At 34.1% G+C, this 141,601-nt stretch overlaps 16 protein-coding genes across 44 annotated transcripts; 10 read left to right on the top strand and 6 right to left on the bottom strand.

The window, feature by feature from the left end:
• The first annotated feature begins 11,736 nt into the window (after positions 1–11,736).
• LOC112711955 (putative UDP-glucose glucosyltransferase) lies at positions 11,737–13,962 on the top strand. The gene has a single exon (XM_025764713.3). The coding sequence runs from the start codon at positions 12,329–12,331 to the stop codon at positions 13,805–13,807; it is 1,479 nt and encodes a 492-aa protein (XP_025620498.1). The 5' UTR covers positions 11,737–12,328; the 3' UTR covers positions 13,808–13,962.
• A 1,583-nt stretch (positions 13,963–15,545) lies between these two features.
• On the bottom strand, positions 15,546–20,492 carry LOC112711953 (triacylglycerol lipase 1). The gene is made up of 9 exons (XM_025764712.3): positions 20,092–20,492; positions 19,697–19,819; positions 19,145–19,285; positions 18,463–18,573; positions 18,233–18,376; positions 18,111–18,151; positions 17,933–18,009; positions 16,682–16,777; positions 15,546–16,062 (listed from the first exon to the last, which is right to left on the bottom strand). Exons 1-9 carry the CDS (start codon positions 20,254–20,256, stop codon positions 15,740–15,742), a joined length of 1,221 nt encoding a protein of 406 aa, XP_025620497.1. The 5' UTR covers positions 20,257–20,492; the 3' UTR covers positions 15,546–15,739.
• Positions 20,485–25,339, top strand: LOC112711952 (methylthioribose kinase). 3 transcript variants are annotated; one of them, XM_072203514.1, is made up of 8 exons: positions 20,485–20,851; positions 21,726–21,795; positions 21,940–22,244; positions 22,363–22,672; positions 23,117–23,291; positions 23,384–23,585; positions 24,225–24,439; positions 24,916–25,339. In XM_072203514.1, exons 3-8 carry the CDS (start codon positions 22,059–22,061, stop codon positions 25,085–25,087), a joined length of 1,260 nt encoding a protein of 419 aa, XP_072059615.1. In that variant the 5' UTR covers positions 20,485–20,851; positions 21,726–21,795; positions 21,940–22,058; the 3' UTR covers positions 25,088–25,339. The 3 variants fall into 3 exon arrangements, with proteins under 3 accessions (XP_072059615.1, XP_025620496.1, XP_025620495.1); XM_025764711.3 differs by lacking the exon at positions 20,485–20,851 and having other exon boundaries at positions 21,489–21,795; XM_025764710.3 differs by lacking the exons at positions 20,485–20,851; positions 21,726–21,795 and having other exon boundaries at positions 21,827–22,244.
• Positions 25,340–27,147: 1,808 nt separating this feature from the next.
• LOC112711951 (uncharacterized) lies at positions 27,148–28,116 on the bottom strand. The gene has a single exon (XM_025764709.2). The coding sequence runs from the start codon at positions 27,931–27,933 to the stop codon at positions 27,295–27,297; it is 639 nt and encodes a 212-aa protein (XP_025620494.1). The 5' UTR covers positions 27,934–28,116; the 3' UTR covers positions 27,148–27,294.
• Positions 28,117–39,621: 11,505 nt separating this feature from the next.
• On the top strand, positions 39,622–42,599 carry LOC112711950 (methylthioribose kinase). Its single transcript, XM_025764707.3, has 6 exons — positions 39,622–40,091; positions 40,205–40,514; positions 40,898–41,072; positions 41,169–41,370; positions 41,989–42,203; positions 42,306–42,599. The coding sequence occupies exons 1-6, from the start codon at positions 39,906–39,908 to the stop codon at positions 42,475–42,477; spliced, it is 1,260 nt and encodes a 419-aa protein (XP_025620492.1). The 5' UTR covers positions 39,622–39,905; the 3' UTR covers positions 42,478–42,599.
• Positions 42,600–52,216: 9,617 nt separating this feature from the next.
• On the bottom strand, positions 52,217–54,054 carry LOC112711948 (transcription factor bHLH113). Of its 4 annotated transcripts, none has more exons than XM_025764703.3 (5): positions 53,527–54,054; positions 53,325–53,444; positions 53,041–53,106; positions 52,821–52,958; positions 52,217–52,520 (listed from the first exon to the last, which is right to left on the bottom strand). In XM_025764703.3, exons 1-5 carry the CDS (start codon positions 53,881–53,883, stop codon positions 52,356–52,358), a joined length of 846 nt encoding a protein of 281 aa, XP_025620488.1. In that variant the 5' UTR covers positions 53,884–54,054; the 3' UTR covers positions 52,217–52,355. The 4 variants fall into 4 exon arrangements, with proteins under 4 accessions (XP_025620488.1, XP_025620489.1, XP_025620490.1 ...); XM_025764704.3 differs by having other exon boundaries at positions 53,041–53,103; positions 53,527–54,024; XM_025764705.3 differs by having other exon boundaries at positions 53,325–53,435; positions 53,527–54,024.
• A 22,435-nt stretch (positions 54,055–76,489) lies between these two features.
• Positions 76,490–78,827, top strand: LOC112711947 (uncharacterized). Its single transcript, XM_025764702.2, has one exon. The coding sequence runs from the start codon at positions 77,041–77,043 to the stop codon at positions 78,640–78,642; it is 1,602 nt and encodes a 533-aa protein (XP_025620487.1). The 5' UTR covers positions 76,490–77,040; the 3' UTR covers positions 78,643–78,827.
• Positions 78,828–80,804: 1,977 nt separating this feature from the next.
• LOC112711944 (alpha-L-fucosidase 2) lies at positions 80,805–86,367 on the top strand. 7 transcript variants are annotated; one of them, XM_025764691.3, is made up of 11 exons: positions 80,805–81,382; positions 81,473–81,626; positions 82,071–82,216; positions 82,548–83,371; positions 83,570–83,702; positions 83,861–84,019; positions 84,257–84,481; positions 84,564–84,665; positions 85,009–85,144; positions 85,449–85,644; positions 85,736–86,367. In XM_025764691.3, exons 1-11 carry the CDS (start codon positions 81,284–81,286, stop codon positions 86,046–86,048), a joined length of 2,487 nt encoding a protein of 828 aa, XP_025620476.1. In that variant the 5' UTR covers positions 80,805–81,283; the 3' UTR covers positions 86,049–86,367. The 7 variants fall into 7 exon arrangements, with proteins under 7 accessions (XP_025620476.1, XP_025620478.1, XP_025620475.1 ...); XM_025764693.3 differs by having other exon boundaries at positions 81,149–81,382; positions 82,071–82,205; XM_025764690.3 differs by having other exon boundaries at positions 81,169–81,382; positions 81,452–81,626.
• Positions 86,368–89,709: 3,342 nt separating this feature from the next.
• Positions 89,710–94,747, top strand: LOC112711943 (alpha-L-fucosidase 2). Of its 2 annotated transcripts, none has more exons than XM_025764688.3 (12): positions 89,710–89,894; positions 90,015–90,144; positions 90,225–90,423; positions 91,138–91,283; positions 91,484–92,379; positions 92,478–92,610; positions 92,758–92,916; positions 93,007–93,231; positions 93,314–93,415; positions 93,550–93,685; positions 93,838–94,033; positions 94,202–94,747. In XM_025764688.3, the coding sequence occupies exons 2-12, from the start codon at positions 90,058–90,060 to the stop codon at positions 94,503–94,505; spliced, it is 2,583 nt and encodes an 860-aa protein (XP_025620473.1). In that variant the 5' UTR covers positions 89,710–89,894; positions 90,015–90,057; the 3' UTR covers positions 94,506–94,747. The 2 variants fall into 2 exon arrangements, with proteins under 2 accessions (XP_025620473.1, XP_025620474.1); XM_025764689.3 differs by having other exon boundaries at positions 89,734–89,894; positions 90,228–90,423.
• A 522-nt stretch (positions 94,748–95,269) lies between these two features.
• Positions 95,270–97,442, top strand: LOC112711945 (uncharacterized). Of its 10 annotated transcripts, none has more exons than XR_003157637.3 (5): positions 95,270–95,625; positions 95,751–95,869; positions 96,187–96,257; positions 96,656–96,678; positions 97,181–97,442. XR_003157637.3 is itself a non-coding variant. In XM_025764699.3 (4 exons), the coding sequence occupies exons 1-3, from the start codon at positions 95,285–95,287 to the stop codon at positions 96,670–96,672; spliced, it is 477 nt and encodes a 158-aa protein (XP_025620484.1). In that variant the 5' UTR covers positions 95,270–95,284; the 3' UTR covers positions 96,673–96,678; positions 97,181–97,442. The 10 variants fall into 10 exon arrangements, 5 of the variants coding, with proteins under 5 accessions (XP_025620484.1, XP_025620483.1, XP_025620481.1 ...); XR_003157635.3 differs by having other exon boundaries at positions 95,751–95,913; XR_011866094.1 differs by lacking the exon at positions 96,187–96,257 and having other exon boundaries at positions 96,656–96,854.
• A 2,432-nt stretch (positions 97,443–99,874) lies between these two features.
• Positions 99,875–101,423, top strand: LOC112711941 (zinc finger protein 7). Of its 2 annotated transcripts, none has more exons than XM_072203894.1 (2): positions 99,875–101,021; positions 101,280–101,423. In XM_072203894.1, exon 1 carries the CDS (start codon positions 100,308–100,310, stop codon positions 100,920–100,922), a length of 615 nt encoding a protein of 204 aa, XP_072059995.1. In that variant the 5' UTR covers positions 99,875–100,307; the 3' UTR covers positions 100,923–101,021; positions 101,280–101,423. The 2 variants fall into 2 exon arrangements, with proteins under 2 accessions (XP_072059995.1, XP_072059994.1); XM_072203893.1 differs by having other exon boundaries at positions 101,189–101,423.
• Positions 101,424–102,255: 832 nt separating this feature from the next.
• LOC112711940 (TIP41-like protein) lies at positions 102,256–105,722 on the bottom strand. Of its 2 annotated transcripts, none has more exons than XM_025764686.3 (8): positions 105,377–105,722; positions 105,010–105,195; positions 104,690–104,780; positions 104,395–104,505; positions 103,971–104,030; positions 103,829–103,870; positions 103,516–103,644; positions 102,256–102,500 (listed from the first exon to the last, which is right to left on the bottom strand). In XM_025764686.3, exons 1-8 carry the CDS (start codon positions 105,517–105,519, stop codon positions 102,396–102,398), a joined length of 867 nt encoding a protein of 288 aa, XP_025620471.1. In that variant the 5' UTR covers positions 105,520–105,722; the 3' UTR covers positions 102,256–102,395. The 2 variants fall into 2 exon arrangements, with proteins under 2 accessions (XP_025620471.1, XP_025620470.1); XM_025764685.3 differs by having other exon boundaries at positions 104,395–104,544; positions 105,377–105,589.
• A 3,184-nt stretch (positions 105,723–108,906) lies between these two features.
• Positions 108,907–115,611, bottom strand: LOC112711939 (uncharacterized). 4 transcript variants are annotated; one of them, XM_025764684.3, is made up of 9 exons: positions 115,139–115,611; positions 112,739–114,522; positions 111,681–111,846; positions 111,469–111,592; positions 111,275–111,387; positions 110,612–111,169; positions 110,024–110,296; positions 109,801–109,890; positions 108,907–109,711 (listed from the first exon to the last, which is right to left on the bottom strand). In XM_025764684.3, the coding sequence occupies exons 2-9, from the start codon at positions 114,472–114,474 to the stop codon at positions 109,418–109,420; spliced, it is 3,354 nt and encodes a 1,117-aa protein (XP_025620469.1). In that variant the 5' UTR covers positions 114,475–114,522; positions 115,139–115,611; the 3' UTR covers positions 108,907–109,417. The 4 variants fall into 4 exon arrangements, with proteins under 4 accessions (XP_025620469.1, XP_025620467.1, XP_072059992.1 ...); XM_025764682.3 differs by having other exon boundaries at positions 112,739–114,588; positions 115,139–115,599; XM_072203891.1 differs by having other exon boundaries at positions 112,739–114,678; positions 115,139–115,554.
• A 1,681-nt stretch (positions 115,612–117,292) lies between these two features.
• Positions 117,293–120,665, top strand: LOC112711936 (uncharacterized). Its single transcript, XM_025764680.2, has 6 exons — positions 117,293–117,802; positions 118,227–118,432; positions 118,795–119,074; positions 119,205–119,312; positions 119,770–120,014; positions 120,232–120,665. Exons 1-6 carry the CDS (start codon positions 117,599–117,601, stop codon positions 120,347–120,349), a joined length of 1,161 nt encoding a protein of 386 aa, XP_025620465.1. The 5' UTR covers positions 117,293–117,598; the 3' UTR covers positions 120,350–120,665.
• A 905-nt stretch (positions 120,666–121,570) lies between these two features.
• LOC112711935 (pumilio homolog 12) lies at positions 121,571–127,191 on the top strand. Of its 3 annotated transcripts, none has more exons than XM_072203890.1 (8): positions 121,571–122,066; positions 122,160–122,266; positions 122,377–122,864; positions 123,970–124,581; positions 124,727–124,889; positions 126,248–126,339; positions 126,454–126,718; positions 126,874–127,191. In XM_072203890.1, the coding sequence occupies exons 4-8, from the start codon at positions 124,043–124,045 to the stop codon at positions 127,003–127,005; spliced, it is 1,191 nt and encodes a 396-aa protein (XP_072059991.1). In that variant the 5' UTR covers positions 121,571–122,066; positions 122,160–122,266; positions 122,377–122,864; positions 123,970–124,042; the 3' UTR covers positions 127,006–127,191. The 3 variants fall into 3 exon arrangements, with proteins under 3 accessions (XP_072059991.1, XP_025620462.1, XP_025620461.1); XM_025764677.3 differs by having other exon boundaries at positions 121,727–122,066; positions 122,153–122,266; positions 126,176–126,339; XM_025764676.3 differs by having other exon boundaries at positions 121,749–122,066; positions 126,176–126,339.
• Positions 127,136–129,165, bottom strand: LOC112711938 (thioredoxin domain-containing protein 9 homolog). Its single transcript, XM_025764681.2, has 3 exons — positions 128,424–129,165; positions 127,789–127,947; positions 127,136–127,645 (listed from the first exon to the last, which is right to left on the bottom strand). The coding sequence occupies exons 1-3, from the start codon at positions 128,721–128,723 to the stop codon at positions 127,472–127,474; spliced, it is 633 nt and encodes a 210-aa protein (XP_025620466.1). The 5' UTR covers positions 128,724–129,165; the 3' UTR covers positions 127,136–127,471.
• Positions 129,166–141,601: the final 12,436 nt, after the last annotated feature.

The following is a 141,601-nucleotide window of genomic DNA, read 5'->3' as shown; positions in this document are numbered from 1 at the left end:
TAAAAAAACAAGTGGTAATTATTCTTAGTATTCTATTTACATAAAACACAAATATTATCATTTTAATCAATAGCACTAAATCTACTTAATCTCTCTTTGGTATTGATCCTACCCATTAATACAAACCGGATGAATAACTCAACTTGTGGTGGTACTAAGTCAAACTATAACTTATAATATTTTCTGGTATTATTTCAGCTTGTAAAATCTACGCAAAAGAGTTAGTAGAATAAACGTCTTATTTATTAAATTTCAACACTAGTCGGTCCTCTCTCTTATTTGTTAATTTGATTGACTGAATATAGAGTTAGTTAACTAATTCTAACTCCCATTGAAATAGTTGTCTTCTCCATTAAAAATTTCATATCTACTATAGTCCATCCCACAACTTATAATCCCTTATTACAGATCCACTTTGGTTTGAGACCGAAAAAACCTTGGAAAAACGACCTTTAACATACCACATGGTAGCCAATTATCCTTTTAGAATCAAATTCTTCTACCATCTGTACCTCCAAAGACATTCTTCTGATCATATTATCTCTCACATGTTGCTTCTTTATCTATAACTAGCATATATCCTTTCATGGACCTCTTTTTTTAGTCGTGACAAGAGAGTACTATGTTTAGATTCAAATCATTATATGAGCACATAATTTTCTGTCATAATGAACAATTTTTTCTCGAAAATCGCCACCACCACTTGAACAACAGAACTGTATTCTAAATAATTGTATCACTCACACCCAAACCTCCTAATCTTTTTAGAATTTGTACAATTTTTTACCTCACCAAAGATATTCTATGCTTGCCACCTTCCTTACTCCACAGAAATTTTCTCTGCAAAGAAATCAACTTCTTTGTCATTGTTTTGGACATCTTATATAAACTGAGATAGTAAACTGGCAGACTATTAAACACAAATTTGATGAGGATCAACATACCAGTTTTATTAAGTGTTTTTGCTTTCCACAAGTTGAGTTTCCTTTCTATTTTATCTATTATCTATTTTCATGTCTTGACTAATTTCGGGTTTGCTACCAAAAAAATACTAAGATATTTAACTAGCAACAAAACTTCTTTATACCCTAATAATTTACACATCCTTTGTGACCACTTCTGCTCGCAATTAACCAAAATCAAATTAGAGTTATCGAAATTAATGTCCAGGCCAGACATCATCTCAAAAAATCACAGTAGTCATTTGTAGTTTCTAATAGACTCCTCTTCCTGAGGACAAAAAAATATGGTATCGTTCGCGAATTGCAAGTGAGACAACTTAATATTGTCGTCCTTCCCGACTAACAGAGGAGTAATCCTTCCATGTCTTGCTGCCTCTCCTACCATTCTATGGAGGACATCAACAATAAGAATAAATAGGAATGGAGAAACAGGATCTCTTTGTCTTAAGTCTCGTTCCATCTTAAAAGATCTAGATAACGAGTCATTTATCATAATTGACATAAATGCGGTGCATATACATTCCTTTGTCCATCCTATCCGTTTTTGTCCAAAATTTATCTTTTGAGATATAATATCCACAAAACTTCACTTTAATCTATCATAGATTTTTTTAGAAGTCCAACTTAATTATTGCCGAGCTCTTCTTTTTCATTTTCAGTCACTACACAGTTTCACATGCAATTAGAACTCTATTATGTATCTTCCTTCTCTTCACAAAAGTACTTTGAGTCTCCCCAACTAATCCTACCATTACCCTCCTCATTCTCTGAACTACCATCTTTAATATGACCTTATACATACATTCTACCATGCTAATCGGTCGAAAATCCTTAATCTCCTTAACTCCAACAAATTTTGCAATTAGAGCCACCTATGTAACATTAAAATTTCTTGGCAGCTTAGCTGGTTAAAAGAAATCCATGATAGCTTTAATGAATTCTGACCAATATTTTTCCATTACTTATTAATGAAGTTCATATTTGTACCTATCATAACCAGGAGTCTTAGACGACTCACAATCCCATATTACATCCTTTATTTTCTTAATCAATAGTATCCTCTCCAATTCCACAAACGACTCCTCTTCTTGTATCTGATTAATGAGTCCATCACGAAAACTTATCAAAGGCAACGCTTCCTGATAATACAAGTTCTTATAATAATTTTTTTATATCAATCTTGATCCTAACTTGATTTTTCACTAGTCTTTCATTTATCACTAAGGCATCAATTCGATTATTCATTCTTTTTGCTGAAATTAAATTATAAAAATATCTAATATTCTTATCCATATTCTTAGCATGCCGAGATCTTGACAACTATTTTTAATGTAGTTATTTTCTAATATACTATTTCTCACAAAAGCTAACAAAAATCCTTCTTCTTACCTCAAATATTCCCTTAAATTAAACTCTATCGCTAACTATATTATCTACCTTTGAGTTTATCTTTCAGTTTTTTTATTCTCTGCTTAATATCACTAAAATTCTCTTTATGCCATTTACTTAAAACTACCGTTAAAATTTTTAACTTTTAATAAATTAAATCCCTCCTAAACTCCTTCAATCCTTTTTTTACCATTCTAAAAAATTCCTAAATAACGTATAGAGTAAAGGACATTTTCGTCTTTGACCTTTTTTTTCGCGGACATTTTTGTCCTCAAGAAATAAAAAATACATTCAAGCCCCTGACCCCTGAAAAATGTGGACATTTATGTCCTTCCGTTGAATTCAGCCGTTTGCACTGGACGGAAAAAGGATGAGCTGGCAGAGGTGGTGCTGAGGTGGCTGTAACGGAGGTCAGATGACATGGAGCATTTCGTAACAGGACATATAAGTTCCTAAAGACAAAAACGACGCCGTTTTTGTAATCTCCCCCATTCCTGTTTTGAATTTCTCTGCCTTTTCTTCTTTTTTCGTCTTTTTTTCCTTCCATTCTTCTTTCTTGGCCCCTGCCTCCATCACCGCCGCACAACGGCGCCTCCGTCAGCCACCATCAACGTCGGCGATCTCCTCCTTCCTCTCTTTTCGCGTCTTCTTCCCTTTCTCACTCCCTTACTCCCATTAGTCTCTCTCTCTTCTCACCCTCCTTCCACCCACCGTTCGTCTGCGACAACCTTCTCGGCGACCCACTGCCGCCGCACCGCCGCCTCTCTACTGGCACACCACTGTCGCTACTAGGGCCCAACCATCATTTCCTCTCTCTCTCATTACCACTCATGTGCTTCCCAGGTCTTCTTTCTCTCTGTTTAATTCACTTTGTTATTGCAATTAGTTAATTAATATTGTTTAGTTAGTTTTGTTTAGCTAATTTCAATTTGGTTAGATTAGTTAGTTACATTAGGTTGTTAGAGAATCTGGCATGGATAGTGGATTAGGTCTTGCTTGCTTAATGCTGCTGTCTGTGCAATCACTGTTTGTAGTTCATTATATTTAGTTTGTTCAATTGTTCTTGAGTTGTTAGGATTAGGGTTGGTTAATGAAAATTGCTGAGACTGATGTTTTACACTGCTGCTGTGTAAATTCTCATTGCCTGTTTTGGTTAACAATGAATTCTTATGTGCTCATTTTACTATCTGATGCCACATCTCTATTTTAAAATGAGCTAATTCCTTTGATTCAATGATGCACTTTTGTTAGGTTTCATGTAGCTTACTTTTGATATAATTGTTGAACTTGATGAGAATTGCGGCTTGAATCTGGTGCTTTTGTTCTCTGTGTTGTATTTCAAGCCATTGTGTTGTATTTATGTTGATTGTGCTACTTGGTTTTCACTATGCTTGATTATGGTTCATATTACTTGTTTTTGTTCTTGCTTAGTGATGCTGAGTTCTTAATGCATATTGAACTTCAATTTTGATTCAGTGAGACTTGATTATTTGATCTACACTCTCTACCTATAATTGACTGTTGAATTCATTGTTTGTTTGACTTTGGAAAATGTACTATGTACTACTGAGATGCTGCCGAATTTCAGAAAAGTTTTGTTTGCTGCATTGGGAAGGGGATGTTGTGATGTTGCTAACTGTCATACTAAATATTTCAACTACACATATGACCCTTACAGCTTGACTTGGTCCACTCCCTTCATCTGTTGCAATTTTTTTATAATTTGAGAAATCTTTTGTAGGTTATATTTACACAATTTGAGTAGATTAGGGTTTAATTGAACACAGTTAACAAAAATAATTAAGCCTTATTCCAGTGGATTAGGCAATGCTATAGCATTCTATTAAAATAGAACATAGTTGAATGGCACAAAAATTTGTGCTGGACGTTTTGTCCTTTGGTCAACATAGTTGAATGCAATTTTTAAAGAGAAAGATTTTAAACAGGTCCTTTCCTTCAAGAATAAAATAGTTTCATCTACTTTTAAATCCCTCCTTATACAATGCTTCTCTATTGAAAGAACCCTTCAACCTTTTCATGACAACCACTAAATTTATAGACAAGTATCATTGTATTTTCATGCAATTTCAACCAGATTGTGGCTTTCCTCCACATGTTAATCTCACACCTCATACTTTATGCCTACACAAAAAAATAGATATCCACAAATGTCTCGTTAACCGTGTAGACATTGTTCATAGGATTTCAAGGCTTCTGATACTTGCTGGCATGAAAAAATTGCCACTTTATGTAATTGAGAAGCTAAAATGAGATCTGGGTCTTTCTCATGATTATGTGAAGACTCTTTTGGCCAATTACCCTGATTATTTTGATGTTTGTAACATTGAAGATCCATTATCCGAAAAAGTTGTCCTGATTAGGAAGCATCCATTAATGGGTATGAGATTGAGGATCGCTCAAAAGAGAGGAAGGAGGAGGTCGCCGGCGTTGATGGTGGCTGACGGAGGTGCGGCTGTGCGGCGGTGATGGAGGCAGGGGCCGAGAAAGAAGAATGGAAGGAAAAAAGGACGAAGGAAAAAGAAAAGGGCAGAGAAATTTGAAAGATTGGGGGAGGTTACAAAAACGGCGTCGTTTTTGTCTCTAGGGACTTATATGTCCTGTTACGAAATGCTCCATGTCACCTGACCTCCGTTACGGTCACCTCAGCACCACCTCTGCTAGCTCATCCTTTTCCGTTCAGTGCAAACGGCTGAATTCAACGGAAGGACATAAATGTCCACATTTTTCAGAAATCAAGGACTTGAATGTATTTTCCATTCTTTGAGAACAAAAATATCCGCGAAAAAAAAGTCGAAAACAAAAATATCCTTTATTCTCACGTTAATATTTCTTTTTCTGATTTGGGTGCTTTTTTACAAGTGTTTTGGCTTATGAATTACCATTTTTTAGTTTTCGACTTGTAATTAAATAATCTTAAAGAACAAAATAATTTGTTTGCCAAATTTCAATGTGTATAATATAAAGAAAATACTAATCTTATCGAGTTATGCGTTAAAATTAGCCTAAATATAATGATTGAATCACTATTCATGATTAAATTTAATATCAATATTTGATAGTGCTTAATTGTCAGTTAAAAATGATTTAATTAAGTTAATTTAACTAAGTTAACTAAGTTAAGTATGTATGTAGTAATTTATTAAATAATAATAAATTTTTAAATAAAATTTTAATTAATAATAAATTAATCATGAATCCGAATACCATACAATATATATATATATATTTGATTAAGCTAATAATAAACGCCCATACATCATTATTAGGGGTGTTTTGGTACGGTTTAAATTGGTTTTGAGTCAAAAATTCATCCGATTCGAACAATAATTTTACTTGCGGTATGGTTTGAATTTGATGCTTTTAAAAAAAATATTCGATCCGATCCGATCCAATTTCAAGCAGTTTGGATTAGATTAGATTTGCGGTTTATAAATTAAAAAAATTAAATACATATAACAAGTCTCAACATCAAATTTTAAATAATCAACAATAACATAACGATAGAAATAAAATTATAGGTTAGTTAAAATAAATAAATAAATAACATTTTGAACATAAAATATTTATTAAATAATAATAATACATGAATAATATAAAAATCTATAAAAGTTTGAAGACGTTATAAGTATAATTGTAAATATAATAATAAAATAATAATATTATAGTACATTGTGCGGTTTAGATTGGATTGAATCGATTATTAAAAATAGATTCGAAATCCGATCCGATCCGACTGTTTGTAAAAGATAGAATCCAATTAAATTCAAATTAGTACGATTTTAATCGATCTTCAGTTTAAATTGAATTAGATTAACGATTTAATTTAAATCGGTTTAAATTTAAACACCCCTAATTATTATTATACATACGCAACAGCTTTTCTGGATGGAGAGATGAAAATATTAACGACCATATATCTAAACACAACTACTTTTACATTAATTAATTAATTAGCAAGTCCTCCACCATGTACGTGTATCTATTTTGTTTTAATATATGTTGTTTTACATTCCGATGTCGAATTTAAAATTTAAGATATAGATGTACATGACAGCAATTAGGTATTAACTTATTCACTCTACCTACCTCACTTTAACCACTTGATGAACAATTTTTTTTATTTTTTTTTTCTCTTAATTTATTTTGTTTAATGCAACTGTGGCCATTTGCACATGTCCCACTGCTGGATATGAATAAAACAAAACACTTCATCCCGTTGCCTTCACCTGCTCATATATTATAGGAAGTTAGGAACCACAAACAGTCGTAATAAACTATTTAGAATTCCTCAAATATACTTATATTTTATTACTAACTAATATGCAAAGCAGCAAGTAATAATTCTCCCGAATCCTCACCAACAAATTAAAAAAGGATACCTACTTTTAATAATAATGCTTCTAGAATTTTTTCAGTCACGTGGTAAAGCTAAATACCTTTTCTATTTTAGTGGGCGGCTCAGATCTCAATTCTCGTAACATTTTTTAAGTTTGTAAATATTAAATAAATCACGTGAGTGAGAAACTATATTTAACAAAATGTAGTATGTAGTAGCATGGCTTTGAGTAAGAAGCAACTTGCTAATTGACTATTTTGATGCACTACCCATGTTACTTTATATTTTCTCTTGCCACTTAATTATTAGAAATAAAAAATAAAAAATATATGTAACAAGTAATTAACCGATAAACTTAGCAGTCAATTTTTTTAAAATTATTTTAAAATTTTAAAAAATTAAGTTTACGCTAAAAAAATACGTGTTATTTCATTTTAATTTATCGCATTGCGATCTTTTCTTTCAAATTCTTATACTGCGCTCTCTTTCTCTAACTCGTCTCGCTACGTCGTCGTGTTCTTTGCGTCGAACTCCTCTCGCTGCAAAACCGTGTCATCTCCCTCTAACTCCCCTTGTTGCGCTGCCACTTCTTCCATTCTTTTTTTTTTATGTTTTGAATGTTTCTTTTTTTAAGTTTTGAATTATTTTTTTAATGGTTTTAGATGTTTCTTTTTTTTAGTTTTTGAATGTGTTTTTCTCTTATATTTTGAATATTTCTTTTTATTATTCAATATCCCTTAAATTTAAACATCCAAAATTTGGATGTGAGAAACATTCAAAATGATTTCTTTTTTAATAATGTTCTTTTATTTATTTTTTATTGTACATTCGCAGGAACAAAAAAATCTATTGGCAGTGAACGACGGCTGAGCGACGGACAGTAATAGACAGCACGACATAGTGGTACAGTGATAGTATGACACAGTGACGGAAACCATTGGAAGTGATACTAAACAGCACCACTAAATGAGATTAATTAGGATTACTCTTGATTTAGAGTTATAATTTTTTTATTAGATTTTTTTTACAGTTCATCTATTAATTAACTATAGTTGGCTGGTATCTTAGTTAATTATCTAATAAAGTTGTTTTATCAAGATCAATACGGTAGTATTTGGTGAAAAAATAGAGACGAAAAAATTGATATTGAAAGACAGAGACTTAGATATAAAAATTGAAATAAATCTCAGTATTCTGTTTGGTGCAAAGTGAGAGATAGAAATTGAAATAAGAATAATGAAACTCTAATTTAATTTGCACAAAAAATAAAATTAGAATTAATTAATTGAAATGAGGATATTTTAGGTATAAAATGTTATTAAAGTTTCAATTTCCATCTCTAAAAATTTTAATTTCCTGTATCCCTACTTTTTAGAGGTACTGAAATATTGAATTTTTGAAAATAAAGACAAATTTTAATACCAATCTCTAAATTAACAAATATAATACTAAATCTCAACTTTTCAGTTTCTATCTCATAATTTCTGTTTCAGTACCTCAAAATAAATGCTATCTAATAGCTCATCTGATACCATTTTTTCCACAATAATAATAGTAATTGATACTAGACTTATATTCTAGAAACTAATTAAATTTGCAGTTTATTATTGAGTTAATAAGTATGAACTATGAAGCATGATTGTATGAAGCTATAAGAAAGTAACATGAAGAAAGTCAACAAACAAAGCGTCCTTGACTACTATTTATGGATTGGAGGCTAATAATTCACGTTATTTGTGATCATCATAACTTGTAGTGGCCACTATTAGAGAAACACGTTATTTTGAACTGAACCACGCAAGTCAACTACCACAACTTTTTATTATTCTCCAGGAAATTTTTAAATTTATAATTTAAAATAAAAAATAATGATTTTAAAAAAGTAATTAATATTGATTGAAAAATAATTAGTCTAGTTGAATTCTTGTTATATACGTATATACGCTGTAATATTTTCTGTATATGGGCACGCAAGGCCTCATAATTTTATACGGGCACGGATTTTTCGTTAGTAGAAAAGTGAGATAAAGTATAACAAAATGTACAAAAAGCAAAAAGAATTAAAAGAGGTCAACTAATAATAGAATGATGAGAAATTTTAGTTGTTCTTTGATTTTTTGTCTTTAGTCGATTTTTTTAAGAATTTATTATTATTCAATAAAAAATGTTAATTGTCTTTTAATTTTCAGTATTTATTTAACTTTTTTAAAAATTTATTATTATTTAATTAATTTAAATATCTATTTTTATGTATTAATTATTTAAAAATTTAAGAGAATTATTTGTTTTTTATTCTCTTTTTTTTAATGGTTGAATAAAAGATAATATTTAAAAACTATTTAGTTGTACTGTTTAATTTATTTAAAGACCTAATTTTACGCATTAATTGGTCAAAAAATATTTTTACGTATTAATTGATCAAAAATTAAAAATTATTTACTTTTTATTTTCTCTTTTTTAAAAATTAAATAAAAAATCATATTTAAAAGATAGTTAATTCCACTGTAAAATTATACACTGCTCCGTATGTTACATGAAAGTTCGATACTGTCGGGGATATTCAAATTACGTATTTTATGCGTCAATGTTTGATACGAAGGGATATCCATTCCTATGACGTAATCAATTATGTAATATTGAATCGAATGTCTTTGATATAAACAATGTTGAATCTAATGCATACATTGGTGAATAATATCTCATCATCATGCTGAGGATCAATGAATTTGTTTTTATTTAGTGTTTGTATATATTTCGTGTAATAATAGTTATACACAACTAAATGACTAATACAAGGTCCAATTGTAAACTGTGGGACATAATTTAATAAGAAATAAAATCTATAAATGGAAACAGACAAGACATAGTCCCTAGTGGCCCTAGTCATTTAATTTAAAATCTTTTTATTTATAGAAATTGTTCCAGACTAAGAAAAGATGTCGTTAAAATAGAGAAATTTACGCACCCACCAGGCTGCCACTTATTTTATTTATCCCTTTTTCTTTTTACAAATAATCTCGGATAAAAAAGATTTTTTTTTAAGGTGAATTTTGTGCTAAAATTGCTAATATGCCTCAAACAATTCAAACAAAATAGTCAAATACCGATTGAATATTCTAGTAATTATCTAAGTAATTGTTTGAGTTGAGTTTGTGAAGCATGCTTATATTTACGTGAAAACTCAACTGCAGTCAACTTTATGTAAAATTGATAATTAAAAATTATTTGATAAAAATTTAGTATCAAATTATTAATAATTATTAATTATCAACTTTATATAAAATCAACTGAATATCTACGTTTATCCTTGATTTCCGTCCATAAATGTTTTAAATAGCATTTTCTGTTTATAATACTTAGCAATTCCTTTCATTATCGTATTAATGATGCTCATTTAATTCCCTTCTCTATCCATGGCAAGTTACACTGTGTGCTGATGAGGATGAAAACCTGATAAATATGAAATTATTTTGCTTGTTTTAAAATAAATCTTTTATTTTAAAATTAATTATTAAAATTTAAATTATAAAAATAACATCTTAATTCTTAAACCTAACCTCGTTTTTGTCCGCCCGATGATTTGATTAGAAATGACATTAAAATATTAAATCTGAATTCACATATATCTATAGTTATACATATATATAAACTATGATGACATGTCCATATTAAAAATCATTATCAAATTAATTATCGATTTAAAATATGTTAAAATATTAAATATATTAAAAATAAATTAAATATTTATATGCAAATATACAGTAAATATATAATAATTGATTTAATAATTTGAAATAACGTCAGGAGTTAGGGGCGTATTAGCAGGGGGTAGCAGCTGCCCATGATTTTCACATTTCTCATGAAAAAAATTAAAGAAACACTTGAGTTCTTAATATATTAATATTTGAAAAATTTTTTATTTCACATTATAATCCCTAAGAGGTTCTTATTAATTATCTTATTTTGTCTATTAAGTTATTTTATGAAAAATAAAATTTTCATTAATTCTTTTTTCTCATTTCATGAAGTTAGAAGGATTCCCCTCCTCCCCCCTCCCTCTTTTTCTTGTGAAATAAAAAAAAAAATTCTCTTTCAAATAGTTAAAAGAGCAAATAATCTATTTCGTACATATTACGTGTATATGTAACACTTAATGCGAACCTAAAAGCTGCTTTCATCACCTAATTAAATTTGTCGTTCTCACATTACAGCTAAGCACGCATGCATAGCATTGGTTAAACTTTGTTTTGGTCAAATCACTTTGGTAAATATTAGTTAAATCTATATTTTAGTTAGATTTATTATTTTTATTTAGATAAATAAATTTTTAAAAATATGACGAAAGAAGATTTATATGGTTTATTTTTGTAAAGTCCAAAATTTTTAACGTAATAATTTTTTTTTTGAAAAAAATATTCGATTTCAAAAGATGTATTTAGATATATACTAAAAAAATAAAATAGAAAACATATTCATGCTCATTAAAATATTTATTTTAATTATATACTCTTGTTGTCTATATTTATACAAAGTCCTCCGCGCATGCAGCAGTTGTATATATGCATTATTTTTTTTTCAGCTCAAATAAAAAAGTTTCTTATTGTTATTTTTGTTAAACGTTCTTAGAGTTGTGAATATAAAAAATATTTACTATATTAATTATGTTAGGAATTATTTTTCATCTTTGACAAAAAAAAAAGAAAAAGAAGGAAATTCATTAAAAGGACTCGTGTCGCATAGTTAAAACTATATAAAGAGAAAACAATAAGTTATGACGATGACGATGAAACACATATATTATAATATTATAGTGTGTCCTCATCATCACTTGCGTGAGGAATTTTGAATATGCAAATAACTACCGTAGCTCACTTTGATTTTACATGTTTTTTTTAAGTTTTTTCTTTTCAATTTATTTTATCGGAAAATAACATTTTTGGCTAACATATAATTAGAAAAAGATGAGTCATTAGATAAAATCTCACACTAATCTTACACCATCAAATCATTATTAATAATTAATTGATAATTAACAATCACAAAAATTAATGCCCCTAATATTACTCAACAAAATAAATGGAAGTATACATTCATATCTTCTCAGAGTTGGACATTTTATAGAGTACAACTGTACAAGAGCATTGCTCTAGAAGTAATAAATTAATTTATAATATAATTTATCATGACGATAGACTCTACTATAAGGGAGTATATGTTCAACACCGATAATTAAAAAGTGTGTATCCTCTTCGGTTAAAAAAAAATAAATATTATCAATTATGATTTTTTTATTTTTTATTATTTTTTTTATATTTAATTTTGATCTTATTTATAAAATTAATAATAAAAAATCATATTATATTTTTTTAAATATTAAAAAAATTAAAGAGGATCATTCTTTTACTATAGCGTGGCCCCGATTATTATTTTTATAATATATTTTATTTTATATTTTAAATATTAATAATTAATTAAAGACATAAAAATTTAGCATTCCCCTCTTTTTAATTGCATCTTGATGTGAAGATATATGGTGAGAGTGTTCCTGTATATTTAACGTAGTGGAAGAAAACATAAGAGAGTGTTATTTGCGAGAAAGAAAGAAAAGAGAAGCACAAAAATGGGGTCTGAAGCTGCCATACACGTCTTGCTGATTTCGTTTCCAGCACAGGGACACATAAACCCTCTCCTGAGGCTAGGAAAGTGCCTCGCCGCCAGGGGCTTATTCGTCACTTTCTCCACCACCGAGGACGCCGGCAGGGACATCAGAAACGCCAACAACATCGCCGAGAAGTTCGTTGCTCCGGTCGGCGATGGTTTCCTCAAATTCGAGTTCTTCGACGATCGCTTACAGGACGACGATCCCATCAGGAAGAATCTGGGGGATCACACGAAGCATCTGGAAGTTGTCGGAAAGAGATTCGTTTCTCAAATGATCAAGAAGCACGCAGAGTCAAACCAACCAATCTCTTGCATCATAAACAACCCTTTCTTCCCGTGGGTTTGCGACGTTGCTGAAGAACACGGTGTTCCTTCTGCTCTCTTATGGATTCAGTCAACGGCAGTCTTCACCGCTTACTATCACTACCACCACAAACTGGTTAGCTTCCCTTCACACGATCAACCTTACATCGATGTTAATTTACCTTCCGTTACTCTCAAACACAACGAGATCCCAGATTTCTTGCACCCTTTCAGTCCCTTCCCGATTCTGGGAACAGTCATATTAGAACAGTTCAAGAACTTGTCCAAACCCTTCTGCATCTTGGTGGACACATACGAGGAGTTAGAGAAGGATTTCATCAGCTTCTTCTCGAAATCAATGAGCATAAGGCCCGTGGGCCCGTTGTTCAAGAACCCGAAAGCAAGAATGGGAGGAAGTAACATTCGTGGAGACATGATAACAAAGTCAGAGAACTGCGTTGAATGGCTGAACTCGAGAGAACCGCGTTCGGTGGTTTACATAAGCTTCGGGAGCTTGGTGTACCACCCGCAGGAGCAAATAGACGAAATTGCCCATGGGCTTTTGGAGTCTGAGGTGTCGTTTTTGTGGGTTTTGAAGCTGCCACCTAAGGACTGGAACGTGAAGCCACATGTTCTTCCAGAAGGGTTCGTTGAGAAAACTGCTGAAAGGGGAAAAGTGGTTCAATGGAGTCCACAAGAGGAGGTTCTGTCTCATCCTTCTGTGGCGTGTTTTGTCACTCACTGTGGTTGGAACTCTACAATGGAATCACTGGCTTCTGGTGTTCCAATGTTGACTTTTCCTGCCTGGGGTGACCAGAACACCAATGCCAAGTTCATCGTCGATGTTTTTGGCGCTGGGATCAGGTTGGGTTATAGCCAAGCAGAGAATAAGATCGTTAACAGATATGAGGTTAAGAAGTGTTTGTTAGAAGCCATGGTTGGGGAAAAAGCAGAGCAGTTGAAGCAGAACGCGTTGAAGTGGAAGAAGGCGGCTGACGATGCTATCTCTGACGGTGGTTCTTCTGATCGGAATCTTGATGCCTTTGTTGAAGATATCAAGAACCGTGGTGCTGCTGCTCTTAATGTCATTAGCAGCATCAACAATAATAATAATAATAATAAGATTCCATATTAAGGGAATCATGACTAATGTTGTTCCTTTTTTAAAAAGATTTATTTGTATTTGTAACATTTTGTTCTCATCACCAGATTGTTATTAAGTGTTTCTAATGCATTATTATTGTTGGAATTAACGTATTCAAGATTAATTATGAAGATTTATTTTCTCCATTTCTAAAGCCTCCAAAAAGAACTGTTCCTACTAGTTCTCCCACTTCCAAAAATTGTTTCCTTTTTGGGTATTTGAATTATTGTTGTACGTGTTCATTTGTTTTATCGTCTGGTACATAAATTGAAATTCTAGTTGGCGTGTGATACATTATTAATGAATCCACATGCAAGAAAAGAAGAAAGTAGGGGAAGACTTTGGTAAGAATATTAGTCTTCTAACCAGAAGAATTTACTTTATTTTTGTTACAAGAGCAGAGTTAGGTGAGGTAAACAAAGAAATCAAAGAAGAAAAGAGTTAGGTGAGTGAGTGAATGAGTGATCCCGTTTAATATCAGTTTATCACCGAAATATATAATCATTTATAAGGTTAGCACTTAATTAGCACCATCGTACAATGCACATGGGAGGGGCTCAGATCACGTGCGTTTTTTTTTATGCCTAGGCTTACTCAATACCTTTATAGGAGACAACCATGGCCGTAGTATAGGGTAAGTAAAGAGAGAGAATGTTAACGTTTGTTCATGAGAAAATTTTGGGAGTTGTAAGTTTTTAAGATTTAGTAGGTATAAATATTAAATTATTTTTAATAGATCTTATATATATAACTTTTAATAAATGAGTATAAATTTATTAATTTATGTATACTAACTTTAATAAATATAAATATAAATATAAATATAAATTATATGAATAAATTGTTATAAGTGTGAATGTAAATTATTATTAATTAAATATTGGCTCAAAATGTTAATAATCATTGGAAATATAGGATTGTTGTTTATTTATATATAATGGTGTATTATTTATTATTGGTGAGGCACTTACTGAGGCACTGGTGAAACGGTCCTAGAGACGGAAATGAGAAACACATTGATTCAATTTCAAATGAGAAACGAGAAATCAGAAATGAGAATCGGATACTGGCCAAAAATCAATGTTTTGTCGCCCAGTGTCTTAAGAAATCATGACTAAACACTAACGAGTACACAATACTACACAGCTTTTGAGGTTACAGAAATAAAAGTATTTTTAGTTTGTCTTTTTTTTTTTGTATTTATCTAAGGTGAAAACTTAGGTGCAGTCTATTTCACGTAAAATTGATACTTGAGAGTCGTTAGATGATTTGACTAATTTGATTAAATTTTTATCTAATGACTTTTAGATATCAACTTTACGTGAAGTCGATCTCACCTGAGTTTCCACCTTTATTTAATATTATTATTGCATATGCTTCTACCATTTTTCTAATACAATAGTAAGGAATATTCGAACACATATCTATCAAATCTTTATTGAATGTGCCATTGGATCCAGAATGATATTTTTTTAACACAAAAAGTTTAAAATTCTTTTTTTATAATAAATAAATCCCGTATTTAGACACATGACGAATCAATAATTTACCACAATTTTGATACCAAGAGATAGAATAAGGGTACAAAAGATACTTTGCTTGCTTATATTTTTGCAAGCAATGGTTAGACGGAGGATAAGGAGAGAGCAACACCATAATGATTAATGAAGGAATAAATAACCTCGTCATAATAATAATAACAATAATCATATAAAAGATGCTTTAGAGATTACAGAAGGTATGTGCTTGCATTGCCATTGAATCTTTTCCTCTATGGTTCATAATTTTTACAGGAAGGAGATCAAGAGATAGGCTCCACAGAATATTAACTTTAGGGAGAAAGTGGAGGGATTCACGGATCAATAAACCGTTACTATATTACATGGTGCAAGTAATAACGGCAAATATTATAATATTGTATTCTTAAATGCTACTATATTTGCCCGATGACTTGAAAAAATTAATCATAGGATCATATAGATCTTGTCTTGCTTGCAAGCTTAAAATAAAGTCAACATGGCCATAGTTTTCAAGATAAACCAGCTCCGGTGTGGATGGCAATTCCTGGAGAGTGTGCTTGACATCCGTTACATCTGCTAAAGCATCATTTCCACCATAAGCCATCCACAAAGGCAATGATTTTGGTATGCGGCTAAGATCGAACTTTGGTGGTTTGAACTTTCCATACACTTTCACATTTTTTAACTTTCCATAATCATACTTGGAGAAAGTACCTTCGCGGATCACTGTAGACACATGCATTATTAGAGAGACCGTAAAAGTATTTAATTCAAACCATTACATCAAAAGTGAAACCAACATTATAAGATGCACATGCCAACTAGCTAGAAATTCATTATTTTATGGATGTGGCTTTTCAGCTTTTGGCAAGACAAAACATATCATACCCAACATAAACATTTATCCCGTGCCAATAATGCTAGGTACACATAATTGAACACAAGATACGTAATAGAATTTGCTTCACTAATTCATTAGTCCAGTAATTCTCCTTACTCTCACTAACATGCATTTTTCCAACACATTAAGAGATGAACAATGCTGTAAACCATAAAAATAATGATAATAATATAACAAAAGGCCACAAGCTAAAATTGATTGAGAGTTCATACCTGTTTTACAATATATATTTATCTAGGAGACTACTTTAGCTACTTTATATCATGCAAATGCCATGGTCATAATTAGTCATGATTATTGCAAATAAAAGAGAAAGAAAGAAAAAAGAACAGAGGTATCAGATATGATGAAAACCTATGACGGAAATAACAAGTAGTAATGTTCATAAGCTATGCGTGCTATCTTTAAAGCTACAGTCTACTGAATAAGGATATTGGAGCATACTCTGGAAAAGGTGGTTCAAGTTCTTGGCAGATGATGGGTGAGGTTCTTGATCGAGATAATAGGCCACACGTGAATCATTGAAGCAACAGTTCTTCCCTGCAATTTCATTGAAGTGGCTTGAGCAAAAAAAAAAAAAAAAAAAACATTTAACAAACCCCCACGCTCCCAGGTGGTGAACAAAAAACGAAACAAAAAATCAACAAAGCATGTGGAATAAGCCAAATGGAAACTTCCCAATTATTTGATCCAAATGAGTTACTGAACTAGTTAATCAGTTCGCAGATTACATCTACTAGCTCTTAAAGGCAGAGAGAGGATATCCTTTGGATTTTCTCAATGCATTATGTCATTGCCTTCACTATAACTAGAGCGAAACAGATTTCACTGTTTCAGGTCAAGGAAGTAACTAACTTCAATGGAAGTCCAGGAAAACTATTTTTGAGGGAAGCACACATCAACGTGGTCCACACCATAAATTCCACTTCTTTAACCTTTAAAGTATTTTATAATTCTGTTCAAGGCATACCTTTATTTCCATTCCACCATATACCCAGCTGCAAGTCCAGGAAATGGAAAAGCAGCAAGAGAATTAAGAGGCTCATGAGGAGGATTTTTATTTTATTTTAGAACATACTACCTTATCGCTGACCACTATTCCTACCTAGTAAACATGATATCTCAATAAGACAGGCAATGCACATAAGGATTCCTACACAAAATTGAAATGCAACTCCAAATTGAATTTAGTGAAAGAAAAAAGTGCAAGGTGGTGATTCATTGATATCAATATTTGATATGCAAGGTGCAAGCTGAAAATTTAGTGAGTGAAAAAAATCAGATAGGGTTGTAAGTTTGCAAACTCCGCCTTATCAGCAGAACACTTAGCTAACAGCTAAATCAGACTAGGGTTCACCTCCACTCAAGTAGATACAGACTTCACAATTCACATACTGGAAAAGAGAACAAGCTTACATCAGTGGATCTAAACAAGAAGAAAAAGATAGTCCACTGACCATCACCCCATGAAGATTGACCATAGAAAACTCTCATCCGGAGAAAATTATTTGGATTGGATAGTTAATCACTTTCATCAGTACCACGAACACCACATATTTGAGTTCCGGAAATTGGAGAATATAATAACACCATGAACAAACACATAAACCAATAATAACATTCATAGCCTAGCATCTGAAATAAAGTCAAACCCTTCTAAGCATAGAGGACAGAGATAGTGTTGGGCACATGAACCTGTTATGGATGAAAGCATGTCACCGCAGCTTAGACGCGTATCACACAAGGAAACCAAGAGATTGGTTCCCCACTCACTGAAAATGAGTATGGAAAATAGAAAAGTTAAACATTTACTGAACTAGAAATACACTCAAGAAATGTAGGCAAAAGGAAAAGAGAGTGACGGGAGGATCACCTTTTGAAGTTCAGTTGATGAATACCCATGGTAAGAACCATCTGAATAAAAACCAGTCATTACTAATCTCAAAGGCCCGCTTTCAGACTGAAACTTGTAGTCATAGAGTAAATAAGAAATACCTGATCGATGTGCATGCTAACCATTCTAAGCACAAGAGGTGCAGTGGCATGATCTAAATATGATATTGGAGAAAGAAGGGCTGCAGCTTCAACTTTTTCTACTATATCTGGTTGAGTGAAGGCAGCAAAAGATATAATTGTTCCCTGGAAATAAGAGAAATTAATAAAATGCATACTACAACAACCACCAAATAGCAACTGAAAAGGATGATGTCCAGAATCATAACTACCTGTGAATGCCCAACTATGAATAGCTTTGAATTTGTTACTGAATATATGTAATTGATCATTTCTGCCATATCATACAGGGCTAATTCCTGCCAGCTCCAATCCCAGAATTTCTATAAAGGGACCAAAGTTGAATCAATCACATGATGCATTGTACAAACTCTGGCTCTAATGATTCCAATAAAAATAATATACACTGAAAATGACAGTGAAATGAAAATATAAGTATCATGACAATTTAGAATATTTTCTCAAGATCAGTGGTTATCAACAATCTTATGGATGTTGCAATTCTTCTCCTCCATGCTTTCTTCCCTTCTTGTGATTAGTGATCATCAACAGTGCTTTGGAACTCAATTTGGTGCTGAATATAAGTAGCTTCAGCACTGAGAATAATTTAATGATTCTTATTTCAAACATATCAAAGTAAATAGAAAAGGCTTGATAACATTCAGCACCAACCCTTTTACTATTAAATAATCGAATGATAAAACCTACTAAAGTGTGACCTCATTCATATCAATTGCAAATGTTTTCCCCCAATTCAAATTCAGAATAAATGAACATCTGGATCTTGGTTTTGACTCATAATTATTTTAGCACTGAACTTTATGCACTGATATTATTTTCAGTTTAATCACACACCCCCTCAGCATCTCTATAGGCCAAAGAAGAGCCACACACCTTATTCTTCACTGAATAAGACCTATGGCCATGGCTCCAGCGTGTTCCCCGTACATTTCCTACCCATACATCAAAACCTTGATCTGCAAGGATGAAGCCCAATGATTGTTCAGGAGTATTTAGAAACCATGCATCACCTGCCTAATCAAGTCAAATAACATCAACATATCAAAATGGAGATTCAATCAGATTGTTTAAAACTTCAAAAGGGAGCTTCACTAAAGCCTGAACAAGTAAACTTGTAACATTAATCCAATTACCCAAAGGAAAAGTCTAGGGGGCTAGCAACTTTATTAAATTCTGGCCAGCATGTAACCAGCGAAAGAAAAGTGAGTAATCCCACACCATTGGATGAAATCTCACACCATTAAAAACATCATTGATGGCTACTTGATGGCTACAAATTATAAAAGTTGCTGGCCCCTAGCCCTCCTCTTATCCAAATATAGCCCTATGATAAAGTGGAGTGAGTTGAAACACACTGTAACTTGCTATAAGAAGATATATCTATTACAAAGAGTAAAGTGATGAAATGAAGGAGAGGGCACCAACCATGAATAGGCCATGCAGAAGCAGAACCGGAGGGCCTCGCTCTCCTGCATGCCCGAAACGAAGAGAAGACGAAGAAGAAGACACACGCTGAAGACCTAACAAGAAACCATCCTTCGTTTGAATCTGAAAATCAACACAGAAAACAGGACAAATTAAAACAACAACCCTCCAACACTTGACTATTAGCTGACACCAAAAGACACTATCAGTATTAGCAGACGAATAATGACAATAATAACAACAAATGAATAATAATCTGAATGATCCAATTTTAGCATTAAAGGTTGAATTTCTGCAACTGCAAATAATATCAAATATTCGATGTTTAAGAGAGAAGGAAAAAAGAGGTTGAGTGAATTGGTTGTTGAAGAAAGGTATAGAGAGTGAGGGGTTACCATGTATTCGGAGCAGGGGTAACCGGCGGGGAGAATGAGCTCGTCGCAGAGAGTGGGCTGTGGTTCGGATTTGCCGCCACCGTCGAAGCAGTCAACGGAATCTCCGAAAAGTACAGAGACGGTTATGGAAATGGCTGCCAGTGCCGCCAACAACCTCCGCGCCATGACGAAAGATTGAATGCACCTCGCTCCCTCCCAATCGCAGGGGAAGGATGAGTCTACGATCTTCTGAGTGTAAGCCTCAGAGAAACACTATTATAATAGCAGCGGGATTGGACACTACCACGCGCTCCTAACGGCGCGTGATGCAAATACTACCAAATATTCATACTCTCAACAGTACAGTACTAGTAGTTAGTTATTTATTTGCAACTGCTTATCTGCTTACCGTTAAAAATACTCCAATTTATTCATTTGCGTTTCTTTCTTCACACTATTATTCTCATTTCATATCGGTGGTTATAAACTTATAATAACTTCCGTTAACGTATGTTAATGTTAATAGAGGGTAGAGTATGAATGACGCTTAGGGGAACGGCGCAATAAGTAGCTTGGTTTTACGGAGGGGGGTGTTTACGTTGCATTTACTTTTGTATTGCAAATTTTCGAAGTAGCTTGGTTAAGGGAAGTTTCATGGACATGGAAGTGTACCGTAGAGGTGGTTGTTGATGGCCAACCGCAACCACCGCTCTTTGGCGGGGATGAAACATGGCGCGCTCTGGTTGGAGTGAAAATCCACGCGCAATTTCTTAGCGAGTAGGTACGTCATCCCCTAATCAAAACTCTTAATTATTGTGTTTCTTTTAAACAAGTTATCCACTTCCATCACAATTTTATTATTTTTATATTTTTTATTATCTATCAATAATTCAGGACGCCAGATGTTTTTTTCTCTTTTTGGGTACTCGTTCTAGTTTGCCTTTTTACGTTTTTGTTTTTGAACTGATAACCATGAATTTCATCAAATTAGGCCCATCCAGGAAATAACTTCTGGGCTTAGTGTTTCGTATTTTGTTGGCCCAAAAGAGATATCACCCTGTCGAACAAAAAGTAGAATCACTTTTGGGCTTACTCGTTTTAGTAGCTTTTATCGAATAGGGTCCCATCCTGACCCAAATAGAGGAGGTAAATTTCAGTGAGTATCCTAAAATTAATTAATAAAAGATTAGAAAATAAAGTCTCAAATAATTTAAAAGAATCCTCCATGTGGTAACTTAAGATGGGTTTGGTTATAAAAATAGGATAAAATAGAACATTAAAAATAAGACATAAATAATAAAATATAAAAATTAATATTCTTATAATTTGTTTGATAATAAACTAAAATAAATTATAAAATTTATATCTTATTTATCAAATAAAATTTTATATTTTTATCTCAATATCACGTGGTTATGAATAAACGCATCCTTGACAGATAAGAGTTTAGAGTTGACCGAATAGATTCGGAAAGCTAGAATGAAGCATGCTTCAGCATGTTTAATATATTGCTATTAAAGTTAATTTAATTTGATGACGTGAAATAATCAAATGAGTGGGAAACCCAGTGAGACTCAATTGCTCTACAAGCCCCTTTCATAATTTCCTTTGGGTGGTAATTACTAATAATTAGATTCCATCATTTTATTCCACAGAAGCAAAGCTGATTAATCCAAATTGTGACCAGATTCAATGCACTAGCATCATTTCTTTTTGCTACTCGAGGTATTTAGACTATCTCCGATCCCAATCCAACGAGTTAATAACTAGTATATCATAGTATTGAATTTCATTTAAAAAATTTTGGTTAATGATTACTGAAAATAAAATTTTATCTCTCACTCACATCATTGACATTTCAATTTTAAGTCCAACCTTTCTAGCTTAGCTATTAGCGTCCCTCCTCCGAAAGCAAAACAAAACAAGATTCCCATTTTTGGGGGGATCATTGCTCCGTCTCCCCCCGCCTCAGTACTCCGCCGCATCCAATGGCCTTCTCAGAGTTTCGACCACTTGACGACAATTCCCTCATCGAATACATAAAATCAGTACCGGCCCTCTCCTCTAAGATCGGCAACGACTTCGACACCTTGTCCGTCAAAGAAGTTGGAGATGGCAACCTTAACTTCGTCTTCATCGTTCTCAATTCCACAGGTTCTTTTGTCATCAAGCAGGTAACGTTTTTTTTATATATTTTACTTCTCCCCACTGATCCAAAAATCGTGGGCACTCGCAAATTTAGTTTATTTGGTAGCTTTCGATTCAAAGTTCGATTTTTTTTTTTTTTTTAAGGCTTTGCCTTATATTCGCTGCATTGGGGAGTCATGGCCGATGACGAAGGAGAGAGCATATTTTGAATACCTGGGGCTGAAAGAAGAGGGTCGCTTGAGCCCTGAGCATGTTCCTGAAGTGTACCACTTTGACCGTACAATGTCATTGATCGGCATGCGTTACTTGGAACCACCACATATAATATTAAGAAAAGGGTTGATAGCTGGAATTGAGTACCCTTTGCTTGCAGAGCACATGGCTGATTTCATGGCCAAGACACTCTTTTTCACCTCTCTCCTTTTCCGTACAACTTCCGAGCACAAAAGGGACGGTATGTGTGAGCTTTCCCATTGTTACTATTTTCTTTAGCAATTGTTGTTGATTGATTCACACTCCTCAACTCATTTTTTGGACAATTCGATATATTTGTTACTCGGAGAACTAAGAAGATTGTTTATGTCTTCTTCATTAATTGATAGTATCACCTTTATCAATCTATTACTCTGCTTCAAAGTTGATTGAGCTGAAACTGGTTATTTTAGTTTAAGTTTTGCATTAGAAAAAATGTTTCCCTTCCCTCGTTTGGTTGCTTGTGCTTTGCTTATTCAGTTATTTGTGCTTGTGGAAGTTTACCTCTGTAGTTTATTCTCCATTTGAAAATGAGTGATAAGTGATAAACTGATATTCTACTTGTGAGTATGAGGAACGTTGTTGCATATTGATGTTGCCTTAAGACATGTTGGTGCTAAGCTGAATTCATGCTGGCTCCATGCAGTTGCCGAATATTGTGGTAATGTGGAGTTATGCAGACTCACCGAGCAGGTCGTGTTCTCTGACCCTTATAAAGTTTCTCAATATAATCGTTGGACTTCTCCTTATCTTGATCGTGATGCTGAGGCTGTTCGGGAAGACAATCTGCTGAAGCTTGAAGTTGCTGAGCTGAAATCCAAGTATTATGACCAGCACACTTCTATTACTGCATTATGTGTAGCAATTGTGGTGTTAGGGTTTTTATACTTTATAAGAATGTACATTTTTGTAGGTTCTGTGAGAGGGCCCAGGCTCTAATACATGGCGATCTGCACACTGGTTCTGTTATGGTTACTCGTGAATCAACACAAGTTATTGATCCAGAATTTGCATTTTATGGACCAATGGGTTTTGATATTGGAGCATTCCTGGGAAATTTGATTCTGGCTTACTTTTCTCAAGATGGACATGCAGATCAAGCAAATGATCGAAAAGTAGGTTTCCTTCTTTATGTATATTGGTTGTGTACTCTTGTGGCTCTTTGCAGCTTCTGCTCTTAGCATAGTCCAAAGTTTTTTATCGGAAAAAAAAAAAAGAGGAATGAAACAGAGAAACACCCCCCCCCCCATTCTGCATAATCTGATTTAAACACTTTGATTCTCTTTGGTTCTTTTCAGAGGCCAAATCTGTGCATTTTTACAGTTTTGAAATACCTTGGACTGCTCTGTTGTTTTGTCCTGTCTTGTCTTGTTTGTGTAGTGCTAGTGACTTTGCCTTATTATACTAATGAAGAGAAGAATTTCCTGGTGTGCACGTGCACATTGGTGAGCTATCAGATTTAAATCATGTGAAATCCAAGAAGTCATAGAGATAGTTTACAGAAATATGAGCTGTAGTTATAAAACAAGACTTGGTAGGATGCCAATTATAACTACCATTTTCTTTTGCTGTATTTTCTCTTCATTTTGCTGGACTTGTGGCTCTGGTAATGTCATTGCTTAGAACTGCAGCATCAGTGACAAGCTGGGATTTGTTATAGTTGTGCATTTAGTAATAATTGTGAAGACCGTTGATCGCTGGGGCAAAAGTGTGTTGTTCGTTGTCTGATATATACTGATATTTACATTATGCAGACGTACAAGGAGTGGATTCTTAAGACAATTGAAGATACCTGGAATCTTTTCCATCACAAATTCACTGCTCTTTGGGATGAGCACAGAAATGGTGCGGGTGAGGCATATCTTCCAGCTATCTATAACAATCCTGAGGTTCAGCTGCTTGTACAGAAGAAATACATGACAGATTTGTTTCATGATAGTCTTGGGTTTGGTGCTGCCAAAATGATAAGGTGAAATTGCTGATCATCATATTTAACCAGAATGCTATATGTTTAATGGGACTTATTTTGTTAGTTAGATATAAAACTATTAAAATGGCGACAATTTTGATTGTAGTTTGCATTCTTCCTATAAAAAATATGGAATGGTAATATTAGAATGTGTCTTTTGCATGACTCTAGTCTAAAGTGCTCGTGTGAGGAAACATATTAGGTATAAAATTCAGTGACAATGTTGGAATTGCTCTCTACTTTCTAATGCGTATATAATCATTTACACTGATGTTTAGTTGAGGTCATCCCGGCCCTAGAACTATCTCCATTGTGCATGCCATGTTCTGATTTTATATTCAGTAAGATATATATTTGTTGAACTTGAACAGTATGGTTCTGAAGCAATGGCTTGTATTTATGATTTGAGCAACATGAAAATTCTTAGGAGGCATGGCTAACACTTCCATTATGATCAATTGATCATTAATACACAGGAGAATAGTTGGTGTAGCTCATGTTGAGGATTTTGAATCCATTGCCGATGCTGCTAAACGTGCAACATGTGAAAAGCGAGCACTTGATTTAGCTAAGACGATTCTCAAAGAAAGGAGAAAATTTGAAGGCATTGCTGAAATTGTATCAGCAATTCGGCAATATGAATCCTGATTCATGGTTTTCCGTATCGATACCTCATCATGTATCACGTTTTCCTCCTATACACTACTCGAGATTTTGGTGTTTTGCTACATTTAACACTTTCACTGTCAACATTATGTATCAAAAATATAAATTTTCTGCTTGAGTGTACTAATTACAGTTTTTTGTTACATCTTACTTGCAGCAAGGACGTTTTGTTAACACAACTTTGTTCAGCTCAGTTGTTACTTATTATATTGTAGATATATTATTATGTGCAAACTACTTTTTACATGGACACACATTTAATGTATCACATTTAGACACACTTACAACTAACTTTATTTATTATATTCTTGCTTTTCTTTTTATAACTTGTACATACCTTTTTGTGAGTGAGGCTAGAAAAACACTTTAAACTATTCTTATGTCGTAATTCTTACAAAGCTACAAACTAAGGATTGATCAGTTGTTGAGATCATATAAGGCCTTGTATTCAATCCAAAGTTGAGAAACTGGCTTCCCTAGAAGCAGAACCAAGTAGCTCTTACTGTATCCATTTTGCATCATCAACTTGTTCAAATCCGCAACAAACCCAGCTCAGATATTTTCAGAGTAGTCTAGAAAAAGTATGCAGTGACTTGTTATCCTTGGTCCCAATTAGAGTCTTCACCTACATCATCCCAGCTATCTGCAGCATAGTCAGCCCTCAACCTCACAAAATCCGCCATGCCTTCAACAAGTCCAGAAGGCAGCCGGGCCCTGTCACTCCCATCGGATAGCAATATATGCGCCATTTTGTGACAGATGACCACGGTTATTTCCCTTTTGATATACCTACCACCAGCAGGGTACCTTTTCAATGTACCCTGCACTCACATGAATGTTGTTGTCGCTGGTAGTGAATGCGACTCCATCGATGTTCTCAACTGTGATGGAGACTTTGTTGACTGCTGCAAGATTGCTGTTTAGGCCAAATAATCTGTCTATGAAGTTGGTGGCAGCAATGAGCGTTTGCTGGGCATATTCAGCACCAATTTCCTGATCAAAGGTAGCAGCTGTTAGAGTTAGTGCAAGACACAGGATCGTGTGATTGAGGTTTACAGCCATTGTTGTTTGTATTGGGAATACTATGAGATCATCTGAGTTGCTGTTTGGCTTTAATAGAAGGAACAAGAGCATGACATGAGTGTGATAAAGTGGAAATTACTTGTGAAACAAGGTTTTGTTGGCACAAAGATTGTCCAACAGGCAGTATCCATATTGCAAGTCCAAATAGATCTTTAGAGTATGCATATGCAGAAATTTTCAATTTCTCAATTGTTGGAAACCGGCCCTACGAATAGATCGATGTTACATTAGTCAAAGGTTGATCATCAACGCTAAAATCTCCTTTGATAGTAATCATGCTTGGTACGACTTCAAAACAAAATGTTCGGTTCCAAACAACAATCGGTACACTAGTTGTTGCTACTTAATTTCTTTATCAAAAATACTATCCAACCATGAAACAGAAGTGCTTTATAGAGTTTACTTTAATGAGACATGATTATGGCAGATAGAGTGCAGGTTCCCCAATCCCCACTTGGAATAATGGGTAAGTGGCACTTAATTAATCCACTAGCTGAAAAAATGCATCAATAACTTAATAAGCCTGTCTTGTCATTATTTCACCACAAACCCATTCCCAGACTGTAAAACTTCACAAGATAATACTACAATCTGCTTTAGCATTAGAATGCTTAATTAGGTGCATGCATGTTTGAGTAATAATAGTTATAAAGCTTTAGCTTTTGCATAATTACTTTTCGTCGAAGCCTATTGTCACCTTAACTTTGGTGCATTAGTTTATTTTTACCTTTAGTTAAATAAATATTAACTCTTTTACGTAATATATTTTATGGCAATAATTCAAGTTTAAAAGAATAACCTGCTAATCAAATTAACCCTAAAATTTACTAATTTTTTTCTTACCTTTAATAGTATGTCATTTTCTAAAGAAAGTTAGATTATTTATTACTTTCTTCAAATCTCATTAGTATTCATGGTGATATGCTAAGTTAGTCTCAGAGAAATAACTAAACACAAGATGAATCAAACAAGCTATAAGTAAACCATTATAATATAATTGGTAGAACATACAACACTTATTGATGATTATAAATTACGGTATAACGTATAGCGTATACATATGCAGTATGATTTGATCTTATTGTTTTGTTAGATATTGAAAATGATTATGATATGTTGCCATACTTGGCCTTATAATCCTTCCACAACTGATCAACAGTCTTGCCAAGCAACTGAACAAAGAACTGGTCACTATAACCATTCTTAAGCAACTTGTTCAAATCAGCAACAAAGCCATTCTTGAGGCCATTACAATAATCCAAAAAGCGAGCCGTGACGTCATAACCCTGGTCCCACTTATTCCCTTGGCCAGGCTTGACCCAATGGCTAGGACCCAGGTTAGCCTTGAGCCTGACAAAATCCGCAATCCCTTCAATCAAGCCACCAGGGGCTTGGCCATTCCCGTTCCACTGCCACACGTGAGTCATCTCATGGTACAACACGCCACTCACTTCTGTCTTCACGTCACCTGAGTAGCTTCCAACGTATCTTGCACTAAGGTGGATCTCGTTGTTGCTGGTGTACGCAACACCGTCCATGTCATCAACGAACAAGCTCACTTTTTGGACGGTTTTTCTCTCAGAGGGGTTATTGTTTTGTTGGAACACTGACCATATGAATTGTGTGGCTTTGTTAAGGGTTTGTCTTGCGTACTCTGCACCAATTTGGTCACGGAATCGGACACCCCCTGAAGTTGAGAGGGCCCTGTTCGTTACAGTGTAGTCCACTGCACTTGATCCTTGCATTCTTCCCGCTGCAAGGATTACTAGGAACAAACACAGCGTGGTTTCTTGAGTATATGCTTCATCATGCTTTTCTTTGCTTCTTCAGGTTATATTGCTTATTGTTTTGTGACACATTTATGTAGCATTATAGGGTGCTTTATATAGAGAGAAAAACAAGCGGTCAATTATTACATTTACTAATTCAACTTATGCTGATGTTGGTGGAAACCAGGTATAATTGAGGGTGGAAACTCAGGTGCAGTTAACTTCACATAAAGTTGATAGTTGAGAGTTGTTAAATGAAAATTTAGTTAAATTAGTCAAATTATCTAATAATTCTCAGCTATCTATTTCAGGTGAATTCAACTGCATCTAAATTTTCACTATAATTGAGATGATAATTTAATTAAATTTATTAAATTATTTAATTATTTTCAACTATTAACTCTACATACTGAGTATTCATTATATTCCGTCCCATTTGTTATTATTATTAAGTGGAAGTATAGAAAATTAATGAAGTATCTTTATAATATGTACAATGGGATTTAAGGATATTCGATTCAGTAGGATATCAGATGTTTATTATTTTTGGTACCTGGATGGTTATTCTAAATAGTATGAATGTATTGTGTTTGAAAAATTAGTAGTATTTTATCTTAGATGTTTATTTTTTAACTCATATTGAGCCAAATAAATAGTTAATTATACACATTATACAAATACTTTATCGACTCCGTAGCGAGACTCCATTATTAAATTATTATATGACCTGGTCAAGTCTTCTAGGTTGCTAACGTGATGAGGAAAGACATATGTTCTTATATCTTAGTGGATAAGAAAGAAAAATATGTTGCATTTCATTTTGCTAGCGCAATTAATGAGACGCAACCAACGCTAAATTATTAAACTTTTATTAGTTGAACTGTCTATTAAACATAACAACTCTGTTAGCATATACTATATGTATATACACATAACTGCTTACAAGAAGTTCTCCAAGGAAATTAAATAAATGCTTTCAAGGTTAATTATGATTGAAACAAAAATTAAAAAATGATAAACCGGCCTCTTAATATATCCCCCTTGTAGAATCGATTGTAGATACCACAAACTCATAAGACCGTCATTACTCACTAGGTCGTTTGGGTTGACTGACTTGTTCAAAATAAATATGAGGCGCGCACCCTTAATTTACGGACATATGTCAATTTCTCTTGGTTAATTATCTGGCCGCCGCATTATATTATAGTCAATATTGAATATTGAGAGTCCTTAACACTAATATTTAAAACCGGCACGACAAGTTTATTATCTATCCTCCTGTGGCTACCCTACTATTTTTTCTTGCTAGTTCCTCATCTCATCTCATGTCCGTGTTTGCTTCCTTTTATCGTGTCTCAATATCAATCTTTGATTATTTTGAATGTATTTAAAAAATAGAAAAGTATAGATAACAACAATATTTTTAAACAATGTATGAATAATGTGAATTAATAGGGTTAAAAGAATAAATTTAAATTAGTAGCATTAAATTAGGATGTAGTGTATCTTTATTTGATTGGTAGTTGTTCAAGTTATTTAAAATAGTCATTATTTACCTAACATTTCCCCTAAAAAATTCATTTGTTTTTTCTTGTCTTTTCTCTCTTCAAAATAAATAAAATAATTTACTACTAAATCTAAATCTAAATCTAATCGTACCAAAATGTTTGATTGCTTTACTTGACTCGCAAAATTAAGCTTAAATAATGAAACAAAAACAAAACTAGCTTGTACCTAGAAGGAAACCTTAAAAGTCTCTATGGAAATATTTTTTTTAGAATATTCTTGGAAAGTAATTCTTTCATGTTGAGGTTTGTTAGTAGTCATCTTTAATTAACTTGGTTCAATACAAGGTTATATTATGATTTTGGCTCAATAAACCTAGTAATTAGTGGTACAAGTTTAGTTGAAACGTGAGAAAGTTATCAAGAGTGTGTGTGAATTGTTCAAAAAAAATAGAAAAGAAGAAAAAGAAAAAAGAAAAATATAGGTGATATAACCAGTTGTATATCGGTTACGAGTTATAGTTCGGCAGTAACCGATGTATTAATTCAGCCGACTTTATGGCAATAAACAACATATGATCGGTTACATTAGAAATAATCAATTCAGCGGAAAACGGTTATTACTCTCTCCTAGCTATATAAGGAAGCAGTCAGAGTTGAAGAAGGTAGATTATCTTTTCAAAAAACTCCCCTCTGATAATAATTGTTAACTGACTTGAGTGTCGGAGTACTTTTTGTAGGTGCTTCCCCCATTATTCTTCCGACTGACCAAGATACGTCATCATTCAGCAAGAAGGTCGGCTGAGCCAATAAGGGAAGACGAGCTACATAAGTTCGGCCATAACTAGGCAAGAACATTTGGCGTCCACTGTGGGTACCGAAAAATTGAAAAGGCCCCAATGGCTGATGTACCTCCTCCCACTCCATCCGAGCTCCTCCGAATGGTAACCGAGCTTCAACAAGCAAACCAACGGATGGCTAAGGCAAATCAGCATATGGTGGAGGAAAACCAGAGGATACAACAACAAATTGAACAGCTAGTCAACGCCCGCATTGAGAATAATGACACTCATCAAGACAATGATGAGCGTCGATCCGGGCCGACCCATGTTTCCGAAACACCTCAGGACGATGAAGGTGGTGGCCCTCGGAATGATGGAGCTTCCCCCGATGACGAGGATAACGAGCCTGACAATTCGGCAGGACCATTCACAGCCGACATTATGAATTTTCAGCTTCATCGACAATTTACTTTGCCTACGTCACTAACACCTTATGATGGTTTAGGGGATCCAAAGCAACATGTCAAGAAATTTCGATCTATTATGATCGTTAACGGTGCATCTGATCCTATTTTATGCCGTTGTTTTCCGTCCTTTCTTGATGGTCCTGCACTTGACTGGTTTTGCTCTTTGCCTGCAGATTCTATATCACGATTCCAAGAGTTGTCAAAGCAATTTGAAGACCATTTTGTAGCATCGGCAATATATTTGCATGATTCTGACTATTTAACCACCGTCAAACAATGTCCTCAAGAAAGCTTGAAAGATTACATCACCCGCTTCACGAAGATAGCTATGAAAATCCCCGACCTCCATCCCGAGGTCCACTTGCACGCCATCAAAAGCGGCCTGCATCCGGGAAAATTCAAGGAGACCATTGCCGTAGCCAAGCCGAAGACGTTAGCCGAGTTTCGCGAAAAGGCCAAAGGGCAAATAGACATTGAAGAGCTTCGTCAAGCTCGGAAGGCAAAAAGGTCGGCAAATACCAAGGACGATGACAAACCGCGCGATAACAAGAAGGGTTTCAAGCCCACACCCAGATATGAGTCATATACACAGTTCAACACGAATAGAGACGACATTATTAAGGAGATACTGAATTCCAAGCTGATCAAGCCTCCTCGTAAGGCCGGCAGCTATCCCGAGCCTAAGAACGCTGACAAGTCCAAGTACTGCACATTTCATCAGAAGTATGGCCATACAACCGATGAATGCGTGATCGCAAAAAGATCTTCTTGAATGCCTAGCCCGACTGGGACATCTTGATGAAGATATCACAGGGCATATGCAGAAGAGAAACGCTACTAGTACAAATCCGTCCCTTGTGGGATCATCATCTAGGGACAAAGAAAAAGCCCCTGCTCAGCCCAAAGGCATAATCAACTGCATCTCTGGAGGCTATGCTGGGGCTGGACAAACAAGCTCGGCTAGGAAACATACGTACAGGGCTATGTTGGCCCTTGGAGATACTACCAATAATCCTCAGCCCGAACATGAGATGCTTGAAATGACTTTCCGCCCTAACGATTTTAGCTGCACTGACAGAAACTTGGATGACCCTGTTGTCATCTCAATACAATTGGGAGACTTAATAGTTCGGAAAGTACTGCTGGACCCAGGCAGCAGTGCTGATGTGTTATTTTTTGCAACATTTGAAAAGATGAAATTAAGTGCTAACATTTTGCAACCATCTGCAGGAGACTTGGTCGGATTTTCAGGAGAACGAGTGCCAGTCATGGGTTCAGTGTGGTTACAAACCACACTTGGTGAGCAACCACTATCTAGAACTCACGATATTCAATATCTTGTGGTAGACTGTTTCAGTCCTTATAATCTTATTCTAGGAAGACCTTTTTTAAATAAATTTGCTGCAATTGTTTCCACAGTCCACCTTTGTGTAAAGTTTTTTGTGCAGGATAATGTTGTGGCCACAATTCATGGCGACTTACAGGAAGCTCGGTATTGTTACAATACGAGTCTCAAGCCTATCAAACAAAGCAGTGAGCAGCGAGTAAACTCCATAGGTGTCAAACAATCAAAACTAGCCGAGCTAGACCACAGATCCGATTTTCAAGATCGTCCTACACCAAATGAAGAGCTAACGAAACTTCCATTGACTGATGACCCTACGAAGTTTACCTTTGTGGGAACCTCCCTCATAGGTGATGAAAAGGATAAGCTCGTCTGCTTTCTACGACAGAATGCCGATCTATTCGCTTGGACATCAGGAGATATGCCAGGCATAGACCCATCTGTTATCACTCATAAACTGGCCATAAGTCCGGCGGCCCGAGCAGTGTCTCAGAAAAAACAGACTCGCGGAACCGAGAAAAGGCTGGCATCCATGACCGAAGCCAAGAAGCTCATTGATGCGAACTTTATCCGAGAAATCAGGTTCACGACTTGGTTAGCCAACGTCATCGTGGTAAAGAAAAACAATGGTAAATGGAGGATGTGCGTTGACTTTACTGATCTAAATAAAGCTTGTCCAAAAGACGCATATCCTCTCCCTTCTATTGATACTTTAGTAGATAACTCTTGTGGTTATGGTACCTTGAGTTTCATGGACGCATATTCTGGCTATAACCAGATTTTTATGCATCCATCAGACCAAGAAAAAACGGCTTTTATCACTGAATATGACAACTATTGCTATAATGCCATGTCCTTTGGCTTAAAGAATGCAGGTGCAACTTACCAGAGGCTGATGAACAAAATTTTTGACCGGCAAATAGGGCAGAACATTGAAGTATACGTCGACGATATGGTCGCTAAGACTAAGGTCGGCCATTCACATGTTGACGATCTCGCCGAGATATTTAGTCAAATCCGAGCTTACAATATGAGGCTTAACCCAGAGAAGTGTGCCTTCGGTGTTCGAGGAGGAAAATTCCTCGGCTTCATCCTTACCAGCCGAGGAATTGAGGAAAATCCTGAAAAATGTCAAGCAATTCTTGATATGAGCAGTCCCACAAATATCAAAGAAGTCCAACGATTAATAGGGCGTTTGGCAGCATTATCCAGATTCCTGCCGTGTTTAGCATCCAAATCCTTAACCTTTTTTCAATATTTACGAAAAAATACAATTTTTCAATGGGATGAAAATTGTGAAGCCGCCTTTAAAAGTCTAAAGCAAATTCTTTCTGAACCCCCTATTTTACAAAAACCTAAGGTCGGTGAACCATTATACTTGTATTTATCGATTACTGACATGGAAATCAGTTCCGTCCTTGTCGCAGAAAATGAAAAAGCACAACAACCGGTTTATTTCGTGAGCAAGTCACTGCAGAATGCCGAGCTTCACTATCCGAGATTAGAAAAGCTCGCCTATGCGCTAGTTTTCTCGGCAAGGCGTTTACGTCCTTATTTTCAAAGCCACACGATCAATGTTAGAACTTCTCAACCGCTGCAGCAAATACTTGCCAAGCCAGAGCTGGCAGGTAGGTTGATTAAATGGTCCAGTGAACTCTCAGAGTTTGACATTCACTATCAACCGAGAGGATCTGTCAAGTCACAATACCTAGCCGATTTCGTTGCCGAATTCACCGGACCAAGCTCGAATGCAGCAGCCGCAAGCTAGAAACTATTTATGGATGGAGCCTCAAACCCCCTGGGGTCTGGAGCAGGAATACTGCTGGAAAATCCTGAAGGAGTTGTTGTTGAGCATTCTCTTCGATTTTCTTTCAAAGCCAGCAATAATCAAGCCGAATATGAAGCCCTAATAGCAGGGCTCAGGTTAGCCATCGAATTACAAGTTCTTAATTTACAAGTTTATTGTGATTCCTTGTTAGTTGTTCAACAGGTAAATCAGTGCTTCCAAACTAAAGACCCTATCCTGTTAAAATACCTAGACATGGTAAAAAACCTCATGAACATTTTTCCAAAAATTGAAATTACTCACATACCTAGGGATCAAAATCATAGGGCAGATATACTGTCTAAGTTAGCCACTACTCAGTCACAAACTGCATCACTTTTGCAATCAACCCTTCATGAGCCGAGCATAAACATCATCGGCGCCTTTCATATAGATAATAAGGATAGCTGGCAACACCCATATATACGATACCTAAAGAATGGAGAGTTTCCATTAGATGTCCAGGACCTGAAAAAGTTTAAACGACAAGCCTCTTTCTTTACGTTGCTAAATGATAAATTATATCGGCGAGGTTATTCTCGACCACTGTTGAAATGTTTGGACAGGTCAGAAGCAGACTTAGCCCTAGCCGAAGCTCATGAGGGCATCTGTGGGACACACTCAGGGGCAAGAAGCCTGGCACAGAAAATTCTCCGTGCTAGATTCTATTAGCCGACAATATGGGACGACAGTAAGAAAAAGGTCAGGACTTGCGACCACTGTCAAAAACATGCTCCGATTATTCACATCCCAGCCGAGGATCTGCACCAGTCAGTGGTAAGCTGGCCATTTAATCATTGGGGAATTGATATTCTCGGACCATTCCCTACAGCTTTAAGACATGTAAAATACTTAGTAGTGGCAATCGATTATTTCTCTAAGTGGATTGAGGCTCAACCACTAGCTAGAATCACATTGGCACAGATGATATCCTTTGTTTGGCAAAATATAATCTGCAGACTCGGTATACCCCGTCATATTATAACTGACAATGGTCGCCAGTTTACTGACCATACTTTCAAGATTTTTTTGTAGAACTTGAAAATTAAACAGCACTTCTCCTCAGTAGAGCATCCTAAATCCAATGGTTTAGCAGAAGCTGCGAATAAGGTCCTTCTTCAAGCTCTAAAGAAGAAGCTCGACGATTCCAAAGGTCTATGGGCCGAGCTTATTCCAGAAATTTTATGGGGTTACAACACTTCAGAACACTCATCAACAAAAGAAACACCATTCCGTTTGGTGTATGGATCAGAGGCAATGATTCTAATTGAAATATCACAAGGCTCTTTAAGAACACAGGTAGAAGACCATGATGATGCTCGGAGAACCGAGCTAGATCTAATTGAAGAGGTACGCAGCACAGCGGCGATTCGTCAGAAGGCATTGCAGCAACGAATTAGTCGGCGCCACAATAAAAACGTGAGGCCGAGACTCTTTCAGACCGGCGACCTGGTATTAAGAAGAATTGAAGAAGCACGGAGATCACCTTCACATGGCAAACTTGCCGCGACATGGGAAGGGCCATACAGAATCCACCAAGTACTCAGTAGAGGAGCATACATTTTGGAGCAATTAGACGGAACAAAGCTACCTAGCACTTGGAATGTTGATTCCTTAAAACAATACTATAGTTAACTGCAGAAGGCTAGTACTCTTTTTCCTACCTCGAGATTTTTCCCAAATTAGGGTTTTTCTCAAGGAGGTTTTAACGAGGCTAGCTTACTTAATTCAAGTTGTAAAGGTACTGAATCAAAACAATATTTATTTTTACTATGGTTTCTTTTGTTTCCATTACATGCTTTTGTTAAACAACTAACAAAGACAATTAATCAAAAGTCGCACTAGTATCGCGTGTGCATATTCAAAAGCTGGTAACTTTTTCAGCACATTCCAATCACCGGACCCTAAATGGGGATATATGCCAAATATTTTTGGAGCAAATACATACAAATATATTGCCATTAACCAAAACAACAGTCATAAAAGGGATTATACATCCCATACTCAAAACAAACAGTTTAAATGAGAGCATTTATACCTCTCAACTATCATAAGGTTGCAAAAGTGATAATACCCTAAAACCAAACAGTAATCACCACAGTTCAAAAGGGGATCCCATACACCCCATTCAACACAAACAGTTTCTATCTAAATTTTTATCAGCTTTACAAAGTTAAACGTTCTTCAAATCGCCTAGGTTATCACCCCCCTCCTCTGGAACCTCCTCGTCATCAACTAAATTGCCATCTTGAACTATTTTACTCGGATCCATAGCAGAAAAGTCACCCTCAGGACAAATGAATTTTGCCTGGATGATAGCACGTTCAAAGCTTTCAGCAAAGGCATCAAGGATCTCAGTCTCACGACTAGTTTCCATTTGTTTAAGTTTTGAGGTAACCTCAATAATTTGACCACTCATACTGGCAAGCTCATTTTCCCTTTTCTCCAGTAATTCTGTAGCTCTACCACATTTTTCCTTTTCCATCTTTAATTCTTCTTTCACAGTAGAAACCTCCTTCCTTAACTTAACTAGGGCAGCCTCTTTTGATTCCAGCTGCCCCTTAAGGTCAGCACTTTTAACAGAACTTTGCAGCATTTTTCTATGTCTCTTCTCTTGGCTTCGGCCTATGCTAGCCAACCGAAAGCCAAGAACCTGCCGCACAAACAAGAATAAAACTTATTTTAGTACTAATCTTAGCTATAGTGTTAAAAATAATAATAAAAACCGACCTGCATGAATTGATCTATGCCAAGATCCCCGACCTCTTCCACACGAGACATATCCGAAGCAGACTGAATAACTTCATCGGCTACGACGTTAAAAGGAAATTTCTTATCCCAAACCAATGACCCATCACCTTCCTCTTCAAAAGAGTGCAGCTTCTCTTGTTTCACAGTAAAACTCGACAGCTCAGTAAGATGAATAACATCTTCTCCCTCGTTCAGGTTAACTAAGTCAGATTTCCTCTTCTTAAATACAATCCCCTTTTTTTTCGGTGGAGGTTGATTAACTTCGGCTTCCCCTTCCATTTTTTCCTGATTTGACGAAGATCCTTCAAAATTTTTCATCTTAAATTGAGCCCTTAGGCTTGATGCTGAAACTCCAGGATATTTGCCAGCTAAAAAAAATTTTTTTTTAGATGACTATCAATATAAAGTCCAAATAAAAAAAAAAACATTAACACCTCACCAAAATACTTTAAAACAGACGATCTATCTTCCTCCCATGGAAGCAAATCTGATACGGATAACAAGCCTTCAGTATTAACCATTTCCATCAGAAAACTTATTATACATTCGTTCCGAGGTGTTATGAGCTCGGGACCCAGTATATGATTCGGCTGACAGCACCAGTAAAGGGGGAATTTTTCCCCGAGATGTTCATCTAAATAAAAAAGAAAATCCTCTTCTACAGATTTTACCTTAAGGAACATTTCTTTGAAATATTTGAAAGAAGATTTGTAAAGCTTAAAAACAGCAAATCCAGGAGTACTATTCAAGTTAATCCAAAGCCCTTTTCAAACACCCTTGGCTTGAAAAAGAGAAAAAAAACAGTTCCAAATTAGAAACCATACACAGAAAATCCATCAGTATTTGAAAATATTTAATAAAAGCCCACCCATTAGATGAACCTGCGACGGTGCACAGTTCATCTGTTTCAAAATATTACACTCAAAAGTAGTAAAGGAAAGTTTGACAGACAATTCTTCAAGCACACAGCTATACATAAAAAATTTTTCAAAATCTTTAGTTCTGTGAAAAATGCGATCCATGCGGTTGCATGGCATCAGTTCAACACGAAAACTAGGTCTGACTACCCTTGTTAGGTTCACCCCATGAACACTCGCTTTATCAATAAAGAGAGAGGCTCTTATTTTCGCATCAGCGTCGACCCATTCATAGGACCCGTCATCTTCTACCTTTGGAACAACCCTCACCTTCTTATCTCCCATTACTTCCCCTCATAAACCACAAATTAAAAACAGAAAGGAATAAAAGAAATGTTGTTACTAACCTCTCTTACTCATACTTTAAAATAAAAACTCTTCAAAGACCAACGCCATTCAGAGCAGCAACTCTTCCCTTTATGAAAATGTGACTTCAAAGTAAATATTGATTGTTAATGAAACCCTTTCAGTTCCAACTTAAAATCAGAACCCTTCATTAATAACCCACTCCCAACGGTTCCAAACCCACTTAGGAACTTGCACCCAGCATTGAAAACCCTCTAGTCTCATTAATACATGTCATCATACCTTTTCCCATTCCAAATATATAAAAATTTATATTTATATATCCATTACGTTGAGTCAAGTTGAACTGGGGGCTCATCCTGCCGATCTATAACTCGGGTAAATAAATTCAAAAGCTCAACCTGCCTCACTCAAATTCAGGCCGCGCTTGGGAGCTGTGATATAACCGTTGTATATCGGTTACGAGTTATAGCTTGGCAGTAACCGATGTATTAATTTAGCCGACTTTATGGCAATAAACAACATATGATCAGTTACGTTAGAAATAATCAATTCAGCGGAAAACGGTTATTAGTCTCTCCTAGTTATATAAGGAAGTAGTCAGAGTTGAAGAAGGTAGATTATCTTTCCAAAAAACTCCCCTCTGATAATAATCGTTAATTGACTTGAGCGTCGGAGTGCTTTTTGCAGGTGCTCCCTCCATTATTCCTCCGACTGACCAAGATACGTCATCATTCGGCAAGAAGGTCGGCTGAGCCAATAAGGGAAGACGAGCTACATAAGTTCGGCCATAACCAGGCAAGAACAATAGGTAAATAATGAAAATACTAAATAATGTGGACAATGAATTTATCGGATGTTTAATTTACTGAGTATGTGGATGGACCTAATATTAAGATTTAGGTGGATAATTTAAGAGTGTAGTGTGTTTTTATTTTATTAGGTCAATTTTAAAATTTATTATTTATATTATTTACAAAAGTCATTATCTACTTAAAAAAACAAAAAAAAATCTCTTAAGTTTTATAATATACTCTCTCGTTTCTTTTTTTCATGGGGATAATATTCTCTTTTCTTTCGTTTTTTTTTTCTTTTTGGTCATGGGGATATTCTCTTTACAAAATAGTACTGCAAGTAGTTTTCCTGAATTTGGGTTTGGTGTTTGGGGCATTGACATTGATTTTGGGTTGAAAACTGACAAACTGGATGGTAGTAAGTATTTATTTTTGTTCGTGGCTAATTTTTAGGATTTTTTGTCGGAGGCAACATAACTGGATAACTAGACGCCCACCAGAATCTTTTTATGATTATAATCCATAGTTATGTCTGATAATGGGTCTAGCTTAATATTATATAATAAAAATTTATATTTAATAATATTACTCGTCCGCTTAATCAAGTATCCAATATTCGAATTTTGCCTTATGCATGCAGCAATCTATTAACTAGCGGTAGACCCTTAAATGAAATTTAGATCTGCGACAAATTAATCTTTAACCTGTCGAGTTAGGAAATACCGTGAATAAAAAAAATATTACTAAAAGAAACGAAGAAAATCTATTTAAACGAATATCTTTAAATTTTTAAATTAGGCATACAAATTTTGATCACTCTGCCAAGTGCAGAAACTGGATTAGCTCCTCTTATAATAGATGGAGACTTAACTTTATCTAAAATTGATAATTAAAAACGGTTACATAAAAATTGAGTCAAATTATTTAAATTATTTAATAATTCTAAATTATAAACTTTAAAAACAATTGACTGTGCTGAATTTTAGCTTTCATAGACCCGAATGAGGCATTGAAATTTCCACAGAATCGAAGCTGATTAATCTAAATTGTGACCAGATTCAATGCACTCGAATCATTGACGCTCCAAGTTTCAGTCTTTCAGTCCACCCATTCTACCTTTAGCTAATGGCGTTCCTCCTCCGAAAGCAAAACGCACCAAATCCACAAAACAAGTTTGAAGATTCCCACCTTTGGGGATCATTGCTCTCTCTCCACCCGCTTAGTACCCTACTACCACCACTATTCCGCCGCTTCCAATGGCCTTCTCAGAGTTCCGACCACTCCACGACAACTCCCTCATCGACTACGTAAAATCAGTGCCTGCCCTCTCTTCTAAGATCGCCAACGACTTCGACAACTTGTTCGTCAAAGAAGTTGGAGATGGCAACCTTAACTTCGTCTTCATTGTTCTCAACTCCGCAGGTTCTTTTGTCATCAAGCAGGTAATTTTTAAAAAAAAAAAAACTACTACCCCACTTATCCAAAAACTCGTGGGCACTCGCAAATTTCGTTTTTTTTTTTAGCTTTCTGATTCAAAGTTCGTGTTTTTTTTTAGGCTTTGCCGTATGTTCGTTCCATTGGAGAGTCATGGGCAATGACGAAGGAGAGATCATATTTTGAATGGTTGGCGCTGAAAGAAAAGGGTCGCTTGTGCCCTGAGCATGTTCCTGAAGTCTACCACTTTGACCGCACAATGTCATTGATCGGCATGCGTTACTTGGAACCACCGCACATAATACTAAGAAAAGGGTTGGTGGCTGGGATTGAGTACCCTTTGCTTGCAGAGCACATGGCTGATTTCATGGCGAAGACACTCTTTTTCACTTCTCTCCTTTTCCGTACAACTTCTGAGCACAAAAGGGACGGTATGTGTGAGCCATTGTTATTGATTGATTCACACTCAATTCATTTGTTGTACAATTCAGTACATTTGTTTATCTAAGAACTAAGAAGTTCACTGATTCATAGTGTCGCCTTCGTTAATCTATTACTCTGCTTCAAAGTTGATTGAGCTGAAACGTTTATTTCAGTTTGAGTTTTGCGTTAGAAAAAATGGTTCCCTTCCCTTGTTTGGCTGCTTGTACTTTGCATATTTGTATTTGTGATGCCTCTGTAGTATGTTCTCTCTTTGAAAATGGATGTAATAGATAAACTGATATTTTGCTTCTGTGAGTATGAGGAACATTGCTTATTGATGTTGCCTTAAGACATGTTTGTGTTAAGCTGAATTCATGCTGGCTTCATGCAGTTGCCGAATATTGTGGTAATGTGGAGATGTGCAGACTCACTGAGCAGGTCGTGTTCTCTGACCCTTATAAAGTTTCTGAATATAATCGTTGGACTTCCCCTTATCTTGATCATGATGCTGAGGCTTTACGGGAAGACAATCTGCTGAAGCTTGAAGTTGCTGAGCTGAAATCCAAGTATTATGACCAACACTCTTCTTTTACTGCAGTATGTGCAGCAGCAATTGTGGTGTTAGGATTTTTTTTACTTTATAAGAATATACATTTTTGTAGGTTCTGTGAGAGGGCCCAGGCTCTAATACATGGAGATCTGCACACTAGTTCTATGATGGTTACTCATGAATCAACACAAGTTATTGATCCTGAATTTGCATTTTATGGACCAATGGGTTATGATATTGGAGCATTCCTAGGAAATTTGATTTTGGCTTACTGTTCTCAAGATGGACATGCTTATCAAGCAAATGATCGAAAAGTAGGTTTCCTTCTTTAGCTATATTGATTGTGCGCTGCTGTGGCTCTGTGTGCCTTCTGATCTTAATATAGTCCAAAATTTTTTACTGTAAAAGAAAAAGGAAGGAAACAGAAAAACTTGCACACCTCCTACTTTACACGTAATCTGACTTAAACACTTTGATTCTCTTTGGTTCATTTCAGATCCAAATTTGTGCATTTTTATAGGTTTGAAGGAATGTTCTGTTTTCTCGTCATGTTTGTGTAGTGCTAGTGACTTTGCTTTGTTATCCTAAGAAGGATTTCTTTGTGCACATTGGTGAGCAATCAGAGTTATATCATTTGATATCTAAGAAGTTGTAGGGATAGTTTCACAGAAATATGAGCTCTCCCTTAGTTATAAAACCAGACTCTGGCAGGAATGTCAGTTATAACTGCCATTATCTTTTGCTGCATTTCCTCTTCATTTTGCTGGACTTGTGGCTCTGGTAATTCTATTGCTTAGCTTTGCTGCAACAATGACATGATGGGATTTTTTATAGTTTCATTTGATGATAATGGCGAAGACCAATGATTACTGCGGCAAAAGTGTGTTATTCCTTGTCTGAATTCTGATATATACTGATGTTACGTTATGCAGGCGTACAAGGAGTGGATTCTTAAGACAATTGAAGATACCTGGAATCTTTTCCAGCACAAATTCACTGCTCTTTGGGATGAGCATAGAAATGGTGCTGGTGAGGCATATCTTCCAGCTATCTATAACAATCCTGAGGTTCAGCTGCTTGTACAGAAGAAATACATGACGGATTTGTTTCATGATAGTCTTGGGTTTGGTGCTGCCAAAATGATAAGGTGAGATTACTTATCAATTATCATCATTTTTCACCAGAATGTTATACTTATTTTGTTTATATTAGCTTACACTTATCACTTTGATTATTATCTAATACATAGGAGAATAGTTGGTGTGGCACATGTTGAAGATTTTGAATCCATTGCTGATGCTGCTAAACGTGCAACATGTGAAAAGCGGGCACTTGATTTAGCTAAGACGATTCTCAAAGAAAGGAGAAAATTTGAAGGCATTGCTGAAATTGTATCAGCAATTCGGAAACATGAATCATGAGTTATGGTTTTCGATATAGCTACCCCATCATGTATCATGTTTTATATCTTATGTAAATACCATATTTATATCGCATCATCTGAGTAAAAGTAAATAAATCAACCAGAGTTGAGGATGCCTAACTTCTATTAATCTTATGCATATTTTTGTTCAGTTTGAAATTCTATGTTGAATATGATTTTCATTTCTCTGCACAAGATAAAACAAAATCATATTGCAAATAAAGCATATAAAATTCGACTATGTTAAGTGAATACCAAAATCAACCACTAAAGTCAGTCACAAGTATAAAATACATGTTAAAATACAAATACATATTGAAAATAAATTAAACCATACATATATTTATACACAAATATATTTATAACTGATTTGGGTGTATAAAGAGTATTTTTTTTATAAAATTTTGTTGACTGTTGACACTTTATGTTGCTTGTAATCATACATTTATACATGGTCGGGAACAATTCAAACCGAGATAAAAAAAAATATGTTACTGGTTGTGGCCGGCATTATAGGCTTTGAATTGGTTTTGTTGTTATACACAATAATTATATATATATATATTGGTTTTGTTATATACAATGGATTGCTGTGAGATTTAAATCACTGACATTTGCTTAAAGTCTTAAACTGAATAGTGAACTAACCACTAGACCAACCCAACTTACTTAATCATGTATGGATAGATTAGCAAAATGTATCAGTTAGTTCTAACAACAGAAAATTGATCTGCCACGCTGATATATGTATATATATTATGTGAATATATGTTATTTAACCTGCGTTAAATTTTCATATATGCAAGTGTATTTGCTGGTAATCCCTTTTAATCTGATGAAACCTTTAAATATATTTTCCAATTTTGCGTTTCATTAAAGCCACATTTGTTTACATCAAATAGGGTTCAATTGTCTCATTGCTCATTGTATGCACGTAACATGTGAACGCATGGATGAATGTAATACAAAAAAGGAACGAATTACTCATTACTCTTGAAAAAATGTTTCAACCAACCACCCTCTTGTATGTCTCTTCATTTTTATTTGTTTTAATTTAACATAATAGAGTCGTGTATGTATGTTGAAAGTGTGTCTTTTCACACTTAATTACCAGCTTTCTAACAACTAATTAAGAGAAAAAGTTTATTAATATTCATATATATAATATATTTATATTACTGTTTCATTAAGCTGACAGATGCAATAATTATACTAGAACTAGCACTAGCAATAATATAAATACATTTTACAATATAATACAATACAATCGTTTATATTATAAAATTTGTATAAATTTAAAAAAAAAATAAGAACAAACTGCTTTATGCTACACTAAAAATAAGAGCAAATTGTCACGTGAAATTGTCACGTGCATGTTCATCCTACTCATTATAAGCTACAACTATTATATCATTGTTTTGTCTACATGAAGAAAATCCAATTTTCCTAAGCATTAATTAAACACATACAGTTGCCATACCTAGTGTATAGTAATACATATAATTGTAAAGAAAATGAAAAAATGAAGTTTAATTTGTTGGTGATCAATGACCAATACCTCTGTGGCTTGGCCCAGAATAAGCCCGGTTGATTATGGATGTTATGAAGGAAGATGCAGAGGAAGATTGATGATCTTTGAGGAGTGGTCTGGCCTCAACAGTATTCATAGAATATGAGAGGAACAAGAGGAACAAGACCATGACCACTGAAAGAGAGTAGTAACCTTTCATTTCTTTTTTTTTTTCTTTAATAAGGACTTTACTTGAGTGAAGCAATATATATTGGAATTGGAATGGGTTGGTGTGAAGCATGATGAGAGTGAAACAAGTTCTCTATATATAGCTACTAGCTAGCGTGGGAATTGCTTATTCATTTCTTTGAATTGAAGTTTGACAAGGCACCATTTGTTCTTTGACTTTAACCCTTTGGCCCGAGTTAGGTAGCGGCCTTTGAAGGTTATTATTTTCTCATCACCTTTCATTTCAATTTCTACTTTGAACTTTGAATAAATAAATATTATATAGGATCATTAAAATGTATTATTTTTAATTAGTCATTAATTAATCATAAATATTTAAAAATATAGAATAAATCATGTATTGGATTACTAGACTAAATGAATTAAACTAAAAAAATTTAGTTAATAATTAAGTAATGGTAAAAAATAATAAATTTTGATAGTTTTCTATTGTTTTTCTATTATTATATAATGAGTATTTTAAGAGTGTTCATTAATTTTTAACTATTTAACATACCTTTTTATAATTGTTTTTAAACCTTAACAAATATTATTGTTAGCGCTTATTAAAAAAAAATCTTACTATAATTAGCCTTTTGTTTCTTGTGTTTGTTGTGGGGCATGTTAGGAATAAGTCAGCTACCTAGTTGGAATATCACTAATACAAATAATACAAGTATATTGTATATATAACTAGGTGGGTGTTATTTAATTTTACAAAGAAACCAATCAAACTATATACAAAATTCTTTCTTTCACATCCATCAAACTATATCAAGCTACCAAATTCTTCCTTTTAACCTTATCTCGGTCATTTTTAATCATTTTTTTAACATATCACAATATGCCTCTGATCTGATCTCTTCCATCTTCTTCTTGTTGTTGTTATTATTATTATTATTATTATTATTATTATTATTATTATTATTTATCTAGCTTGTTAGTTTTACTTTTGGACCAATGTCTCAATTTCAAAGGTTTCCTTTCACACATATGCAATGGAAGTTATTATATTATGAGTAGAGAAGAAATTTGCCTAACTGGAAATTAAACCTGTAAAGCTTGGCAACAATATCAAAACATTATTCAAAGCATTACTAATTAGCTAAGGCAGGCAGGTAGCCTGCACGTGATGTAATAGAGAAAATTGGAAATGGAGTTTGAATTGGTCTGTCTCTCTTAGAAATTTTTTTTTTTTGTTAAACTAAAAATAATAATACGTAGTTAGCAAATAAACAAATTAAATTGTCTCATTGGATGTCTCTATATTAATACATGTTTAAGGTAGTTCACTCTTGATCTGTATTACGAAGTCAACTGACTGAGGGAAACTGCTGTTTAAGCTAGTTCACTCTTTTTGAATTTTTTGGTTCTGTTAACGAGTCAACTTTTATAAAGACTTTTGACATTATTATAATTATTTAAAGCATAAAGCTCTAAACCCTGTTCATAGTTGTGTATATTAACTACCTATGAAAAAATGCTTTGGTGTGAAAATAATAACGAAAAAAATATTATGGGTTATTAATATTTATTATTTTTAATTATCAGTTAGTTATTAATATATTTTAAAGAGTGTGATAAAATATGTTGTTAGATTATTAAATTAAAAGAATTAAATTAATGATTAAATGATAACTAAAAATAATCATTTATCAAATATATTAATTATTTAATAATTTCTAATTATTCTTATATAAAGATATGTTTATGCAGTGGCGACGCTATCCTGAATGTACAAGCATGTTGAATTAAGTAGCTACTTCATTATGACTACTTTGTTTGGGTCAAGTCAAACTATTGTTCGTATAACTGGCTACTACAATAAACGTTAGCAAGAGACTTATTAATTGATTAGACTTATATTAATTAATAACCTCACATTTGAATGTCTAGAAATTAAAATCCATGGTACCGGGGATGACTTCCTATTACAAAATTTGTTAAGTAATCTTCTGCCATTTGAATGACTTCATATTGCTTGCAGTCAATACAAGCCATTACGTGGAAATTCATGGGCATCCTATTTGAAGTTGAAGGTTATCATTTACCAATAGTCCAATGCACAAGGTTGAAAGAGGTTTTTTCACAAGTGTTAAGGGTAAAAAAGGGACAAATATTCGCCAATGCTTTCAAAGGGTTTATTAGAGTCTGTGCCCTGTTTCTTATCTTTTGCATTGCCAAAAAGAAGTTTCCTTGCCTGAAATTTGGACTACTGGCCCATATACAATTGTTTGTTGGGTCTCATGCTGTAGTTATTATGCATATTGGATAGCATCTGGTAACTGGATTACGGGATTTTTTATTTAAATAAAAATATTCTATATTTTAATACCAAAAAAAATTTTCTATATTTAATTATTTATCAATTGAAATGACAGAAAAAAATTATAGGCTAAAATATATTTTTTATCTTAAAATTTGTAAAAAAATTTAAAATACTCTAATTTCAAATTTATTTTAGGTCCTACAAGAATATTTGTGGATCATATATTATAAATAGTGGTTTAAAATTTAAAGTGAAATTTACTCTTTCAAGTCTTAGTCTTAGTTTGTTAAAATTTTATATTAGTTTTAATTATTTTATCAATATAATTATACAAATGGCAAAATTTTATTCATTCTCCATCAAACTGCTATCATATCTCTAATAAGAGAATATCAATTTTATTTTATATATCAACTCCAATGCAGATTTCAATTCTAAATTAATTTACTTTTTGAAATTATTGAAAGTGATACTCTAAAAACACTTCATCGGAGATGCTCTTAAATTTTATTTTGTTTAAATTTTGTCCCAAAAATCTTTCAATTTACATTAAATATATCTTTGACAACTAAATTTAAACAAAATTAGGACTAATTTATAAATAATGATTGACAATTAAGAGCTAATTTCTTATGTTAAAGGTTGTCTATGAAAAATTTTTCTTAAATTGGTTTTAATTTTTTTAAAAAGTTAGTCTTTAGGAATATATTTGATTCAAATAAAAAAAATTTGTACAAAATAAAAATAAAATAAAATTTAGAGATACTTTTAAAATTTTTTTATAAACTTCAAAGACAAAATCTATACTTTATCCATTTTCAGCTAATGCTAAAAAAAAAAGATTATATCACAATTTCGCATACATTGCTAGTAAAATTAAGAAAGTGAACATAACATAAACATATAAGTTACACTGCACAATTTTTATTATTTTCAATAACTTATTTATATTTATATTCATTTTTAAAATATAAATATCAATAAAAAATATCTTAATTTAAAATAAAAGATATAAAAATTAAATTTTAAAAATTTATATTTTTATAAACTTATGTATTTAAAGTAAAACGACTAATAGTTTTTAAAATTCACTAAATTTTATCGTTTAATTTGTTAGCATTTAAAAAAGATGAATGCTAGAATATTAATAATAATAAATTTTGATAGTCTCTAATATTTTTCTTTAAAAAATTATTGCCAAAACTTTTGATATTGAAAAAGTTAACATAAAATATAATCTTTGAAATAATGAGCTAAAATATTGATTTTTTTATATACACAAATCTTAACCATATTTAACTTACACTAAAATCAGTTATAAAAAATAATTATTAGTGTAGAATATATATTAAAATATAATATATATATTAAAAATAAATTAACTTTACTTATATTTATACACAAATATATAATAAATAATTTTTTGTGTGACTATATGATGATTAATTTGATGGTGTATGTAAATTCTGAATAATTAGTAAATAATTAACTAATAAATTAATTATTAATTAAAAAATTTATAAAATTAAATTTTATAGTTTTATGAAATAGAAATAATTAAAATATAAATTTTAATATTAATTTTAAAAATTTTGGTTTAAAATTAAATCAAATAGACCAAACAGAACGAATCGGTCCAAACCGAACCCAAGGCCCATATATATAAGTAACACATCAGCCCTCCTCCCTCAAAATCATAAGGGAATTCACACTGAGAATGAAGAAGGGAGATTGAAGAACGTAAAGGAACCCTAACCTTGTTCCGAAAATTCAATCCTCCATAACTTTCACTCTGGAGTTTTGATTGGCGAGCCGTCAACGGCCACGCGTTTGTCTCAAAATTCTCTAAAAATTCACATATCAATTTGGCAAGTAAATCACATTTTTTTACCCAAATCTTTTCTTTTCAGTTTGTGATTTTCGGTTTAGTAATTGAGAGATTTTGTGATTTTGATGATTAAGAGGTACTCTATCGGTGGATAATCACCAGATTTTGTCCATTTGACTTGTGAGTAACGGTAAATAACCCTTGTGGATAGGTGATTTAGTGAGCTCAGTGTTGATTATTGTGATATTGTATGAATTAGATCGTGTATCTTGTTGAATTTGAGTTAAATTGGTGGATATTGGAAGCTTGGAATTGAATCCTGAAAGCTGAAAATTCAATTGGTGAGGAGTTGGAGTTTTGGAACTTGAGGAACGGTGGATAATTGAGGTGTTTCGAGCATTAAGGAGGAATCAGCCAATATATGATTTCGGCTTCTCGTAATTAAAATATAATGTCTTGTAAATTTAGACTAGTTGACCCTAGGTTAGGTTGAACCAGGATGACTTGTTAAAGTTTAGTGAATTAGTAACACTGTAGAGTTGAATATGTGAATGTGTTGCTGAATTGTTGAGTAATGATGAGGTTTGAGTTTGATTATAAATGATGATGATGTTATATCGATGATTTATGAGTGTTGTTACTTTGGTTATGATTGTGTGGGTTAGAGTTAATGAAATTTAGTGTTAGAAGTATTGCAGAATGAAGAAAATGGTTATAGAATTATTTTGAGTGTATTTAATTAATGTTGCTTTGGGTTGTGAAACTTGGTTTGAAAATGAGAATTTAAAAAATAAAGGTTTTGAACTCTTTTGGTAAAAGCAGATTTTTAATGAACTTCGTCAATCCATAACCTGAGCCTCGTATATTGAATTTGAGTGAATTTTAATTCAAATTAAAGATAGTTTTAAAGGCTTTAAGATGGTATAAACTTTGTGAAAAACAAATTTTCGTAGAGAAAATTATAAACGTAAAAAATTATGTGTAAAAACTTAATTTTTAAACTTGTAGAAAAAATTAGAAACTCTGTTTAAGGCCTATTAGTTAGGTTTTGGGTTAGGAAGTAAGGGTCAGTGAGTGAGAAAAGATAGAATTGGTGTCGAAGGAGTTGAGGAAAGGGATGCTTAATTTGACGAGGAAAATGAGAGCAATGAGGATTTGTAATTTAAAGAGATATACATGATCGGGTAGTAGGCAGTGGCATTGTCCACTTGCTCTGGATAAGAGATGAGAAAGGAAAATTATGAAAAACTGAGTTAATTATAGAATTTTTAATGAACATGATAAATGAGAATGATTAATGATGAAATGATTATGAATTATACTGAATGTTTGACTTGAGATCGAATGAATTCTTGAATGAGATACCTGAGTAGTAGCAAGGATTGTGGTTCGTCGTTCGTCCCGCTTGCTCCAGGTCAATGTTTGTGACGCCTGGACAGTAGCAAGGATTGTAGTTCATTCCACTTGCTCCAAGTTGAGCTTTTAAACACCCGCTTGGGTAGTAGTCACAGTAGTGGTTATTCCACTAGCTCGGGGTTAAGCGGGTAGTAGTAAGGGGGTTGTAACTCAAATTCATTTGCTCCGCAATGGGTGTTTCAGTTCATAGTTAGCTACCAGGACATGTCGGATTGTCTATATAACCGACAGATGATATCATCAACTATAGGGTAGGCATTCATCATATGCATTTGTTTGTTTTGTTTGAGTTTGCATTTCTTAGGATTGCCTAATTGATAATCTATGCTTACCTGCTATAATTGCTACCTGTCGTATCTGTAATCTACTTGTGTTTACTTTATCTATTTTGTTTGTCTGTGTAGTTTTACTGGTGTTTGAGAGAATTGTGAAGGAAGAGGGAATAGTCGAAAGTTTTAGTTAGAGTTTAGTTAAATTGAAGAACCTTAGGGAACCACTCTATTTATGGTTTCCATTTTAAATCTTTAAGTTTTATAATCTGTTGTCGGAAGTTCTAGGATCACCTTTAGCTTTTTCGGGACCTTATATGTTAGTTATGTAGGAACCGTTACCATGCTGAAAACCTCTAATTCTCACCCCATATATATGTTGTGGTTTTCAAATACAGGTCAAGACGCACCTCGTTAAAGCATTCTGGGAGCTTCTGTCAGCGAAAGATCTTAGTCCTTTGGGTTTAGGTTTTGGTTAAGTTGTACAAATAGATATTATTATATATCCACTAGGTATATTTTATGTTTTTGTCCCTCCTAGAGGTCGACTTGGAAAAACAGGTTCTGTAAATTGTATTCTAGGTTATATATATATATATATATATATATATATATATATATATATATATATATATATATATATATATATATTTTAGCCGGTTCTAGCTTCGCGAGGCGAATCAAAAACCTTTTATATGTATCTTTGGAATTCTTCTCTCATATTTATCGCTTACGCGAGTAATACAATTTTCTGTTTAACGCCTTACTTAACTCTTCTTCACAGACTTCTAGTTAAAATTATTTTCAACCATTATTATTATTATTATTATTATTATTATTATTATTATTATTATTATTATTAGAAATCGTAATACCTTGCTACCTCAACTTTATAACTTAAGCATAAGACTCTCTATGGTAGGATGTTATAATGTACATGTAATGTAATCTTTAAAAAAATTGTGCTAATTCTCTAGGTTACTAATTATTTTTATATAATCGATAAAGTTGTGTAGTACACTAATATGAATTTAAATTAGTGTATTTTATAAGTGCAATGTACAACATAAATAGTGAAGATTAATTTGTATAATAAAAAAATTGTAATTTACCATTTTAAAAATGATAATTTTTTAAATTAAAAAATTAAAATCAAAACTCATGATTTCTACTTTCTAGTCATCTTTTGTCCTATTTAAAATTGTAATTCATCTCCTGATTATTTTTTTATGTTTTGTCTTATTTAAAATCATTACTCACAATTTCTTCTCATGTCATATGTTTTTATATCACTTTATTACATTAAAATATCATAATATTAACAAAAATTACTAATAATATTCTAATATAAAAAAAAGTAGCCTCTCTAGGTATGTTTGAAAGTTTGAGATAAAAAAAGCACAAACAAAATTTTAGACCATAATAACAAAATTCTCTTCTCTTCAATTTGACGGACTCACTGTACACATTTAATTTAATTCAATTTGAATATACAGCAACACCACCCGCCAGATGGATAAATTATGAAGTTAAAATTTGAGAATAAATTTTCTCAGTTGTTTTTCTTAATTATTTGGTAAGATGTAATTTTTTATCTTATTTTTTAAATAAAATAAAAAATATTAAATAATAAAATATTATATTTTATTAAACAATTGAAAAAAAAATGACAAGATCTAATTTACGAATCAAACCATGGCTACAACCCAACAACTACAACGCATCCCGTCACAGGTGACGACTGAGGAAACCGGTAATAAAATATCCCTCATACGATTATTCCAATACTAACATTTCTAGTTGAATATGATATTATTCTTTCTCTGAGCAGATGAATTTTGTTCACATTTTCAAGACTTGGATTATAGAATTGTTGTCCTAGCTAAAAAGTTGCCAACCCTTTTGGAATAACTTCATTTTAATTACTAGTATCTGAATCTACCGAGATTTACAAGGGACAAAAACATAGATTAAAAATATATGGCATCCTAGAATCCTAGTTGAGGCCACACATATCCCTAAATCCTTCCTCTGAGAAAAGGGCCCCTCCACAAAATAGATGATACATAATTTAGGATAAAATCTTGACCTTTCAATTTGTACCCCCATGTGTACACTTTGAACTATTCCTGTTAATAGTTATATCCACTTTCCCATTTCCTACACTTTACCCTCTAATCCTTCCATCTCCAATTTTGTCACACCCATTCCCCAAAACATACAAAATTTGTAAACTATATATTCATTCATAATAAATTCATATATGAGAAAATTAATATACTTTCTACAACTAACTCATTCTTTTGCATATAACAAAAAGGAAATGAGTGTAATTGAATAATAATAATTGTATGGTCTATTTGGCATAAGGTGTAACATTGTTGGCTGCACCAGCAGGTGACCAGAAATCAGCACCGTTGGTACTTGACACGTGTAGGGTGGATTGGAGGGGGATGAGGCAGAGTCCCATGCTCTTCAAGTCCCTCTTGTCTTCTTTCACTTGCTCGTTCTCCTTCTCCCCCTGAAAAAACGGGTACAGAAACCAAAAAAATGTGGTGTCATAAAATGAAAAGAGTTGAAACTTGAAATGGGAAACTGTCACAGTTTGACGCATTAAACAAAGGTCAACATTTTCAAGTAAGTGTAAGGTTTGGAAGGTGGGTGGGGTAGTGTTGTCCACATCAAAAGTAGGACCCTCAACATCACAACTTTACCGTCTCTAACTCCTTTCCTTGGCTTCTTGTGGATTCGTTTAGAAAACCAATTAATTGCAATAAATCATAAGCATACAAGAATCTGACGAGAGAAAGAGAAAGCGTACACATTGATGTTGAAATGAAGAAGGAGAAGAAGAAGAAGAAGGCAAGCGCTGCAAGTAAGGGGAGCATAGCACTTGAACTTGGTCATGGAGAAATCTTATGTAGCCCATTGCCTCGTGAAGCACCGAAGCTGTATCTGTCTGCGCATGCATAATCAATTTTCATTCAATCAATGAAGAATATGAATTTTATTAATATTAATTAATCTATTATGGTTATAACCTTCCCAAAGGGAGAAACTAGCTGTTGTAATGCTGCAATTCGTTCCCCGAGTTTCTCCTTCTTCTGCTAAACCAATTCCAAATATTAATTATATAAAATATATAAAACCATATACTTGTATATATGCATAGAGAAACAGAATCACACATGTAACGTTTGTTGTTTTTTTAATGTGAAAAGGACGTGTCATGTGTGTGTGACAGCGAAAGTGTTGAGTTGAAAAGAGAATAGGGTCATGCAACTGCAAAACCCAAACAATTAAAATGTTTGAAATTCCTCCTCACCTTTGCATGACCGCTTGAAGTTGAACTCGGAGGATTCTCTGTTTTGTTCTTCTTATTGTTACTATTAGGCACCTTCACAATGGGTTGTAGCCCCGGCCAATTTCGCTTTTTCTGCAAGCTCTTGAGCCACACGGTGAACAAAACGAAATATTTGAAAGAAAAAGAAAAGAAATAAAGAAAAAAAAAAGAGGAAGATTATTACATTGGTCTTGGACATGGAGTTAATGGCGGTGGTGGTGTGGTTGCATGAAGAAGCAGAAGAAGAATCACTTGAAGTGATTACAGATTTCTGAGGGGTAGCGTTGGTTTCAGGGAGCAAGAGGTGAGGTTGTTGTTGTTGTTCTTGTAGATGGTGAAAGTCTCCAAAAGAGAGCATTTTGGGTGGCTTGTCAATGGAGAAAAGAGGGAGATGGGTATTGTTGTAGTGGTCCACAGTGGCAGCAAAACCCAATGCATGTTGATGATGATCATCGTCATCTCCGAAGAGTAGTTGAGAGAAACTACTGCTCCCTGTAGCTGTGGTCAAATTGTCCACCTCAAAATCAACCTTCGCCTCCATTAAAGACTGATGTCAGAACTCAGAACAGAACACACAAAGAAAAAAGCAATTTGCAGGCACAGCTACAAGAGTAGAAGAGAAGTTCTCTCTTCTTTTCTTTTCTTTTCTTTTTTTTTTTATTTTATTTGGAGGAAGAGTAATAATAATAATAAAGGGAGAGGTCATAAATGTGTAAGTGGCAGAAAGTGTGAGAGACATTTGTAACCACGTTAATGTCACCACTGCTCACTGTTGTTGAGAGTTAAAAGTGGTAAGTGTGTGGTTAATTTTTATTTAACAAAAGTGTAGTAATTCATATTTTCATTTTCATTTTCATTTTAGATGATGAAAATGCGGTTAAATATTAGTGTAGTTGGGCTGAGTGAGAGAGTGGGCTATTTCCAAGGAAGGCTTTGGTTTTCGGCAAGAAGTGGTCAAACCCACCAGGCCCGAGAAAACCGTGGTTTCGCCCTCCAATGCAAATGCAACCTTGTCTATTCTCAATTTCTTACCAATTTTTTACGGTAAAAATTCAGGTGTAGTCGATTTTACACAAAGTTAATAGTTGATAACAGTTAGATAAAAATTTAGTTAAATCAGTCAAATTATTTAATAACTCAAAGCACTTGAATTTTCACTCATTTTTTACCCTCTCAGTGTTTTGATTTACCCTACAAGGATGCTACTTCTGTAATAGTAGTATAGTGCTAACTCTGCCCATCAATTTCTTAAGAGATACTAGTGAATATTTTTCATTTTTTTTATTTTTACTTCAACAGAGTTTGTAAATATATAAGTTTAATTTTAAATAATTGGTTTTAAAATTGCATGTCTATTACTAACTGAAAAGAGCAGGGTAGATAACAAAAAACAAAAAAATGAAAAGTCAAAAGAGCATAATAAGCAGAGATTCATGTTCACACATGAATTTCTTCCTTATAGTAGGTGCATTTATTCATATCTGTTAAAAACATAAAAAAAAAAAGCATTTTCAAATTGGTCTATAGTATTCCATCAATTCTCATAGGTGTTTATTTTAAAATTTTAGTGGTTTTTTTTTTTAAATGAATATGCATTTAGAAAAGAGGAAGTTTAGCGGCCGCTATTTTTAGTCAATAATTAAATTTTGGTAGCATTTGAAAGTGAAGGTTGAGATTGAAATTAGAAGATTGAGATACAAGATGTATTTATTAGTTAGATATTAGAATTAAAATTTTAGTTATGAGATACAAAATTTTAATCTCTTTGATATTTCTAAAAAATGAAGATATATAGGATTAAAATTTTTAAGAATAGAAACTGAAATTTTTATAATATTTATTTTTAAAAATATTTTTATTTCACTTTTTAAATTTTAAATCTACTGTTCAATTTCATAAAAAAGTGTTAGAGAATTATCAGAATTTATTATTTTTTGCCATTAATTAAATTTATTACTAAAAAAAATATTATTGGCAAAAAAAAATTTTGAATAATAAATATTATTTTTATACTAAATTTTAAATCTTAAATTTTGTACTCTAAATTTTAGTAACATCAAAATAAAGTATTAATTTAAAATATTAATTAAAATTGATAAAAATATTGTCTTCTGACATTTAGTTTTTTAATCTATATGAAAACTTAAAAGTAAAAACTTACATCAAATACTCTTAACACTTGTATAAAAATATAATTATTATTAATTAATTATGTATTTAATATTTTTAATTAACAAAACAAACAGACTTTGTATATGATGCCAATAAAATACTGACGTCAAATTAGTGTTTATTATAAATTATAAATATAAATGATATACATATAGCGGGATTTAAAAATGTAAAGTAATAAGTAGACTTTTTCAAAGTTCAATCTGGAACTAATTATGAATAATTAATTACAATTACGTGTTTATTTATGAAAATTTATCACAGAAATAATAATTTTTGAAACAACATGCTCATATAATCACGGGACAAGTCATTATAAAAAATAAAACATATAAATAATTTTGTTTTATTTACATTATTCATTAACAAAAAGATATAATATGTTTATTGTTTATTATTGTAATTGATTATTAATATTTTTTTACATTAATTAGTTTGAAATCAAAATATTTTTGGATTTAATTGTCACTTTTTTTTAAATGAATCATTAAAGATAGCTTTTTAATTTTTTTTTTTTTTGTGACAAGGTAGCTTTTTAAATACTTGCAGTGTATTTATATATTAAGAACGAAATTTAAAAGAATTCTACTAATAACAACTTCAACTCTTTTAGAACCAATTTTCTAAAAACACTTATTAATAAAAAGTAAAAAAAAAAAACTCTAAATAATAATTAAATACACACAAAAATGGTGCACTCCATGTCTCCATATCATCTTTTTGAAACAACCAAGTTTTCTCAGTGATATCATCATGAAGTCACGTAAGTCAAAGAGTTGCCAAATTGTGAGCCACTAAAGGGGGAAGACTTATTAATACGAAATTAAGAGTTTAAGACAAATATTTTTGGTGTAACTACGTAACTGAAGATCAGATGGATCATGCGTACTTCCAACGCTCCTCACAGACCTCACCTTAATGGTGGAAATTTCCGTTTATAAATACAAAGAGAAAAGAATAAGGGAGCCACTCGGATAAAATGCTAAAATTGTCTTCATAAAAAATATTTTTTAATAATTAAAATTTAACACATATAATCAATTAAATTATATTATTTTTGTTAAAATTAGGCTAAACAAATTGATTTGATCGAAAAATGATGAATTAAATTTTAAACTGGTCTAAATTAATATTATTTTTCTATAAAAAATAACTACAATACTCTATTATAAAAAATATCTAAAATATTTCTATTATATATATATATTAATTTTGAGAATTCTAAATTTTAGTCCTTTATTTTTCTATCGTTTAGAATTTAGAATTTTTAATATATATATATATATATATATATTATATAATAAGAGTATTTTAATCATTCTATATAATATTGTAGTCATTTTTTTATAAAATAATAATATTAATTTAGACTAGCTCAAGATTTGATTCACCATTTTTTCGATTAAATTAATTTGTCTAGCTTAATTTTGACAAAAATAACATGATTTAATCGATTATATATGTTAAATTTTAATTATTGAAAAACATCTTTAAAAAAAGACGTTTTAGGCGTCTTTATCTGAGTGACTCCCAAAGAATAAATAGGTTTATGGTTTTTTTTATGGATATTTTTGTCCTCGAAAAATAAAAAATACATTTATATTCCTACCCTCTAAAATTTGGACAAATTTACCCTTCCGTTAGACCCAACAGAAAATACTGACATAGTTTCCGTGACGCTGACCTAACCGTTACAAGATGACACGTGTACTATAGCTTCTGAAAAGAGGACGTATTAGTCCCCAAACTCCAAAACGACGCTGTTTCTCCCCCACCCCTCCGAACACACTTTAATTTCCATTGCAATACCCATAATACCCATGTTTGATTTTTTGAATTACTGAAAACCCTAAAAAGACAAACGATCAAACTCTCTCCTCCCTATTTCTCTCTCCAAAAATTACACTACGTAGAAAAACAATCGATGTGGCGTGAAGTTGCTGTCGGAGACTAAGAAAAAGGTTTTTGTTGAGATCGTAATTGCTATTTTCGTCAAAAGGTAAGAGCGCCTTACTTAGCGTTGAAGTTTTGGTTATTGTTGTGTGAACTACGGGTGCAGGCATTATGTGTACATGTTGACAGTGTGGGTAACAGCGGTATTATGAAGTGAAAAAATTATTTTTAAAATGTTGTGTCTAGAATTAGAAGGAGGGATTGTGTTAGAGTAAAGGGGTTTCATTCATAATTTTTGTAACTGCTTTTGGATTGACACATAATTGTTCATGGGTTAATTTCAGATGGTTGATATTTTTATTTTTCCACCATGAAGGTAACTTCGTCAAAGGAAGTGATGGATCTTTGGTTTATCAGAATGGAAAGGAAGATAGGTTCCCTGAGATGAACTTGGACTTTGTGAATTTTGGAGATCTTGTAACATTATTCAAGGATTTGAAATACCATTTATACAAGGCAGTATACTGATATGATCCAACAAGTGCCGACATTGAGTATGGACTTAACATATTAATTGGGGATGCATGGATCAATGCAATGCGAGAGAACATTTTGAAGAACCAACAGACTTCTGAGTTCCATATATATTTTGATCACCCTGTTGATGATCCTGAGGTTGTTGATGATGCTGGCAAGAATAGTGTGGCGCAGTGGATGTGGATCCAGATGAAATTTTAGAGGAACTGAAAACATCCTCTTCATCAGATGATGGGTACGAAAGCACTAAATATTTGTTGTATAAATCTCCACCAGTTGGATTTGAGACTTATAGTACTGAAACTGACAGTAATGGCGGAATTGCTGGTGGCAAGAGAAAAAGAAGTATGAAGGGTAAAAAGAAGGTAGTGATTCCTAAGAAGCCAGTTGCAAAGAGGCAAGGATTAAAGAAAATGTCTAAGATTGAAAAGAAGAGGGTTCAACATGGTACAAGTGTGAATGCAAGAGGAGAAAATAGTGGAGGCGCTAATGTTGGGATAGGTAGTGAAGGTGGAGTCCAGGGGGTTGATGGGCCGAATGATCAAGGAGGTGGTGGTGATGGGCCTGATGTACAGCCAGATAATCCAGTGCTAGGTGGATTCTATATCAGTGAAGCCCCAACAAAAATGGAGAAAATCATATTTGAGTATGAGTCTGAGAAATTGCATACATCCAATTCATTTGAGAATGAAGGTAACAGTAGAAAATTTTATGAGTCTGATGATGATTATGCTCATGGTCAGGGTAGATTTGAGTTAGGAACGAGGTTTGTCATTGTTGAAAGATTTAAGGAGGTGGTAAATGATTCATTCATTGCTGAAGGGAGGTAGCTGAAATGGATCAAGAATGATAGGGAGAGGCTCAGAGTGGGTTGCAAGGATGAGGAGTGTCCGTTCTTGATTCATTTGTCATACAACAAAATCCTACAATATTATCAAGTTAAGACGTACCAGCTTGAACATACTTGTGCAAGAGATTTAGGGAGTAATGCAGCTGATCAGCATTGGATTAGCAAGAAAATTGAAAAGAGGGATCAGCCGGCCAAAAATTCATAATAGGCATAAAGATCCTGCTGAGTCGTTGATGCAAGGGGGGAAGTTGAAGAAGTCATTCTCTGTGTTTGCAGCAAATGTGGTGAAAAGCGCCATAATTACAAAACTTACAAGGGAGCTCCTTCGAGCCCCAATTGGAAGTCGAAGACAAAGCGGCCTAAGAAGAAGGAAGGTAGCACCTCACAAGTACTAGTTGTGCTTCGTTTGTCACAATCAGCTTCCCCACCGGAGATAAGATCACTTTATGGATAATAGTGTGTTAGATTATACACTTTAGCAATAATTCTGTCTTATCATTAAATAAGTCATGGATTAAACTGTCTTAGTACTATAAACTTTAGGAATTAGTATGTCTTAGTACCATAATCTTCAAGGACTTATCTGTCTTAGTATGCTATTCCTAAGGGACTAATATGTCTTAGTATTATTCACTACTATGTCTAGAATGCTTCAAATAACCAACCAAGCATCTCAACACCCCAGCAACAACACCCTATTGTAATGATGGAATTATTTGTCATTATAATCTGTTTGATATATGCATTGACTGAATATAGCTTGATGTGCTTTACGTTTTGTCATGTTTTGGTCTGCTCTTTCCTACAGGTTTTGAGTGCAGCTGGCCCAAGTTCTCCAAATGTTGCACCAGATCCAACCAGAGTTACAAGATCCATACTTGTAATAGTACCACCAGGGCCAACAGTTACTCAAGGTAGACCATCGGCCCCAACTTCAAGCCGTATATTTAAGCCTCCAGGAAAAGCTCCATCAAAGTTCAGACCAAAGTAGAAGATTTTCAGGCCACCAGCTCCCCTTGGTCAAGGACTAGCACCATCTAACACACAGCAGACAGTAACAGTTCAGGAAGTCTCCCACATGCCAACTCCATCTAACATATAAATTGCTGCACAGAATCAGGAGGCTCCACTCCCAACTATATCAAGTGTGTCAACATCTAAGAATTTCAAGGAATGAAAAGTCATGCCACTATGTTATTTTGGAATAAATGTTTACTGTTGTAATTTTTAATGGCAAATTCCAGATATTTTCCTTTTTTGTTAGCTATTTTTTGGTTAGCCGTTATTGGTCAAGTAAAAACTTGTTAATAGTAGCATGCCATACATATGTAGACATTACTAGCAAATCGGTTTTCTTTTTTTATTTGGTGTCAGTTCTAATCATGAATGTTTACTCCAGCCTTCATTTTAAACATATATTGCAACATACAGGCTAAATACTGATACGTTTATAAAAGGACATGTTGAATTTTTCTAACAAGAAATTATTACATTTATCATTTTCAACCAATGATCAATTCTTATAACTTAAAACAGCAACAATCAGGACAATGAAAATCACACATATACACCACCCTATTGGTTTTTTTTTATTTATAAAGCTATTATTCTCTTCTCCAAAAAATTAATCATGTTTTCCATGTCTTGCATCTAGTTATGCTCTTTAACATACCAATTTCTTTCTCTCCCAGATACCTTGTATCAGTCATCCCAAGTCTTGCAATGTGCTCATCCAATCACAAAAAGAACTTGCAATAGGGTTGTCTTACCTACACAAAATTAGTCCACATAACTCAGAAAAAAAATCTAGTTTTGGGGATAAACCCTAACACAAATAGAGTTCCACAGACTTGCTTCACATACCTTATAGAATGGACATCCTAGAAATAATCTGTTAAGATTGCTCCTCGTCTTCGACATGAATAGGATTGCATTTTCTCCACAGAAACACTTTGGTGAAACGCCATCTTTGCCATCCTTCCCATTAGGAACCGAGCCTTCAGCGAACTGGTCTTGTCTTCCTCCACCTCCATTTCTTCTCGAGCCACATGATACTCCATCGGATGCCATGGGATGAAATGCTCCATTTCTTCGTTCACCAGCTTCACCCACTTCACCCTATCTGTGCATTCGAAGGATTAGGGCTCAAGAATTTGAAAGATTGGGGTGGGGGAGAAACGGCGTCGTTTTGGAGCTTGGGGACTAATACGACCTCTTTTCAGAAGCTATAGTACACGTGTCATCCCGTAACGGCGAGGTCATGAGCGTCACGGGAGACACGTCAGCGTTTTCCGTTGGGTCTAACAGAGTGACTTTAATGGAGGGGTAAATTTGTCTACATTTTAGAGGGGTCAGTGACATGAATGTATTTTTCATTCTTCGGGGACGAAAATGCTTGTGAAAAAAAAAGTTAGGAACCTATTTGTCTTTTTCTATAAATACAACTATACGACTCGATTTGTTTACCGGCAGAACACTGATACAAAAACACAAAAATATAAAATTATATTTGACAATAAAACATAAATATATATTATATTTAGATATATTAAATTAGTATATTTATATTATTTCTGACAAAAAATAACAATATCTTTTATAGGAAAAAAATATAAAAATACTAATAAAAAATTTAATTTATTTGTTATTATTTTTATTAGCTTTTTATAATTATATTTTTTATTTTTATATATTTATTTTAAATTTTGTGTATGAAAAAATAAAAATAAATTAAATTTTTATAATTTATTTTTTTATATTTAATTTATTATAAAATAAAATATAAAAGTATTAATTTTTATGTCTTTATTTTTTATATTTTATTTTTATTGTCATGTTATGTACCTAAATCAGTAAATTATTAACTAAAAATATTTAGATTGTTTATAGATTAATTTGACTTTAAATATATTACATAATGCTTAGTTAGCTTGAGTTTTTCAATTAAATTTAGGTTTAATTATTTTGTCAAATTCTTATATTTTATAAAATTTTTAATTAGATTTTTATATATATATTTTAATTTGGATCATATATCATATTAAATTTTGTAAATAAGTTCATACCGTAATAAAAATATTAGAATTAACGGAATATTATGTTAAATTATACAAATATTTAGTTAATTGTTAGGCATATTCGTTTTGTTTAACGGAATATTCTATTAATTTCAATGTATTTGTTTCGATAGAGATTTAATTATAAAATCTGATATGGCATAAGAACTCAATCGAAAAGAAAAAAAATATAAAGACCTAATTAAAAATTTAATAAAACTATAAAGACCAACATAATAATTAAATTCAAACTTTAAATATATTAATAATTTGTTTTGATAAATCCGCCGGCATTTGATGAATTTTTTGTAGCGGATGAAATTAATCTAAACATTTTGGTATTTAAAAAATTTAATTTAATTTTAATACACTGTAGTGCAGGTAAAATAATTTTACATATATATTCAATTACGTAATGTTATATTAGATATAATTACATAATTGTATACTATACTCTCAACGTATTAAAATTAAACTATATATATAGAATAAAATTCTACATCTAAGCAAAATACTTAACCAATTCTAACCAAGTTGTTATAACTTTTTAAATCACGCGCCTCATTCTCCTTTTCCTTTTCCTTCTCCGTTTCTTTCTCCTTCTTCTCTTCCTCCTTCTTCTTTTTTTTCTTCGTTATCGTTATCACCAATAACACCAACATTTTGCTAACATCTTTATTAGTTCTGATTTTCTCTGATGCCATCATTAAATAATTTCGATTCATTTATTAGTTTATATCGGTTCATTTGTGTGTTACTTGAGATTCATTTAATACTGCTGATAAATATTGACCAAATTTTTTATTCTTTAAATAATTTTTTAACTGTTTGTTCAAATCTAAATCGAATTCGGCTTCTCTATGAATTTAGTTAGGTTCACTTGATACTACTTTTAAATATTCATTAAATTTATTATTTCTTAAAAAATTTGTTCATCTCTTACACATTATTTGGATCAACGGAATTTGAAGGAAAAGAAAATGGATAGAAAAGTAAGTTTTTTTTGTTGTTTGGATGAGAAGAGAAAATAAAGTGAAAAGAAAAAAATTTATATGGACCCACTAAAATATTTTCATCTCAAGGATGAGATGAAAATGAAGAAAAATGTTGCAAACATAAATAAAATTACACATTTATCCTTTATTATTAATAAATTATAATTTATATATAATATAGATAACGGTATTAATGTAATTTTATACTATTATGATTTTTTTTCTTTTCACTTTTCTTTCCATCTAAACAAAAGAAAATTTTATTTCTATTTTTTTTCCATCTATTTTCTCTTCATCTAAACACCATACAAATCACTCTATTTTTTTTCTATTTTCTTTCCTCTCATTTTCTTTTCTCTTATTTTCTTTCCTTCCATTTTCTTTCCAACATCCAGTTTAGACTTTAGAGCGTGCACAGTGTCAAGTCCAAAAAAAAAAAAAACGAGTGCCCAATGTACACACCTGTAAACCTGAAGCAACAGTAGAAACAGAAGCAGTAAGGAAGCAGCACAACCAGCAACCTTGTGTCTTCCCTCCTCTCTCTGTTTTGTTTAATTGTTTTTGTATGCGTTTGTTTTCTTTTAAATCAATAACTTCTAAAAAAATTCTAATTTAATACTTTTAATTATTGACCAATAGTTCAGTATTGCCAAGAAATATTACACACCAATTGAACAATTCTATTTTGGAAAATTATAGTATAGAGATCAATGATTATACATAGAACATACAGAGATTCACATATTCCTTCTGCTTGAGTTCCTAGTCGACACGTGGTTATGGAGTGGAGGCAGGTGGATGTGGGCTGACAGGGCTGGCGAATAGGGGGACTCGTCAAGCGTGATGGCTGGCTTGCAGCGACTGTAATGGCACTACCTAAAGGCCGTGCAAACCTAACGGGTCTTTGTGCTGGACCTTGTAATCCCCATAAAATGGGCCCGTTAATACGGTTTCTTGTAACTTTTGCTTCGTATAGATAGTGGACTGAAAGATGAATTTTTGTTGTGAAAATAAATGTAGCCGAAAAAAAAACTGAAGGAATGAAAAGTCGCTGAAGGGAGACGGGCCAAAAGGGTAACTGCCCGTAGAGTGTAATTGCAACACCAATGGGGTTATGATAAAGTTACTAAATCAAAAAGAAAATACAATAGAATAAAATATAATCCAATGAAGATAAAATAGAAAGATTAAAAGTGTGCCTTAATGCTGTGAGTTATGTATATTCCAATGGATAGTTTTCATATTAATTTAGTTTAAATGTTTTTATGGTTATTTTTTTGGAAAAATGAATTATTTTTGAGTTATGTGTATTAACTAAAATGAGAAGTAGATTTTGTTAGATATCTTTAAATTAAACAAGATAGGCCAAAAAATATTTATTAATGAATGATATATTTTTTTTATTGATAACTATATGACATCTAGTAATATTAATATTTTTTAACATAAAATTGAATAATGTCATAGATACTAATTAATTAATAATGTCATAGATACTAATTGAGTGCCTGGACGTTGATGATAACTATGGGGTTTGAGGATTGTTCGGTGAAGAAGATGGATGTTAGTTCTAGCGGTGTTATTGATTCGGTTTGCGTCGATTTTGAACCTATGAAAAATTGAGTCGGCATGTACAAGAATGAGCTAACGGCAACCATTTCGGTTGCTGCTTTACGGACAACCGAACCGAACAGAACTGACAGCGGATCGGCTCGGTCGGTTTTCTCAGTTATTTAAAGGCGGATAATCGTTAGGGGTGTACATGGGTCGGGTCACACCGGGGGTTACTTAACTCAGATCTGACCCAAAATATAGACCAGGCTTAATTTTTAGACCCTAACCCGATCCTAGACCCGATGAAACTTATGCACCTTTGGGCCGGGTGAAAACTGGATCTTTCGCATGTAAAAATCACGTTATCTCGAACCATTATTTCACAATTTTCGTAGTAAAATTCACTTAAGAAAATATCACAAGAAGCAACACGTCTCTAAAATTAAAGCATAACCATAATCAAGACTAATATTGTCTAAGAACACCAAATATTTAAACTAATACAAATAACACAATATTATGCAGTCTAAAGTCTTATGCATTTTAAACGTAAAACATTAACTTATAATGTTATAATGACTAATAACACAAAGTATTAAGTTTGACAATAGTTAAATTCCACATAAGAGTAGTCATCATTCATGACTAATAAAACGGAATATCAATTGTGTGTGATGAACGGGCCACCGGGCCGAGTTCGGGTGACACGAGCTATGGACCGGATCCTACCCGAAATAATGACCGGGTCTATTTTTGAGACAGTTACCCGGCCCTAGAACCGATGAAATCACACTAAATTAGCCTCTAAAGTGTTCGATACTGGGTCGGGTTTTCGGGCCGGACCGGGCCATGTACACCCATAATAACCCCTAAAGTGTTCAAAGTATTATTGTGTTAGTAGTAAGTAATTGTTTCTTTCATAGTTATCAGAACCGAACCGGTGATAGAATCGGTCAAACCACCAGGTCAATGGATTATTGGTTCAACCGGTGAGTAATCGGTTGAACCGATTGGCCCTGCACTATAGAAAAAAAGAATACAAAATACTAAAAAATTAAAAATTACATTTTAAAATTCCTAATTTCACTAATATTTTTTGAATGTGTAGCTATTCTAAAATAATATAGAGCATGAACAATAAGTTTTTTGTGAAGTTTATTCCATCGTAAATTTTTTTAATTTGTTTTTACATATAAAAGACTGTTATTTTAAAATTTTAATAATTTGTTAATTGGTTTATATATGTTATACTGTTATATATTATAAGTATTTACTTAAAAAATAATGTTAATGAATATTTTATTATTATGAAAAGAAAAAAATAACTGACTTTGTTAGCATTGGTAAATAAAAGTATACTTAATTTAAGAATGAGTGACTTTACGAGTAAGATTAAAATAAGTTAAATCGAGGTAAACTATTTGATGAAACATATCTAGATGTATTATAATTTGTATATATGTTAGTAAGGTGCATGATAGCTCAGTGGTTATGAAAGATGCTCTTTTTCCATGAAGACAGGGGGTGGAACCCCACGCCACACGTCTCGTGAAAGTTTAATTTCAAGCGGTCCGGTCAGAGCGGTCCTCAGCTAGCTTCACCGGTTAATTAAGGGCCTGACTGTTTCGTTTCGGTTGGTAACGTTGTGCGGTCTAAATATCGGGTCAGAGCGAATATACCTCTGGTTTATCGGTTTTTTGCTTGAACCAGATGGTCCAGTCTGGTTCGAATAACTATGGTTTCCTTACAGCCAGACCCTTTACTAATAACTTTGTTGGTGTGTCACAATAGTTAATAAAACCGCACTGGACAAGCCGGTTTGACCGAAAAACAGGTGAACTGAATTTAAAATTGGTTTGGTCCCCTTTTTGGGTCCTATAATGTACAAAACCGGAACTAACCGGTCAATTCCGGAGTGCTCCGGTCAAAAAACAGTCAAAGTAGGTAAGCCCGGTCTGACCAAATTGCTTGAAAGTCAAACTAACCCGAGATGTGTGAACTTGGTTTCGTCCCCATGTCTTAAGAACTACAACGTATGTGCAAACTATGATATATATATTTGTCGTTCATCAAATTATTTTCCTGTATTTAACCTATTTTAATTTGAATGATAATATCGCTCGTTGTTAAATTAGTTATGTTTTTATTTAACAATAATCATAAAGTCAGTTATTTGTTCTTTTCAGACTTGTATAACATATGTATATTAATTTTGAATAAATACTTGAAGTATATAATAGTCTGATATCGATAAACTGCATGATAAATTATTAGAATTTAAAAAAATAGGTTTTCTAATATAAAAAAGAAAATAAACATACTCATGATAGAACGAAAATTAGGCGTTCGGATCGGATGACTCTGTTCCTTAAAACCGAATCAAATCGCACCGCGAACATCCCTACCGACACATGGCAATAATTGTATGATATTGCTTTGTAAAAATAATTATAACAAAACATTTTATAAAAATGGAAATAATAATTATAAGTATAATGAAAAACATTATTTCTGTGTTGTTTTAATAAAGGTATGTTATATAATTATAAACATGATTTTAAAAAATTATTTCGATAAAAGTAATCATAACAAATTATAAGAGAGAGGAAAAAAATCATTCTTGGTTGAAAAATTGATTTCTTTTTTTACAGATACCATTTTTGGTTACTACGTTTCTTGAATTTTTTTCGTCAATAAATTTGTTGAAAGAGGATGTAGGCTTTGACCCTTGTAATTAAAGAGGTTTTATTGTGCCATAGTTTTTATTGAGTGGTTTACTTTATCATTATTATTTTTCCTTGTGGGTATTCAATAAAGTGGAGTGTTTCTTATTGGTAATAAATTTGGTTTGCTGGTGTTGCCCTTTGTTTCAACATGTGAACAGTGCGACACGTATGCGATTGATAGTCGATTTAGTGCTGAAGTCACACAATGAAATTGCACAGGAGGTAGGTGCAAAGGCGTTCGCACACTGGGAGACAAAGTCAACCAAGCAACGTAGACATCGTGGTCGGCCTTCGACCATTGATTAATACTTTCTCTATGGCGGTAGTAGGAGTCCTTATTTTTTTGCTCGGAACCCTGAATGTATCATGGAAAAATTTAGTCGCATTCTCGATTTTGTTTTTTGTTTATTTAGCCTGAAACAAAACTGCTGCAGTATTGTGGTTCTGTATATAGCCTAAAATTGTTGCCCATTCGAAACCCCCATGACTGTGGGAGGATTGTTACCCTACTACAGAGACCTAAGAATTTTGTGGGTTGGATGCAATGGGATATTGTATACCCAAGTTTGTGTGTTAATTTCATGTGACGAACACCATTGTACAAAAAAATGATCAGCGATTCAAAAAATATTTTTCATGAACATTGCACAATAGAAGGCAAGATATTTTGAAATTTTTTCCTAATCCTAAAAGCAGCATATCTAAGCAGCATCAAGCCATACAAGTTGTCGGTGTAGCATATTTTGGCCTCACTAACCGCCTTCCAAGAAACCTTAGGTGTGCCACAATTGCGAGACGTTAAAACCCTAATGAAATCACATAATTAACTCCAGTTGCACATTTTCCTTACGGTATAGATGAATTATTTCTTCTTTCTTATTTGAGCATGACCAAGTTTCATTTTGACGTCTCCTTTTAATTTCCCCATGCCAACCAAACAAAACCACCTAGGTCTCCTGGTCGGATGACACCTAAACAATTCAAACTTTTTTCAGTCAAAGTAATAACACGTGTTTTGTCTCTGACACCTGTGTACATCTCACAAATCCAATACACACCTGTTGCAATTCTTTAGTTTGCAATATAAGTACCCCAACTCACGAAGGAAAAATAAAGTTGAACACAGTATACATAGCACAATACACACAGGAGACATGAGCACCACTCAGATGCACGTAAATTGTGTTTTTCATGTACAATAATATGGAATGCAATAGAGTACAACATTTTCCTTCAGATTGGCGGCTCCAAGTGGACCGCGAGACTCAAACAGGTCTATTCACTGATAGCAATCGCCCGCCTCATTCCTTCGGGACACTTCCATGCTTTCCTTTGCTGGCCATTCGACCGATAACATTCTGCGAAACGACAAGAAAAGAACTCTTTCGTTAACTTAGAACCAGAAAACAGGAATATGGAAGCTCATAATAATGTGTATCGAAACCCGGTTATCCGAACCGTACCTGTGTGAGCCACCTCTCAAACAAATCCTCATTTTTCCAAGCATTCGGGTTCCCTAAGCTGGGGCTGGCAGCATGTGCAGACGGCTGCGGAGTATGCCCCGAGCAGCCTTGTGTAGTGTAAAATTGCTCGATATGTTTCCTGCCGAGGAAAAAGTTAGTGCCACCACCCTCTACACCGACGGGGTTTAGCCAAAATGGACTGTTACCCCCATGAGTGATAGACGGAGTCATCCCAGCTCCATGCGCCGGGAGAGTGTCACCAGGGTCGCCACTCTGCAATTGCATTCCCTGCTAATCAAGCACAAGATATTCACATGTGATCAACTCACATACTGACATAATCATGAAAAAGTTCCCTGCATCAACAATTTATACTGCCTACTACCTACTATAAAGAGCACACTTAAGCTACCCTACTCGGAAGTTACTTATGCATACAGATACAGACAAGGTTGATAAAACAATGACAATACTATTATCCACTAAGCTGCAACAATGTAGAAACTTCAAACCAACAGGACTAAAACATTGTAGTGCAAAGAGAAGCTTGTGTATGACTTGCAAAGGGGCCCCTAAGGTCAACGGTAGCTAACACGGGACTCAAGGAACAAAATGCAGCAACACTATTGTGTGAACTCTACACCAACAACATTGAATTCTTTTCTACCAAAATCTTATAACATTTCTAGGTAGTTGAAAAGCCACGCTTTTTATATCCGACATTTATACTCGCCCGACTGACATAGCCATACCATCTCAGATATGACCTTTACGTGTGCAACGAATCATTTGTTGTTGGGTGTCACATTCCGGCAACTAACCAAACTATGATAGCCACTTGTTTCGAATATAAATGAAACCACTCACTTACCTGGTTTGGGTGACAATGATGGGCTGTGGTGTCGCGGAAGGGGCAGCTGGATCATGCGAACCATGATCCATGTAACTTGGACCACCTGTAGCAGAAGTCCCAGCATCACACTCTCCCCGGTCCCACGTGCAAGTCCTTTTCGTGTGACCAGCAACCCCACATTTGGTACAACGGCGTCTCTTTGGCGCGCCCTCACCCTGACTCACCGGTTCTGACTCCTTTCCCTTCCTCGGTGCCCCCTTTGTCTTAGATACAACAGGGTCCTTGATCTAGGATAACTGCGATAGACCAAGTTTTCTCCCAACCTTGTCAACGTGTCTCCGCTGAAGGGTTTCGATTAGATTGGCGATCCCATATCTAGCCACAACAAACTCTGCAGCATCTTCGGCCCCAAGTTGTGCAACTAAACTCATTGCCCCAAAAAAGGCACCATATCGCAACAAGCGGCCTTCAGGGCCGTCTTTATTATCAACCTGGGTGGATCTACAATCCTTCGCATCCTTTCACCATCTTCTCAGAATAAGATCAGGTGGTATTTCTTCCAAACCCTCGTACTTCATCGCACAGAAGATATGGCTACATGGAATCCCTTCACTGTTCCACATGGAACACTCACACTTTATTTTTTCCTCGTTCGGGTCAAACAATACCTTGTGTTTTCTGTTGGGTTTCCCCATCCACGAGAATGTGTACACAGTTGTCGTGCTGATGCTGTCCTTCCCCCGAAACAATAGCGTGGCCACAGCCTTGATTTGTTTCTTCACTTCTCTAAACACTGCTCTTGTATACACCTTCGATGCAAACCGCTCGATCGAATCAAGCCCAGTGGTCAGCACCGGACTGTAGTACGTGGAGTAGAATTGGGCTGTTACTTCATTATTCCGGTAGTCCTTTACAACCCGATCCAAACTATGCACAAGTTCCAAAATGCTACGGTTGATTTAAGGAAGCCCTTAATGAAAGCATTTATCCCTTCACATCTTGAGGTCGTTCTATATCCCGCACAAAAAGTTCCCCTAAGGTACGCCATCGCCCAACTTTGTCTACTTTCATACGTGGACTTAACCCAAGTGTTATCATGTAGGCCAAGAGACTCGACCGATGCCATCCAATACTCCTCAAACTCGCAGATTTCAAAGTTTGCATAAATCGCTTTCCGAAACACCTTGCGAAATTCTGCTTCTTTCACCCATTGCACGCAATTCTTCTCCAGGTGCCAACCGCAAAGTCTATGTGTCACCATTGGCATCACCTCCGCAATTGCAATGCGCATCACCTTGTCCCCGTCGGTCACCACTACACAAGGCATCTTTTGCCCCATTACATCGAGCAGGTTCATTAACACCCACCTATAAGTGCGGACCTCTTCATCCTCTAGCAACGCGAAACCAAATATCGAAGTCTGTTTGTGGTGATTTGTCCCGGAGAAAATCACCAATGGTTTCCTGTACTTGTTAGATCGGTACGTCGATTCAAAAGCCAACATGTTACCAAATAGCCGATAATCCATCATCATCTCACCGTCAGCCCATATTAGGCTACCCAGACGATTGTCCGATGTCCGTGTGTATCGGGCCACCGTCCTCATGTCAGCATTTGCCTTTCCCTCCAAGTAACTGACAGTCACCGCAACGTCGCTGTCGCATATTCGCGCAACCCTTTGCCCATGGACATAATTATACAGATCCCGTTTTGTAAATCGGAGCATGCCATACCCACCAGACTGTCCCGCCATGTAAGCCATTATCTTCGACGTGGGGATCCCAAACTGCTTGAAACTATCCACCTGTGCCTTGTCACCGTCACTCATCTTTCGATGACTAGGAAGGAGACGTGCGAACACTGCTGGAGCAAACTCGTGGTTGTGTTTGTCCATGATGGTCCTGACCCTCCATACACTATGCTACATATCATAGTAAATCTTCAACTTGGCCTTACAGTCCGTGCGACTTTCCAACCTCTCCTCCCTTACTCGCTCAGGACGGTCGTAGTGCTTAGCATGTTTTGTACCTTGTCGGTGGCAGAAAAAATCTCGCCTAATCAACACCCCATCCACACGAGCCACATCTCCCTTCCGTACTCAAATCCCCTTATTTTAGCAAATTCCTTATAGGCAGCATAGGCATCGTCCTCCGCTGCAAACTCTTTTCCCAAGAAGTCATTCGCCCTGACCGGCCGGCGGAGACCACCCTCTGACGCATCATCTGCATCACCCATCCCATTACGATCATCGGCCCCGCCTTCACTGTTTTCCCTGCCTTCGCGGGCCTCATTGCACTCGAGGTTCTCGTCGTCATCATTGTTATCATCACTCGCACTATAACGTCGGCGACCATCATCGAAGACACTCCCAAATGAGTCTTCACCCTCACTATCAAAGAAACCGCTGAAATCCATTGGCAACAACTGGGCAACCTTCTACCCTAATCACACGCAAACCAGACAAACGATGTAGTCAGATCATCAACCACAGCTATCAAAAAGGGACTATATCTTACTCCACAAATAAGGCAAAACCTCTGCATTGTAACTGTCTATACATAGCTTACCTACTTCAGCCCATTAGAGGTAAGTTAAAAAAAAATTTAATTTCCTATCCTCCCTAGCACCATAACTTCAACAAGGTTACCGTCAGATTTCTTCCCAAAAGGATAAAAGAAACCCTTTCAAAATTTTATCGCTAGCATTTAAAAAACCCAACAAAATAAAAAAAAGTCTCAAAAGGGAGAAAACATACCAAGATCAACTTAGAATTCATTTACACCTTTCTTTTCATCATATACTCGTTGCTAAACACGCCACGAAACGAAACATTGAAAATGCCATGTCTATGTCTCTAATGTCTATGAAGATGCCCTTCCCTAGTAGAGTGCTACAAGTTCTTAGTTTCACAGCAGCACCCATACTTAGCCGCAAATGAGGAAATGATATTCCATTTGGAATAAACAAACTACCTTACATCAAGGGTACATCTAAATAGCGGTTTAACATAATCAATCACCTTGCACAATATCTAATCCCTCAACCTTCCTCCTAAAACATCACAATTACCTAACGGGCGGTAATAGGCACTGACCATTCAACAGTCATGTTTCTATTATCTTTCCTAGATTGCTACTATTACCCATTGCATTAACAATTTATCACACCCATAATATATTGAACCTACTAACTTATAACTAACACATATGTCTAATGAATCTACCAATTTGTTCATTCCCGAGTTCCTAAAATGCTAACAATGATTTAATTTAACTTACTCTTTTACCAACTACCTAACATCAGCGGCATTTCGGATTTCCACCTCTAAGCCAATACCAGAATCTACAAATTCACAATACAAGTTTCAAAAGCAATACTCATACTCAACCTAACCTGAATACGTTTCGAGTCTGGCACTCAAAGATGATGATTCATCGGGCAGAGCAGATCCTACGTTCGACTTACACGCACAGCGGACGAGGGGCAGCAACACTGACTACAGGCCAACCGCACCTGATCATGACGGCGTTCGCGAGCACCACTGATCCCTGGCAATGACGCATGCTCCGGTGAATGGCGTCCTTGGAGTGGTCCTTGACCTGGACGGAGCTGCTGGAACGGACGCAGAAGCCAAGCTCGCGTTGCAGTGGGAGTCACGATACCCGCGGGGCTCTAATTTGGTGAACGCTGCTAGGGTTCTTTTGGACCACAGGAGAAGATTGACCCACAGCAACAACTACCTTGCCTATCCCACTCTTTTTTGGGTCAAACCTCAAGGTCCAACAGCGGCACTAACGAGACCCTATGCAACGCCAACCCTGTTCTCAGCTCACCTATCTAACCGGCTCAGCCAGCCCTTCCATGAGCCTCCCTAGCTTTTTGAGAGCTACCTCACAAAAGCAACACGTGTCCACAGCAGATTTAGAATAGACAAAAATCTGTAAATCTGTATCAAAATGTATCTTTACTGTAGATGGACCCTTCTATTTTGTCTAAGCTATCAACTAATTTTGATCTTAGACAATTATTATCCGGATAAATTAATAACATTAATATTACATAATTCTTTGAAATTGAAAGCAATTATAGTCAATTTTTGGACTTTAAGTCTTCAAACAAAATTTTTTTTCCAATGATAATAATTGATTGAAGCGTTGGTTCAATAGTGTAAATAAAAAATCATATGAAAGTTTATCTAGATACATAAATGAATTGAAATGTGCTTTTTTTGTTATTTGAATGTTTATCATTTTTTATTCAAATTTGAACCGAATTTGATTCATTTATGAATTGAATTAGGTTCACTTGATACTACTTTTAAATATTCATCAAATTTGTTATTCCTTAAAAAATTTAGTTTATCTCTTAGTTTAATTGAGTTTATTTGCATGCAGAAATAAATTGGAATGTGTTTTTCTTACTGATTGAATATTTATCACTTTTGTTTCAAATCTGAACCGGATTCAATTCATTTGTGAATTGAGTTATATTCACTTGATACTACTGTTAAGTATTCTCCGAATCTAAATCAAATTCGGTTCATTTTTGGATTCAAATGAACCTCAGTTAAAAAGAGGAAAAGAAAAAATGTAACAACAACAAAACAATGACGATTGAGAGAAAACGCGTGAAGAAGAAAATAAAAAAAACATAATTAAAACACGCATGTGTACACGCGAGTGTAATAAAAGTGATTTTTATTGAGTTTGAACCTAATTAATTGAACTTGGATACAAAAATATTTAAATGTGTAGTTGAAATGAAATATATATACCCTAAACCCAATTTCTTGTTTAAAATTTTCTTTAAATACGATATATATATATATATATTTATTTATTTGGTGACTAAAAATAACAAAAAAAAAAAGTATTGGGATCACTAGCAAAAGCTTCTTATTTTTTTTAAGGGAATTTAACTCCATATCTTTATATGGAATATAAGTGTAATTAATCTCGATCAATTTGAGTTGATATTCTAATTAAGGTCTATAAGTAAATGAAGGAGACCACTTCAATAAAGATACTAAAAATATCTTTTTTAAAGATGTTTATATGTATCATAATATTATTGAACATTTTTATTAAATGGGTTAATAATTTATTTTTTAATAAATTAGAACAAACTCGGTTTATTATAGCAATAATAATAAACTTAATTATCTGCACTATAATTATTAGACCCGATTTGATCCGACTGATTTACACAATTTAAATCGAATTATGTTTAAATTTTTTGATAAAAAGACAAATATATTATTGATGTTTGTTTAAAAAAAAAATTGATCCAGTGGGTTATGTAAATTTGTCGGTTCGACCGGATCTAATAACAATTGAATTTATTATTATTGTTATAAAAGATTTGATTTTATTCTAATTTATTAAAAAATTTAAAAATAATCGATTTATTAATATGTTCAATAATAATACGACACATAAGTATTTTTAGAAAAAAAAAACATTTTACGCGTCTTAACTGGATCATCCTCCTTAAATGAATGCATCTCCTTTTCCATTCATATATAACATAACGGGTATTGTTAGGGAGCCAATGACCTAAGCGTACGATGTGTACAATAGACTAAATCTTTGGTTCACGAATAAAATGAATATCACCCATACTATCCAGAATAACCATCCGGATACCAGGATAATAAACATCTCATGTCATAAAATCACTTATCTCAAAAACTTAAAGCTGATTTTGGAGTTCACCAAAGATCGAACCCTTGACTTTTCGGATCTAGAACTCTAATGCCATATTATGAACCCACTCATACCAAAAGCATAATTTGATAGGATAATATAACACTAATGGTCATATCTCTAATACTTCATAAATCTCTATTGTACATATTGTAAGCTTAAACTATTGACTCCCTGTACTTTCTCATAACATTATACAATATATAAAGAGATGACAAAAAAAAAAAAGGAGTCAGAGTGCAATATATAAAAAGGGAATTGTCATATATAAAGAGATAACCAAAAAGAAAGGAGTCAGTGCAATATATAAAGAGGGGATTGTCATATATAAAGAGATGACCAAAAAGAAAGAAGTCAGTGCAATATATAAATCTAATAGCATTAAACCTGTTTTAGTGGAATTGATTCGCCAAATAAAATCGGAGATATATAGATTACTGTAATTACGAAGTAATGCGTGTGAGACTAATCAAATTTCTTCATCAACAAAACCTCCCTACTCATGGGTTTCAATCAAGAGACAAAAACTTCAGGGTCATGAGTTGGAAAATCTACCTCCTAAGGACCTCTCGTGCAATTTTTTCCCTCCGGTGGGTCTTTAGGCCTTCTGCACCACGGAAATTATTTTGTTTACATCTATGCCTGCTCGTTGTGTCTTGCTTAAATAATATACAATCTTAATAAGTACATGATATATGCCAATTAAGATTATGGTGAGTGGATGGAAATTAATAAGTATATATATTAGTTAGAGATCATAAAATGATTTTATTGGAAAATCTTGAAATTCCTTACAAGCCACGGCCTTTAGAGTGCCACAGATGTTCAATCTTAACCACAAAACCTAACAGCCACAACCACAACTATTTTGTTTTGTATACATAAAATCAGGGTTTTACTCGGTCAATTATTTTTGAAAATGCTATCTAGAATAATACAGGACGGGATATTATGTTATATCAGTATTTTTATATAATTAAGAGAGCTTGTATTTTGCTATTAATGAGTTTAATTTATCAAATACTTAAATGGAACGAACATGTTCAATTAATCCGAACCACATGCATGAAATGATACATGACAAAATAAGCGAGCTTTAATTTTTTTTTTTAATTAAGCACTCAATTATTTTTTTATACAGTATATATATTGGTTTTCCACGGTATTCCCCAACCCGACAAGTCAAGGATCAATTCGCCACGATACTGAGCTCTATTTAAGGGTTTTTCGCTGGTCAATGAATTGCTGCATGCACAAGACGGAATTCGAAATCCCGACACTTGCTTAAACAGACTAGTGTTATACAGTATATATATACCAACGCCTTTTTACTATATACTTCCCTTTCTCTTAAAAAAAAAAACACTTATTTCAAGAGAGAAGGAATAATATATGTGATATTGGTTATAATTATTTGCAGTTGAGTTGAGAAAAATAAGAGATGAATTGTTTTTTTTTTTTTATGTGAGTATATCTGATACAGAAAACACATGCATGAGGAGTTGCCAAGTCTACTGGTACACGTGTAAGGATGAAATCCCCAAAACTAACCGAAACAAAACCTGAATCTACTCCTGAAGCAGCAATCACAAATCACATGAAACGAGACAATAACCAAATTCCTTTCAATATTCTACAGCCATCAGAGTGAGTAGAAGAATCTGAAACATACAGAAAGCGAAATAAAACTGGACGCCATTAATGAAGCCAAACTCGAACCTCAAATAAGACACACTAACCCACTCTCAACCACCAGTTCCTCATCCTTGCATGGCTTCAACTCCATCCAAGTTTTCAACCCGGTTATCATTCATCTCCTCTTTATAACCCCCTTGACCTCACCCATCAAAACTTCACAAACCACAAGCCACACAGAGAGAGAGACACGTAAACTATGGATGTCTGGTTGTGGATATCTGATCTTCCCAACTCGGCCGAGTGGGATGAGTCTGACTCAGTCCCCACGTTCGAACTTGCAAGTTTAGGACTGGGTACTGAGGAAGACCCAACCCGGTCCATTGAGCTGAAAGCCGAGCGAACTTCTGGATCAGACTCTGAAGCTGCGGTAACATTTACCGTGTGCTTGCAAGGGTTCCACCCATTCAATGCAGAGAAGCCGCTTTGGGTCTCCGAAAAGTGCCAGCTGTCAGCAGAAAACCCTTTCCTCCCTCTGCTCCTACAGCTCCTCCAAGAAATCATATCCAACTCGCCCACGGCGCATGATAGCACGTGTCCTAGGTCACAGCTCCAGAAGCTGAAGCCGGAGCCCATATCATGGATCATGGACTCGCACACACTGGAGTCCCTCTCCATGTTCTTCAACCTCGTCCTCACCATGCGCCTCTTCTGGCTCTGCGCCTTCGACGCCCCCAGCGAAGCCGGCTCCCTCTACTTTCAGTCCCTACTCGCTCCCACGCTCGAAACGGCGTCGTCGAAGCTCGCTTCCGTTCTCAGAACCTTCTTCATCACCGTCGGCGTTGACACGGAGCTCTGCTTCATGCGAACCCTCGGGTTCATAATAGCAAAGTGGTGCATTATAAGAGAGATGGGCGTAGGATTACAAACACTGCTGATTCCTCCGCCGCAGGTGAGAAACCCGAGATTCTCTTACTCGGCGGAGAGTAACGGCCTTTGGATTCTGAAGGGTTACGCGCCAGTGATGACAATGAAATTGGCGCGAAGCAACGGTCAAAAGAGTCAGTTCCCAGGGATCGATGCAAAGGAGTCAATACTACGCTACACTATGGCGCACCAGCAGCTAGAGGCACACGTGCAGATCGAATACACCGTTGGATTCCGCGATGGTTTCATCCAGGTTCGTGCACGTGTCGACAACATACGCCTCCACGTGGCGAGGCTAGGGTTCGGGCAAAACGACGACGTTGCTGAGTTCCTCGAGGAGAAGCACTTCCCTTCCCGCGTTAGGGTTTGGGTGGGCCCGGAGATTGGAGCTACGTACGTGTCCGGACTTAGCCTGGGCCGGTCCACGGAGAACCGAGAGAGGGAAGTGGAAGTTCAGAAGATCGTGAAGGGTGAATTCGAGAAATCACAGGTTTCGAATGTGAGAGCTTCGACGAGGTCAGCGAGGAGAACTCGCACGAAGAGTTGGAGAATGGATCAGGACTCGGAAGGGAACGCGGCCATATTCGACTCCGTTTTGTACGATAACGCGACGGGGCACGAGGTGGCATCGTGGAAGCCCACGGGCCCAACGGGTGATGACCCGTTCCATGGGCTGAGAGGGCGATATGTGGGGTCAAACAGGGCGTTCAATAAAAGCGGGTCGGTGGTGATTGCTGGGGATGAGTATGGAGAGGAAGTAGGGTGGAGACTTAGCAAGGATATGGAAGGGAGTGTGTTGAAGTGGCGAATTGGTGGTGAATTTTGGGTTAGTTATTTGCCCAACCGAGCCAAGGGTTCTCATTTTGAAACTCGCTATATTGAATGGTGCGATGAAGTTGATTTGCCTCTCATTAATGCCAAATCACCCTCCTAAAAAGTGCGTCCATGCACCATGCATGAAACGAACTTTGCACTTGTAAATAACTATATTCACCTAAATTGAGTTTAGATATGTTTTATACTTTCTCTTTAGTCTCCCCCCTGTAATGTATGTGGTGTATAATTAACGGTTGTTTAGGGTTTAGACTCTATGACCACTTAAACGAAGCGTTCTTTCTATCTTGCATTGTCAAATCTGCTTTACTCTTTAATCTGGTCCCATTTTGTTCTAATTGTATCTCATGAATTGCAGACCTTGTTGAACTATGTGTAAGCCCTACATTGTATGATTCAAATTTCTAAATAAAAATAAATGACAATTCATGGGGGCAGAGGGCTACGTTCTGGGTTATGAACCGTAGCTAAGACAAAATGGATCAAAACAATGAATTAAAGAACCTTCTCAAAATTTAGTTCTGGCAATGGCGATACCTATTGCAAGGAGGGACATAAAAGAGAGACAGAGAGGACCATAGGAGTTCTAATCATTCAAAAGAAAGTGGATTTGTGAAACTAGGGCGTGCCTTTCTTAAAAATTGCCATTGGACACAGTCGATTACCTCTTATAATAGCTGCCTACAATAATGCAAATCAAACACAGCTTTGACTGCATCTTAAAAAAAAAATAACTAATATATATTTTAAGAGCAAAGTTAAGGTTATTATTAATAAAAAATTATTTTTTATTTTAATAAATAATTTACAATTGTATAATTGCAAAGAGTCTTTGGAGAATTAACATTGGAATTAGTACCTTTTATCTTTTTTTTTTTTTGAAATGATTAAGTTCTATTCTGAATCAGAAATAATTTAAAAGAAGTTACTTGCTGTTTTAAAAGAGTATCTTGACTCTTCTTTTTGCACAAACTTGTTATAATTTATGGATTGAGAGGAATGGTCGAATTTTTGAGATTGTCATGAGGGTGGTACCCACTGGACCGATGCCATACCCATCGGAAATGGCCGTCTTGGGGACATGATTTGAGTTGGTAAACAAACACCCTAAACCATCTTTCAGTTTGAATGTTTTGATGAGGTTATTAGAGTTAGAATGTATGCTTATAAAAGTGAAGCTATCTGAATATACCAAATTACATATTCAGAAATCAGAACTGCTACTAACCACGACACATCTACTTAATTTTTCTTCTTGTTTCGTTCTTATTATCCATATCACACATAAATACTTTGTATAGGGTCAAGTCTTTTCAAACAGATGAACATCCTTCACTTGTGGAGCTTTTGTTTCAATATGCTCCATATCTACTTATTTCAAGTTTTTCTAATATATATATATATATATATATATATATATATATATATATATATATATATATAAGTAATTTAACTGTCCTTTTTTCTTTAGTATATGTGGTACATGTATCTATATAAGGTTTAGGTATGTTTTATACTTTGTCCACTATATTATTGATCACTATATATCAGTAGCGGTGGAAGTGAGATAGGTTAGTCAAAGGAGATGTAGCTCGACTCGTTTTAGGTGTAGCTTAGTTTAATTTATTTTATTAAAAGGGTTAGATTTTAATTTTTTGTAATCTATTAGTTAAATTGATTAGATCATATGCTTAAAAAAAACTTATAAAATTTTTTGAATTGACTCATCAAAATATTTTTTATAAAAATAAATTATTTTTAATTTAAAATTTTAATTATTTACTCATAAAAAATCCAAAACAAAACCAAAAAATCATATTTAAATTAGTTAAGATTGTAATTGTTTTTTTAAAATAACTAATAATTGATATCAGTTACAAATTATAAATTTTAAAATATATTTAAATTAATTTAAATTTTTAATTTATTATTTTAAATTATAATTCACAAAAAATATTTTTTAAATAAATTCCTGAATTTATTAGATTTTTAAAAGAAGTTGAACTCGAGTCTAAAAAGAAAACTTATAAAAAATAATAAATTTAGACTTAAATCATGTATTTATAATATAAATTAGATTCCTCTAAACTAAAATTTGATTAGACTCTACACATTTCTATGTACATTAATAGGTTGAAAGTGATGCATTTGTGTAAATTTAGGGCTTATCAATTTCAAAGAAGAAAATAACTGACAAATATTGCTATTATTCTTATCTTTGAACCGTTTCAATACCATGTAACGTAACGGTGTAAATGAGTGGACCACGATGACCTTAACACCAATCAATAAATACAATTCCAAGTTATTTTCTTCTTTTTTGTTCTTGATTAATAACTAGAAGGACCCCCTCAACAACAGAAGAGGAAAAGTTATACATAACTAGACAATCTATGTAGAAATCTGAACCAAGAGACAAGTAGAGGATGTTAGAAAAGGGAGAATAATCTAAGAGTGAATTATTCAATTAGTATAAAATAATATAATATAAAAATATATTTATAAATATTAAAAATATTATAATAATAAAAACGTAATATTCTATAATAAATATTTAAATATATTAAATAATTTTAATAAATAGTCCGCATCAGAAAAAGTAATACATAACTAGCTTGCACAGAAGAGATGGATGTACTAAACAAAATTCCATTTCCAATATTCTGAGTATAATCACTTTAAAATAGTTTTCTCTAATCAATATTATTTGTGGGAGAAAGTGCAGGCAGCAGGGGCCTCAAATGACTTCAATTGAAGACCAATCTTCAGTTGTTGCAAGGCTACTGCTCTTTCTACTGTTAGCTTTCAATGTTCCACTCACCCATTCCTCATCATTAACAGTAAGTAGTTGCAGCACGCACTGTTACTTCAATAATTTATATCCTTCTACTGTGCATGATGTTAAGTAGTGTGTTGATTTTGCAATGAAGGAGAATGGAGAGTGGAATATGGAGGATGATGTCCCCCTGAAGGTAACATTCTGTGAGGGTGCTACTCACTGGACCGATGCCATACCCATCGGAAATGGCCGTCTTGGGGCCATGATTTGGGGTGACGTTTCATCAGAACTTATTCAGCTCAATGGTTAGTAAACCAACACCCTAAATCATTTTTCTTTCTTTTGATTTCATTTTGGATATTTTTCTTTAGAATGTATGTTTATGAAAGTGAAGAGATTTCGGCTAAACCATGCATAGAAAGCTGATTATAGCCATATCCTAAATTACATATTCAGAAATCAGAAATGCTACTACACATCTACTTAATAATATTTCTTCTTGTTTCATTCTTATTATTCACATCACACATAACTATTTTTTTATAGGAAGGCATTGTCATGATGTTGGTTAGATTAATTGGGGATAAGGAGCAAAAGTCTGCTATAACAGTTGAATGTTTTTGTTGAAAATTATATATGTGAGCTATCAAGCATAAGGTTATGCTGCATCCTGCAGAGGGAAACCAAGCAGCTATCTCTTTCTGATGCATGTTGTTTGCTGAAATGAAGACTTTTGAATTGCTTTACAGAGGACACACTTTGGACTGGGACGCCTGGCAACTATACCGACAGCACTGCTCCGGCAGCACTGGCTGAAGTCCGCAAACTTGTTGATAACAGAAATTACTCTGGAGCTACAGAAGAAGCTCTCAAATTGTCAGGAGGTCCTGGTGCTGTATGTACTATGTTATAGTTAATATAATCCCCACTGCATAATTTGTAAATGATGATTTGTATATTAACCTGGTTTTTAGTGTTGACAAATCAACAACATGATACACAATTATATATAGTCAATGGGGAATTGAGTAGGTGACTATTTTGTTACATATAATTTACATCATTTTATTTAACTAGGATTCTCATATTTTTGAGGTTGTCTACTCCACTCCCTAAATATGTGCTTAGTGGTCATCATTTGGGTTTTTGGAGTTGGAACATGAATTAATGGACGCTTTAACATGCTTGGGAGTCTCTCTAACTGTTATGATTTTTTTCCCGTGAAGATGTACCAACTTCTTGGTGATATCAAGTTAGAGTTTGACGATTCTCATGCTGCATACTCTAATGAGTCTTACTACAGAGAGCTGGATTTGGATACGGCAACAGCAAAAGTAACATACTCTGTGGGTGATGTAGAATATAGTCGAGAACATTTTGCTTCTTATCCAGACCAAGTGATAGTGTCAAGGATTTCTGCAAGCAAGCCAGCATCTTTGTCATTTACAGTATCATTGGACAGCAAATTACAACACAATTTAAGAGTTAGTGGCCAAAATCAGGTAATAATGGAAGGAAGCTGTCCTGGTGAGACAAAAGAGAATTCAAGTGCCAATTCAAAGGGAATTCAGTTTTCCGCTGTTCTTGATGTACATATTAGTGGTGAAAAGGGGACTGTGCATGTTTTGGAAGGTTCAAAATTAAGGATTGAAGGTTCGGATTCTGTTGTTTTGCTTCTGACAGCTTCTTCTTCTTTTGATGGACCATTCACAAAACCTGAAGACTCTAAGAAAGACCCTACTTCAGACTCCCTCAATACAATGAAGTCGGTTAAAAAATTGTCATATGCTAACCTTTATTCACGTCACTTGGATGACTATCAGAACTTATTTCATCGTGTTTCATTGAAACTCTGTAAAAGATCAAATATTTCCTCTCAAACCATTCCAACTTCGGCAAGGGTCAAATCTTTCCAAACAGATGAAGATCCTTCACTTGTGGAGCTTTTGTTTCAATATGGTCGATATCTACTTATTTCAAGCTCACGTCCTGGAACTCAGGTGGCAAATCTACAGGGTATATGGAACAATGAACTTAAGCCTAAATGGGAGTATGTTTTCCTATCTATGTTCATTTCTTTTCCAGGTAGCCTCCCCACCCACCCCCTAAACTAAGGCAAGATAAAAAAGACAGCAAAAAGTGTGCTAATTAGTAATTATCATGAGAGTATGAAAGGATCATTGATTTTTCTTTCATATATATATATATATATAAGTAATTTATCTGCTTCTTCTTTTTTGTCATCCAGTGGTGCTCCTCACTTGAACATTAATCTTCAAATGAACTATTGGCCATCTCTTCCTTGCAACTTACTTGAGTGTCAAGAGCCGCTATTTGATTACATTACCTCTTTGTCAGTCAGTGGAAGTAAAACTGCAAAGGTATCTCCTACTTTCACCTTTTTCCCCAATTGAAGCCAAAAGCAAAAGAAACAATGACTGCTGTAGCATATAGCCATTAGCAGAGCATTTGGTCACCATGTCATGGATTTTAATATTTTATATGTTGTATCCTGAAATCCATTTGATCCTTTATACAGGTGAATTATAAAGCAAATGGTTGGGTTACACATCATGTTTCTGACATATGGGCTAAATCATCCGCATATGCAGGTCCTGCGGTCTGGGCATTATGGCCAATGGGTGGAGCTTGGCTCTGTACCCATCTATGGGAGCATTATACTTATACAATGGACAAAGTTAAGTTGTGGCTTTTGAATAACTTATCCAGGCCTCAATTTAAAGAATCAGCTCAAAGCTGGTCTTGAGAGGAGATGTAAAAGTGGTTTTAGCAATTTTAGATCTTCCCAAGTTGTTGAATTTGCATATCATTTACTATTATAACCTATAGAGCCATTCATTGCATTTTGTATTTGTGGTTTCAGTATGACAAAATAGAAATACTGAAAGGATCATTGACTTTCCTTTCATATTAGGAGTTTCTCAAAAACAAGGCATATCCTTTGTTGGAAGGATGCACTTTATTTTTGTTGGATTGGTTGATTGAAGGCCGTAATGAATTATTAGAAACCAACCCGTCAACTTCACCGGAGCACATGTTCATTGCACCAGATCAAAAGCCTGCCAGTGTGAGCTACTCGACAACCATGGACATGTCAATCATCAAAGAAGTTTTCTCATCAATTGTATCTGCTGCTGAGGTGAAAAAGATCATTTGCTCAAACTTATGCTTATTAGTTACCATGCTAGTTTAATCTTGGAAAATAAGTTCCTCAAATACAGGTTTTGGGGACAAGTAATGATGTTGTTATCAAAAGAGTAAATGAGGCTCAGTCCAAGCTGCCACCAGTTAAAATTGCTAGGGATGGATCTGTTATGGAATGGGTATGCCCTCCATTTTCTGTTATCCATTTTGTCAGAATTTAAAGTGTTAGTAGTTTGGTCACATATTGATTAACTGAATAGTGTATATTTCAAAAGACCTATAAACTCATTGTCATAAAGTTTTGAGTCAAGATATGTTAAAAATGTTCTCTGGTTTCTCACTTAATTCATTAATTTAGATATACTGGACTTTTAACTCCCTTTGATCACTTGAGGCAACACATTTTGCCAGATTTTGCCATGTGGTATTTGTTATTTTGTTCTGATTTAGGGTGATCAAGTCCCACCATTAAGCATTGGCTTTCAACTCCATGCCAAATTTAAGATCTTATTTATCTGACAGGCAGAAGATTTCCAGGATCCTGCAGTGCATCATAGACATCTTTCGCACCTATTTGGCCTGTTTCCGGGGCACACAATAACTCCTGAAAAGACTCCAGACATCTGTATAGCTGCAGATCTCTCACTAATTAAAAGAGGTTTGTTATGCGAACTTCTACTTCTAAATTTGTTTCCAGTAATTAATGGTTAACTTTTCCTTGCAACATGCATGGCTTGTTATTTGTTATGATGGAAAACTATTGAAAGAACTTAATAGTTGTAAGTAAGTTATTCATCATTTTAAAACAGTTATAAATGATGCAGTGTGATAGTTAAGATTATTTTAATGACAGTATAGGAGTTACAAGCCTTATCAGATTAGAGATTGTTATGTTTATGTTACCCTATCTCTCTGGAGTTTTTAATCCTTTAACACTAGAAAACAATTCAACATTGTTGCAGGAGAGGATGGTCCAGGGTGGTCAACAACTTGGAAAGCGGCATTGTGGGCACGTCTTAACAACAGTGAGCACGCATATCGCATGGTAAAGCATTTGATTGTCTTGGTGAACCCTGAACATGAAGTTAGATTTGAAGGAGGACTCTACAGTAACCTGTTCACTGCACATCCCCCTTTCCAAATTGATGCAAACTTTGGGCAAGCACCATCATTTTGGAAGAACTGTATCATATTTGTATTTCCACCATATGAAGGCTTGAACTGAAAACAAAACATTGTGTGTTGCCAGTTTCTCAGCAGCAGTTGCAGAAATGCTTGTTCAGAGCACAATGAAGGACCTTTACTTGCTTCCGGCATTGCCTCGCGACAAATGGCCGAACGGCTGCGTGAAAGGATTGAAAGCACGTGGCGGGATCACAGTGAACATATGCTGGAAAGAAGGTGATCTGCATGAAGTTGGGCTATGGTCAGAAAACCAGAAATCCCAAGTGAGACTACACCATAGAGAAACCATGGTGCTAGCAGAATTATCACCAGGCATAGTTTACTCTTACAATAATCAGTTGAAGTGTGTGAAGACTGAAGACATATTCCATTGCTGAATTGAATCCTTGAAAATCTTTTGGTAGTTCAACCAATTAACCTTGGAATATGTAAATCAATATAATGAATTTACATTACGATGGAGGGTATAAACTATGGTGAAAACTCGGATGCAGTTGACTTCACGTGAAGTTCATAGTTGAGAGCCCGTTAGATGAAAATTTAGTTAAATCAGTCAAGTCATTTAACGACTCTCAGTATCAGTTTCACGTGAAGTCGACTGCACCTGAGTTTCCACCAAACTATAAACTATAAAACCCGTTAATAATGCTACCATTTTTTTAATACAAACGATAAAAAAACATCATTATTTTTTTAGTTCAGCTTCACGTGATTAGACCACTTACGTTGAGTATCAAGATCTTACGGAAGAAACTATAAACCGCAGGCTTTCTCAAATTGAAGTATATTCTTGAGGTAACGTAATGACGTATACGTTCAAACTCGTATATTATATATATCATTGGAAAACTTAAAATCTTTGTTTTCTCAATAAAAATCTTTTACTCTTAAATTCTTAACAAATATTCCTAGCAAAATCTTAATTTTTTTTTTAAAACAAAGAAAGTAACGTGGAGCAACAAATAAACAGGCACATTAACAAAAACAAAGACAAACCCAAACACAAAGGTAATCAATTTCCTGTTATTTTCGACATAGCCATAAACAACTAAAAGGATCAATACCAACTCACTTTTTATAACGTTTTTCTTTGTATGACCGCGACACCTGCTTCTTCCTTAAAATCTTAATTTTTTTTTTGGGTCACATGGATTCTAAAAGAAACTATGTTCATTAGTACTTGATTGAAGTTACTTGCTTGCGGTATTTTGATTCATATTTGAAAATTAAATTTTTTGTTTTTAAAATTGAATAGTATGAGAAAGAGTAGTTCTTAATTTCAACTGCATTACTCCAGCAAACAAAATTAATTGCTTTTACTATGTCATTTAATTTGGATTACTTTACATATATGATACCAACTTAAAAGTTAAGCAAAGTGTCACTACATCACTTTCCTGACACAGTAGTGAACACAATCTACCTATCTATTTTTATTATATAAAAATTGATACTAATTTTTTATACAATAAATTTAAATCATATATTTTTCTTCTAATTATATCACATAAGCAATTTTAACGAGTTGACAAAACTTAAAAATCAACTAATTATCATTTGATAAAATTTTAAAAAAATAAAATAACTTATTTATTATTATTCACTGAAACATAAATATTAATTAAATACAATAATATACATTAAAAATATTATAATAATAGTAATTATAAAAATTTTAATTATTAATATTAAAATTTTACAATGTATACATATTAATAATATATTTATCTTACTCTTTTAAATAAATTTAAATTTTACATATTTTTTTACTAAATGATTATAAAATTAAGTCATAATTTTATATTATATTTTTTATTTTTATTTATTTTTCTAAATTGAAGTAAGTTTAAATTTGACACATCTCTTTATTAAGTATATTTTCAAATATATCATGATATAGTTTGATATTATATTTTTGGTATTTTTCATTCTCGTTCATTTTTTTTAATTTTTTTTTAATTATTTGCAAAGCAAAGAACATTATATGAGAAGACAAAGTATGAGCACTATAATTATATAAAATTATATACAAATTATTAAATAAATATTCTGTAAAATATTTTTAATATAAATAATTTAAATTTAACATTAAATTATATATTATCTAATTAATTTTTAAATAATATAATATTCATTAAATTATACCGTAAAGTATAATTAATTTTGCGTGAATCTGACTCTAGTTGTATTTAAACTAATAGTGGGTGTGACATTTACGATTTGAGTATCTAAAACATTTAACTTTTAACTTTTAAATTTTATAGGCACCCTCAGAGATAATTAAGAAGTAGCAATTAAAACAATAAATGCTAGTGGGCTATTTGGGCATGTGACCCCACAGCAGAAGCCTCAGCATGCTGATATTATTTATGTATGGGGATAATGATCATGGCCGAACTGTTGGATACATATATGGCACAAACTTGGTGAGTTGTTGCCAGTGCCTAAACCTAAACCGGTTGGAAGTTAGAACATCTCATTTTCGTTTCTATTTATTATCTAAGATCTGAATGCAGTACAGTGAAACGCGTTTATAAGTAGATAGATTTCAGCGCTTTCAACAAAACCAAATAAGAAATGGTTTGGTTGGTGAGTTTAACTTTTGATACAATGAATTTAAAATTTAACGCTAGCATTGATTTTATACTTTTGAATATACAGTCCCACATTTCCATTTAAGAAATAAATAAGCTACAAAAAATATCTCCAAACTATTAAATCGTTAATAATTTAGTAAAAAAAAAAATCGTTAATAATTTAATACCTTTCAAAATTGAAACATTTCCAAACTACCTTACCGGTCTTTAAATATATATTCGCAAAAAAAATTTAAAAATTAAATTTTAATGCGAATTTTTTACAAACCTAATTAAAAAGAAAAAATATAGATAGACAATGAAAATATTAAACAATATGAATAATGGATATATCGTATGTTTATTTCACTAGGTGTACGAATGATTATTTTAATATTAAAATTTAGATGATTAATTTAAAGGTGTAGTGTGTTTTTATTTAATTGGTAGTTGTTCATGTTGTTCAAAATAGTCATTGTTTACCTATTATAAATGTTATTAATGATAAAAAATATTTCTAAAAATAAAAAAATATATTTTTAAATAATTATCAAAATATTTTTATAAGATTTCAAATCAAATCTAAAAAGTATTTGTTACTCATAAAACAATGATATTTTTTATTTTTATTAAATTATAAGGGTATTTTAGTAAAAGTAATAATCTGATATATATTTTTTAAAAATAAATTAAATAGTAATGTAAATAATAAATTTTACATAGTATATTATTATTTGTCTATATTTTAAATGTATTAGTACATATGAATTTATCATTGTACCGAAGCAAATATCTATTTAAAATATCATTAAATTTAAAAAGTATCTTTTATAAATGATTTAAAGTGAATTATAAGGTATAAATGTAAGTTTAGGAATTTTTTTTAATAGCATAAAAGAGAAATCGATAAAAATAGGAATCATATTTTGAATAATAATAAAATAATAAAAAATAATTATAAAAAGAATTTATATTCTCTCTGTACCACCCCAACATGTATATAGTAGAGTGCCCATGATTTAATAATTCGGAAAACATTTTTACCTGTATGGTCTGAAAAGAAAAGAAATTGGCTCTTTGATTGTTACTTATTGAGTGACAGATAGTGTGTAAAGAGGGAGATTTTCCTTCTTAAATGCAATATTAGCTTACCGTATCCACCGCCTACTACTGTCCTTGTTGGCTTCTTGTCCATCCCAAAATGCATCCCACCAAATCATTCTCTTTATTTCATTTAGAGGAAGTTTAGATTACAGTATTTTTATTAAAATTTATCAGTATTTAATTAAAAAAATAAATTATTTTATATTATTATATATAATTTTATATTATTAAAAATATTAATAATAATTAATTAATAACTATAAATTATAAAATTTGTTGACTCTTAATAATTAGTAATTTAGTACTCCTCTTTTATTTAAATTTAAATATAAATATCATCAAAATCATATCATATAGTAAATCTTAGTACATCTATCTATCTATGTATACAAAACCATACAGTCTGGATTGTCCCGCAGGTTGCAGCTCCCACCGGACTTATCCTGCACCTTCACGTGCCATTTATTTATTTACTACTACTTCTTCTTCTTCTTCCCACTCCCACAGCCAACAAGATTCTCCTTTCTCTTTACGACTTACGAGGTTGATGTTCTTTTCATCATCATTTCTTGAGTATAATATACTTTACCTTTAATTATTTCATTATAATATTATTACTTACCATAGTGTGCTTAATTGTAACTAATTGTGTTGTTGCATTAGGCATTAGATTCTTTTGTGATTGCATTGTATCATTCCCGCTTCGATGACTTCACTTCAAGTTCCTGCAAGGCTATTGCTGACTCTGCTGTTGTTTCTTTTCTATGCTTCACCTTCTCATTCCACAAAACCAGTAAGTAGCTAAACCGTAACCCCTGCTGCTCTTTCTGAATCTCTGGCTTTTTCTGAATATCTGTTTCTTTTGCAATGGAGGAGAGAGCCCCACAGAAAGAGTGGTGGAGGACAATAAGTGGAATGGAGGAAGAGGATGGTGGTGGTGGTGGTAGCAGGCCATTGAAGGTTACGTTCTCTGAAGCTGCAATCAACTGGACCGATGCCATACCCATCGGAAATGGCCGTCTTGGGGCTATGATTTGGGGTGGTGTTTCATCGGAGCTTCTCCAGTTAAATGGTTAGTCTTAAAGTGTCTTTCTTTTTTAGAAAGTCCAAATCTTGCACACTTTTTGCTGGATCTTATCTTTTCGTGTTCTTTTGGATATTTTCATCAGCTTTTTTTTTCTCCCTCTAGGAAAACAATTATTTTAGGTAAGTTTTATTTTGAATAGACTGGTTATTTAATTCCCAAATATACATTTATGATTTATATTAGTATAATGTATAATATTAATTACTCTAATATGTTCTTTTGTCTAGTTCTTAAAAGATGCATATGGCATTGTGTTAGTCTCCGAATAATGTCACATGATAAATAAACTGTGAGCATGAAAAATAAAAATGAATGATCCAAAAGATGTCAACATGTAGTGTGTGTATATATATCTCAAAATCTTTCATGGACCAAGCTATATCACGTGCATTTTGAAAAGACTAAACTGTTAAATAAGTAGTCAGTTTCTCTTTTATTCATATTTAAATTATTAACATAAAATATTATTTTCACAAAAATCTTAAAACCTTTAAAACGGTATGTATACTGATACAAGCCATTAATTATGACTTAAAAATAATTGATAGAATGCTGTCTCTGGGCAGTTTAGTTTGTTGCTAGAAACTCAACATGGGATAAAAAAAAACAATTAGATTTTGATTCATATTCTTTTGGAGTTTGAAAGTAGATTGCTATCATTTATGTGAGACCATGATGGTTCTTGAATTGCTTTAACAGAGGACACACTTTGGACTGGAATGCCTGGCGATTACACCAACAGCAGTGCTCCAGCAGCATTGGCTAAAGTTCGAAAACTTGTTGATAACAGAAATTACTCTCAAGCTACAGAAGAAGCTGTCAATTTGTCAGGAGAGCCTTCTGCTGTAAGTAATTTGTTACAGTAAATATATCCATCACCAAAATAAGTTTTGACAACCCAGCAGCATGATATGTTATTGCTAAATTGTTAATATATAAGTTACATGCTTTTATTCAACTAGGATTCTCATTTTTCTGAGTTGGTAGAAGCTTTAATATAGTCATTGTTGGTAATCATCTCTAACTGATATGTCTTAATGTGAAGGTATACCAACTTCTTGGTGATATCAAGCTAGAATTTGACGATTCTCATGCTGCATACTCGAATGAGTCTTACTACAGAGAGCTGGATTTGGATACTGCAACAGCAAAAGTAAAATACTCTGTTGGTGATGTTGAATTCAGCAGAGAACATTTTGCTTCTTATCCAGACCAAGTGATAGTGTCAAGGATTTCTGCAAGCAAGCCAGCTTCTTTGTCATTTACAGTGTCTTTGGATAGTAAATTACCTCACAATTTGCAAGTTAGTGGCCAAAATCAGGTAATAATGGAAGGAAGTTGTCCTAGCAGAAGGATACCACCGAATGCAAAGTCACCACCTTCATCGATGGCTAATTCAAGTATTGATCCGAAGGGAATTAAGTTTTCTGCTGTCCTTGATGTACAAATTACTGGTGAGAAGGGGGTTGTGCATGTTTTGGAAGGTCCAAAGCTTAGGATTGAAGGTTCAGATTCTGCTATTTTGCTTCTGACAGCTTCTTCTTCATTTGATGGGCCATTCACTAAGCCTGAAAACTCTAAGAAGAATCCTACTTCAGATTCCCTCAATACAATGAAATCGGTTAAAAAGTTGTCATATGCTAACCTTTATGCACGCCACTTGGATGACTATCAAAATCTATTTCATCGTGTGTCGTTGCAACTCTCAAAAAGCAGCAAGGCTGCTGTGAAGGATAGGAAATTGGCTTCCTCTCAATCTAACATCCCTCAAACCATTCCAACTTCGGCGAGAATCAGCTCTTTTCAAACAGATGAAGATCCTTCATTTGTGGAGCTCTTGTTTCAATATGGTAGGTATATACTAATTTCTAGTTCGCGTGCTGGAACTCAGGTCTCAAACCTACAGGGCATATGGAACAAGAATCTTGAGCCTGCATGGGAGTATGTTTTTCTATCATGTTCATTTCATTTAATACTAATTTCTGTATTAGCAGGAATGCAGTAGAGTTTGTAACTTGTATTCCTTTGTTATCATGCAGCGGTGCGCCTCACTTGAACATTAATCTTCAAATGAACTATTGGCCAACTCTTGCTTGCAATCTACATGAATGTCAAGAGCCATTATTTGATTACATTTCCTCTTTGTCAGTCACTGGTAGTAAAACTGCAAAGGTATTTCCTCCTTCTTCTCTCCTCGGCTCCATTTGAAGCAAACGAAATATAGGTTATTATAGCATATAGCCATTTGCACAGCAATCTAGCCATCATCTCATGGATTTCATATATTGCATCCTGAACACCATTTGATACTGTATACAGGTGAACTATGAAGCAAACGGTTGGGTTGCACATCAAGTTTCTGACATATGGGCTAAATCGTCCCCAGATCGAGGTCTTGCAGTTTGGGCATTATGGCCAATGGGTGGAGCTTGGCTTTGTACCCATCTATGGGAGCATTATACTTATACAATGGACAAAGTAAGTTATGAAGGCACTTGCATTAGTATTTCCTTTCCTTTTTTGGGGTATTCATATCTATAGTAATGAGTGATTTTTGTTTCATATTAGGATTTTCTAAAAAATAAGGCATATCCTTTATTGGAAGGTTGTACTTCGTTTCTGTTGGATTGGTTGATTGAAGGTCCTAATGGATTATTAGAAACCAACCCATCAACTTCACCAGAGCACATGTTCATTGCACCAGATCAAAAGCCTGCCAGTGTGAGCTACTCGACTACTATGGACATATCGATCATCAAAGAAGTTTTCTCTTCAATTGTATCTGCTGCTGAGGTGAAGTTGATCTTGTGCTCAAAGCAACGGTTGTTTCCTGTTATCCTGATTTTATCTTGGTCAATAAGTTCCTCAAATACAGGTTCTGGGAACAAGTAATGATGCTATTATCAAAAGGGTAACTGAGGTTCAGTCCAAGCTTCCACCAACAAAAATTGCTAGTGATGGTTCCATTATGGAATGGGTATGTATGCCCTCCATTCTCTATTGTCCATGGTATCTATTCTTATTTCACTGATCAACAGAGAATAAATAAGGTCTTGCATTCTATGTTGGTTTTAAACAACATGCTAACTTAAGACCTTATTTGTTTTTCAGGCAGAAGATTTCCAAGACCCTGAAATACATCATAGACATGTTTCACATTTATTTGGCCTGTTTCCAGGGCACACAATAACTCCTGACAAAACTCCAGACCTCTGTAAAGCCGCAGATTATACTCTAATTAAAAGAGGTTTGTGTTTTGGTGTGAACATTTAACTTTTTCTTACAATATGCATGCCTGATATTTCTTACAATACTACTATGTTTATGTTTCCTTGTATCTATGACATAAAGCTACAAATTTTTATCCTTGGTACTATAAAATATTGCACTGTGATTCAGGAGAGGAAGGTCCAGGGTGGTCAACAACTTGGAAAGCTGCGTTATGGGCAAGACTTAAGAACAGTGAGCATGCATATCGCATGATAAAGCACTTGATTGTATTGGTGGACCCTTTTCATGAAAGTAATTATGAAGGAGGACTCTACAGTAACCTCTTCACTACACATCCTCCATTCCAGATTGATGCTAACTTTGGGTAAACCACATATTTATGAAAGAGCTCTACCATTTTTCTATCTTGTCAATCTCACTAACACCATATAAAAGCTTGAGCTGAAGTATAACTATATACTTTTCTCATTGATCATAAATAAAACTCTTGCTTTAGAAACCTGTTGAGTGTTGACAAATGGTATGTTTTCAGTTTTTCAACAGCAGTTGCAGAAATGCTTGTTCAGAGCACAATGAAGGACCTTTACTTGCTTCCGGCATTGCCTCGCGACAAATGGCCGAACGGCTGCGTGAAAGGATTGAAAGCACGTGGCGGGATCACAGTGAACATATGCTGGAAAGAAGGTGATCTGCATGAAGTTGGGCTATGGTCAGAAAACCAGAAATCCCAAGTAAGACTACACCATAGAGAAACCATGGTGCTAGCAGAATTATCACCAGGCATAGTTTACTCTTACAATAATCAGTTGAAGTGTGTGAAGACATACTCTCTTTAAGTGATTCATTGAAATCTTTCTTCCAACCTGGTCAATAATTCCACTAAGGAGCTTGCATTCATTTGGTACATCTTGATTCATTTCATTTCATTTTATAATGATTTATAATTGTATTCTTCCTAGAAGAGTGTTATCTTAGCCACGGATCATGTAATTTAACAGTGAAATATTCGATCAATGTATTTGCACAACAGTTGAGGGTATAAAGGCATTTAATAGTATAATACTACCATTTGTTTCAATACCTAAAAAGACCTATATTTTCTTTATTCAGCTACACGTGAATGGACCATTAATGTTATTTACTTATTTTGAGTATCAAGATCTTACAGAGTAAAGCTTAGGAGTTAGGCTTTCCAAATTGTGCAATTGATTAAGCATATGTTTTATTCTGTTGGCCATTGACCAATGAATTTTTAAGCGGATGAATGAGCTAATCACTTGATTAAAAAAGGGTGAATAAAATGAACATCACCCATACTATCTAGAATACCACGTTATGAAACCACTCATTCCAAAAACGTAACCTGACAGGACAATGTAATACTAATGATCATATCTCTAATACTTTCTAAACCTCCATTATACACATTATACGCTTAGGCCATTGGTTCCCTATACTTTCTCATTAAAAAAAGTTGGTTGTATATAATATTTTTTTTTTTTTTTTGGTCATGGTATATAATATTTTTTATTTGTTTAGTATATACGGTCAAACGGACTTTGGACCGAAGCAAATTAGGGTGGTTCTAAGCCCAGCATCCGATTCCAAAAAAATAATGTTATTAAGAGGAAAGGCTAAGCCCAATGTTAACAACCCAAATGTAAAACGACTGCGTTTAAGGAATGCCCGGCTTAACCTACCACAGCCACAGGTGCCATCCCAAAACCCTCGCAAACCCCTCTTCAGTCTTCACGCTTCAGTTGTTGAGTTCTTCATTTCTCAGATTTCGATTTTCATTGGAAGCAAATCAGCAATGGCATGGCGTTCTGGATCTCTCTCTCGCTCACTAATCTCCACAGCTAGGGCTTCCCTCCGCCCATCCGCTCCCCGCCTCCGTCCTCCGCCACTCGCTGCCCCTCGCCTCCACTCCCGCCGCTTCTCTATCCCTGCTTCCAGGTTCCACTTTCAAATTTTCATTTTCCTTTTCCAATCTTTGAAATAAATACATATATATATATATATATATATATATATATATATATATATATATATTGTGATTTGTGAATGTGTGTTTGGGACAGGAACTTGGGGGAATTAGGGTGCATGCAATCACTGTTACCAGTTCATAGCACGATGGCCGTGGCGTGTCTCACATCGCACCTTGCTGTTAGCGCGCGTGCTTGTTGCGATCTCTCCCATGGTACCTTCCGTCGTTCTTGTCAAGATCGCTAGTAAAGTATCTTTGTGAGTCTTGTGCTGGTTCTAGGATACATAAATAAAACCCCCATTCAAAATGTTTTACCTCGTTTTTAACATCATCATTTTTATGCCACTCTTTGAAAACGCTCTTTTTTTTTTATTTCTTTCGTGTGTTTTCCAATTAATTGCCTTAGAGAAGCTCAGATAAGTGTTTAAATTTAGTTAGTCCAGTTTTGACGGAGGTGAATTGGGTAGAAGTGTGTCAAGTCTCTCTCTCTAGCTTGGTTAATGAGAAGGTATTAAGATTCGAATTTATAGGTAGGAATGGAAAAGATGGGTGATGCGCAAAGGACATTGATCATCCAGTGGCGAGAGAAGAATGCTGCATAGTAGGTTCCTTTTTCCCCCCTTTAATCTAAGATTATAAGTTTTAAAGTGTTTTTACTTAAATCCATATACAAGTGAGAGTGGTTGATGACATCTAGAGAGGAAGTAAATGAAGTAGTGAGATATACCCTACATATCCTTCTGGTATTTGTCTTTTTAAATTCCTTGAAATCAGTTTCAAATAAGATTTTCTATGTTTACAATCTGAATCATGGAGGTTTCTCACAATGAAGTCATGTGATGGGACAACTTGGCCATCTATTGTCGATCTATTCTGTGTATAAATTTACTTTAACTAAAAAATAAAATCCTGCCTAAGTCATCCTGGAAACGGCTTTATGTTCAACCCTTTCATCAGTTCTTCTAGTACGACTAATGGGAAACTTCATTCCTTTCACAGGTGATCCTGATTCCTGAGTTGAGGTACTAAATCCCCTTTAATTGTTTTGGTTGAACTTATCACCCAACTTCAATCCATTGGTCTGAAAGATGTGAGGTTTTTGTTACTCCCTGCTTGAAATTCTGCCTGTGAAGGCAATTTGCAAGTTTCAGGCAGCTAGGCATGGTGTGGCGAATAAAGTTACCACCTATCCTTTGATGTAAATAATGATTGGAATTATTGCCTTCTTTTCGTTGAAGTAGTAAAGTACTTCTTTAAGTTGTTACATCCTGGTTCTGGCTTAAGCCAATCTACATTTTAGATGTGGCTACCATGTTGAGTATCCAGAAATCGCTAGTATTTTTATGGTTTCGGGGTAAATGATGCCATGCATGTCCATGTGCGTGATGATATAAATTCTGAATCTTTTCTTTTATTTATATTAACTTGTAAACAAGTGCTATGGAGATGGCTTTGTAAGATTGTATCTGACAACATGTAATCTACTGTACTTCTATTTTCTTATGACCTGCATTGTTGCTGCAGGTACGTGAGAAAGCTATTGGATTTGCATAACTGCCTTCAAGGATATGGCGGATCAATATATTATGAATAGTATTTTCTGGGAAGTGACATTTGTAGGAAGTGAGACCCTAATCCGTTTTGCTATCCTTAATTTTGACTATTTCTGATTCAGTAAGAGGGTAGAAGAACCTCTTTTTTCTTTTCAAATTGCAAATACATTAAAGATTAGACCTTGATTATTTGTGGCTTTTGGTTAAATGTTGTACATGTTTGCTGTTTTCCACTTCTGTTTTTGGGAATAGTAGTTTTTTTTTTCCTTACACAAATGGAGGGATGCATTTTTCTTGCAAGAATTGAAAGGGGGCGACACATATAGTGGGATTAACCAAATTCTAACTAAAGTGGAATTGTGCCGGAGAAATAAGAATAGAGGAAAAGTGTTGAATCATAAATGATCTTAAATTCTATGAGTATGAACTGCTTAAGAGAATGTTTGGTTTCCGCCCACACTTAAGTTTGGCTGTTCAAATTAATTCCTATTTTAGGATAACCAAAATAAAGTTACTTTTAATTTTGCGAATTGAAATTTCACTATTCTTTACACATATTTTTAACATATTCAAACTACGCACAATTAAAAAGTAATTCTTTAAACTTAAATTTTCTAAGAGTAATTCTTCAAAAAGTTAAACGAAGTAATAAGAAGTATATCGTTTGTTTAAGCCGAATCAAACTAAATACAAGTTTCTCCGTTGGATTATTTGGTTGAAAGTAATGTTTTAAACATCGGACTGATTTTTGTGAACTTTTTACACATGAAATTAGTGTAGTAATATATTTTTAATATATTTTTTACACTACGTGGATGGTCAGTCATTCAGAGCCTTAAGTTCAATTGGTTGATAAATATAAAATAATTTTTTACTATTAGCATATATTAATTAAACTATTTAGTTTAGCCATTTACCATTCTTTTTTTCTTAAAAAAATGTTCACTGTAGAAAAAGTTAATTTTTTTTTTTGGTAATTAGAAAAAAAAGGTTAATTTCTATATTCAGCAGTGTATTATACTACTACTACAACCACAAAAGCCCCATTAGGTAAGATGTCTTATATTCATATTTAGATCTCTTTTAACTCCGCAGAATGTTTTTAAGTTTCTTTATCTCTAATCATTAGTCTACTTTCTAACCGATTTGCTCTCTTGACTACAAAAAAAGTTGCATCAGACATTATTTTTTTTAGTAAAGATAGGGAGATTCGAACTCGCAACCTCTTAGATGAGTATGGAGAGACTATGTCATTTGAGTTATAACTCATTGGCTGCATCAAACATTTAACAATCGAAGTAAATTTTTGTTGAATCTAAATAACATTTAAAGAGTGTATCATACCTTAAAAATAAAACAAAAATATGTATAAACCAGACTAGGAACATTCCCCGATTCTTGCCTAATGGTTGCATTTCCATAACCAACTATGGAGAATTTGGCAAAATTTGATCCCATTGTGAGCCATGACTCATCCATCCACACTTCAAGAGGCAATTGTTTGCTTGTTACTTTCATTTATCCTTTCTTTAATTTTCTTCTGTTGCTGCATTTGTCATCAAGCCTGTCACATTTATCTTGTCATTTTCTCTATACAATACTTCTGTACTTGTACCTTAATCTTGTTAGATTTGTTGGATCTCCATTCATTGACAAACCATCTTGTTTGATCAATTTACCTTGGATTCACTCTTGTGAGATAACTATGGGGTAAATCTATATGTATACATCAAATTCATATAATAAAATTTCCACTTCCACCCTAACTTAAAAAGTAAAAACTTGAAATATCTGGCTTTTCTCTCTTGTGGTTATCAAAAAAGACCATGACCATGAGACAGCAGCCAAGGCTATTCCCTTGGATTCAGTGATATGCAAATGCATACTTTAACCTCCAAACTCCAATGTAAACTCCACAAAGCTGGGGTCTAATTGGTTGTTGAAATGTCAGTGTCTATTAGACGAAAAAAGAAAAGAAAAGATGTGAAGAACCAACTTCAAGTTACAAGGGAAGGTGTGAATAATTTTGCCATGTTATGAGTGAGTTTGATGAGGCTAGGCCAAAGTACAAGTGGCTCCATCTAGGACCACTGAATTAGATTAAATAAAACTGAATGAAGTAGTGCAAGTTGCAAGTTGGTCCTTTGATGCATTTTCTGGCAACTGTGCATTCACACATTGGCCACAATAAGTTTGGAAGGGAACACCAAGAAGCCCCAACAAGAAAACACCCACGTAGATGCCCATAGCCAGACAGAAAATACTATTCTAAAATAGGAAGTACCTCATTATCTTGTTTCCAACTTTTTAGCCACCATTATTTTGGAAATAAGCTGGGTACAGTTCCTCCCAACAAAACATCAAATCATAAAGCAATGAAAAGCCAAACACACACTACCCTACATATGCTTAGGCTCACAAGTCAGAACCTACTTTCACTATCAATTGGAATATAAAGGTGGGAAATAATTTAAAAAAAAAAAACACCAATGCAAATTCTTGTAACAGTGGCCAATGTGGATAAACATGAAGACTCCATGTTGGAATCCATCATCATATATATGTACCCTACTCACTACTCAGCAAACAAAATAAAGTATGGCAGATATATAGAAAGATAGATAGATACACATAGATGGGGTAATAGGCACACATGGCAGGCAATTCAAATAAATTTGTGAGATTTGATTTTGACAATGAATGGGGAAGATTTAGTATTGTCAACCTTGTATTTCTATGGCTATTCCTAAGATAGCCAAGAAAGGTTGGTACTTTGTGAGGAGAAAAAAGGAAAAAAAGGAGAAAAAAGATTATAATGGGGAATCCTAAGCTTTGAAAAGATGACATAAGCATTGTTCCCTATAGCACAAAGCATCACTAGGTGGGGTTACTGATTGGGATGACACAAAATTATAGTTTAAAAAAAAAAAGAACCTTTCCAATCTCACTTCCCACTCTCTTCATTTTAGTTTTCTTCTTCTCTTCTCTTACTTTTGATCTAACACCTTCAAAAAGGTATTCTTTAAGCTTCCCCCTTTTCTCAATAATTAAACTTTTCTTTGATCACCACTCACAACAACTTGTATTAGAATTTGGGGATGATGATCAAGGAAGATGAGGCTACTTTGACAACAGCCAAGGAACAACAAGGGGAAGGGATGATGAATGAAGGAAAGAACAATGACGAAAGTGATCATGAGAATAATCCTCAAGAGTGGTTGAACCTGAGTTTAGGAGGCAAATCACTCACAACAGCAGGGGACCCTGATTCATCATCATCACAAACAAGACCAGTCACTGCAACAAAAGTTTTCTCATGCAACTTCTGCATGAGGAAGTTCTATAGCTCGCAAGCATTAGGGGGTCATCAGAACGCGCACAAAAGGGAAAGAGGTGCTGCAAGAAGATATCAGTCTCAGCGGACCATGGCCATGATGGGATTTCCCATGATGAGCACTCCAATGATGCGATCACTCGGTGTTCAGCCTCATTCACTGGTGCAAAAGCCATGCAGAGGTGGTGGAAGTGGAGGAGCCATGGTGGCACCAACCTTTCATGATGCATATGCATCATCAGGGCTTGGAATGGCATGGACACCTTTCATGGCTGAGGAGCCAACTGATCTGGTTTGGCCCGGAAGCTTTCGCTTGGTTCCACAACAACCAGAGCCGCAGCAGGAACCACTCAAGCTTGATTTAGACCTCAGACTGTGACACAGGAGTTTTTGAAGATTGATAACAGGTAGGACCCTTCACCTTCCAAGAATCAAGAGCTTGGATTTGGATGATGGTTGGTACTACTTACTGTGATGGGTAAGGATGTTTTCCTCTGTCTATAACATGTTATAGATATTGTTATATATATATATATATATATATATATATATATATATATATATATATATATATATATATATATATATATATATCTACCTACTATTTTCTACTTCAATGATGCTTGAAATAATCCTCATGTGCAGTGCTCTTTTTGGCGTGTGTCTAACTTATCCAGGAGTTTTTGCTTTGCTAACCTTGGAAACCTGATTTTTTTTTTTGGGTTTTTTTTCTTAGTTCCTGTACTTTCGAGAATCACATCGTATTTCACTGACAAAATGTTGTGGCCAAGGCTATCTATGTACTTTCAAGTTGAAGTTCCACCAATACACGTGAAGTTTCAACTCTTAATAATTGTATTAAGGTTGGTTTTAATTGAAATTTGACGAATCCAGATTTACAAGCAATTGAAAAATTAAAACGCAAAAAAAAAAGAAGCTTTCTAGGCAGGCGTGTCAACATCAAGATTAAATCATATTAATACAAGTGTAAAAATTGTAATACTGACCTTTCGGTTTCGGACCCAAAAAATAATTATCTAAAACATGAACATTTATTGGCGTGTCAACATCGGGATTAACATAATAATACAACAAAATGATAGTTATTGACTTATTTCTATTCAGAATTTAACGATGCATTCTTAAAATATGTTTTCTTTAACGCACGAATTAAGCAATGACCAGTGCCCAAAAAAAAATATCGAAGCAAAGATAACACTTGTCCATACTTAAATAATAGAATCAATTCCTAATTGTTAGGCAGACTGACAAATTGGTGAAATATTAGAATTGAGATTAAGTGTACCTAATTGAACTAAAAAACTAACTGGGAATGAAAATTGTCACAAACTTATAAACTATCTAATAACCAAATTCTATGGAGATGTAAAGCTGGTAATATTAGTGATATCTACAAGATGAATTTCTTCTTTGTTTCTTTTCTATTTTTTGAACGAGAGGATTGAAACATGAAGGCAGGAAAGGGAAATGTTTCTTGCATGATAATGAATGCTAAAGTTGTATAGAAGAATGTTTCACGAGGTTGTGTTCCAAGACGAAAAAGTACTTTCAAACTATTGACGCATTTGAGCAAATCCTTGTTCTCAAATGACTATTATGCGAGTATATGCTGAGTTCCAACTTCCAAGCATTTTCTCTTTTTGCCATCTTTAATTATTCTATTCTATAATAAATTTTATAAGCACAGAGCATGATAAGTACGCATCTTGACTTGATATTACCTCATGACGCAAGTAATAGTTTCAATAGCCATGCCAGAAGTTTGAATAAAAATATGAACAAGAATTGATTATAATCCCTTTACATTATAGGGAATTTACAGCCATATAACTTAAGAGGAAATAACAAGCTTTTGAGCCCTATGCATGATGATGGGGAGCCTCTGGCTGATTATGCTTGGATCATTATATGTAGCGGCATCAAAAGGGTATCCTTTCTGCATGAACCAATCAATTAGAGAGGCGTTAAACATCAAATTACAACCATTCTTGTAGATGACAGCTAAGACAAAGAAACTGCAGGAGAAATAAGAGCCCTATAAGAATAAAAACAAAAACAAAGAAAAACTATCAGTCCAAAGTCTAAAGTAATAATAGTATAATACAATGAGTTTATCACTACTGCCAGTCATCTAGCTGGCTGTCAACGTCAACAGACTTGAACATTCCCAAAATTTTCGGTTAGACAGATTATAAAGCAAAGAATTAGGAATAACAGAGATTTGAGAACTCAGATGTTTCTGTGTGTTTAATAACAAAACAGACATAATTGAAAATATTAGGTAGAGATGCATGAAAAGGAGCCCATGGTTCTTCAATCTGTCCAAATGAGTAGGAATTGTATAGAGACATAAACGGGAAAAGAAGACAATGCTTCGGTGGGACCTATTTTTTGTGATTTTACGGTTTTATGTTTGGGTGGGACCTGCAGTTTTGCCACATAAAGGAGAAAATGACGAAATAATTGGTTGACATCAATTCTACTTCTATTATTTGCAACTTTGCACAACTAATACATAATCATTTCTTATCTTTTGGATCAAACCGAACAACATGAAAGGAAGTAATGAACAAATAATTATTAAGCAGAATTTTAGAAATAAAAATTAAGGTGTTCTACAAATCTCTCCTAAATTAACTATTTTCTCTGACAATGTCTTTTTACTATTCCTGTTGCTTAAGATTGATATGCGAATTCTAGATATTGAGACAGACAGAAATTGCTTCAGTAATGCTAATCCAGAAACTACAATAGCATCTAATTCATCCATGATGGAATTTGCTTCTAAAAATTCCTAAAATCATTACCATAGATCATCTCAGCATAGCGAGCACTAGACAAGCACTCAATCCGCAAACAGATGCTGTCTCAAGTGTCAAATGGAAGGAAACTATTTTTGGAAATACTGTAAGGAACAAGATGCACATGGATATTGGACATTACACACTTACAGCAGACAAAGCTTCAAATGTAGATTCTCTCCAGCAAGTCTCCCGAAGTATAATGGGATTTGTGCTTCCACCAAATACACAATGCATGCGAGTTTCCCTCAGTCGAATGAGCACTCCATCAACTCTAAGCTGAAAAGTACCAGATCAATCAATAAAAAATGAGTTTCAAGAGCCTCTATAAAGCAAGTAAATGTGCTGTCTAGAAGATCCAAGATCGTCAACAGAACTGATGATCCTTAGTGAAATCTTCGGCATGTTATACGATTGCAAGGTAAGAAAATTGTTAACGTAGTAAACGAAGAGAGTTGCTAACCCAGAATCGCAGGAGAAGAAACCAAGAACTTGGCATTACTCTCTACAAAACAAAAAATGGATGCCACTAGTCATTGGCAGTCATATTTAATTTTCATACAAACAAGGAAAACCCCCATCAGTAAAGGGGGAAAAGTTATTACCACTTTTACAGTAAGAAGTGATACTCCATTGTCAGCAAGTTCATCCTCATATAGGACTACCTGTCCACGATGAGAACTTATTTGTCATGAAAAGCAAATGCTATAAAAGAAGAGAATGTGGGCAATTTATTACTACAAATGAAAAACTCAGATAAAGTATACATTAACACTTTGGATTTGGAATATTATAAATATATAGCAGACTAACTAAACTATTTTACTCTCTATGCAGATTAGGTGATTAACAAGTCAAAATAGTCAGATCAACAGCAACTACATGTTATTTCTATTTCTTGATTTCACGTGAGCACAATTTTCTTAAACAATGCAGAAGAGAAATCCCAAGGCCCATAAAAAAATTCGTATACAAAAACTGTTCTGAATACAGACTAGCGAGGTGATTAGTTAAGGTAGTTTTACTCACCTCATCATAAAACAATATAGGCTCTTTGGATGCCAATGCAACCAAATCAATTTGTTCCTTGCAGTCTTGCCAAAGGATATTGCTTGTTTTCTCAGAAGTTTCTTTTGCATTCTGCCATACAAAAATTGAATATCTTCTATCACTATGTAGCTGTAGTTATCAATAAATTATTGAAAGCAGTTAGATCACACATTACAAAAATCATGTTGTTTGAACAAATGACTCAAAACGAAAAAGAAATGCAGTCAAGTTGGTAGATTCAGTCCATAAAGAAGAAGAACGTATAAATGCATACCATATCTTTATCATTCTCAACTGTGCAACTTCCACAATAAGGTGTTGTAAAAGTATAGTCATAATCTAGTATTACTTGCTGAGAAGGCTTGCTGCACATTTTCCCCAAAGAGAATGTGAGACTTACAACATAAATACCTCGTGCAAAAAAAGCTATCACGATGATAATGGCATGGTGGTAAGAAAACATTCATATCCAATCCAATAAGAGTAAATGCCGCAATCAAATACTAAGCAGTTTCATGATGTATCTAATAACAAAGGAATTTTGATTTTTGAGCTACGGTAGAAAACATGGTAGTGCATTATTTCATCCATTACCTTCTAAACTTCCACTTAGCCGCTGCAGGAACTTCAACTGGTGGCAAGGCTTCCTGCTTCCAACCACAAAGAGCATCAAACGCATTAAAATGAATTTTGGTGCCACTGCTCAAGTGCTTCAGAATCAACGTGTTCTCCCCAAAAACCATTTCCGGTAAATGATTAGTATCAAGTTTATGTTCCCACCTGCGACACATGATCCATCATCATTACAAAACAAAGCAAAGGAATCAAAGGCTCAAATATCCAATTAAGAATAATATACGCAATTAAAGGGTCACATTTTTCTCACATCGCCATGAAAATGTGGAAACATCCTAAAAAGTTGCAAAGTTAGGGTTAACTGAGAATACGAAAAATTACTGACTCTTGGATAGCTGCGGAGTTGAGAATGGAGTGTGTGCGAGACTCGATCAGCCATCCATGGATGCGAACACCGCGATTGCCGCCATCAGCGAAGAGCTCAGCGCCGGCGGCTTTCAAGTCTTTGTCGTCAATCTCCACTGCCATCTTCGCCTGCTTTGCGTTTCGAGCTTCAGTTCAGTTCACATTTCACTGACTCAGTGATTTGAGAGTTGGGTCCGAAACGAAGCCTGGTTTCGGATCCAATCATTGGACATGGATCAGGCTTTTGGCCCATTTAGCTTCACCACAGGCCTCATTTAAGATTAAAAGGTCAACAAAATCCAAAAATAAAGCTTAAATGGTCGACCAAAATGTTCCAAAATTTTTTAGAAATGTTAACGCATACTTTTTTAGGGAATTATATGCCATAAACTTTTTCTTTTAAACTATTCCTAAATATGCTAGTTAAGGCACGTGTTAGGGGATTTGTCTAAAACGAGCTTAACAATTATGTGCTTATTGAACGAGCCTAACTTATATAGGTTATTAGATCTTATTAGATAAAAATCAACGGTTAATATAAAAGAAGAGTATTGATGGACTCTAATAAATATAGAATATCCTAGTACATAAATAAATACTTTAAATAATAATACTTTAATACACAATATTTTAAACGGCAACATAATCTTTTATTCTTAAATAATTAAATATAAAATATATGAGTATTTTTTTATTTATTAAAATTAATTATTATGCAAATTTTTTTTATAATATTTAAAAATTATTATAAAATAATATTTTAAACTGTAACTAACATAAAAATATAAAATAATTAAAATTTTATTTTATATTACTCACAAATAATTAGATTATTATATTTAAAATTTATTAACTAACTATGTTTATTAAAGATATTATATAATATAATTTTTTATAAAAATATTTTAAAAATATAATTTATTCAAAATATTATATATAATACATGAAAATATTAACTTTTTTATTTTTTTAATTTTTTAAAAAAAATAAAATAAATAATATAATTTTAAATACATACCTAAATAAAAAAATTAATCTTTAACTTTTTAAATAAATTTTACTTTTATAAATATTTTTAAAAAAATTATATGATATAATAATATATTTACAAAGTAATTAGTTAATAAATTTTAAATATAACAATCTAATTATTTGTCAAATAATATAAAATAAATTTTAATTATTTTATATTTTTATATTGTAGTTTAAAATATTATTTTAATATTACAAAAATATTTGCATAATAATTAATCTTAATTAATAAAAAATTTATATTTTTTGTATTTATTTAATTTATACTTTTTAGAACAAAAAGTTTCTACCTTTATATAGTAAAATATGTGATAATCTTTTTAATTTTAGTCTGACCCACATTTTTTAATTTGACAGATTTCAAATTTTAGTCTGACCCACATTTTTTAGCGAGTTCAACAGGTTGGCTCAACGGACTTGACCCATTTTACCACCCCTAATATATATATATATATAAAAGAAGATTATCACGTATTTTATTATATAAAAATAAAAATTTTTTATTCTAAAAAATATAAGTTTTTTTATTCATTAACATTAATTATTATACAATTTTTTTATAATATTAAAATAATTTTTTAAACTACAACATAAAAATATAAAATAAATAAAGTTTATTTTATATTACTTGACAAATAATTAGTTTATTATATTTAAAATTTATTAACTAATTACTTTGTTAAATATATTATTATATAATATAATTTTTTATCAAAATATTTATAAAAGTAAAATTTATATAAAACGTTATATATAATATATGAAAATATTAATTTTTTTATTTAGGTATGTATTTAAAATTATATTATTTATTCTATTTTTTTCATTCAAAAAATAAAAAAATTAATATTTTCATGTATTATAAATAATATTTTATATAAATTATTTTTAAAAATATTTTTTTGAAAAATTATATTATATAATAATATCTTTAATAAAAGTAATTAGTTAATAAATTTTGAATATAATAATTTAATTATTTATTAAGTAATATAAAATAAAATTTTAATAATTTTATATTTTTATGTTATAGTTTAAAATATTATTTTAATATTATAAAAAGTTTTGCATAATAATTAATTTTATTAAATAAAAAATACTCATATATATATATTATATTTAATTATTTAAAAATAAAAGATTTTGTTGTCGTTTAAAGTATTGTGTATTAAAGTATTGTCATTTAAAATATTTATTTATGTACTAGGATATTCTTTATTTATTAGAGTCTATCAATGCTCTTCTTTTATATTAGCCTTTGATTTTTATCTAATAAAATCTAATGACCTATATAAGTGTGACTCATTTAATAAACACATAATTGTTGAGCTCGTTTTAGACATATTAAGAATATTTTTCTTTTCTTTATTATCTTTCACGACTCACCATTAAATACAATGTTCAATTTTTTCTCTTCCTCCATTTTTTTATGTACTATTTTTCACAAAGTAACGATTGGAAAAAGTACTTAACTCTAAAGAATATTACAAAGACGTTATTTTCAATAATTTTTTCTCTAAACATATTGATGATAATTTAAAATTAAATTTTACATAGATATCAATATTCTATATTTATCATCAGCTCATCCTTAAATATTTTTTATTAAATAAGAAACATTAAATTCCTTGTTAATTAAATAAAGCTTAACTCTATTTATTATATTTTATATCAATAATTTATATTACAATTCAAAGTTTAAGATTTATGATGTTGAATTTGGAATTTAAAATTTAGAGATGCTTTATTTTCTTTTTTATTTTATTTTATTTTTAATAGCAATAATTTTCAAAGAGCGCTAGACGCTACACTCCTTAATTTTTTTTAGAAATGCATTAACATTTATGAATGAAACCAATTTCAAAGAAAAAATCACCTCAGTTTTTAAATCCAATCAAACAGCATACTCGAAAAATATCTTTTCATTTCAATTTCAAATGTATGTCCATCGAAAAATGCTAGCTAAACAATTACCATCTTGAACAACATGAACAACCACCAATCAAATAAAAATATACTACACCTCCAAATTAACCATCTAAATTTTAATATTAAAATAACCATCCATACACCTAGTCCGATATATCTATTGTTCATATTGTTTAATATTTTCATTGTCTACCTATACTTTTTCATGTCTAAATTATGTAAAAATATATCAAATAGCTTACTGCTAAATTTTTCAGTAAACAATCTTTTTCTTTAAAAAATATTATTTTAAATAATTATAGAAATAGGTGAAGAAAAACTTTTCAATCAAAATGATGATTTTTTATCGGAGAAATTTTCTTAATTTTTCAGATGAAGATGAACAAGCGCATCCTAAATTATGTCAAACGAAGGACTTTGAACAGATAGAATAGCTTTTTCCCAGCAGTATAATGATCCTAGACGTGTAATAGTTAGGAATCGTGGAATCGCATTTCAATTCTGATGCTCAAATCACAGTTCCATAGCCTAAAAAACACAAAAGAAACATGATAGAAGATAACCCTCAAATAGCAAGACGAGTGTTGCATGTTGTGCAACTTGTAAGTTGTAACTTGTAATGTATAATAAAACACTAGCTGCTATAAGCTGTTACTATTGCCTACATGTCAATAGAATGATGTAAATTGAATTCTAATGTTTAAAAGAAAAAAGATCTCCCCTAATATTCATCTTCTACTTTGGCGTTTTGTCTTGTTGGCATACAACCCTCAAAAAATGAAGGAATGGGGTCTCTGTAAATGAAAATGATCCTAAAAAAATAATATTAAAAAGGGTACAGGGCAACTATTGAGTGTTTGCAATTCGCATGAGGGGAAAAGCTAAAACTAAATCTGCTAGGATGGACATCTAAAAACTATTTTTCTAAGATTACAAATGGCACACATTCAAATCCACAAGATCCAAAGTTGATCATCTTAGAGACTTAAATCGCACAATAGGTTGGATACCTTAATTTGGCTGCTTTGAAAGATATTAAGCTTCAGTCATCAACAATGTGTCATTTTCTTTTCCTTGTCTTCATTTTATGACTTGATGCTTTATCAGCATTCTGAGGAGACTCAGATGCCAGGGGTTCAGACATACCCTTCCTCTTTTTAGAGCTTGGGGTTTTTGAGTTTTCTCCGGTGACATCTTGGGGGAATAATTCACTGTCCCTGTTCTCTCCAGCAGGTGCCACCTCATTTTCAGATATGTTATCAGTGGTCTGTGCCAAAGCATTTTCACCTGTCCTGGGTTCCTTATGGGATGAATGCCTAAAGCTCCATCTGGTGTTGTCAAACCATTTACTTACCTGAATGAGGGAAAAGAATGAATTATTCAGGAAGTCACAAGAGAAACTAAATTGCATTCACTTTATGAGAGCAATGTTAAAGATATGACCTGCTGAAGTGTGAGTCCTGTTTCTTGTGCCAAGCTTTCTTTTGTGGTCCGATCTGGATACTGATTCTCTTTGAAAGATTTGTAAAGTCTCTGAAAGAAGATAATGGTCACTCTTAAAAGCTTTTGACTTTACATGCATGAAAAAAAGGTGTGCCTCTCATGCCTTTGTGTTGGGAAAATATAGAGAACTTTTTACATAAATTAGACAGTAATTCATCCTTACCTCAATTGCAACATCTCCAAGTCTGTTGTATGTTGAAGATCTTAGTTTTTTCTCCCCGGAACCTGATTTTCCAGAGCCTTCAAGTGATTTAGCAGCTGAGTTATTTGTTTTTTCAGCTTTACCGTCACTTCTCAGAGTATGTGTAGAATTATTTGAGGCTTTTCTATTTGGTGACACTGGAGTCAATTTACCAGTGACATTCTTCTTCCTAGTTGGGGTAGCAGTAGCATTCCAGTCTTCATCATCATCACTAGTATCACTTTTGTATGTCTCCTAAAGAAGTAGCATACATGAATAGATTAGGCGAGAGAAGAGAGGGGGGGGGGGGGGGGGAGCTAAAGAATGTGACAAGAAATAACTTTGACTCTATGCATCCACTCTTGTATACATACAAGCTGGCATGTTTGTGTATGTGAAGGAAATGTACCACAACATCAGAATCACATTTAAATAGTGAGGTTGATATGAAAGAACATTCACATGTCACCGTCATGTTGTGTATCAGATTCACATATGCTAATTCAAATAACCATGCATGCAAACTGATACGATACTATTTTGAACCTTGTACCATTAAACAGAACTTACATCATACAGCTTTTTGTAGTCCAACCTTTCCACATTTCTTTTCCCCGAAACAGGAGTGTAACTCTCTTGGCCAGGATCTGCCTCTAGTAAAGATGACAATTCATCAGTTATAGATGGCTTCTTACCGACTTTACTTGTTTTGCTGGATCCTTTAAACTTCTTTGCATCATCCAATGATGCAGATGTGATATCTTCACCGTGTCCTGGGGGCATATTATCATTAATTGTAGCAGCAAGATCCTCAGAATCAGATGTGAAATCAGAGCTCGAACTTTCCTCTGCAACTTTCATGTCTTGATCTGGAGCATCAGGATTATAATCATCATCCTCAGAATCTTCAGAAGGAAGGCCCATGTACTGATCCTCATGGCCTGAATCCTCCAATTTCTCAGAAGCAGAAGCATACTCAGATTCATCAGAACTTGATTCACCCCCTTCAGCCTCCACATCTTCTTTAACATCAGGATCATAATCATCATCATCAGAATCATCAGAAGGAAGTCCTGAGTTGTGATCCACATTGAATGCATCAACTGCAGCTGCTTCTGGAAAAACCCTCTGAACAAGGACCAGTCACATAATCAGGAGAGTAAAAATCCAAAAAAAGAGTCATCACAATATTGAACAAAAATACAGTAATACACACAAATAAATTTCCCCAACCTCCCAGCTATCCTCAAGAGAGAGACGTGTTCCTAAGGAGTCATTAACAAGTTCAATACAGTCATCTTTGCAATCACATCCCGGGCATAGCCAACCCTCATCGCCAGGTGGAACTGTAAGCCACAGCAAATAAATAAATGATAGACAACTTGGAAGTACAAAGTGACCAATCAATGCAGTAAACAAGAGATTACTGTTTTCAGTTAACAAAGGAGGATCCACACAAAGCTGGTGAAATCCACGTTCACAAGCACCGTCACAGAGAATTATATCATTGTTTGTGCTCAACTCTTTGGAACTACATTTTGCACAGAATATCTGCACTCATAAAATTGAAAGTTAGTAATCACAACTCCAAAATCCAGAAGTAGATACTTCATTTAGGAATCAGACATGTGAATCCTACATCCTCACTGTCAATCTCTCCTTCAGAATCAAACACAGATTCAGGAAGCCTTCCTTCAGCACACAATGAATCCAAATATCGAAAGAGATCCCTCATTTTCAATTTACGTCGAAGTATTTCAGTCTTAGCCCGTTGAAGCTCCTTTTCAGGCTTTAACTTTTCCAAACTGCAAAATTATCACAAACCAACAGGTAGACACAGTTAAGGCACCTCAATATTGAAAACAAGCACAGGCCATGATATGACTTTTATATTAGTATGCAATCGCAATAATAAGGGCAAACTAAAGAAAGACACCTTGAATCCCTTTCTAGTTATATTGCCCTCATCTTTGGTAGTTTAAAATAATTTTTAAAAAATGTCAAGAATACCCTTAAGAAAAGAGAGAGAAAATATGGGTACAAAGGTCACTTTATAACTGTAAGTCACATGTAAGAGAAGCTTTTGTATAACACTGATTAATTAAAGGAAGTGAATGTAATATTACAAACTAAACTGAGACAAATGAAATTAGAAAGCACCCCAAATGAGGCAAATTTAAAACTTTTTGTAATAGCAATAACAATAAAGATAAGAAAGAATGATTTAACATAGAAGTCGTCATCTAGAGAAAGCTTATGCTGGAAATAACAATTAAACAAAAGCAAATGATACTATTGTATTTAAAATGCTGAGACAAAGAATTTACAAATTGTTAATGCTAGTATTAGCCCATATCATTTACACTCTTAAGAGTAAGATTCAGTACAATAATAATCCTACCACTCTAGCTTTTGTAATAATAATAATAATAAATCCTACTACTGTAGCACCTATACAGCTACACTGTATTATTTACTCTAGGGCATAGAAATATACAATGTCATTCACTGAGCATTGTATAAAGCAAGTTGTTCAGAAATCCTACAAATGGCACTGAATCAATGGTCAGAAAACTCTGGACCATTTAACCAATTTAATGACATTCCTAATAGAGGCTAAGATCCAACATAAATCAGGCAAATGCTAAATAGATTACAAGTTAAACAAAGAGCAAGGTAATTGCAAAACCAACGCACCTGTATCCTTTCCAGCCCTCACTAGAATAAGCATCAATCAAGTTCTGCTCATAGCTAACTCGTTTCAATAAATATCTTAAGCGAGCTCTTATTCTAGAAAATTCATCAATAACTCCTTCCCCGTCTCTCTTTTTGTTCTTCTTCTTCCCCCTTTTATTCTTCACGCCATCATTATTAGCATCAACCAAATTGCTATTTGACTCAGGTGGTTTAGGTTTTTCGCGTGTCCTTGATCGCAAAGCTCTATCACTGCTTCCTAATGACCTTAGCATATACTTCTTCTTTAATAATTTTGAGCTTTTTTTACCCTTGCAGCTCAACTGCATAGATGTTGTGGCTGTAGAGTTTCTTTTTGAACATTTCAAACCAGTATTTTTCACATCTACAGATGCTGGAGCTGGATCCTGTAGTCCATTTGCAGAAGTGGTGTTCACTTGTGTTGGAACAGATAGCATTTGGTTCTCAACAAGAGAGCCAGTTACAGGATTATTTATTTCCACGGACACATTTTGGCCATTCTGAGAAAAAGGCTCACATTTGATCTCTGATTTGTCATTAGACAAATGAGAGGGGTCTTGTTCTGAGGTACTCCGATGAGAGCATGAACCTTCTGCAGTTTGACAACTCTTTTTCAAATCACGCTGGCGTTGTGCAGGCAGTGCAATAACAGCACCCCTAATAATTTTTCCAGAACCTTGGTTTGAGTTTTCATCAATAACAGAGCTGGTTAACACATTGCTTGGCATGCTTTGTGTATTGTGTAAACACTGAGAACTCTCTGTCGTTTTGTCTGAAACTTGGTTCGATTTTTCATCAATCACATGACTGGTTAACACCTCGTCAATTACACTTTGCTTGTTGTCCAAACACTGAGAACTCTCAGTCATTTTGCGAGAAACATGGTTTGAGTTTTCACGAATCACCGAATTGATTAACACATCGCCATGCATGCCTTGCTTCTTGTCCAAACGCTCAGGACTCTCAGTCATTTTTTCATATACTTGGTTTGTTTTTTCATCAATCACAGAATTGGTTAGCACATCACCATGCAGGCTTTGCCTGTTGTCCAAACACTCTGGACTCTCAGTCATTTTGTCAGAAACTTGATTTAACTTTTCGTCAATCACAGATTTGGTTAACACAGCACCATGCATGCTTTGCTTGTTGGCCAAATGCTCAAGACACTCAAACATTTTATCAGAAACTTGGTTTGATTTTTCATCAATCACAGAATTGGTCAATGCATCATCGCTATGCATGCTTTGCCTGCTGGCCAAATGCTCAGGACCCTCGATCAATTTTTCAGAGACCTCATTTGATTTTTCATCAATTACACAATTGGTTAACACTTCACCTTGCAAGTTTTTCTTGTTGCCCAAACCCTGCGTACCATCAGTCATTTTTTCAGAAACTTGGTTTGATTTTTCATCAATCACGGAAGCGGTTAACACATCACTATGCATGCTTTGCTTGTCGTCCAAAAGCTCAGGATTCTCGGCCACACGGTTTGAGTTTTCATCAATCATGGAGCTTGTTAACACATCACTAGGCATGCTCTGCTTGTTGTCCAAACACTCAGAACTCTTGGCCATTTTCTCAGAAGCTTGGTCATCAATAAGAGAACTGCCTAACACATTGCCAGGCACACCTTGCTTGTTGTCTAAACATTCGGAACCCACCTGAGATGTTTTCTCTGACAAATGACATTGTTCTGTTCCAGCATCCGGTGTTTGCATCTTTCTAGAGGCACTTCTGTTGGGGCTTGTAAATTCTTCTAGTTCGCCCTGCATTGGTCCAAGGAAATATCCACGCCGAGAGAATCCACCCACATAATCAGGAAGGAAAGGAAGCTACACAGATAAGAATCAATCCTCTTTGAGCCTTTTCATAATGCATGTCTAACACTTAACATGAACACAAGATGTGGGAATCAACAACTACTGAAATAAGAATTCACATTTAAAGTCACGACCAAAAATATCTTTACTCATGCAGTCATTACACGAATTTAATTTTAAACCACAATAAGCAACCCAACAAAGAAGCAATGTAGGGAACAAATCTAACCATGTGCATCTAGCTTTGATGTTGTAGTCTCTAACTCTAACTAACTCTACAGCAGATACACAAAATAATAACAACGAATTGCACGAAGGATATTTAGGGCAGGGAAAAAAAGGTAGGAGTTGAAAGTTGAAACCACCGACATCAGGAATGAGGTGCACTGCATTTTGAAGTTTCAGACATTTTTATTACCACCAGTTTCCTTTCCATGTCTTCGACGACAAAGAAGAATGTTGAAACGAGCTCAAAGAAGACGAATGAAGGCAAAGAAAAAAGTTGAGAAGGCAAGTAAATAAGAGAGAGAGAGAGAGAGAGAGAGGAGAGAAGGAAACTTACGTTGTGGCGGTGAGGAACATCGTAATGTCCGGAGGCGCAGCAAATGGGAAGAAATGAAGAAGATAGGGACAAAGAAACAAGGGTTCTTTGATCTAATTCTTCTATGCGGTGAAGACGGAGAAAGAGAAAGAGAAAAGTGTGTGTTGTTTCGTGAGAGCTCTGTCTTCTTCTAATTTTTTATTTTTTATTTTTATATTTTATTTATTTTTGGGAGGGTGGGTTTTGTGAATTGTGAATCTGAATCTCAGCGACAGCGGCAAAGAGAGAAAAAGGCGGTGGTTTGGTTAAAGTCCTTCAAACATGGGCCACCCTTCCCATCGCATATAGCTAAAGCTAGTAAGCTACTTCACTGTTCACACCTTCCCTCCCTCCTTCCCTCCTTCCCTCCTTCTTCTCACTCTCCGTTCAATTTAATCAAACTCTCCCTCCCCTCCAGTGCGTCTATATGTGTGCGCCACCCACTCGCTTACCCAACATTGCCGGGTTTTGGCTTTCTGGTTTGCTCGGTTCTGGTCCATTCACCTTATGGATATGGGCCTCCTTCCTCCACTTTATTTTTGGAAATGGCCCAAGATGCTTCTTGCTCAAACGCTTCTATCTCATCAGATGAAGAAAACACATCTAGACAAAAAAAGAAAGGAGGAAAACCATGCCAAAAAAAGACGTTGAAGAAAATACCCAAAAATCAATGATGAAGAAAATCATTGTTTTGGTTAGGTGATTATAAAGATGGCAAAACTTCCCGAATCACATGGATTTTTGTGGAGATATTTTTGAAGAAAGATCCACTATGAAATTTTTTTTTTTGTGGAAACAGAAACGGGGGTACAAAATTTTTATCCAGTTTTTGCTAATTCTCAAAATTCATATATTTATTTAATTATTTTTAATAGTTTATTTTTTATTTTAGTTATTTCATATACTATATATATAGAGAAAAAACACTCTAAATTTATAATCTTCATTTGCATAACCCTTCTTCAATTTATAAATTTTTATAGTCGTCCATACTTCATCCAATATCTTTAAAGCCACCTCTTCGCCACTTTTTATTCTCAGTACACTGTCATCTTTCACCATGCCGTTAATTCTTGTAGCGTCGTTCTCTTATTCACGACGTTCTTTCTTCTCTTAAAAGGTGTGTCCATTTTTTTTTTCTGCAATTTTACCATCATGTCTATTATCTTTTTTGCTGTGGCATCTTTACTCCGTCCACTATTTTGTATTCTGCCTTACCATCATATCTTCTCATTGTATCAGGTTAAAAGAAGTTATTATCTGCTGCTGCTGCTGTTTAGTAATTTTATATAAAATCTTGATATAAAAATTAATGATCAGCTAAGACTATATGAAAAATAAAAAATAAATCTCGCAAATAATATAAATGAGAATAATATTTTTTTTATAATAGAGATCAAAGATAAATATAAGGAGCAAATCTGAAAGCAAAAACAGGAACATGACATTCTCCATCCTCATCTTACCCCATTATCATCTCTAGCTAATTAGGCCAAATAAATTAAATCTCCTAGACCCAAAAAATAAATCAAATTTCTATAAATATTTGTTGCCTAACCCATATCAACTCAACTAATCAAGATGGAAAGATCAAGTTGGATAGTTAAAGACAACTTTAATATGTTGACTTTTATAATCAGTTCTTTTATATTAAGCATATATTTAAAGTTTCGAAAATTTATTACATGTTTTACTAACTAAAGTTACCAATTTTTATCAAAAAATATTATCAAATTATTATAATTATATTGTATGAATAGTTGTTTAAATAGAAGAATTTGGTTCAATTATATAGTATAAACATCAAAGTTAAAATCTTAATTCATTTAACTAATGTTTAAATAGGGATATAGTGACATTATATAATTTGGAACAAAATAAATTCGACGAGTTAACCTCCTGTAAACGGTGTAAATTAATATTTAAATATTGAACTTCACTAGTTGCATGACAAGAAGATGATGGAATTCACTGGAATTTACAGTTTGATAAGTAAAATAAATAAATAAATTGGAATTTACATCTTCTAAACCAAGTATGTATATGTAAAATGATAAGGTAAATAAATAATCACTTTTAAATTACGCGTCTGATAAAAAATAATACTTCTAATACAAGATATTAGTTAATTTTGTAGAAACTAATTACACCATTAGGGGAAAAAAATCCTAAAAATTAACAAATTCTTGGAGATGAACATTGAAAGACAGCGTGCATGTTTGACTATTCCAAATCAGCATATGTGAATCGTGAAGGGCGAATCAGGCATCATCATGGTGCTTTCTATGATCCATAATAATTAAACTAAATTAATTTTTATATAATTTTGTCCACTTGTGAGTTAAGTGTGGCTACAAGTAAGAGAGTCAGAGAGATAGAGAGAGAAAGAGAGAGAGAGAGAGAGAGGAAGAAGAGCGCCGCTGGTGGCTGGCGGTTGTTGCGATGGCAACCCTTTCCTCCCTCCTCTTCTCTTCCTCTCTTTCTCTTTCCCCCCGCCACCACCTTCATCTTTCACCCACGCGCTTTCCCCTCTCTTTCTCCTCTCTACGCTGCACCTCAAAACCTGCAAAATCCCGAACTCCCCTTTTGGTCCTTGCTTCCTCAACCCCTTCCTACGAAAATTCCAGCTCCAAAAGGTTCTCCAAGGTACCTTTTCACTCTTCATCCTCTAAATTGTTCCCGTGCCTTCCTTAATTCCTTTCCTTTTGGGGATTACTATTTATAGCTGCATGCTTCTATGTCTAAAACTACATATGTATGTATTTATGCTTTGGCCCTCTCTTGTTGGAGTGGGAATTTGATTAGGGAGTTCGAAGTTTTATGTAATATACTTTCTGCTTTTCTGAATTTAGCTATTGTGTTCAGGAAGGCATTGTTCTTCGGGAAGATATGTAATTGATTGCTGAATCTTGCATGTTCTTTTTTGCTAGTTTCAGTGAAAAGAAACATTTATATTTTGTATTGTTGATGTAAGGCTATAAATTGGATTACTTTAGCAATAGTGTTGTTCAGTAATGATTTTCAAATATAATAGTGAGCTTGATTTGATAATGGAATGTCATTCTTGTAGAAATCGCTTCTTTCGGAGTTGATACAAGATATAGAACCTCTGGATGTCAGCCACATCCAGAAAGATGTTTCACCAACTACAGCGGATGCCATGAAAAGGACGATATCCGGTATGCTGGGTTTACTTCCATCTGATCAGTTTCATGTTATCATTGAGGCCTTGTGGGAGCCCCTCTCTAAGTTACTGATTTCTTCAATGATGACTGGGTAAGTTCATTGTGTCTGTGTCAATTGCCAAAAGCTTTGCTATATTTGTTGTCGTTCAGGATGCTTGCTGGTCTGTTATCTTCTTGTAGTTGTTTACACACTACACTTTTAATGTAAATTGTGTTCTCTTAAGCCTTGTAATTGGTTTCTCCTCTTCACTAGGTTGTTTATATTAATGGACAAGCCGTGTGGAGAAGGGAGAGAATATAGATGTCCCAACTATATAATTGCATGAATGTACGTTTATTTATGTCCTCAAGTTTTGTTGGAACTTCTGAGTAGTATTATCCTTTCTTGTATGATCAAGTTATATTTATCCAAATTGGAGTATATTTGAGAAGCATTTATTTTGTTTGTTGCAGGTACACACTGCGCAATGCTGAATATAGGCTTTGTCTTGAGAAAAACCTTGATATGTATGAAAGTGATACAGAAAAGCCAAAGGCAGAAAGTACTGGGCTTGACTTACAAGGATTGCTACATGACAGTGTAAATGTAATGGACTTCTGTACAAAGAATAATTTGTCTTCCAATGTTGAAAATCTTCATGAGGATGTTGATCTTCAAGACCTAGGTGAAATGTCTGCCGAAGCTCAACAGTATATCTCCAATTTGCAATCTCGATTGTCTTCCATTAAAAAGGTATGTTCTAAAATTGAGAATCCTACTTTGATAGTAGAAAGGGTTCAAGCTTGAGATTCCTAGTTTGCAATGCTCTCTTTACTTGGTATTTTCTTTCTATTTATTTAATTTTTGGGGAACATTTGTTAAGGAACTCCATGAAGTGAAAAGGAAAAGTGCTGCACTTCAGATGCAACAATTTGTTGGAGAAGAAAAGAATGATTTACTGGATTACTTGAGATCTCTTCAACCAGAACAGGTTTTGCCTCTTTGAGTGAAGTTCTTAGCTGTTGCATCTATTTGACCCTGGTTTCCCATCCCAGCATTTGTTTTCATTTATTTATTGAAAATCTCTAAAGGAGAAAAGTTTGGAATTTTGTGAAATTTTACTGTTTTCGTTGTTATGTCATGCATCTGTTGCTTATTCGCATGTTTTTGTCATTTTAAGTAATGTATATTTTGTTTTCTTTTAATACAACATCTCATATAATTTGGAACTTCTATGCTATTTAAAATTCATATCTTTTCCATCAAAATGTTGGAATTTCCAAGGACTTGACAAATTTAAATATCCATTCAAACATTTGAATAAACAAGTTCTCTTGCATTCCTCATCATATTTGATATCTCGCTAGTTTGCGCACACCTATTTCATTCAACTTTGTTTTCAAATTATAGTAGTAATTTAATTGGGTATGTGTGCGGCTAACGAGCAGGTGGCTCAGCTATCAGAATTTACATCCTCAGATTTGAAGGACACCATCCTCTCTGTTGTCCATGGTCTCCTTGCTACCCTTTCTCCTAGAATGCATTCTAGACCTTCAACTATGTCAGAGAATGCAACAGTTGGAGCAGCAAATGCCGGGAGTGAGGATTGTGCCGAAGTTATTGAGAACTCTTCGCTTCAATTCCAGCCAGCTATTTCATTAACTCGGGACTACCTTGCCCGCTTGCTCTTTTGGTTAGTTTCTCTTTTCTGATTTTGATTATATACCTTCATTTCTCCGTATATGTCTTAGTATTAGTTACATGCTAGAATGAATTTTAATGAAGCTCGAAAGATTATTTACAAATTGCAATATTTAATACAAGGGATTCTGTATTGCAGTTCTCTGATGATGCTAATGTGATAAACGAACTAACCTTATCTTTCTAACCCATTCCCCTCTTGAATGAAGGTGCATGCTTTTGGGACACTACCTTAGAGGCCTTGAGTACCGAATGGAGTTGATGGAACTACTATCCTTGACGAGTGATGCTGATAATGATTCCTCTGGAAGTGAACAAATTGCTTGAATGCTGGTCAAATTTTGGTTGCTTGCTATGTGTATAGACGTGTGGTTTCCGCACGTTTTTTGCATTTCAGCATGATGAGATTATAACAGACAAGTTAGTGGAAACATCATTGCTCGCTGTAGAACACAAATCTTGCTTTGCTGTTGGCTGGTGATTATATCATAGAATATGGAAATGTTGTGACCAACAAGGAGCATGATATGCAAGATGGAGCTCATTATTTTTATGAGATCATGTGGTTAAAATGAAAAGGTTTAGCTGATCAAGAATTTTAGTGAATATATAATTAATTAATCCATTTTCACTTTAACTGCAAGATCGTTGGCTATATACTAGAGATATCTATACCAGAGTACTTAAAAACATGTTCACATAATAAAAATAAAATAAAATAAAAAGAGAAAAAAAGCATAAGCTCACATGCCCCAAGTTCCAAAACCAAATTTCCTTGTCACTACAAAACTGTTTACTACTTACGGAATAAAATGTAATGAACTTATTCAGAATACACATTTTACAAAACAGATACCAAAATAGATTGATGTCGCGGTTTGTGTGTGAAGAATATACATTTTACAAAACATATACTAAAATAGATTGATGTTGCAGTTTGTATGTGAATTACAAATGTGCATAAACTGCTACCCTTTTCGCATCTACATCACTCTATCTTCTTACTCTGCATCATTATGTCCCTGACATTAGTTCTACTGCATTACTTATAGTCCCACTGCATTGCTTATTCTCTCATTAGTTCTACTGCATTACTTATAGTCCCACTGCATTGCTTATTCTCTCATTATGCTCTCCAATTCTCAGATTATTTCACTTTCTTTTTTTAATTTTTTGTTGATTTTTTCAGCGACCCCTTTTTATTATTTTGTTTCAATTTTATCAAAAGATCAATTTTTTTGCCCTGGGATGTTGTGTTTATTTATTTATTTTCTGTTTTGATTTTCTTTTTCAGGCTATGCCTCTCTAACTATTAGCTCATTTCATTGGCTAAATTTTCTATTATTTAATCAAAGAAATTTCAATGATGCTCCTAATTCTTCTTTTAAATTTAAGAATAATTTATTTTTATATAATATCAAATACGAAATAAATTACAATCTTAAAATAATTAATTGTATTTATATAGATCAACTATTAAAAAATAAGACTATTAAAAAATAAGACTAATAAGTTAAACTATTATTCACCATAACTCTTTTAATACTCGTGAAGTTTCACCCTTTGTGTTTGAATGATGTAAATGCACTTGCCCCAATTTCAACCTCAATTCTACCTGAAAACAACAATTTTGTCCGTATTCTCCATAGCCCCAATTCCACAAAACATGTCATAGAACACCAACACACTCCACCAAAGAGCCTGAATTTGGAACAGGATTTGGGGATTCTAAAGAAAAGGGTTAATAGGTCTGTTGTTTTGCAGCATAAGAAGGTGCACATCAGGTGTTTGACGAAATGGGTATGTTACGGTGGACGCATTCCTTCTATTCTTCGGGCTCTGAGTACTATTCAGGACTTGGATGAGGCTCTCATGCCATGGCAAGAGGCCTTGACCTGCAAGAAAATTAGTATTATTTTGAAGGAACAGGTTTCTTGGGAGAGGGCTCTTCAGATTTTTGAGTGGCTTGAGAAAAAGGGTTGTTATGAATTGAATGTGATTCATTATACCATTTTGGTATCGGTTTTGCAAGATGTGTATTATGGTAAAATTGGAAGTCAAATTATTTATTTTGATAAATTGCCCTTATTGTTACATATGCTCATAATCCACTAAATTAACATGTAGTAGCTTTCAGCAATATCATCGTTCGTTCTCAATGCTGATCTACGCAAGATTGTTGAAGGTTGGAGTTAGATTACAGCAGGAACAACCACCAAAAGTTATGTTATCCATCATATTTTTGTATGTTTTCACTTTTCATAGACTATAACTGATTTTATTGTCAGAATTTTCTGTAGATACCACTCCTAGTTGATTCAAAGATTGTGACTGGCTTTGATCTTTTTCTTCAGGTGGATTGTCTTTAATAAACATACTATACAAATTTATCAAAAGATCTAAGATGCTGGTTAACAGGAATAAGTAGAGTAGCACAAGCTGAAGCCAAAGTGAAACTCCTTTGCCTTACATTGTGAAGATCCACAGCTTCGAACACAAGTTTCAATTTGAACACACAAGTTGTATTTACAACGAATCTCTTAGTTTGAATGCAACCAAACCACCTGTCAAATTCAAGCATTTACAATTTGAACTTCCTTAACTAATTGAATCACTTCGCATCCAAATTAATTTTGGTTTTCTTCTCGAGTATGAACTTCTGCAGCATCTCCGCGCAATCAGGTGACAAGTCTACGGCGGATCCCCTAGGGCATGGACTCAATTCATCCAAAGCTTGTAGAACCAATCAGAGGCGGCGCGGAACAAAGAAGCCGCACTTGTCGATGGTTCGGAGAATGCATTCCACTCTCTCACAGTAATTGAGATTGATGTAGTTACAGAGGTATGAGTATACAGTTAATCAGTTGATTGGAATGGATCCAATTTGATTTGATTTGATTTGATTTGGGCAGTGTCTGATTTGATTTTTGAATTTGATTATATATCATACTAATCTCACTGATAAAATTTAAATTTAAATTTAAGTTTATTTATAAGAAACTGATTGAATTTGATTCAAAAAAATTTTATTTAAATCAAATCGATTTAATTATCTTTTATTTGTGAAGATAAAGAGACTATACCATTTGAATTATATCTCTTTGGCAATTTTACGTCTTTTAACAACAAGATAATAATAAAATTTAAGTTTAAATAAGTTTTTAAACATATTTTTTTATTTAATCTCTTAAAGTTTGTTTTTGAACCATGAAAATTAAAAAAAAATTGATTTTAGTCTATGTTATTAGTTTGTTTCACCAATGATAGTTTATTACGCTAAAATTTAAATAGGTTTTTCCATGCACAATAATAATGCAATTTAATTAAGTTTTAATTATTGCTATACAGTTAGCACTTTTATTTAGTCTTTAGAGGGCATCTTTTTAATTTAATTATATAATATGTTATTAATGAAATCATATCTATTTTGAAACGCATATATAGTAATAGTATATATATGATATGATATGATATGAAGATTTAGAAAGGATCTGATCACCTGATAACTTTTTTTTTTCTTTGTGTATTTTAAAGATAAGAGTAAGCAAATAAATAACTTCCTTTTTTAAATTAAAGCTAAGCAAATAAATAATAACTAACAAGAATAAATTACAAAACGTTACCCAGAAAAAAAAAACTAACGGGATGTGGAATAATAAATAGCATAACCAATTATCATCTAGAGACTTAAAAAGATGTTAAAATTAAAAATTATTTTTTTAAATTAAAAAAACTGGTCTAATCCACTATTCATTCCTAAATTATATTACATAAGATTACCAAAAAATTTTAAAAGTAGTTATGGCTTCACATAAAAGATATGATATCCTTGCTAAATATATATACATATCAACTGCATACCAAAAAATAAAAAAACTAAGCTAAGCCCTGTTTGATGGTTTATTGGGAAACCTTAAACTCATTATTCCCTGTTTCCCAATGGTCAGCAACAATTCTTCTCAGCCTAATGACTGGTGCTGGGTCAACACTAATCTTGCAGTGGAAGACCTTGATTCTTCCATGGAAAGACTTAGCTTGTCCATCGGGTCTCAAGAAAACTCAGCAGCAGCAAATAGTAGTGTTGACCCTCATGAATATACTTTGACTCACTCCACATTGGAGGAAGCTTCTTCTGAGCATGGGAATCAGAATGTTATGAATAACTATAATAATGGGGCCATTATTCAAGGTGCTCTTCTTACTTCAAGCCATGACTACAACGGCTTCACCAGTACAGAACAAGAGACTCATGATGTTGGGGAATCAGTTGCACAAAGACTCCAAGGTATCAGGGGACACGTGGTTACACTAGCAAGGGATCAGTATGGTTGTCGTTTTCTTCAGGCCATGATTGATGATGGCATTCCCCAAGAAATTGACATGATCCTCGACGAGGTGGAGGATCACACACACGAGCTTATGACCCATCACTTTGGTAATTACCTAATTGAGAAGTTTTTCATATCAGGAAAGCTCACTTTTTATCAATTTCAAAGGATTCTGCGTTATGTAATCATGGACGTGCAGCAGCTCAAGCATACCTGCATGAACGACCACGGGTAAGTTCTATGTGAGTTAATTTTGATTAATTAAACTTAGCTAGTAATTAACTATAGTAATTGATAATTATAGTTGAACTGTGTTACGTTTTAGTTGTTATTATGTGGTGCAATTAGTCTGATGCATATAAGGTTGTCTGTGCAGAACTAGGGTAGCACAGAAGATGTTAACAAGTCTGAGAGATCCAGTGCAGATTGCTTGTACTGTTGGAAGACTTATGTACATCACTGTGCCACTGCTGAAGAATGCTAATGGCGGTTATGTCATTCAACAGTGCGTGAGAGTTTTCACAGAATCGTGTCAAAAGGTAATGAAACAGTACCCTATATATACACATGATTATATGCTATGTTTTCTTATATGATTACAGGGTACATGCATTGTTGCACTAGACTCAATAGGACTATCTTTTTTAATAGACCTTTAATTGAAACGGTTCTGCTATTTTATGATTTAAAGTTGGTGTCTTTGGTTTTAGTGTCGAATTTGCTGAGCTTACTTTTTAAGGTAAATATAAAAAAATAATTGATTTTGATTACAACATAACTTGTTCACCTAGTATTTTTCTTTACCAATTGATGGAATGAGTAATACATTAGTCTATTAGACAACTAGTACAAAAAGAAAAAAGGTAAATATATTTTTGGGTTAATCACAAAAAATGTGCTTGAATTTTATCATCGACAAAAGTGTCTTTAAATAATTTAAAAACGTGACAAAAATGTTCAACAGTAAATATATATTTTCAAAAAAAACTTTAAAGATTGAATTTTGATGTGAAATATAATTAAAAAAATGAGATATTATTATTCTTAGAATTTGGTGATTTTTTTAAGTATATATTTTTTGTAATTTTTTAAAAGTATTGTTAGTTGTTAACAAAAAAAATTACAAAAAAATATATGTACTTAACGAAAAATCATCAAATTTTAAGAATAATAATATCTCATTTTTTTAATTATACTTGCAAAAAATTGTATCAAAATTCAATCTCTAATATATTTTTTGAGAAATACATATTTAATGTTAGATAATCTTGCAAAAAAACTAACATTAAATATGTATTTCTCAAAAAATGCATTAGAGGTTGAATTTTGATGTAATTTTTGCAAACATGATTAGAAAAATGAGATATTATTATTCTTAAAATTTGGTGTTTTTATATAAGTATATATTGTTTTGTGATTTTTTAAAAGTATTATTGGTTGTTAACAAAAAACTTGTAAAAAATATATACTTAACGAAAAATTACTAAATTTTAAGTATAATAATATCTTATTTTGATAATCATGCTTGCAAAAAATTGCATCAAAATTCAATCTCTAAGGTTTTTTTTAAAAGTATATATTTACTGTTGCGTATTTTTGTTGTGTTTTAAAATTATTTAAAGGCATTTTTGTCGATAGTAAAATTCGAGTATATTTTTTTTCAGCGTTTAAATAATTCGGAGTAGAATTATTTTTTGTCACTACATCTAAAAATGAGACTTTTTTTTTCTACTTTTGAAAACTTATTTCTTAAAAGTTGCATATTCTATGATTTATTGTTGTGCAGAAAGTTTGAAAAGAATATGTAAATGAACTTTTTTGTTAGGTTATTTTTGATGAAATAGCAAGGAACTGTGTAGATGTTGCAACAGATAAAAATGGGTGTTCTGTAATTCAGAAATGTATGGCCTATGGCGAGGGAGTCCCCATATTGCGTCTAGTTGAAAGCATAATATTAAACTCAGGAATACTCTCAGCAGATCCATTTGGGTTAGAACTCTTCTATTGAACAATTTGTTCTTTAACCTTAATTCCTTCGTCAAATATATCTAAATCTATATTGTACAGTTTAATTTCTCTCTAAAGTTGAGTTTCTTCTTGTAGAAACTATGTCGTGCAGTATATAATTAAAAGGAATATACTAGAGCCACCTGTAACTAAAAGGATCGTACAACATCTTCGCGGTCGCTATGCTGAACTCTCTATGAACAGGCATGCGAGCCATGTAATAGAGGTACTGTTTAGACATTCTGAACCCACCGATGTTGTCATTATAATCATGGAGCTCGTCAACAGCCCCGACTTTGTCAATGTCCTTCGACATCCTTATGGGAATTATGTTGCTCAGAGAGCATTGCAATTTTCCACGGTATTTCTAACCTTTTTTGTTGCTACACTCACTTTTTTTTTTTGGTCAAATTAACTTTATCATGGAACATTCTAGAATGGGTCTACAAAACTTATGCCAAAATATTTGTTTACTATTTACTTTTTTTTTTTCCTTCCCTTCTGTTTGTATTGCAGGGACTTACGCATAGAACGCTTGTACATACAATTTTGTCAAATTACGCATATCTGCATGCCCATCCCTACGGTAAAAGGGTCCTAACATTTATCAAAGGAATCAGGCGGGGTGTGCACGGAATGGATTTATAATGTACCACATCGCATGTATGTTGTGTTTAGAGTTCGTTTAGGAAATTTTAAAAGTTATTTTTTTTAGTTATTGACTTAGGAAAAGTAATAGTATTAATATCTGATGCAATTTTTAAAATCAAATTGTAGCTTTCTGAAAAACTATTTAAATGTTTATAGAAAAGTTAAAAAAAAAAATTCTCATAATAGCTTTTGAGTTCTACATCTAGAATAGCATCTAGAATCATGATGAACTCATGCATGCATAGACGCACCAAGCTGAGTGTAACCTAGATTGCCCAATCTTCCGCAGGAAACTAATGTAGAACGAACTCATCAGGAGGTGAATGTTCTAATGCCTATTACATTGTAAATAAATAATATTTAATAAATTTTAAATGATTTACTTTTTACTTTAAAAGATAAGTTAGGCAATTTAGGCACCACAACAAAGCCACCATAAAATTCACCTAACAGGAAATACAACTCATTCGGAATCCGATGAGTCTGCTGTTGAGCTCTGCCGAACACTTCTTTTAGTTTGCGCACTTGACCTTGATGAAGATTCACCCTCAAAAAAGATTACTTGAGCTTTAGCCAATCTCTCTTCCAAATCTTCTGTGCTAAATTCATCAGTCCCACCAAGTTCATCGAATCCCACCTGTTTACATGCCATTATGAGATTAAAGGGGGGTAAAATTATAAATGAATAGGAATCCGAGACAGGTAACTATGTCTGTCCAAAAGACCAAAAACAGTGGCATTATATATCACAACCAACACCAAGGTGGTTCAAATACATACCACATAGTCATCCACTTTGGCATTCTTAATGAGGGCAAGAGTTGGAAGAACAATGATCTTGAGCTTCTCAGCCAAAAAAGGACTCTTTTCAGCATTAATTTTCACAAAACGAGTCTCGATATGCTGCTTTGCCAATATACTCAAATGTTTATCAACCACCTGCAATGAACTGTTTCATTGAACTGTTTCTCTGGCATATAATTTGTACATTGTAGAGAATAGAAAAACTAAAAGACCATATGTAAAGGGTATAAACCTTATGAAACCACACTTGCAATTCAGCTTCAACAATGAATCATAAATGACTATCAAAAATTCGGCTCCTACGCAGCAAAACTAATAACTTGTTAACTTTGGTTGATAAGAAAAACTCACAAACCACCTTAGTTTCGCTATTTGGCATTCAGTTTACAATTTTTATGCAAAACCTCGTCATTTGACATGATAATTTGAAGGAAGGAGGGAAGAAAAAAGCGAAGGTGAAATCATTCAGAACTAAGCTAACCGAATTCACAGTAATATATCTCAGTTCCAACTTGTAAGATCACGATTCACTTTCAATTTTTACATACATTATCCAAATCATCATCATTTGGAAGAGAATAAAGCATTGATATGAAGTGAAGAAATTGTACCTTGCAGGGCCAGTTTTCGCGGTAGAAATGGCAGACGACGCGCTCGCTGGCCTTGACGACGGAGAAGAAGTCCTTCTCCGAAGGGATCTCGGTGTATTCGCCGTGTCCGAGGGAGATCCAACGGCTGCGCTTCTCGGCCATCTTCTTCATCTGTTGGAGGCGGCGCTCTCTCAGGGCTTCTAGGTCATCAGCGTCTAGGCGGTCGAGGGCGGCGATCTCATCGTCGATCTTGTCCTCAACGGCCTGCACCACCGTCAGCACTTGCTTCTCTATCACCTCCTCAATCTTCGCCTTATCCATCTTCTTCTGCTTTCAAATCTCAAATCAGAACCGACCCGGCAATCGAACTGGGTCACCCCGACTGACCCGGTTACAATCGAACGGATGCAAGAAGTGCAAGCAGAACCAGAAGCCCAACACCTATAACGGCGACGGTGATGAACCAGAGGACGGCGAGACTGGAAGCGTGAGGGAAAAGAGACAGTCTGAGAGATGGAGATGCAGGAGGGTGGCAGGGACGAACGATTTTAGTAAATGGGCTAAAACGCCTAAACTTTTTTGAATTTGGAGCAGAAGAAAAATCTGTAAATAAATAATTAAATATATGTGAAAATAAAAATAGGAGGAGCAAAAAAAATTAAGGGTAATGCTACCGTGAGTAATTCAAATTTTTTCTATAGGTGAGGAGGAATTTATGTCTCAAAATTTTAAGATTTGGTTTAATAAAGTTTTTATCTTTTAGAAGTAATTTATGAAAGTTGTTTTTTTAAAGACAGTTTTTTAAAAGTTGTAATACTCGTATTTGGTAATTAAATTAAAAATAATTTTTAATAAGCACAAACATTATAATTATGCTTGGTAAAATAATTTTTAAAATTTAAAAAAATTATAATAAATATGTTTATAATAAAAAATAAATTTTTTATTTTTTAAAATTTTATATAATATTTTAAAATAAAATCATTTTAAAATAAAAAATTATTTTATATATTAATTCATCTTTACAGATCATTTTAAAATAAAAAATTATATCTATTTAAATTTTAATTTAAAAAATAAAAATATACTTTTTATAATTTTAATTATTGATTCTATTAGGAAGACCAAATTAAATAAAAAAAGAGTACCAATAAATTATAATAAAAAATACTAAATTTTAATACATAAATTTAAATATTTTTTTTAAAAAATGAGTCAAAAGATGTTAAAAAATATAATTTTGTATAATATAAATTCATGTTATTTTAAGTAACATAATTTTAAGTTTTTATGAAATTTTTAATATTTGTAAATTTTTTAATCATTTTTATTTATGCATATTTGTTATAGAAATTTTCTTTGTCATTTTTTTATTTGGCTTTGTATAATTTTCAATTTTTTTTATAATTTCAATTATTAATTCTATTAAAAAGACCAAATTAAATAAAAAAGAGTATCCCTTTGTATTGCATTGATTTATTTTTAAAGTAAATGTGGATGTATATAATCTTTATTGATAGTTATTTTTAGATTGGATTAAATAAATACTCTTTTAAAAATAAATAAATAATTGATAAGTTAGGAAAGAATACATATATCAGATTTTCTGACTCTCCTCAGAATTAGTTAGTTGAAGGTAAATACTGACATAGTGTTGAGAGTCTCCAAAGTTGAACATAAATGATAAATCGCATTAGGGAAATGAGAGTTAGTCTTTGCACATAAATCGTGTCAATCTTGGGTAGCTTAACCTTGAATCGCGTAATTCCGTCCACCCTAGGACGATTTATAGACTATTTATAAAGTTGAGAACCCTAGCACGATTTATGAATTCTCTTGAAGTATTCATACATAAATCGTTTCAGAGTGTCATGGTTAACATATTATATAACTCTAAAAGTCTTAAGACAATTTATATATTATTTATTATCAAGAAGAGGACATTTACGTTTTGAAAATTATTTTAAGAGAATCAAATAATTTTAAGTTGTATTTATTTTATTTAAGTAAAAAAGACTATTACTTAAGGTGAATAGCGTAGAATTTAAGTACTATATGAGATAAAACCTAATTACTTTTGAAATAGAATACAACTACAAAGAGAAAAAAAAAATTATGAAAGAATTACTATTATTATTATTATTATTATTATTATTATTATTATTATTATTATTATTATTAGCCATATATATTGTTGTCAAGTGCCAATTGATAATTTTTGATCCAATAATTCATTTCGACCAAAAATAGTCCACAAATTAAATTACACGTTAAATAATGAAATTATACTTAATTACTTTATAGAATAAATTCTGACACATCTATAACAGCAAGAAAAAATCACTACTACATGTATCTCGTTTTTAGAAAATAAGTATCAAACTCATATTTTAGACACAAATTCTTTATATATAAAAAAAATTTGTTTTTCTCACCGTAGCATTGGCCAAAGATTAAAAAAATCAAAAGGAATGCTTTACTGCTCGTCTGTTGCATGATTTCAATTTGCCAAAAATAGAGATGGAGTCTGCCGCCGATTCTTAATCAAACAATACTTTTTTTTAAATTACATGCACAAGTCGAAATTTAAACTCCTAATATTTGTTTAAACAAATTAAAAAACTAATCACTAAATTTTTTTTTATTAATTGCTAAAAAGACACTATTCACTAATGAGCTTTGTTTTAAAAAACATGTGACTTCGAATAATTCATCAATATTTATAGATTTTCATATGAATTTTTACTTTACATTTTTTGTAGTTGCAAAGTTACTCATAAAATGTAAAAGATTATAGACAAAACGTTGAGTTCAGATAACTTTTTTTATTTTACTCTTGGTTCTTTACTTATTAGTGAATTTATCTTTCTAATCCCATATCAAAGTGGTCTAGTGACCCCTCCTTTTTTCTAGCACTATGAATTCACGATATTTTCACTGTTTATTTTTTATATATTGGTATAATTTTGGTGTAATACTCAATTATTGGATTTTATGGTGTTCTTTAAAATTGTAGGAACAGTACAATGAGCGTCATTGTACTGTTCCTACAATTTTAAAGAACACCATAAAATCTAATGATTGAGTATTACACCAAGATTTTTTCAATAGACAAAAAAAATAACCCGTTTTCACTGGTATAAGTTTATTTTTGAAGAGATAGAGCTCTTGACGAAGGTAAAATTTATAAATAATAAATTGTCATATGTCCTCATAAAAGATATTGACGCTGACAAATGTATTCATGTAAAACAGAAATGACACTTGTAAACACGGAACATACCTTTATCCCCAAAATATTCATGGCGTGCTGCTACATCTCACCCTCCCCCACCGCCACCGCTACCACCACCGCCAAATATGAAAAAAGTTATCATGTTTCCTAAGGTTGTGTTTGTTTTTAGAGACATGACAGAACATGACACTGAGACGGAAACAATAGGAGTGAGACACTAAAAATCATCTTTTATGTATTGTGTTTGTATACCATGGACAATAGTATTATGTTTTTTTTGTGACTGAAATAAACTAAACAAAGAAAAATAAAACAAACAAAATAAGGAACTGCTTAAATAGAGGGACAGTCCCGTTTAAGACTACTCTTAAACTCCTCCCAAGGTGAAAGAAGCTCCACATGCGAAAGTTGTAACATCATCGCCATCTTTGCCATAGTATCTGCCACCGTGTTTGCATCTCTCATAATCAAACGAAAGTCAACACGCCAATTCCAATGCATAATATCTCTTATTTTGAGCACCAATGGATCGATAAACCCAAAACCATCTTGAATAACAAGATTAAATGCTTCCACACAATCCGTCTCACAAATAACATTCCGTTCACCCCATCCCAAGCTAAGAAATATCCTATTGAAGAATACTATTACTCTCAATCATTTCCAAACACCTCATTTGTCAACTTCTATTACAATCTCTAATAACACAAGCAAAACCAATACTATCACCCGAACCAAAATAACTAGCATGTCTAGTATTATGTTTGGATACACATGGACATGACTAAAATATTATATGAAATGACTTAAATAGTCCTGTGATTCCAAATTTTCTACATCAAATACAAATTAATTTAATAAAAAAATGAGAGTACGTAGGAGTACAGACAGAACTTGAAACAAATATTTGAAGAGGCAAAAAATTTTAATAAAAAAATATATTAGTATTTATATTAAAATAAAATTTATAAATATAATTATTTTATTTTTAAATTTATTATTAATATGTAGGAATACATATGGTTAAGATTAACAAAAAAAATAAATTTTTTTTAGATTAATAAGTCAAATTAATTTTAAATAAAAAATTAGTTTAAAAAAATCCATTTTTACATTAAAAAAATAGTTTTTGCACATAAAAATATATTTTTATTTAGAAAATTAATTTTTTTTATCAAAAAATTGATTTTTCTTTAAATTATATAAAATCAATTACAATTTATAAATTATTTTTTAGCATTTTAAAAGATCAAATTTACTTTTGATAATATTTATCTTTCAAAAGTTTTAAGATTAATTATTTTTTTATTATTTTTATTACAAATCAAATAATATAATAGAAGGTTAAAATGGTATTGAAGTAAAAACGATAAAAAAAAAGAATTATCTACCCCAATAAAAGTTTCTACAGAAAGAAGAGAGTACTTGGAAAAGAAAAAGATAGAGAAAGAGCAGGAAGAAGAAAGTACCTCTATGAGAACAACGCAATAAAAAAAATAAGAAGAGGTAATAGTGGAACAATAAAAAATATCCATGAAAAAAAAACAAAATTTATAAAAAAGTTCATGTCCACTCTTCCAAATTCCGTATCTATCATTGTCCTTCGTAAAAGAGTGGACATAAAAGTATAAAAAATTGTCTTGAAAATAATATGTACAGTGTTCATATTTCTGCTTCCAAACACTTTTTAAACAAGTGTTGTCCATGTGTCTTGCTGCCTCCGAAAATAAAAGCTACCTAAGGTCTTGCTTGAAATAGGAGGATCCATCCTCTTGCAAAGATTCACTGCAATCGTTCTTAACAACAAGGAATTAGGACTTAACCCTGGTGCAGAAGCTGTACAATTGTAAATTAGTGCTGCCACCGCTTCAAATCTTGTCGGATGAATTGGTGCAATCATGGCTTTGAGGGTTTTGATTTTGGAAGCTTCGAACACGAACCTCTTGTAGACCGATTTCAGGAGATCAAAGTAGGATTTTTTTGGTAAACTAACAGGTCTCCTTAAGAAAAAACAGACATTCTGGTGTTTAGTAAGGACAGAGAGGGTAATGGGTGATTCTAATCTTGGTGGTGGTCGGTGATGGCGGCCCAGCCATTGACGAAGTTGATGAGAGTGAAAATGTCGCTGAACTTGTGAAAGGTGCAGAGTGTGATTACAATTCCTTCGCAATGGAAGCAGTTGATTTGAATGGCCATGATGGGATCATACTCTAGATTGTTCATTTTGGTTCTGGAAAAATTGTGTGAAAACAGAGGAAACAAATTAGCTTGGATTGAGTTGTTAAGAAAGTGCTTGTTGCTGCCCACTATTGTGTTAGGATTTGGTTGAATTAGTCCCACATTGCTTAGGATAGCAAATGGAGTGGGTGGCCTAGGCTGTAAATATGAGGCTAAGTTCTCCATATTTTTCGCACCAGTCGAAAACACTTAAAGCTTGTATTTGACTTTTCTTTTCCTCTATACCTTTTGATTAGAGAGTGTTGTGAGGTGTAGTTAAATATTTTGCTTTGAGAGTGTGGGTGTACTGGGGTGCCGGTGTTAGAGAGAAAAAAGTCTATGTGTTGTAACAATTTTCACATAGTGATATTCTCTGGTTGTCAATGACAACGGCCGTGGTTTTTTCTCCAGTAATTGGAGTTTCCACGTTAAATTCTTATGTTGTGATTGTGTCTATTTTATTTCTCTGTGAAAGGTATTTTCTGAAGGGGGAATGGTGTATTATTCCCAACATGTGGTATCAGAGCTTCGGTTCGGTGGGATTTATTCTTAGTATGCTTTGTGGTCGCAGCCTAGTCTGACTTTCCACATCAGAAAAGAATTTTGTCCTATAGCTTGAGGTTGATCTTTGGTTGCTGTTGTTGTTGCTGGAAGGCAGTGTAACACTGTGAGAGTGCAGTTTGGAAAGGTTCTGGCTAAGGAAAGACCTGGTATTTAAGTGTGTCCATTGTGACCCACCTCTCTTTCCTGGGGACCCTTCCTAGTGCACGGTCTACAGTTGAGTTATACTATTCCAGTATACGATTTCAACAATGTCAGGATATTCAAGTGCTGTGAAGTTTGAAATAGAGAAATTTGATGGAAGAATCAATTTTGGCTTGTGGCAAATACAAGTCAAGAATGTGTTGATACAATCAGGTTTGCACAAAGCATTAAAGACAAGAAGTATCCTCATGGTATTGCTGCACTGCTGACGAATGAATTTTTGCCGGTATAGAATTTATCAAGTGATCAATCGTAGTATAGTCTAAACCAACGCAAAATCCATCATCAAACAAATCTACAATCTATATCCGAGAGTACTAGTCTCCCGAGTCGTTCTCCCTTGGAATTGCCAAAGTGTGCATCTTATTGATTTAGTAAGCCTTGTTGGAATTCTTTGAAGGTTTTAGCAAAGTAATGAGAAACAAACAATCAATTATCAAAAGACTTGGCTTAGGGTTGGCATTAGAAATTCTATCCTTATAGTCCATTCAATGTTGACAACAATTAGGCCTTGCTTCATTTAGTTATCCCCTAAGTATAGAGGAAAATCAAATGAAAACAATCAACTTGAGTCACAAGTCCTAGCTTCACCTCATGGGAATCTAGCTTTAGTGCACTCCAAGCCAACTAGCAATCCCTAATTCCAAATCAACTATTGATACAACTATTCAACTTCTTCCAATGACCAAACCCTATGCCAAGTGTAAAAATTCTACTCCATAGCTAGTGTTGACATTTTATCAAACATGTGATGAGCAAAAAGGAAAGGCATAGTAAAATGAGAAAAAAAATAGAATTGAAAGTATTGCAACACAAGAATCTAACAACAAGCCTCAAAGAGTAGCAATGGAAAGCAAATTCTCAAAGAGTTAATGAAATTCAAAATTTCAACATTAGATTCTAGATCTATGAGAGTTGATCAATTACAACTACTTGAATTTGGAGAAGAAAAATCTATGACATGAGTAAAATGGAACGAGAATTGTAATGGATCTCACCAAAAAATGATTGAAAATTCAGAAATTGGGTGAAGATGAACCCTAGTGAAAAGCTTGGAATCTTTTCCTCTTCTTCTCTCCCCAAAAATGAAAACTAACTCTCCTCCCAAAATATCTAAAATCTAGCAAATGAACTAAGTGTCTTTAACCCTTGCTCCCTTGGTCTTTTTAAGCCTTTTCCCTGCCACGGCATTTCCCCAAAAGTGGGATTCTTAACTACCTCCACGCCTAAGTCACGTGACTTCTTAAAAAAACCACATTCGCAAATCGGCGCGCACGCGCAAGGTACGCGTACGCGCTGTTGAGGCGTCTTGTAATGTGCGCGGAGGCGTGATGTACGTGTGCGCGTCCATGAGGATCCTGGCTTAGCCGCTACTCAAGCCGGCTCGTGGCTTGGCTCTTAGTCTCGGCTTCACGTTGCTCTTATCCGCGCGGGCGCGCCAAGTGCGCGCACGCGCCCATGCGGAAATTTCCAAAGCTCAATTCTCATGCTTCCTTCCTTTGCACCCGTCTTCCTTCTCTTTTCCTGTCCATTCCTACTCTATATCCTGAAACCACTTAACACACAAGTCACGGCATCGAATGGCATCAAGAGAAGATTAGAAATGTATCTATTTTAGTGCAAAATAAGCATGTTTTCATTCATGAGGCAAAACTAGGAAAGGAATGCAAACTCTTGTATTCTCATATAGAAAGTGTGTGGAATCATTGATAAAACCCCTGAAATCAGCACAAGATAAACCCTCAAAATGGGGTTTGTCAACCTCCCCACACTTAGATTCTAGCATGTCCTCATGCTTAGGAAAATGCAAAGAAACACAGAAGACCGAGGGGTCGCAAAAGTATAGGACTCATGAAATGCAACCTACTTATATGCATGCAACTATGACTAGTGCTATTATCTACTTGGTTAGGAACAAATCAGCTTTCTTATGACATATGCGAGCACATGGGACACGATGGTGGTCAATGCATAGGACTTGCCAATTTCTAAGCATCAAATGCAATATATACAACTTTGCATGAGGAATGCTCGCGAGAGCCGGGAATCAAAGGATTGAGCATCGAACCCTCACCGGAAGTGTTTGCACTCTAGTCGCTCGGTGCTTGGGGTTGATTCACTCAGTTCGCCCCTAATCATGCTTTCTAAGATTTGTTTTTCTTCTAACAATCGACATATATTTCATGCATGCATACAAATATCATGAAGTCTTTTCTTTAGGTTGTAATGGGGCTAGGGTCAAGGTAGGATGCATATTTGGTTAAGTGAGTTTGAAATTTGAATCTTTAATAAGCTTAAACTTCCCACCTAACCTAGGACATTCCATACAATTAAATTCCCACCTAACTACCCATTTCTCACTTTTTCACGTACTCATGTATCCCTTTCCATTCCTCAACACTTGTGCATTGGTCTTCATTGGACTTTACTTTGGGGCATTTTGTCCCCTTTTATTTCTTCCTTTTTCTTCTCTTTTTTTTTCTTTTCTTTCTTTTTCTGTATATATATATATTTATTTTTTTCATATTATTTTTTTTCCTTTTTCTTTTGTTTTTCTCATTTCATTTCTATATACAAGAATCTCAATGCATAAGGTTTTTACATTTGATTAATACGTGAGCATGTACCCAATTCCCAATATTTTCAATAATAATACAAAATTACCCTTTTATTCACCCAATGTCCCAACCTTCCCACACTTGAATGATACTCACACACTCTAGCCTAAGCTAACCAAAGATCCAAACAAGGGCATTTATTGTTTTTCGCTTTAAGGCTTGTAATGTGCTAAAATTAAGAACAAGTGGGTTAATCGTAGGCTCAAATTGGCTAAAAAAGGAATATAAAAGGGTTGGCTATTTGGATAAGTGAGCTAATGAAATGATAGCCTCAATCATATAAATGCATGTATACACAAAATAATGGACATAAAGAATCAAACAAATCAAAGATTGCAATCATGGAAGAGAATAATGCACACAAGAAAGGAAATAAATGGTTATAAGATGTAACCATACCATTAGGCTCAAATCTCACAAGCTTGTGTTCCTAACTCAAACCCATGTTCCAAAATATAATTCTTCGTGCAATTTTGGCATCAAAGCATTTAAAATTTGCAATGCCCCACGGTTGCCCCAAAGTATTGGTTTCCTAAGAAAGAATTTCATTGTTCCAACCAAGTAAACTTATCATGCGAATGGTGCCAACTAAAACCTAATCATGCAACCTATCCTAATTTATTCAGATTTATTCAGATGTTACCTACGGAGATCGGTCGGCCGACCTCCCCACACTGAAAACTTAGCACGGTCCTCCGTGCTATAGGTTAGGCGCAGTGGTTGGTTGAGCTTCGAGTGTCCCACATCTCCAATGTCATCGCTCTCTCCGCTTGAAGTTGCGGTGGATGTGGAGATATCGGGTTCCTCCATAGGTGGGGTGACTATGCTTAGAAGTCTCTTCACATGAGCATAACGGCGTTGGTTACGCCTCTCATAACGGTCCAATTTCTTGTGAAGGTCCTCAAGGCGTTGGGCGGCCGATTTTTGTGATGTAGATGAAGTGGTAGTGTTGCGAGTTGGTGTGGGTAGTCCAATGTCCTTGGTGGCTTCCGGAGGCTTGAGGCATCTCTTGGTCGGAATTATATCACCATCGACCGGAATTGAGGTTCTCCTATCTTTAGCCTCTCGGTTGACGCCGGCTTTTGCAACCAATTCGGTCACCAAAGCGGGGAATGGTAGATTTCCTTTGGCATGAATGCACCCCATGGATTGGTGGATGGCATGCGAAATGTTGACCGGTTTCTCGGTTAAGATGCACCATATCAATAAGGCCAACTCGGCGGTGATGGATGACCCATGTGTGCTTGGGAGCACATAGTGAGCTAGAATTTGGGCCCATGCCGTGGCTTCTTGAGTGAGGTGGCGGACATCTAAACCCTTGGGTCTTTGCTTTATGGTCCCCCGAATCCAATATGCGTCAGGTAAAGCAATGACGCGGAGGATCGCGCTCCAATCGAATGCACGGTCATCACATGTAGCCAAGACTTCTTCGTAGGCGTCATATGCATCCGTTGATGGTTCAATCCCAAGGACTTCTCGGATGGTTTCCACTGTGACCGACACTTGCTTTCGGCGCACAAATATTGATGTGAGAAGGGGTGAGTGGTAGTTGGAGTAGAATTCCACTACCCATGAGAGATTGGCCTCCTCTGGTTGCCTCAAGAGGAACCTCCACTGCCTCCGGTCAATGTGTGGCATCACAATCGGACTGAGGTGAGCCGGTAGGACTAGGAGGGGTTCCGGATGATAATTCCTTTCGATCATTCTTGAGTAAACAAGTTCGCAGTAACGGTTGGGAAACTTGTTCGAATCCTTAGGAGGGTTGTCCTTCTCTAGCACATCAACGGGGCCCTTAGTCTTCTTTAAGAGTGGCTTGGCCGTTAGGTCGTGGTGCGCTTTATTGGAAGTTGGCTTCTTGGGGGCTTTCCCTTTGTTCTTTTTGATGACCATCCTATGAGAACAAAGAAAGGGAAAACATCAAACCCAAATAAGTGGAAGTAAATGCGATTATGCAATGAAAAGTTATGCCATAGAATATGGGTATCATTGTCACATGACAGCTGTAACATGTAACTAAGATAACATGAGAAGAGCAAGGCAAATCATTTTCATATGGTGTAAGGGTAATTTAAGCACGCAAGTAGGAAGCATGAGAAGCATATACCCTTAAGGACCACAAATGGAAAGCAAGTTAAGAAAATGTGAGTGGATGGATTGGAGAAAATGGGGATGCGCCTAAAAGTGATAAGTTGAGAGGCAATTTAGTCAAAGTGAGCTCAAAACTCAAGTATGCCTTTCGTCGAACACTTGGCGTGCATCCCTTTTGTAGTGTGTGATTAGAAGATGGTGAAAGCAATGTAGTAATTCACAATCCAATATTAATGATTACAGTGCACAGTGATTGTAAGAAAAGCAAGTAACACAACTCATCTACTAATGCAAGTGAAGTTGAGACCCAAATGCCCATGAAGGGTTAAATTGAAAGAGAGGAAAAAAATAAAAACATCCTAAAGAAGTAACTAAAATAGAAGAAGAAAGAGGAAAGAAGCTAACTAAAAGAAGGTGAAACTAAATGAATAAGAATCAAAAGAGATGGTTGGAGTGAGGGGGTAGCTTAGTATAGTACCTTGTGAGATGAGGAAGAATATGGGAGAGGAGGTTGTGGAGTGGGTTGATGGGGAGTGGAGAGTTAATATGGGGCCATTGGTGATAAGTGGTAGAAGGTAGTGGAGAAGAGGGAATGGAGGAATGAGGGTGAAGGGGTAAGTGCCCCTTTTTCAAGTTGGATGTGTAGTAGAAGGTATGAGAAGAGGAAGGAAATGTGAAATGAGAGTGAAGGGGTGAGTGTGCCCCTTCTTACATTGGCGCCGATCATCTGCGCGTGCGCGCACAGTGCGCGCTCGCGCAGGGAGGCGAGGTGGAATGGGGAGCGCGTGCGCACGTTGCGCGTGCGCGTCCATGCGCTTGGGCTGGTGGCACAGGGGAGGCACAGGGGTGGCATAACTCTCTGGAATATGTACCAGGAGTGCAACGGGGCGATCGGCGCGGACGCGCAGAGTACGCTTGCGCGTCGATTGGCAGATTTCGCCCAGGTGCGCGGACGCGCCATGTGCGCGCGCGCGCGAGCTTCCTGTGCTTCAGGCATGGTCCTGGCATGGTGTGGGCGCAACTCTCGGGTAAATGTATGGAGGGCTGTTATTCGCAATCCACGCGTCCGCGCACAGTGCGCGTCCGTGTAGATGACCGTTGAGTGCCTTAAGGGCGCGTACGCGCCAGGCGCGCGCACGCGCAGAGGGGGGTGCTTTTCCTAAATTTGCATGTGTTTACCTCACTTTTGACATTTCAACTCCCCCCTCCACACAGCTGCTTAAGCACTATAGCAGGGCATTTTACTTGGTAAACCATCAATGAATTTAACAAATGACAGAGAATTGACATTAAAATCTATCTAACAAACATGAAGTCAAGTGTCTATGTACAAAGCTCAAAGGAAGATCTTACCATGGTGGGGTGTCTCCCACCTAGCACTTTTGTTTAATGTCCTTAAGTTGGACTTTCAGTAGCTCATAGTACTTGTTCAAGAGTTGCATCCCTCAAGAGGAACACTTCAAATTCCTTGGAGTTCTTTCTTTGCTCACCATGATACAATTTGAGACGGTGCCCGTTTACCTTGAAGATGTCTGGGCTTGTTGGGTGGCGCAAGTGGTAGACCCCATAAGGTTCTACTTTCTCCACTTGGTAGGGTCCATCCCACCTTGATCTAAGCTTTCCGGGTAGTAATCTCAACCTTGAATTGTAGAGAAGGACTAGGTCACCGGGTCGGAACTCTCTTCTCCTAATGTTCTTGTCATGGATGGCTTTCAACTTTTCCTTATAAAGCCTAGCGTTGTCGTAAGCTTCTAATCTCAAACATTCCAATTCCGCCAATTGAAGCTTTCTCTCTACTCCGGCCCCACCCAAGCTCATATTACACTCCTTTACGGCCCAATAAGCTTTGTGTTCAATCTCCACCGGTAAGTGACATGCTTTACCATATACAAGCCGGAAGGGGCTCATGCCGATCGGTGTCTTGTAAGCCGTTCGATAGGCCCATAGTGCATCGGAGAGTTTAATGCTCCAATCTTTCCTATTCGGCTTTACAATCCTTTCTAAGACATGCTTGATTTCCCGGTTAGAGACTTCGGCTTGGCCGTTTGTCTGAGGGTGGTAAGCCGTGGCGACTTTGTGGATGATGCCATATTTTCTCATGAGGCCGTCTATTTTTTTGTTGCAAAAGTGTGATCCTTGGTCACTTATGATTGCTCTTGGGGCGCCAAAGCGGCAAATGATATTGTTCCTCACAAAAGAGTACACAACATTAGCGTCATCCGTTCGGGTGGGGATTGCCTCCACCCATTTTGACACATAATCGACGGCTAACAAGA

This window comes from Arachis hypogaea, chromosome 9 (genome assembly GCF_003086295.3).
Source record: "Arachis hypogaea cultivar Tifrunner chromosome 9, arahy.Tifrunner.gnm2.J5K5, whole genome shotgun sequence".
NCBI lineage: Eukaryota > Viridiplantae > Streptophyta > Magnoliopsida > Fabales > Fabaceae > Arachis > Arachis hypogaea.
This window is presented reverse-complemented; position numbering and strand designations above follow the sequence as displayed.

Coding starts and splice junctions, on each gene's coding strand:
- LOC112711955 (XM_025764713.3), top strand. CDS start 12,329: ATGGGGTCTGAAGCTGCCATACACGTCTTGCTGATTTCGTTTCCAGCA.
- LOC112711953 (XM_025764712.3), bottom strand. CDS start 20,256: ATGGCGCGGAGGTTGTTGGCGGCACTGGCAGCCATTTCCATAACCGTC. Junction 18,574..19,144: donor CTTATTCAGTGAAGAATAAG/GTGTGTGGCTCT, acceptor GTCCCTTTATAG/AAATTCTGGGATTGGAGCTG. Junction 16,063..16,681: donor CTTGAACCACCTTTTCCAGA/GTATGCTCCAAT, acceptor ATGTGTCTACAG/TGATCCGCGAAGGTACTTTC.
- LOC112711952 (XM_072203514.1), top strand. CDS start 22,059: ATGGCCTTCTCAGAGTTTCGACCACTTGACGACAATTCCCTCATCGAA. Junction 22,673..23,116: donor TTCCGAGCACAAAAGGGACG/GTATGTGTGAGC, acceptor GGCTCCATGCAG/TTGCCGAATATTGTGGTAAT. Junction 23,292..23,383: donor GTTGCTGAGCTGAAATCCAA/GTATTATGACCA, acceptor ACATTTTTGTAG/GTTCTGTGAGAGGGCCCAGG.
- LOC112711951 (XM_025764709.2), bottom strand. CDS start 27,933: ATGCAAGGATCAAGTGCAGTGGACTACACTGTAACGAACAGGGCCCTC.
- LOC112711950 (XM_025764707.3), top strand. CDS start 39,906: ATGGCCTTCTCAGAGTTCCGACCACTCCACGACAACTCCCTCATCGAC. Junction 41,371..41,988: donor ATCAAGCAAATGATCGAAAA/GTAGGTTTCCTT, acceptor TACGTTATGCAG/GCGTACAAGGAGTGGATTCT. Junction 42,204..42,305: donor GGTGCTGCCAAAATGATAAG/GTGAGATTACTT, acceptor TCTAATACATAG/GAGAATAGTTGGTGTGGCAC.
- LOC112711948 (XM_025764703.3), bottom strand. CDS start 53,883: ATGGAGGCGAAGGTTGATTTTGAGGTGGACAATTTGACCACAGCTACA. Junction 52,959..53,040: donor TAGTTTCTCCCTTTGGGAAG/GTTATAACCATA, acceptor ATGCATGCGCAG/ACAGATACAGCTTCGGTGCT. Junction 52,521..52,820: donor CTTCATTTCAACATCAATGT/GTACGCTTTCTC, acceptor CCGTTTTTTCAG/GGGGAGAAGGAGAACGAGCA.
- LOC112711947 (XM_025764702.2), top strand. CDS start 77,041: ATGGATGTCTGGTTGTGGATATCTGATCTTCCCAACTCGGCCGAGTGG.
- LOC112711944 (XM_025764690.3), top strand. CDS start 81,284: ATGACTTCAATTGAAGACCAATCTTCAGTTGTTGCAAGGCTACTGCTC. Junction 81,627..82,070: donor AGAACTTATTCAGCTCAATG/GTTAGTAAACCA, acceptor ATTGCTTTACAG/AGGACACACTTTGGACTGGG. Junction 84,666..85,008: donor ATGGATCTGTTATGGAATGG/GTATGCCCTCCA, acceptor TTTATCTGACAG/GCAGAAGATTTCCAGGATCC.
- LOC112711943 (XM_025764688.3), top strand. CDS start 90,058: ATGACTTCACTTCAAGTTCCTGCAAGGCTATTGCTGACTCTGCTGTTG. Junction 90,145..90,224: donor CTTCTCATTCCACAAAACCA/GTAAGTAGCTAA, acceptor TTTGCAATGGAG/GAGAGAGCCCCACAGAAAGA. Junction 92,611..92,757: donor CTGGTAGTAAAACTGCAAAG/GTATTTCCTCCT, acceptor TACTGTATACAG/GTGAACTATGAAGCAAACGG.
- LOC112711945 (XM_025764697.3), top strand. CDS start 95,285: ATGTTATTAAGAGGAAAGGCTAAGCCCAATGTTAACAACCCAAATGTA. Junction 95,626..95,750: donor TTCTCTATCCCTGCTTCCAG/GTTCCACTTTCA, acceptor TGTTTGGGACAG/GAACTTGGGGGAATTAGGGT.
- LOC112711941 (XM_072203894.1), top strand. CDS start 100,308: ATGATGATCAAGGAAGATGAGGCTACTTTGACAACAGCCAAGGAACAA.
- LOC112711940 (XM_025764685.3), bottom strand. CDS start 105,519: ATGGCAGTGGAGATTGACGACAAAGACTTGAAAGCCGCCGGCGCTGAG. Junction 104,545..104,689: donor TTGAGAATGATAAAGATATG/GTATGCATTTAT, acceptor TGATAACTACAG/CTACATAGTGATAGAAGATA. Junction 104,031..104,394: donor CTATATTGTTTTATGATGAG/GTGAGTAAAACT, acceptor CATCGTGGACAG/GTAGTCCTATATGAGGATGA.
- LOC112711939 (XM_025764682.3), bottom strand. CDS start 114,528: ATGCAGGGCGAACTAGAAGAATTTACAAGCCCCAACAGAAGTGCCTCT. Junction 111,170..111,274: donor CTCTTGAGGATAGCTGGGAG/GTTGGGGAAATT, acceptor GTCCTTGTTCAG/AGGGTTTTTCCAGAAGCAGC. Junction 109,891..110,023: donor TTGGAGATGTTGCAATTGAG/GTAAGGATGAAT, acceptor ATCTTCTTTCAG/AGACTTTACAAATCTTTCAA.
- LOC112711936 (XM_025764680.2), top strand. CDS start 117,599: ATGGCAACCCTTTCCTCCCTCCTCTTCTCTTCCTCTCTTTCTCTTTCC. Junction 117,803..118,226: donor GCTCCAAAAGGTTCTCCAAG/GTACCTTTTCAC, acceptor TCATTCTTGTAG/AAATCGCTTCTTTCGGAGTT. Junction 120,015..120,231: donor CTTGCCCGCTTGCTCTTTTG/GTTAGTTTCTCT, acceptor TCTTGAATGAAG/GTGCATGCTTTTGGGACACT.
- LOC112711935 (XM_025764677.3), top strand. CDS start 124,043: ATGGAAAGACTTAGCTTGTCCATCGGGTCTCAAGAAAACTCAGCAGCA. Junction 124,582..124,726: donor ACCTGCATGAACGACCACGG/GTAAGTTCTATG, acceptor TTGTCTGTGCAG/AACTAGGGTAGCACAGAAGA. Junction 126,340..126,453: donor CTCTCAGCAGATCCATTTGG/GTTAGAACTCTT, acceptor TTCTTCTTGTAG/AAACTATGTCGTGCAGTATA.
- LOC112711938 (XM_025764681.2), bottom strand. CDS start 128,723: ATGGATAAGGCGAAGATTGAGGAGGTGATAGAGAAGCAAGTGCTGACG. Junction 127,948..128,423: donor GCGAAAACTGGCCCTGCAAG/GTACAATTTCTT, acceptor AGTTCATTGCAG/GTGGTTGATAAACATTTGAG. Junction 127,646..127,788: donor CCAAAGTGGATGACTATGTG/GTATGTATTTGA, acceptor GCATGTAAACAG/GTGGGATTCGATGAACTTGG.